The sequence below is a fragment of the Berghia stephanieae genome, chromosome 4 (genome assembly GCF_034508935.2).
Source record: "Berghia stephanieae isolate SIO BIC M18660-M18661 chromosome 4, UCSD_Bste_1.3, whole genome shotgun sequence".
NCBI lineage: Eukaryota > Metazoa > Mollusca > Gastropoda > Nudibranchia > Aeolidiidae > Berghia > Berghia stephanieae.
In genome coordinates, this window is record NC_088363.1 from 75,170,692 (window position 1) to 75,314,870 (window position 144,179).

The window sequence follows — 144,179 nt, forward strand, 5'->3', positions numbered from 1 at the left end:
AAGTTTCGTGCCATTCAACAACAACAACACACACACACACACACACACACACACACATATATATATATATATAAACAAGAAATAAACAAATTTAAAAAGAAGCATTATGAACAGCCTGGTTTCATTAACGTTTAAAAAACAAAAAGATTAATGATACTGAATGTGATAAACGTGACTTTTCATTACCGAATTCAAATTGTTATATTAAAGTTAAGTCGAGTCTGGTCTCTCTTTATTGAGATTGCAGTTTTAACCAAATAATTATTGAGAACCTTGCAACTCAATTACTCCTTTAAAAAAAATCCAATAAAACTATCTGACAATGCAGATGTCGGAAACAAAACTTTCTCCTCGATTTCATATCAAGAAATGACTTCAATTTCATTTTCTTCACAGATGGAGAAGGCTCGTGTCCACAAGGAGATTGAAGAACGCCGTGAGTCAATGATGGCTCAATGGAAGATGTGGCAAATGAGATTGTCCCAGCAACACGAGTTCGACAACCTCATGGACAAATTCGCCGAGATGAAGCACCATTACATGTTTGCCGTTACAATGGAATTCCTCAAATTCTGCAAATGCTCTGATTTCACTGAGGAGCTCCACAGATATTTCATGCACGGAGTGAGTCTCTCTCTCTCTCTCTCTCTCTCTCTCTCTCTCTCTCTCTCTCTCTCTCTCTTTCTCTCTCTCTTCTCTCTCTCTCTCTATATATATATATATATATATATATATATATATGTATATATATATATTCCGCGTGCGGTAGTATGTATTTATAATCATACCCAATCTCTTCACCTTCTTAAAATTTCTCATTCTTCTTCCTCCTCCTCCTCCTCCTCCTTCTCCTTCTCCTCCTCCTCCTCCTCCTCATCATCATCATCATCATCATCGTCGTCATCCGCACCATCATAATCATCATTATCATTCTCATTTTATCATCATCTTCCCCTCTCATCTTTCTCCTCCTTTTCTCCATCTTCCTCCTCCTCTCTATCTTCGTCCCCCTCCTTTCCAATCTCTTTATACCCTACTATTCTTTTCCTTCTGTGAACAATACAATTTTACAATCATTCCCTCCTTGAACATCCAGGATATGAAATACGAAGGTGGTGACGACTGGGATCTTGATGACCTCGATGGTATTGATACCAACAACGCTGTTGCCGTCGCCCAGGCCCTGGCTAACCGTCCACAGGCCGAACAGGTCAAGGCTTTCTTCGGCGGTCTCGCCAACTCCATGTGCCTCGCTGGACGTGCCTACGTCGAGCAGGTCAAAGTCTGGGAACAGGACTACAAATTCTTGGACCGTCTCATGTAAACATCAAAGTAAGAAATGGGTTAATATCCTAGCTGGTATACACTGACACAACAAATTTCATTAATTAAGAAGTTGAGCGAGTCATAATTTTTTTTTTTTAATATCGATAAATTAAAAAGTAAGGCTTCAACTGGAGACCTTGGTGAAATTGTCGTTCTTACTTCATCTTAATTGAAACAACTTTTAGCCAAAGTGAAAAAGATGTTTCGTTGTGAAAGGCAGTGATTTATCTTTTACACATTGTAGATAAGTAGGAATATTTGTTAATATTTTGCTAATGTAATGCTTAAGGAGAAAAGAATGCATTGGCGTAATAATCAAATTTTTAAAAATGAAATTACCAAAATTCCCATTTGAGATAACCTATGGTTTAAATAACATAGCCACATGTTTGAAGCGTAAGATTCAAATACAACCACTAAAACAGCATATGTTGCGCTGATATCTTGATCAGATGAAGAAGTAATTTGCTTTTAAAATGGTTCAAAAAAACTTTTAGAATTGAACCCCCCCCCACCCACACACCCTACAAAACAAACAAACAAAACATAATAAAAAAAACAACCCAAACTCAGTCTAAAATAGTTTTTACAAATATGTGAATAACTAAGAAGAAAGGAAAAAGACAAGAAAAAAAATCCTCCCCCACCCCACCCTACACCCACCCTCAAATGTATTTCTTGACTGGGGATCAAACGTAAGCTGACTTCTTGATTATTTCGAATTATAAATGACTATTTTCTCCATTTCCAATATACCATCAGAAAATTAATGGGCTAATTACGTCTCAGATTCATACATATGCCCAAAAATGGAAATGCCACTGCCTAGAGTTTGTAAAGTGCAGTGATGAAATTCAACTTAGGCTCCAATAAATCCTTACATGAGGATATGGTTCCAGTGGCCCAATGGCACGACGCCTCCACAAAGTCAAGCGATGTTGATCATGATCAGGAACCAGATGGATGGCAAGGGTTGCAAAACTCCAGCCACTGTTCGCTCAACTCAGGTGTGAATGATTACCTGACTTTAGGCAGTGACGGGTTCTGTAAGATTCCTGCACAGGAATGAAGCATAAGAGGGTACATATACTGCATAAAACGGAAATTTGATTACGTTGAGAAACAACGTGAACGTGGCGAAGCCATGGTGATTATTTAAACGTTTATATTCATTCATCTGTTCATTTTCGAAGTTTTCCTCCAGCAGCAATGTGGACTATAAATCATATAATAAATGTTGATAAATTATATTACTTATAATTAATTGTCAATAAATTATTCTCTATTTTTTCCAGTTAGGAAAATAGCCGCCTAATACCAAGGTGTGCTGTCTCTAAAACGCAACTTATCCAAGCAACGTACCACCATCAACGTTTTCAAGAACTACAGACCGAAGAACTTCTAGTGTCAGCAAGAACCATCTAGCAGCTGATGCGTCTATGGCTGAACGGCTGTCGTCACGTCCGGTAAAAACAAAACATCAATGCTTGGACGATGGAACATCTGTGGCGTCAGTTGAGGGTCAAGGTTCATTGTTTTTCCATTCCTGTGACTTCCGGCTAGAGGGCGGCTAGTTGTCACCGATGCCTTGACCCACCTTTACCTATGTATATTTATTTTTGTTTATTGAGAGATTTATGATTAAATGTGGCTTCATGTTCAAATATAGTGTCAGTGTTCCTCATTAGACAAATCACTTCCTCTGATAAGCGCCAAAACGGAAAGACTTCAGCTTGAGCTTTTATATAGTACACTACACGTGCTCAAAGCGCTTTACAGGGGGTCCCCAAACAACAGCAACACTTATAATATAGAACGAGAAATGACGCCTGTTTGGCGAAATTACAATTTTTCGGACCGGACAGAGAAGAAGCTGTCGACGGCAAGGTATTTATTTTACATCTCAGTACGGTGAGAGAATATGAGTAAAGTGTCTTTTCCAATGACTCAACTATGCGCTGCCCAGAGCGGGACTCGAACCCTGTACCTTCCGATCCGAAGACGAGTGTCATACCACAACACCACATAGCGGCACAGTTACAAATTCCCCACAAACACTGTAAATAAACGAATACAAAATTACAGAATGTTTAGAATACACAAGATTTATGATTAAAAAGAAGAAAATCTTATCTCATATTAAATGAAACACGTACATTGACCTTTCCCCTTTCGACAAAATACCTCATTGCTTCCTGGGTACATAATAACAGATATGAGGACACAGCGGGAGTTGATCTTTAATTGGCTATTCGAGTGATTTCTGGAATCTCTCCGGCTCACCCGTGGTAGCTCAATAAGGTGCCCGCAAACCCATCATATCATACACATAATTGTATTGAGTACGTTTCCTCATAGAATGGGAGCTTGCTGGTCGTCTGAGCCGATGCGTTATATTTCCTTGCTATCTCCTTTTTTCACACTTCTGAATCACTTGTCCTTTTCATATACATCTTCGTGTCTATCCTCATTAATTTAGTCTCGCTTGGGAAATCCTGGTCCAGACCTGCCTACTTGAAATTTTGAAAAATTAATCGTAGTATACAGGGGTAATGACATAGTAGACATTGTAACTAACCTTTAAAATCATGAACATGTCCTTAACACGTGAAATGATTTAAACTTTATATATAAACTGGCTGTGATACCAGAACTTTCGTTTTCAATTAGTTTTATTGAATTAAAAAGCTTTATATAGTTCTCAGGTTGGAGCCAAAAATTCGTAGTTCTACGAAATTTTCGTAGTTGTGGCGAGGTCTGCTGGTCTTTTACTGAGAGGGGAAACAATCAAATGGTTTATATTCTGCTGAGAGATAATATTAGCTATTTTGTGTATACATTATATATATATCCTCGCGCTGGGACTATTTGGCGCGTCCCCTGGGTCGGTGGATGGGGGAGCCCTTGTTGATAGGGGTTGCATCGGTCGGATAATATGGAAGAAGATGCTGTGAGTCAACAAAGTCTAGAAGAAGAAAACTGATTTAAAACCGGGGCAGATGGGAGTAGCTTCGCCATGGCAGGCAGCTCACCTGGAAAAAAGGAAAACTCTGATTTCAAACCCGGGTAGAGGACTGTTATCCTTGGCTGGCAACACTCTAGGAGATTGATGACTCCAAAATTAAAATACCACCTTCCCCCAAGGCTTAGGGATTTGCGAAAGGTTAACAGCCCTATCTGTAAAAATGATACCGTTACAAAACCATCAATGACACCAAAGCAAAACATTCGCCTGAGGGAGGAAGGGTCTCTATCTAAGAAATATATTATGCCATGTAGTGAAAGCCAAATGGAAGCTGCAGGACCCCCTTTTGACACCCAGGAAATCCACTAGAGTAGTCACGTGGAACAGAACAGTGTATGAAACGGGGAGAAATATCCAGATAGCAAGAGAGATGAAGAATTACAAGATAAAAGTGCTGGGATTGTGTGAGACTAGGTAGCTACAGACAGGGCAGGTGAAACTGTCATCGGGAGAACAGTTGCTGTACTCAGGACATTGGTTGGCTGGGGCCTGTTAACTCCCAAGTTATCACAGCCAAGTTCACCACCAAGGAAATAGACACGTTAAATGTTATTCAGTGCTACGCCTTCACAAACAACGGGGATGAGGAAATGAAAAACAATTTCTATCAGCAACTCCAGGTTGTGATAGATAAGAGAGGACATGACCATATTGACGGATGACCTCAACGCCAAGATAGGAGCAGACAACACAAGATACGATGACATCATGGGTACTCACGGACTTGGCAATATGAATGAGAACGGAGACCTGTGTGTCCTGAACTGATTTGAACAGGGGGTAGCATCTTCCCATACAAACACATCCCCAAAGCTACCCGGAGATCACCAGATATGTTATGAGGACCAAATAGATCACATTTGCATCAACCAAAAGTTCAGGAGATCATGGCAAGACGTGCGAGTGGTGGGGGCGGGTGTCTCATCAGACCACCACTTTGGCAAGATCTGGGAGAAGGAAGAGGTACCAGCCCAGTGGAAGGGGAGACTAGTCATCAAGTTGCCAAAGAGAGGGGACCTCAGAGATTGCAGCAATTACAGAAGAATCATGCTGCCGTCAGTACCAGGCAATGTGCTCATCAGAATCCGGCTCGAGAGGACGAAAGGAAGCAGTTGAACCCAAACTCCGAGACCAGCAGGCGGGCTTTCTCAGAATTAGATCATGTGCTGACCAGATTGCGAGTCTGCACATCATAGTAGCAGTCAATATATAATGGAACTTCCCTCTATATAAATTTCTTTGACTATGAAAAAGCATTAGACAGTGTTGATAGAGAGACACTTTGGAAACTGCTGAGACACAATGGACTTCCCCAGAAGGTTTCTCTCTTATTCGCTGCAGGTACCAATACATGAGCTGCAGGATTATGCATGCCAACCAGACATCAGACAGTTTTGAGGTTGAGACAAGAGTCGGCGAAGGATGCCTATTGTCACCATTCCTTTTCCTCCTGGTCATTGACTGGATCATGATGACCACTACAGCAGGCAGACATAATGTGATACAATGGACCCTCTGGAAGCAGCTTGACGATCTTGACTCTGCAAATGACTTAGCACTCGTATCCCATAGCCACACATGCAAGACAAAATTGCTCACCTTGAAACAATATCAGTCGCAAAAGGGTTAAAAATAAACAAAAACAAGACAGAGCTGATGAAAATTAACACAACCAACAGGGAGTTGGCGGAGAGCCCATCAAGGAGGTGGATACCTTTATCTACCTAGGACGTGTGGTGGACAAGCTTGGTGGTACAGAGACGTTATAGCAATGATAGGAAAAGCAAGAACTGTCTTTGTTATGCTGAGAAATATCTGGGCATCCAAGATAAGCACGAAGACCAAAAAAATCTCGACTGTACCCGGGATCGATCTTGGCCCCATTGCGTGTGAAGAAAGTACTCTATCAACTGAGCTATCGGGATTCCCAACTTCAAGACAAAGACAGAAGGCAATGTTTTATGTTTTTACAGATTTTACGGCGCTTGCAACACATTTAAGTAATTTCAGCGCCAGTAAAAAGGAAGATAGTGTGACAGTAAAAATGTTATAGAAAAGCACACAAGAAAAGTAAGACAAAGGAAAATGGCACAAATACGGAACAGATATAGATTCCAAGAGAATACTATCATGCATTGTGCATAGTTTGAGATCACCAAAAAGTCTTACCCTGACACAAACGCAGGTCCCCACTAAGAGGAGTAACTAAACCCACACGTTTACAGATCATATGTTCAAAAAAATGTTTTTTAAATATTACAGTACATAACAAAGAGATGATTTACAAGGGGGAAAAAATACCATCTCCCAAAACTATACTATACATTCGACTGTTTCTCTCTAAGCCAAGGTCAGAACAAATCTAAGTAGTCTCATTCCAAGACAAAGATAGAAACCAATTGGAAAACATGTAGGGGGATAGAAGACACAGTAAGTACCTCCCTATCCACTATGCGAGGTCAAAAACACCACCTAGATAAAGGGCAATCTGGAAAAGGGAATATAGAGGGATAGAAGGCACACCAAGAGTTTGTTTTGTTGGTTTTTAAGGGTTTTACGGCGCTTGCAATACATTAAGGTCATATCAGCGCCAGCAAAAAGGAAGAAAATTGGTTAGTAAAACAGTTCTGGAATTACAATTAAAGGACACAAGAAAAGGTAGGACAAAGGGGAATTTGTTCAAATAGGAAACATGTAGATTCCAAGAGCGCACTATCGCACTTTCAAAGTGCTTAGTTTGAGATCGCCTAAAAGTCTCATCCCGACACCACCACAGGATCACACTAAGAGGAACACATTCAAATGTTTACATAATAAAATACTAACAATACATAACAGAAAAGGAAAAAAATATATCCCAAAACTATAACTATACATTTGATTGTTTCCCTCCCATCAAGGACTTCAGCCAGGGCTGGGACAAAACTAAGTAATCCTATTCCAAGACAAAGATAGAAAGCAACTCGAAAGACATATAAGGGAATAGAAGACACAGCGTGACCTGCCCACCATCTTGATCTCCCCGCCTATTTTGAGACGTCAAAGGATCCCACCCGAAGTAAGACAGAGAACAAGGAAGCAGATTGTTTTTGTTTTTAAGGGTTGTACGGCGCTTGCAACACATTGAGGTCATATCAGTGCCAGTAAAAAGGAAGAAAATGGAATAGTTAAAAGTTCTAGAATTACAATTAAAGCACCCAAGAAAAGGTAAGACAAAGGGGAATTGGTTCAAATAAGAAACATATGTAGATTCCAAGAGCACACTATCAAAGTACTTAGTTTGAGATCACCTAAAACTCTCATCCAGACATAAGCACAGGTCCCTCCTAAGAGGAATACACTCAAATGTTTACAAATCATATATAGAGTCGACTCCGGATAATCGCAACACCTTGGGAGCAGCGAAAATGTTGAGATTAAACGAAGTTGAGTTTCCTGTCCACTATTGCAACATGTTACACGTCAATTGTAAACATTGTTCTTAGTTCACCACAGAATGAGCAATATGATTGAAATAAAAACCTTATGGCAGCCCTGTATAAATTTTGGCAAGCAAAAGCAACTTTGATGTCGACATCTTATTCAGATTGGATTAACTTTCATTCTTTTGTTCTCAACATTTGTAAGAGTCGAAGAGATTAGCCGTGATGAGAGATAGTAAGCTTTCACCAAACTCGAATCTGTTATTAAAAATTCCAATGTCGTTCGAAATCTTGGTTTCTTTTTAGATATGCGCGCACACAAAGTGCTGAGATTTTGTTGCGATTAACCGAAGTTTGTTGCAATTAACCAGTGACTTTTATATAGAATTAATTCCGTTTCTTGAGAAATGTTGCCATTAACCGATTTGCGATTATCCGGAGTGGACTGTAATACAGTGCATAACAGAGAGATGATTTACAAGGAAAAAAAATATCATCTCCCAAAACTATCTGCGCATTGACTATTTCCTTTTCACCAAGGGCATTTGGCCAAGGCCTTGACAAAACCAAGTAATCTCATTCCAAGACAAAGACAGAAAGCAAGTTGGAAAACAGATATAGGGGGATAGAAGACACAGCAAGTACCTCCCTTCCCACTATGGGAGAACAAGGAAGCAGAGTTCAAAACCAATCTATTCATACGAGGGCTCTTTCAGAAATAACCGAAAAATGCCCATTGCTCAGCAACCAGTGGAGATTTTTTAATTCTGTAAACGACATGATATTCCTTATTCCCTTACGGATATTCCCAGAAATTATGAAGTGCATCATTTTGCACAATGAATTTCTAGACGATTTTAAAGATGGCGGCCCACCTTGAAACTTGGTCAAAGAGGAAATCAGAGCTGTCATACGTTTTTTGAACGCCAAAAGTCTGAATCCTACCGAAATTCATAAAGAACTTCAGAGTGTATATGGTGAGCATGTTATAAGCCGTACACAAGTCTATCACTGGTGTAATTTGTTTGAAGCCGGCCAATCCGACTTGACAGACAGGGAAGGGAGAGGGCGTTCGATAACTGCGACGTCAGAAGACAATGTGAAGTGAGTTGATGAGCGTATTCGTCAAGACAGGAGGTTGAAACTTCATGAAATCGCAAGCAGTCTTGAAATTTCGGAAACTTCTGCCCATAGAATTGTATTTGATGAACTTGGCTACAGAAAAGTCAGCGCAAGATGGGTTCCTAAGCAATTGACAGACAATCATAAAGAACAAAGATTGGACATCTGCAGGGAACTTTTGAGAAGAAGCAAGAGCTCACGCAGGGTTCACGGGCATACTGCCAACGCCGGCGGAGACTTTCTAGGGTACGATGTGACTTTTCTTGACAGCATAGTCACCGGTGATGAGACTTGGTTGCACCATTGCACCCCAGAAACAAAGCAAGATTCGATGACATGGAAACATCCATCCTCACCTGTCGCGAAGAAATTCAAAGTCATACGGTCAGCAAAGAAAATAATGGGAACTGTTTTCTGGGACAGTCGTGGTGTTATTCTGTTCGAAACCTTACAACCTGGAGAAACAATCAATGCTGCAAGGTACTGCCAAACTCTTGACAAGCTTAGGGAGGCCATTCGCAGAAAGCGCCCAGGGCAGTTGACCAACGGGGTCATTTTGCAACACGACAACGCTACACCCCACACAGCACGAGTGACGCAAGGTTGGCTAGAGAAATATGGATGGGAGATTTTGCCACACCCACCACACAGTCCAGACCTCGCACCATCTGATTATCACCTCTTTGGGCCACTGAAACGTGAGCTAGCAGGAAAGCGCTTTGATGTCAATGAAGAGCTTGTTGACCATGTGCGGAAATGGCTACAAAACCTTGACGGAAATTTCTTCAGAGAGGGTATCTATTCCATGGTGCGCGTTGGCAGAAGTGTGTCGACAGACTTTGCTGTTACGTAGAGAAATGAAGGACGAGTCAAGGTATGAACACGTGCAAGAATTTTGTTGATAGCATAAAAAACGCGGATTTTACAGGCATTTTTTGGTTAATTATGAAAGAGCCCTCGTATGTAAAGCTTGAGACCAACCAAAAAATGTATTTCTAATTTGATCAAAACAAAAACATAAAACGAAAAGAATTCAACCCATTCAATTTGGGGAAGTCTAAATGTTTATTGGCTACACAATTGGGCAGGATAAACGTAGATTCATTATACAAGATACATGATAAGTGGCATACATAGAGGTCTCCCTTACACTAGTAGTACAAAAAATATTTTTAAAAAAACCAAAAAAAAAAAAACCTTCCATATACAGGCATCCTTCCATTCATGCTTACGTATATTCAGTACATTTTTATAACAGTATTATCAGGTGATAATGAAAATACAGAATAAGTGGGTTTTTTTTTTTGTTTTTTAAAATATTGATGAATAGTAAAAAAAAAAAAAAAAAGCAAACAAAACAACATACAAATACAAAATAAATAAAACAAGACTACCATAAAAATTAAAACGCAACTGTTCCAGCTGGTTGAATCAGCTTTAAATCACTTAAAGCAGACGATCTACTACACTGGTCCTACACAGCATAATAATACATCATAATAAACAACGACCAGTATGTTATCTCATCTCAATTTCTTTTATTATCACAAATTCACATGTATGCTATTCCATATACAAAATACCAGAAGTATTTGCCAACACACTTAGTTACTGTGTGAATGAATATATCACATAAAACAAGCTGGAAATGTAGAATGCTATCATTTTTGCATTTTGAATGCATTAAAACAAGAACACAATGTAAGGGTTCTTTTATTATAACCCTCAAACATTTTATCGTTAATTTTTCTGAACATATGTTCCTGTTTTTAAGGCTTTTACTGCACTTGCAACACTTTTAGGTCATTTCAGCACCAGTAAAAAGAAGGGAAATGGGATGTAGAAAAAAAAAAAGATTTACAATTAAAACACTCCGAGAAAAAATAAAACAAAGGAGACTGGTTCAAATAGGGAATAGAAGTAGATTCCAAAAGCAAATTACAATCTATTTGGTTTAAGAACACTTAAACGGCCCATTTAGATTTAAGCACAGGGCCAATCTAAAAGGAACACATTCAATCTGTTTTTTTAAATACCAAACTATCGGAAACCAATAATATACAATCGACAGTTAATCAAGGACTCTGGCCAAAACCAGGACAAAAAATAATTTCATTCCAGGACAAAGACAGAAAGGAACCCGGAGAAGGAAGTAGATATAAGGGGATAGAAGACATAGCAATGGTGACACCCCCCCCCCCCTCCCCTTTGCCTCCAATGAGATATCAAAAGACCATACGCAGGAGTAATTTTTCTTGTTCTTTCATAAGACCTTAAGAATTGTTGTTTTAATATTATTAATATAATTTTTATCTTAGCTGACCGGATGCATGCCGATATGCAATTATTGCACATATCTTTTTAACTATGAAATAAGGGGTTTAATAAAATAGGATGATTTGATTTCCCTATAAACAGGGGGAACAATAATAAAATTTTGCTTGTTTTAATGGTTAAAACAAAGGGAGAAAGGTTTATAAGAGAAGACGAAAGCAGACCCTAGTGGCAGTGTATTTTTGCACAACACAAGACATTGGCAAAAATTTACATTGATAAAAATGGAATTGCAGTCCTACAGATGCATCAAAATGGGTGATGTTTGAAAATGGAGAACTAATAATAGGAATAATTTGGATCAAAAAACACTTATAAAACAACTGCTATCACATTATCATTAGCATCCAAATGCAGTAGCGTTAATTAACTTTAAAGAGTTAAAACTTTGCTACAACAGCGCCAAAGGACATGAAGATACTACTCAGCCAATCGGATACCAGTTTTTTTATTTTTATGTTTTTATGAGTTAAACAGCGCTTGTGACACAAGAAGCCATTTCAGCATATAAACATGTTGTGATTGGTTACAATTGACAGGATACACTGTCAGGGGCCGAAAGAGACATTAATAAATATATCTACACAATACATTAAAGCAGCACTTGCAATCATAGTAGAAATAATTTGTTCCAAAACAAAGATAAAATAAAAAAAAAAAAATAAAATGATAAGAAAAATTTAAATACAACATCCAAGCAAACACACAATCAGTTGATGCTTGAGAAATCACAATAATTGGAATTTGTCCATTTATACACAAATGCTTTGCGATAACTTTAAACAAACGAAAAAACAGTACAAGAAAAAAAGAAAAAGAAAAAGAAATCATAGATGATGTAATTCTACTACTAGTGCATCATTGATCAATAAAAACAAAACAATTCAACGATAACCGATCATTGATCATATATTAAACTTGACATAACACAACCCTTGTTATTTGACAGCCACAAAAACAAATCATACATGAACATTAACTAAATGACTACATTTCATGAATATTGCAACAACAATTTTTCTGGGTTTTTTAAAATTATCATTTTGCTCCATAAAAGAATAATTACGGTGGAATGATAAACTTGAACACCAATAAGCTATCACTACCAATGTAATCTAGACTACACGTTTCTCAAAACAATCATCATTTTCATGTTCATCCCTATTTCAAGTTGTTTCTATTAAATATCTTAAGCATTGAGGGGCAGTTCAACAAATCAATATTAAGAAACCAACCTCAACTTTTATACCAGACAGATTACACTTGATCAGTGACACATAATTTTCTGTCAAATCATAATCTTCCATCATTTTCCTAACTACAATACAGACTTATTTTAATAAAAATAACAGTAACACAATGTCTCTGATTTGCAATCTGAGGGTCAAAAATAAAATAAAATGACGGGGAGTGCATATATAATTTTTGAAAGAGTAATACAATAGACATCATTTTGTAAAGTCATAAAACTAGATGGCAAGCTGAAAGATAAAAAGGAAGAAAACTACAGTAATGTCACACTATTTCTTTCCAAATCCTCCTACATAATCACCGAAAAACATAGAACATCTAATCTTCTATAAAAGACAGTAAAGGGGAAAATAATTTTGTATCCATCAAGAACTCTGCATTCCGACATCAATTGACTCTATGATGCATATATTGTACTGTACATATTGAATCATTGATATATTCTACAGAAAGTATAATTTAGAAACAGATCTACAGTAATTTTTTCTTTGACAGGCAGAAAAGAAAAGAGATTAAACTTAAAGTGCAAAATTCACATAAAACTTTCTCTTCAATTCTTTTTGTATCTTATTCCTTCTTCTACAGAAGAACATAATTGCTTTGATAGCGAGTCAACCATAGGAGCATGTTATGGCTAAAATACAACCTCCTTTCATAGCACTCATTAATGTCACTGCCTTTCAATATAATAAATGTATTTTAAAATGCAATCTATTGTTTAAATATACACTTGGGTTTAAATTATGATTATTTCCCCATTTCATATTAATGACTTTCCTTTCTTTGCGCATTCTAAAACAACATGTATGGTTTATGTAACTTTGTAACCTTGTGTCAATATTATGTGCTTAGCTTTCAAAACTGTTGGTCTTATCTTTAGTGTAACTATTACAGCTTTCATTTCCTCTTCAATATCATAAAGTTCTAGGAGATATTACAATAAAAAATAACAAGTCATTACATCCAAGTACTGTTGAAACAGGATTTAACTGATATTCTAGACTTAATATTACTAATAGTATTTCTGGTAATTTCTCTAGACAATTTAAATGGTATAACATCATGGGCCCTGGAAATCAAAAAAATATCTGGTCCTCTAGCATCGTGTCTCATACAATCCACTACGTCCAATGTATCTCACCCACTTGATGACATCATGGTCATTGTAGTTCATTTTAGCCTCAAAAACTTTCAAGAATCGCACTTTGAAGCCAGATGGAGCAAAGGGAACCTGGAAGAAGATTGTAATGTTATATTATATACTATTATACCACTCCAGTTACATAAACGAAGGGAAATGAGAACATTGTATAAAAACTTTTACGTATACATGTGTTAATAGCTAAAATAAGTAGTCCTTCAAAGTCATTAGGCCCATGTAGCCAGAGTTTACCCCGGTTTCTATAGTATGAAACAGAAAATAGCAATTGCTTGCTATCCTTAAGATAGGACACTAGTCTATCGCTACTTTCTGCCTAATCTAATAGATCCAGCTACCCCAATCACTGCTGGATGGGCAGGAGGTCTGAAATAATTCTTGATTTCAACCAGGATCGATCTTGGTCCCTTTGCGTGTGAAGTGATCTACCAACTGAGCTATAATTTGACCCATTGATAATGCAATGCCAACTATTCTGTCCAAATTAAAGGGGAAGAAGTGAATAGACAATTCAGCTGACTGAAAGTTGACACAATGACAAATAGCAGTAATTTTGGCTTTTGAAATTAAAACACTAAGTGTCAAAAACAGATGCATCACTTGTATATTTTTTCATATCACATTTGTCCTACGTCTTCAAACAGTGGCATGGATCCATGCACAATGCACTGATCCATAAACTTTTGATTAACTCACTGGATATATATATGAAATAAAAATCCACTCATGATATATCCATTCATAATCTGTTCCTAAGGGTGGCTGCAACACTTCAAGGTGGTTTTCAAAACATTCACACATAATTCACATTGATAATCTAAGTAGCTACACCAAACTGGTGATCATTAGCCATCTGCGTGCTTATTTTCATAAATATAACACTTCTGTCTTTAATTGCAAGGTGTTTTACGAGACTTATCAAATTAAAAAAAATATCATTTAAAAGCAAAATTACTGCCATTTCCATTGGTCTGACATTTGTTTTACAAAAACCATACACCTGCAGATTTGCCCAACTTTCACTTTTGTCAAGTCCCTCACTGCACGGCTATGGTGCAGGGTTGCCAAATTCAAAAAATGGCATTTTTAAAGTCTTTTTTGGCATGAAAAAATCAGGTTTGACATTTTGGCATTATATTTTTCAAAACACTTAATTTTGCCAATTTAAAGACAAATTAACACCAATTTTATAGCGCAAATTTTGCCATAAAAATGAGAGATGAGATGAAATACCCTCAGGCTGTGACAAATAAACCTGAAATTTCTTTCTCTTTAGTGCATCAACATAATCATAATAATACTTTAATCCTGTCAAACTGATTGGAATAAAAACGTCAAAACACACAAAGATACTTTGATGTAAATTTAACTTGGAAACATTCCAAAACATCTGATGGATTTTGACGTGGACAAATCCCAAAATTAGAAGGATTATAGACTGCCACTTATTTATTTTAATGGTTTACTACCGTGGAAATTAAATTAGACCGAGACATATCTTTTGAGACATCAAAGGCCAAAATCGGTCCAGGGTTAACAAACATATCCTTCCAATTTGACAGATGAAATAAAATGAATTCAACCATGACTTAAAAGCATTTCTTCTGATTGGACAGATAAAATAAAATGAGTTCACTCAGATTTATTCCATAAACTTTTAAACCCGTGAGAATATTTTACAAACCTAAAATTATGCCACTTAGCTAAACAAATACATTATACATGCTACAGTCCAGTAATAAAGCTTGTTGACAAATTAATTCTTCCAATTGGACAGATAAAATAAAATGAGTTCAACCATGACTGAAATCATAAGATATTTTGTTGACAAACGTATTTGACAGATAAAGTACTATCAATAAGTTCAGAAAAGTGAGTGGAGCAGGCACTTATGTTGGTAACAACAAGATATGAAGTGAATAGAAAAGTGCCAGAAGACAATAGAGAATAAAAATTTTTTCGCGGCGGTGGTGGGGTTTGAACCTGCGACCTTATTGGTACGACAACTCCGCCTGGCAGGTGAGAGCGTGGCTCTACCGTGTGAGCTATCCACGAACACAAAAATATTCGTTTCAAACTCAAAGTCATTACTAGATCCCTCTCTCACCCACTTCTTGAGACCGCCGATTCGTTCGTGCACCACCATCGCGAATAATTTTGACCAGCAGTTAAGCTTAATAGCCAATATTCTCAACACAAACATATAACATAGAAACGATTGAGACATTGAGTATGCTCCGGTGTATGGGGTGAATTTTTAATTCAGAAAAGTGAGTGGAGCAGGCACTTATGTTGGTAACAACAAGATATGAAGTGAATAGAAAAGTGCCAGAAGACAATAGAGAATAAAAATTTTTTTTCGCGGCGGTGGTGGGGTTTGAACCTGCGACCTTATTGGTACGACAACTCCGCCTGGCAGGTGAGAGCGTGGCTCTACCGTGTGAGCTATCCACGAACACAAAAATATTCGTTTCAAACTCAAAGTCATTACTAGATCCCTCTCTCACCCACTTCTTGAGACCGCCGATTCGTTCGTGCACCACCATCGCGAATAATTTTGACCAGCAGTTAAGCTTAATAGCCAATATTCTCAACACAAACATATAACATAGAAACGATTGAGACATTGAGTATGCTCCGGTGTATGGGGTGAATTTTTAATTCAGAAAAGTGAGTGGAGCAGGCACTTATGTTGGTAACAACAAGATATGAAGTGAATAGAAAAGTGCCAGAAGACAATAGAGAATAAAAGAATAATTCACCCCATACACCGGAGCATACTCAATGTCTCAATCGTTTCTATGTTATATGTTTGTGTTGAGAATATTGGCTATTAAGCTTAACTGCTGGTCAAAATTATTCGCGATGGTGGTGCACGAACGAATCGGCAGTCTCAAGAAGTGGGTGAGAGAGGGATCTAGTAATGACTTTGAGTTTGAAACGAATATTTTTGTGTTCGTGGATAGCTCACACGGTAGAGCCACGCTCTCACCTGCCAGGCGGAGTTGTCGTACCAATAAGGTCGCAGGTTCAAACCCCACCACCGCCGCGAAAAATTTTTATTCTCTATTGTCTTCTGGCACTTTTCTATTCACTTCATATCTTGTTGTTACCAACATAAGTGCCTGCTCCACTCACTTTTCTGAATTAAAAATTCACCCCATACACCGGAGCATACTCAATGTCTCAATCGTTTCTATGTTATATGTTTGTGTTGAGAATATTGGCTATTAAGCTTAACTGCTGGTCAAAATTATTCGCGATGGTGGTGCACGAACGAATCGGCGGTCTCAAGAAGTGGGTGAGAGAGGGATCTAGTAATGACTTTGAGTTTGAAACGAATATTTTTGTGTTCGTGGATAGCTCACACGGTAGAGCCACGCTCTCACCTGCCATGCGGAGTTGTCGTACCAATAAGGTCGCAGGTTCAAACCCCACCACCGCCGCGAAAAAAAATTTTTATTCTCTATTGTCTTCTGGCACTTTTCTATTCACTTCATATCTTGTTGTTACCAACATAAGTGCCTGCTCCACTCACTTTTCTGAATTAAAAATTCACCCCATACACCGGAGCATACTCAATGTCTCAATCGTTTCTATGTTATATGTTTGTGTTGAGAATATTGGCTATTAAGCTTAACTGCTGGTCAAAATTATTCGCGATGGTGGTGCACGAACGAATCGGCGGTCTCAAGAAGTGGGTGAGAGAGGGATCTAGTAATGACTTTGAGTTTGAAACGAATATTTTTGTGTTCGTGGATAGCTCACACGGTAGAGCCACGCTCTCACCTGCCAGGCGGAGTTGTCGTACCAATAAGGTCGCAGGTTCAAACCCCACCACCGCCGCGAAAAAATTTTTATTCTCTATTGTCTTCTGGCACTTTTCTATTCACTTCATATCTTGTTGTTACCAACATAAGTGCCTGCTCCACTCACTTTTCTGAATTAAAAATTCACCCCATACACCGGAGCATACTCAATGTCTCAATCGTTTCTATGTTATATGTTTGTGTTGAGAATATTGGCTATTAAGCTTAACTGCTGGTCAAAATTATTCGCGATGGTGGTGCACGAACGAATCGGCGGTCTCAAGAAGTGGGTGAGAGAGGGATCTAGTAATGACTTTGATTTGAAACGAATATTTTTGTGTTCGTGGATAGCTCACACGGTAGAGCCACGCTCTCACCTGCCAGGCGGAGTTGTCGTACCAATAAGGTCGCAGGTTCAAACCCCACCACCGCCGCGAAAAAATTTTTATTCTCTATTGTCTTCTGGCACTTTTCTATTCACTTCATATCTTGTTGTTACCAACATAAGTGCCTGCTCCACTCACTTTTCTGAATTAAAAATTCACCCCATACACCGGAGCATACTCAATGTCTCAATCGTTTCTATGTTATATGTTTGTGTTGAGAATATTGGCTATTAAGCTTAACTGCTGGTCAAAATTATTCGCGATGGTGGTGCACGAACGAATCGGCGGTCTCAAGAAGTGGGTGAGAGAGGGATCTAGTAATGACTTTGAGTTTGAAACGAATATTTTTGTGTTCGTGGATAGCTCACACGGTAGAGCCACGCTCTCACCTGCCAGGCGGAGTTGTCGTACCAATAAGGTCGCAGGTTCAAACCCCACCACCGCCGCGAAAAAATTTTTATTCTCTATTGTCTTCTGGCACTTTTCTATTCACTTCATATCTTGTTGTTACCAACATAAGTGCCTGCTCCACTCACTTTTCTGAATTAAAAATTCACCCCATACACCGGAGCATACTCAATGTCTCAATCGTTTCTATGTTATATGTTTGTGTTGAGAATATTGGCTATTAAGCTTAACTGCTGGTCAAAATTATTCGCGATGGTGGTGCACGAACGAATCGGCGGTCTCAAGAAGTGGGTGAGAGAGGGATCTAGTAATGACTTTGAGTTTGAAACGAATATTTTTGTGTTCGTGGATAGCTCACACGGTAGAGCCACGCTCTCACCTGCCAGGCGGAGTTGTCGTACCAATAAGGTCGCAGGTTCAAACCCCACCACCGCCGCGAAAAAATTTTTATTCTCTATTGTCTTCTGGCACTTTTCTATTCACTTCATATCTTGTTGTTACCAACATAAGTGCCTGCTCCACTCACTTTTCTGAATTAAAAATTCACCCCATACACCGGAGCATACTCAATGTCTCAATCGTTTCTATGTTATATGTTTGTGTTGAGAATATTGGCTATTAAGCTTAACTGCTGGTCAAAATTATTCGCGATGGTGGTGCACGAACGAATCGGCGGTCTCAAGAAGTGGGTGAGAGAGGGATCTAGTAATGACTTTGAGTTTGAAACGAATATTTTTGTGTTCGTGGATAGCTCACACGGTAGAGCCACGCTCTCACCTGCCAGGCGGAGTTGTCGTACCAATAAGGTCGCAGGTTCAAACCCCACCACCGCCGCGAAAAAATTTTTATTCTCTATTGTCTTCTGGCACTTTTCTATTCACTTCATATCTTGTTGTTACCAACATAAGTGCCTGCTCCACTCACTTTTCTGAATTAAAAATTCACCCCATACACCGGGAGCATACTCAATGTCTCAATCGTTTCTATGTTATATGTTTGTGTTGAGAATATTGGCTATTAAGCTTAACTGCTGGTCAAAATTATTCGCGATGGTGGTGCACGAACGAATCGGCGGTCTCAAGAAGTGGGTGAGAGAGGGATCTAGTAATGACTTTGAGTTTGAAACGAATATTTTTGTGTTCGTGGATAGCTCACACGGTAGAGCCACGCTCTCACCTGCCAGGCGGAGTTGTCGTACCAATAAGGTCGCAGGTTCAAACCCCACCACCGCCGCGAAAAAATTTTTATTCTCTATTGTCTTCTGGCACTTTTCTATTCACTTCATATCTTGTTGTTACCAACATAAGTGCCTGCTCCACTCACTTTTCTGAATTAAAAATTCACCCCATACACCGGAGCATACTCAATGTCTCAATCGTTTCTATGTTATATGTTTGTGTTGAGAATATTGGCTATTAAGCTTAACTGCTGGTCAAAATTATTCGCGATGGTGGTGCACGAACGAATCGGCGGTCTCAAGAAGTGGGTGAGAGAGGGATCTAGTAATGACTTTGAGTTTGAAACGAATATTTTTGTGTTCGTGGATAGCTCACACGGTAGAGCCACGCTCTCACCTGCCAGGCGGAGTTGTCGTACCAATAAGGTCGCAGGTTCAAACCCCACCACCGCCGCGAAAAAATTTTTATTCTCTATTGTCTTCTGGCACTTTTCTATTCACTTCATATCTTGTTGTTATCAATAAGTTCACACATATTGATTTATTCCATAAACTATTACAATCCGTGAGGAAATGTTTTACAAACCTGATTGGACAGAATGACTGATCATTATCCTTAGCAAATTTTACAAATAATCATTTGAGTCAATGGTTGATAAAATTACCCTTAAAATAGAAAAAGTTCGCAGGTTACTTGTATATCATTCTGTAAATTAAAAAAATAGTTTTATAATTTTTAGATTTGCCAGTAATTCTGTGTTCATTGACAAAAATTTAACATGAGCTTTTTGGAACAATTATGACCTCCAACCCTATATTTTTTTTTTGAAACAGTAGATCTATAACTATAATGACAAACTTGCCAGGATCCCGTCTAATTGACATACATCATTAACTTTGCTCGTTACTTTAAATAATTTTTTTACAAAATTCCCATCAATTAAAATATAAACAACAAAACAATTGAAGTTAAATGGCATAATGTTATAAATAAAAATGGTATATCAAATAATGAGGAGTCAAGCTTTTAAAGAGTTCAGTCACATTTAATAGAGTACAAGAGTCCCAATGCACATTAGCAAAGGCACACAATAGGGATAAAAAAAAAAAAATCATAACAGCTCTTGTTTGGGATATAAGTGAGTGACTTGTATCTGCACATGCTTTTCTTGAAAGGAATTAATTTAAATACCTAATCACAAATCATGTTTTATCATTAAAGACTGGCTGAGACACTCACCTCAAAGTTCATAGAGATAGGTGGACGAGTCCATTTTTTGCCTTTATCACTGGTATTAAGTAGCTCAATCTCTGCACTCAGTTGGCATTCTTTCATACCTCCCATACGCTTGATTCTATGAAATGGAATGTTATCAGAGGATCAAATAGAAAATGAATAATATAAGTTGATTTGTAGTAAAATAACAGTATACAGAAGACCTTTTTCTAACAGTCGTGATAAAGCCTATGGAGCTCACGTTTATTCCAATTGTGTAGCATGCATTTGAAACGATGCACATCTATTTTAAAGCACTTCCAACAAGATGTAACAGACCTAGCTATCCGGTAACTGTTGAGTGGATAATGAAGACTGTGCACAATATGTCCTACCAATCTAAGGATATACCGTCAAAGGTGCCTAATCACCTGGCTCTAGCCCTCAGGACAAAATTAGGTTGAGTTGTAAGTCTAAGACAATACCACGACGACACAAAATAGCAGTATTATCAATACAAAATAATTGTTTGTTTTGTTTTGTTTTTGAGGGTTTTGCTTGCAATACATTAAGGTCATATCAGCGCCAGTAAAAAGGGAAAAAATGGGATAGAAAAAAGTTCTAGAATTACAATTAAAGCATCCAAGAATAAGGCAGACAAAGGGGAATTGGTTCAAAAGGGAACAGATGTAGATTTTCCAAGAGCACACTATCAGTGTACTTAAATTGAGATCACCTAAAAGTCTCATCTAGACACAAGCACAGGTCAGCACTAAGAGGAATACACTCAAATGTTTACAAATCATATATAATACATAAATAAAACATAATAGAGTACATAACAGAGAGATGATTAACAAGGAAAAAAAATATCATCTCCCAAAGCTAACTATACATTTGACTGTTTCCCTACCAGCCAAGGTATCCGCCAGGGCCAGGACAAAACCAAGTAAACTATTTCCAAGACAAAGACAGAAAGCATGTTGGAAAACAGACATAGGGGGATAGAAGACATAGTATGTACCTCCCTGCCCGCTATGGGAGGTCAGGATCCCCACCCAGTACAAAATAATTCTCTAAGAAGAAAAAAAAATGATTTCGTTAATCAGAGTATTTTTAAAAAATATGTATATAAAATTTTGAACAGAATAAAATAACAATCCAAGAGAAAACACATATGTTCATTAGTACAAAGGTGAACAGGTTGAAATAAAATAAATAAAAACAATAAGCATGTGAATAAAAATATAAATTTATGGGTTAAAATTCTTGGATCAATCAAATACTCACTTCCAGACTATTGCATTTTCACTGGCTTTGTATTTGGCCTTTCCTTTCATACAAATAACTTGCACACCACTTGTATTTAATGGGGTTGGAATGCGAACCTGAAAATAGTAAAATAATTAATTAATTCATCTTGTAAAATTTCTTTCTTTTACAAATACATCTTAGAAGAGCAAATGACTTACAGGACTAATGCATTACACTTGCAAAGGTCATAAGAAATTGTGGCCTCAACTGTTTTTATCCTTATGATGAAAGCTCTCCATCTATCTCACAATGGTGGAATTGGTTTCATACGCCTTCATTCTATTATCAATACCATAGGGAGACAGATGTGGTGATATTTCCATAAATTCTTGTGTAGCTTTAGATATCTTATCATGCCTATATTTGTATCAAGTTGAGTGTTACGATGAAGAAAATTCGAGTAGAAGCAAGCTCTGTTCCATTACCGTTATAGCTACCACAATAGAAATGGGTGTTGTCAAGTAAGGTTGCTCCATTTATGAATGCCATCTACAACATCCTTAATTGGGATACCACTTAATTGGAAATATTTATAAGAGACATTGTTGTTCCACTAATGTGGTGTCAACTTAATACGTTGCAATTTGTATCTGACTATGAAGACCATCTAGTATTAATATTCTGATATAATTTTACAATATAACATACAAAATTTAACAAATCTACAACTCACAATGAACTGTCGTCAGCTTAAATAATATCACACTAAATGAATTGCTGAAAGCCATTTGAAATCAATTTAAAAAAAACTGATATGACAGAAACAAAGAATGGAAACTAATTTTTTTTAATAAACTCGATCCATATATGATCTATTAGTGATTTTAGCACAGCTAAGATTCATAAAATTATTTAATTGATACCTTTATGTATTCTGTTGCATATACTGTTCCATGGTGTCTGATGATGTTTATGTAAGAATGGAAATTCATGCGTGATGATATCATGATAATCTATCCTGTCCTTGTTGCTTTACAAGCCATTGTTGATTATCTTTTAAAAGTATCGTTTTGTAGTTTTAGTGGCTAAAAATCAACCATAAAATCAGATGTATCAAGCAAGACTTTTTAATTCCCTTCTGGTGTATCTCATACTCATAATTTAAATTATAGTAATGATGACAATTACAATCTTAAACACTGTAAAACGGCTATCAACCTTTTCTTTCAACATCAAATATATGAATTATTGTCTGTATGTCCACTCCTTGAAAAGTTGTATATGGCACATTTTAATATAATCCAAAATACCATTCGAATCAGAAAAATAAATTTCAATATTCAATATCAATGATATCATTTATTTTGCAAGTAAGGAGTTTTTACCTCCACTTTTTGAGCCAGGAGAGAAGGTTTGAAATTTGACTTGACAACTATTTTAACTTCCATCTTTTGTCGGCCAACCTCACGGACAAGGGGAATAACCCTAAAAGGCAGACTTATATCTTTGGTAGTACGGTACCTGAAAAAAAAAAGTAAAATGCTAAATTTAAATCCTGTATCATAACCAAAAAAAAAAAAAAAAAAATTAATTACCACAGTTTATTTCATTCTGCACTGTGCCACTTCTCACACTTTATCCTTTAGTTCATTACTTGAAAACAACGGTAATTACTCAATTTGAAAAAAACAATGCAAGATTTATTAGTCCAATGAGAAATGGCGGAACAAACAAAGAAACAAAGGATGCCCTCAAGCTTCATTGTTTATGCAACAGAGAAAAGGGTGGATAGGAAATAGATCATATAGTGTACTTCACACTTTCCCTCGCTTACACCTCATTTTTGAGACTTACATAACTTTTGGGACTAAGCTGCAATTTGCGGTTTGTGAAATAATCTTTAAAATGGGTAAGTAGAAGAGATATTGATTCAAAATAATATTATGTGTAAAATTTCACCGAAACATGCATATATTCTAATCTAATTTGAATCATTATTTAGCAAAGAAAAAAAAGAAAAGTTAGGCATGTTTGGTATCATTATCTTTGGCGTTATCTTCCCTACACTGTTAACTGTTGTGAACATTAATTATTTTAAAATGATTTCATGTTGACGATTCTGTTATTTTTATGTCATCAAATTATGTAGTTTTAACATTAAAGCTGATTTTCTCAAAATAACAGACCCCAGCTACCTTTAACTAACCATATCTCAAAAACTAGTGAAGATATTGGCAAAATTTAAAGACCGTTATGACCAGGGACGATTGCAGATTGAAAAAAAAAAACAAACAAACCAAAAAACAACAACATAAACTCAACTTCCACAGAGGGCGACATTTGGTATGCTTTCCTATGCCAACACACAAATCATTTTATAGTTTTGTTTGATTTTCAAATCTATCTCTCCACATTCAGGAATGGATGAAGTTGTATATTATTTGCCAACTAAGTAAATTACATTTCATGTCATACCAAACAATGCTTACACAGCAATAGCTGCCAAGCTATAAATATAACTAGACAACAAAACTGAGGAAGAGATGATTTTTCATTGGGTTCCATTCTGGGATGAAGTTAACAATTTTCGATATCCTAAATAGAAAAATTAGATCTGTTTTGTTTTTGAAATGTAAAGAAAAATATATTTGAAATTACATACCTCATTAATTCAAATTCTCCATCAGGCGGTATGAAGCTGATGCTGTGCTCTGTTTCAAATTTACTAAGTTTGACACACTGATGAAACTGACAGTCATCAATGGCAATTGATGTTTTACTTGCTGTACTGCAAGCAGAAGTAAACAAGAAAGACAATAAATTACGAAAGGGGATGGTTTCTAATTCTAAGAGATTTAAAGATGAACATTCCAATGAGTCTTGGTTAAAAGTTGATCACATGAGTTAGTCTTATAATTTCAGAGATTGTGACGTCAAACAATATTTTGTAAGGAGTCATATTTGATATTAGGTGACATTGCCAAGATTACACTTATTTTTCTTTTAAAAAAATAAAACATAAAATTTGAAAAAATGAAAAAAAAATCTGAATTTGGCCAATTACGGCTCCAAAAACTGTACTTGTGATTATGTACAAAATGATGGCAGTATAATTTAGATCTAATTATTAAAAGACTTTGGCTATGATATCTATTTCTTATTATCTCAAAGCTCTGGAAAATAACTTAGGCCAAAAAAGTACCTCATTGACAATATGTTGAACCATCCCAATCATAGTCTAAAATACCCAACTTACCCTCCTCTTGAGCTATCATCTAGACTGCTTTTTCCTTTACTCTCCATCAATACTTTGTCATTGATACCGAACTTGCACTCTGGCATACCACTCAAGTAACTCTTCATCACAATGCGACCGGCCACATGGGCACTCAATACTTGACCTGAAATATTTGTGATAATCATTGGTTGGGAACCATTAAATGGAATTTGCTAATCTATTGTTCCATCAAACATTAAGTATCATTTACATAAAACAAAGCTTATGGCAAGAAATATCTATTAATGAATCATTGCTTTGATCACAAAATGTAAATCCCTCAAAAACATGTGCTATGTAACCTAAGATGTATGATGTAAATTCAAAGATCCTGCCTTTTAACAAGATCACACACAAGCATGGTGTTGATGACACTTTGCTTTTGATTACACCATGCCACCTCAACCACCCGACCTGAATCCATGGATTTCACAATTTGGATTTCTTTGACTGAGAAGTATTATAGTGGACAAGTTTAGGTCATATCAGCGCCAGTAAAAAGGAAGAAAATGGGATGGAAGATTAGATTTTAGATTTACAATTAAAAGCATACAAGAAAAGTAAGACGAAGGGGAATTGGTTCAAATAGGGAACAGATGTAGATTCCAAGAGCATCTACCACCTAAAAGTCTCATTCAGACACAAGCACAAGATCCTACTAAGAGGAATACACTCAAATGCTTACATTCAAATCAAATATAAAAATACATAACAGAGAGATGATTTACAATGAAAAAAATATCATATCCCAAAACTTAAACAATACATCCGTCATTCGACTCTTTCCATCCCAGCCTTGACTGCAACAAGGGAAAGGACAAAACCAAGTAATCACATTCCAAGACAGACAGAAAGCAACTTGGAAAACAGATAAAAGGGTATAAAAAAACACTGTGAGTTCCTCCCTGAAAGGTCAAGAACCCCATGTGAGTGGGCTATATTATAGAGACGATTTCTTACATGATGAAATGCTGAAAATAATGTTTATGGCGACATAATTAATGTTTGCTAAAAATGGCAACAAATGTTAAGATCATCACCATTTTACTCTCCGCAGTGTTGTATCATGTTTCTCTGATATTGTATTTCTGAACAGGTTTTGAAAAAATCACTATCTTTATTGTTTCTCAATTCATATTCATAAAATTTTGATAATCTACGTATACATATTTGCTTTATTTGCATTTTGAATATGAAAGAAATCTAATGAAGAGTCTCAGAGATACAAGCCGACAAAAAGCGGCACATTTTTTTCTGACCACCTGATATATATAATATAATATACTTTTTTTTTTAATGGATAGATTATATATTCCATTCATCTCATGTAAATAATAAAGAATTACCTTGTGGTGACATGAGCAGATTGACAGACTCTAGCACATCAAGGAACAGTTCATTTCTCCTGTACTTGATGCCTTCCCTTCTCCAGCCAATCTGTCCTGTTACTTGAGATGTAATTTGGGCTGTCTCCTCTTTGCTCTACAATAGTAAAATTCAAAGCAAATGACAAATGTTGACTCAAAAAGACCTCCTTGTATCAGGTATATTTAATTAAATGGAAATAAAATAGCTGCAAATCTTAATTATGGTATTTTAAGCATACGTTCAGTCGTGAAAGGCCTTGTGACTCAAGATAAAGTGAATCATCGGGATTTGATAATGATGATGATGATGATGAGAAGCAATAAACTTCTTCAAATCTTAAAAATCAAATGATGTCCTGATCACTCACCTGGGATTTAACACCTTGCTGAGTAATAAATGTTTTCAAAATTCCTGTGTCAGTATTTTGAGGGTAACCAAAATCGAGAATTTCTGAAAAAAAAAAATGCAAATGGACAAGGATCCAATAAAAATAATACTAGTCTCCAATCACAACTAAATCTTTTAACTTCAAAAAAAAAATAGTGGAGATTGTGAAATCAAGAAAACAATAAGTTTCCCACCATCTGTTCTAAGAAAACAATCGATTATTATTTGGACACATAAATTGATCCTTCGTTGGGACAGAAGGTCCTGATTCATATTTTTAACAATATCCCCTTTTAAGAAAGATTTTGGATAAAGAATTGATCCTCAGCTCATTCCACCTTTTGGTATTCCAGGTCCATTGTAACTCTAAATATGGAGACTCAGAAAAAAAATAATTTATATTTTAAAAATCGTTATGGCAAGTGGTAAAATCTGTATATCGGTAGATCAAAATTTTTGCCTATAAAAATTCGGATGATACAGATTAACTGCTATGAACAGCAGATCTGAATCAAACATTTATCAATGGTAAATCAAGAAATATGTTAAAGATACATGATTTAAGGTACAGCTTGGTCACTATAAATGAAACCTATGAAAATGTTTCACATACCATCCAAAATCTCATAGATTAAAACAAAGTTGTTCTTGATGTTCTCTTCTGAAATCTTCCCAAAATATGCAGCCATGACTTCACACATTTTGTGCAGGAATTCAAAAACCATGGCAGCATTGACATTCTGTTTCGTGACAGCAGCCACCCATATATTGGAACGCTTGATGTGGAAAAAACTTGTGCGAGCAATGTTGGTGACTGGAGACCTTACTTGCTGTCTGGCATGGATTACATTGACTCTGAAGGCATCTACTGCATTTCGTCTGAGAAAAAGTAAGAAAACATTGCATAATGTAAAGTCCAACCGGAAAATAAGTTTCAGTTTAAACTAAATAGATTATAAGGAGCTTTAATTTAGAATGAATAGTAAATAGCTGGATGAATTTCTTCCAAACCTCAACTTCCAATACTGTGGTATTTATCTGATTATAAGTACAGACCAAATCATTTCCATCAAGAAAGCAGTATAAGTAAAAGTTATCCGAGTTTATTCCCCCCCCCCCCCCCTCCCCCTCCAAATCACTGCCCTTCCATTGAGAATGGTTAAGGGCATTTTGATACCGGTTTGTAGTGAAAGAACCTTATAATGACTGGACGCTACTCTCTCAAACGTATTTGAGCATTACATTTCAGGACAAATATAACATTAGACTCTACTGCATTGTCTTTCCAAAATTAGTACCACATGATTTTGTACTGTAAAACAACATTCTCTTAATAGAGATGTGGGTTATCATTCCACCTACCCTATATCATCTCTAAAGACTCTAGAGATGAGAACTTCCCCTTTGTGGTTGTAAATGAAAAGTCCACCAATCATTTTGATGCTTGTTGTGCCTTTACCAGGTTAACTTGAGTTCTTTAACTTCCTGTAAGAAAAGAGCATTTGACAGATAAAAAGGATAATAAAATATTCCAAATTGTATTAGTCACTGCAGTTCTCTCGTTAAATTGGCGAGGCACCATCCTTATACAGTGGTTTACATGAATGTGTGCTAGCTGAATACTCCCCATTCCACCCCTATGACTGTTTTGCCTAGGTATTATCATCATAATACTTTCCTTAAAGTGTGCCAGCCTATTAGCTATATTGACGATGACAACAATAATAGAGTTCTATAAGTATAAGTATCTTTATCAATTAATATATATATATATATATATAATATATATATATATATATATATATATATATATATGTGTGTGTGTGTGTTTGTGTATATACATACACACACGCATACATATGCATACACCCCACAAATCTGTATAAACCCCTTAAAGAAACAGACATGTAAATAAATATATAAATATTCCAAAGAAATCAATAAGCCATGGAACAACAAATGAATAGAAACACCTGTGCTGGTAAAAAATTAAAAACTAAAAAAGAAACAAATTCAGGAATCTACAGAGCTTCTTTGTTAGGTTTGTCCTTTCACTTAACAAGTTCTATATATAACAAGTAGAAAAAGCTTAAATGAGATACGAGACCATTTGAAGTATAAAATAAGCTTATATATATGCATAATTCAATGCAAATCTTCAAAAATGGTGTGAAAGGTTTTTAGTGAAAACAAGCGTCTCATAACCAACTGACAAGATAAATATAGTACATAATAATGAAAAAAAATCTTTTTTTTTAATGCGACGCATCAGTGTGTGGCGATGTTGTATGTGTATCATACTGTCATAAAACTTCATTGTAGACAGATACACACGATATACACATACATAACTGTCAATGTCACACTAAATCAACAGTGGTCGAAATCACCCGGCGCATTTAAAAACATTTTAACTAAGTTGTTTTATGTTGGCTGGGTGAAATTAGTTTGAGGAAACTGTGTTCAAGGTAAAAATTAGTTCAATGAAGGAATGGTAAGATAACAAAGAATAATACATAAAAATGTTGGGATATTCGAATGAGTTCGAGGAAACCGTGCTCAAGGAAATCATAATCAAGTTAGTTGTATCAAAGAGATTTGGGAGTTTATCACATGTCCAGTCTAATATTATCAAGATTTGTTTCCCCTTTTTTTGTTTCAGTTTAAGTGGTCAGTTTTAACTTGGATATTAGGTAATAATGATAATGATATTATTATCAACCAAGCAGTTTGACTAGAGTCTGTAGAAAATAAGTACAGCTCACTCCGCTTTATCGCACACTCCCCTTATATGCTACACATTCCTGAAAAATGTAATTTTTTCTATATAATTTCTTCGCTTAATGGCACACCATCTCCGCTTCACCGCTATACCTTGATTGCAGTGACAATCAGCTACATGAAATCAACGATGATATTCCCGTTCCATACAACTATTCGATCAATTCTTTACAATGGACAACAATATACCCATCAGCAGTGAACTGACATCACAGGAGCTACTGAGATCCGTTCACCGCACAAAAGACAACGCCTGGATAATGAAGATGATGATGTATCATCAGAATGTGACAAACCACCCCTGACAAACACTAAAAAACTTGACATGATGGACAAACAACGCCGCTAAATCCAAGAAGAACGCTTGACAGATGATCTACATTGGCGGGATTGGAGACAAGCGTTTATAAACAGTTTGCACAGAATAGAAAACAATCAACGCTTCCTGATTATTGTCCTTACAAACAATATCACATTTTGTTGTCCGTAAAACATGAAAAAGCAAAGAACAAAACAAAGAAAACAAAAGGCAAAGAAAAAAACAAACAAAACAAAAAAGCAAACAAAGAACCAAAAAACAAAAGAAAAAAAAACAACAAAAACAAAAAAAAAACCCCAAAAAAGTTAGAAAACAAACTTTCTAATGAGGCTATGACTTGAATATGACGGTCCTAAGCCCATAGATAACCCAGAGGGGAAGGTCCTACATGAATTGAACATGAAAGCTGGGGCTTAAATGCTATTACTATTATTAGCTTCTCCGCTTGATTGCACACTCTGCTTAATCGACAGACTAAGCCGAATTCACGAGGGTGTGCTATTAATTAAGCAGAGCCGACTGTACTTAGTCTTGCAATAATAACAATCAAATTAAGTAAGCATATCTGCTTTCTCAAATGTGGAAATGAGAGAATAGCAAAGATTGTAAAAAGTGACAAAATAACTTTTTATAATAATCTATGTGATTAAATTACATAGAATTTTTTTGGAAAAAGGAATGAATCTTCAAATTTAAACTTTTTACATTGTTTTTGAGGTAGGAACAGAAAAGTTTTAAATTTGTATGGTACGCTTGTTTTAAGACGGAAATAAAGTTGCTAGGACTAGGAGAGGTGGCCCCCAAGTGATGATCCTTTTCAATTTTTGATCAAAATATGTCTGGTCTCTTCTTAAAGCAGACACTTTTTCCATCTCATCAAAATGGACAATTTTACTTGATTTGTGTAAAATGGTATACATGATGGTGTACTTGTCTGAGGCAGAAATAAAAATAGGGAAGGTGTCTGTTACTGTTACTGTTACGCCCATCTCTTTCAACTTTCACTTGTTTGGGCGTTGGGGGGGGGGGGGGAGTGATGATTAATAATGTGGTCATACTAGAGAGCTGAGCCGGTGTTACCAATACTTAGCTTCTATAACCAGGACAAATCATTCGTTTGGACAGAAAAATAAATAAAAACTTACCGCTTACCGTCAAAAGCAGTTTAGATTTGAAGATGCACTTGTTTTCTATCAAAAAACATTCGGTAATGGACAATCCTTGATGAATTTCAAAAGTTGTGTTGAAATTATATCCTAATTGTTTTCATTTTTAATTCCTCGCGAAATCGTTTTGGCCCCGTTTCTGTTATCAAGGTTCCGCCTAGCCAGGCAGGGTTGCCAGATAATTTTTGAGTAAGAGACCAAACTAGCTATAGCAAGAAGCCAGATTCCTCAGCAGGAGCCCAAATACCACCAAACCCACCTTAGCCTCGCGAAAACTCTTTAGATTTGTTAAACAATTTAGATAGGATAAGAAAAATTCGTATATATAGAAGCATTAGCAAATGCAATCTGTGGCGTTAGCACGTGTTGCATTTAGATATTTAGATTGCCAAATAAAATAAGTTTTACCGGTACCAGAGTAAAACGATATAACGGGGAAAGTCAGAGGAAGCCAAAAAGTTGGTTACAGGAGGCCAAATTTTGGGAGGCCAAATGGCTTGGGAAAAGGCCAAATTTCTCAAATTTGGCCACCAGGAGGCCAAACTAGCAACCCTGGCCCCAGGTTTTTAAAAAAGTTTATTGGGGAAAAGATACGGAACAAAGTGTCCATAGATAGGTATGCAATTTGGTGCATTAGTGCAGTAAAAAGGCCTTTTTTTCTTTTATTCAATAAACTTGACTGCTGGTGGACCCTAGGCCTCTCTACAAGTCCAAGAAATAATACTCACTTTTTCTCTGCTCCAACGAAAATATCTACCCCCTACCGGTCTAATTATTTGTAGCAGACGACAAATTTCTCAAAACGGTCACGTGACACTGTAAAAACAACACAGGAAGTCCATGAAAGCTTATTTACGGCATTTCCTTTGAACCGTGTAAACAACAAAATTTCGTTTTCATTCGACTCAACGGGTCAGATTGGCCGGTATTTTTTAACGAACTAAAGTTCTGAAAAATCAAAATGTTTCTTAGAAAGGTGAAAGATGCTAGTTTTTGAAACAGAGGTAGGTTTTTTAAAAAAATCTTTATATTTTACGTGAATGCATGCTCAAGGCGAGTTGGACGTGCAGCGGAGGTTGGTCGGCCAAAGGCGAGGCTCTCTAGTTCTATACGTTATACATGCTTGTCCGCCGTTCAAACACATTAATCAATACTCGAAATGTTGGTAAACCTAATCTTCGAGGCCGAATATTGGAGGAAGCCTATCATTAGTCAGTAACCGAACCCCAGCCTCGGCAACGGAGTATGAGTATGAGTAAAGTCAAAGATTGAAGTAAGTTGGATGGAACTGAAGAAATATCATATAATATGGCTGGGTTTTCAGTCTTTATCGATTATCTATCCTTCCGTAGGTTAAAGTTTTCTCTTGTGGATATTATTTATGAACCATAAATGAGAAGTATATACTCACACAACTAATTTCTTGACCTCTTGTGACTCGTAAAACATATCAAACATAACCGGTGAAAGTGGGTGTCTCCTCCGCCATCTTACTTCTCACGATTCGATATGCAGGGAACAGGAATGAGCACTAGTTGATATCGGTACTCAGTACTGACTAAGACGCCAGTCTTAGTAAGTACTTGATGAACTTGCTTCTTAATCGATAATTGTTGATACTAGGAAAACTGATTTGTTTAAAATTCAAATTAGTATAAAGCAGGACAGGTGGTATTTGATAACTTGCAATGACTTTTGCAAAAGACTTTTTAAAAGGAGGTCAAATTATCTCTTATCAACGAAAGCTGATTCTTACAAGTTATTTGTCATAATCGAGACACAGAATAAGACTGAAGTGGTGGCTGCTCAGAACACTATATGTATTCATTCGATGTATTATTCTTGTTCTTTTTAAAGGGACCCTAATATTAAATGTTTTAATAATACTCCCCAAAAAAGCATCTTTAATTAATGATAACTCCAAACCAATCAAAACACAGATTTTGGAAGGTCGGGTAAGTTTTCTTTGATGGATTTTATGCTTGGGTGAGTTTCCTGATCAAAAACAACGTCTTTACCAATGTCATTTGCAACATTTACAAAGAAAGAGTTAATATTTTTACAGATATCACCAACACTATTCAATATCTTATCACCATCTTGAAGTACAATCTTTTGTTGATCTTTGTTGTGCTTCTTCGATAAGAATGGTTTGACCGTTGGCTAGAAATCTTTTGACTTCTGTCCTCCGGTGCACCTTTCTAAGAAGTAACGTTTAATTGAACTTCTCTTTAATTTTAATCTTAACACATAATTTCGTTGTTCTTTATTACTTATCCGTGATATTTTTGTTTTTCTTTCAAGTATTTGTTATGAAGCATTTTTTTTTCTATATATAGCTTTTCTTAATTCACAGTTCATGTATTGTACTGGCTTCCTTAATGGGTATCTAGTTTTGAAAGGGGCATGTTTATTTAAGATTAAAATTACTTTATCGATAAATTCTCTATAACAGTATTTACGTCGTTTTCTGAAGTACTGGTTTTGGTTAAAACAGAATGCAAATCTTCCTGATAACTTTTCTCGCAAAAGGTCCTAAAGCTTCTATAACATATTGTGTTTTTCTTAATTTGTGGAACATTATGTTTAATATAAGCTGAAATCACCACTGTGACGGACTCCAGTGTCTCGTTGCTTCTCCGTTCGTGAGCAGATATCTAGAGACCTAAAGTTTGTTTCGAACTCGGACATACTTTTATCAGGAAAGGACAAGAATCAATAATTTCATGAATAGGCTAGACTTTTTCCGGTAGAAAGATGAAGATTTAAAAAACAACTTTTTAAAAATTATGTAAAGCGCCGCAGAGCACGATTAACGTGGATGTTTAGGCTCTATATAAATTCATTATAATTTACGAGTTGACATTTTCACCCACGGGGGTGGGGGGAGGGGGGGTGGGGGTGTCTGTGTTTTGTTTACTTTGTTTTTTTTTTTTAATATATTAATCGACACACGTTCTAGAATGTAACTGTTACCAATTTAAAAACAAAACAAATATAATCCATCTATTATTATGAAACATGCCTTCTCTCAAAAAGTACCAACCACTGCATGAAGCAGACTTGAGTGAAGGAAACGTTCAATCGTTGATTGAAGCTAGTGACTGTTAGTCAAATTACGTAGTGAATGGTAAAGTTGAAAACCAATCAACAAAGCATTCTAAAATTATGCGAGTTAGACATCCAAAGTTAAAGAGCGGAAAGTTATTTCGGGTTAACATTGAACTAAAGCTTTACAATCGATGCAAATTGGATTCCATAGTCTGATATCATATCAGCCCAGCAACGAGCAGCTTGGTTCTAAACAAATAAAATCGATACTTTTTATTCTCCATGCTGGCTAGAACTTTTTCACGTGTCATGTGATCAGAATGTATAAAAGTTTTTAAAAAATGATCAGATTTATAATTTTTTCTCTCCTCTGGATACACTTTTTGCTCGTCGGAGAAGTATTTCATGCGTGCGTCTGCCATTGTTTAGAACCAGTTACAAAGTTACTATGTATCATAACGAGGGAAGTGACATCACGACTGTTGAAGCCTATTACAAACTCAAACACTGAAATTGAAACCGTTTGTATCGTTTAGTTTCGCGTTTGATGCTGGTGATTACGGAACTTTAGAAGCCGGAGAATGTTGCGCACAAAATAGTTCTCCCGTTTATTGTTGATGTTAGATGTTATTTTACATGTCATTACACTTTCAGTGAAAACAAACATACACAAACAAAATGTTTTATTAGTTAAATTAATCAGGTATGGCTAAATTATTCTGAAAATCTGGGTCCTTGTATTATTCACACAAGAGCTTTAATTTTGAACAATTAACTTTACCGTGGTCTAAAAATACATCGACGGTAATTTTGATAAATGTTACCATTTGGTTCATAATAATATATGGAAATCTTGATAGTATTTGATGTGTGATCGAATAATTATGAGTATGTGCTTTTCCTACCAACCGTGTATTTAGTGTATTTATGGTTATTTCCCCCCCCCCCCCACCATTATTTGCTATGGAAAGTGGGCGCCTGGGATAGGAGCATGTGTTTTACCACGAAATGAAGTGAGTAGGAAAATGCCAGAAGACAATAAAGAATAAAAATTTCGCGGCAACGATGGGGGGTCAAACTCGCGACCTTACTGCTACGACAACTCCGCCTGGCCGGAAAGAGCTTGACTCTACCTTATGAGCTATCCACCACTCCAAAAAAAAGTGGTTTCAAAATCTATGTCTATCTTGAGCCGCTCTCCCCACAGTTGTGTTTTCCCACGTGCTGCCAGATAGGATTCAATAGTCGTAGCGTCACTTCCTTCCTAATGACGCATGGTAACTTAGTAACACTGGCTCTAAACTATAGAGCAGTAAAGTTAGGTGCCCCAAACGTAAACAATAACAAGTTGCTAGTGATTTCCGTTAGGGACCGGAATAATTTACGCACAATATAGGTCTCCCAATTTTGTAGTTTGAGTTGTAGGCAATACACTTTCAGTATTGAAAATATGTTTACATAAAATCTAACAGTTGCAGAAATAATAATATTAAGGCTAAATTATTATGAAAATCAGGCTCCGAATAATTCTCGTTTTGTTCACACCAGCGCAATAATTTGCTCTGGTCTAAAAATAGATAGACTGTAACTTTTGATAAATTTTAGAAAATTTTACCTTTTGTTCCATAAAATATCCATATCTAGACATTATTTGATGCACGATCGAGTATTTATGAATATGTGTTTCTTTTGCCACCTAACAGCCAAATTTTAAAGGTTATTTTTTTGTATTATTTACATTGGAACATGAGCTGTCAAGACAGGAACATGTGGTTTGCCACGTGCTTCTCGACCTTTGTTTACGTTTGGGGCACCTAACTTTACTGCTCTATCGGAACAATGGCGGACGCCCTTATGAAATATTCTCTGACGAGCATAAAAGTGTATCCAGAGGAGAAAAACATTATAAATATGATCTTGTTTTGACTTTTATACATTCTGATCATAAGACATGATTTTCTTTGTTTAGAACCAAGATGGCCGCCGTTGCCGGGCGGCGTGACATCAGACTACTGAATCCAATTATGGTTAACTCAAACGATCGGTAGTAATTTTGCTCAGTCGATAGTATCAATACTGCTCAGTATCAATTAGTGCCCATCGCTAGACATTGTACTCGTTGATTCATCTCAATTAGTATCGATATCATCATTTAGATAATTTTAAAAAAAATGTGTTTAGCCCATGAGAAAATGGAGTACATCACTGATTCACTTATCAGTGAATCATGATCTAGCCTAGATAGAAAATTGATTAGGAACAAAATAACCTATTATTTCTAAGAGGATAAAGAAAACAAAAGATTATGTATAATCGTAGATCTAAATACTACTGTACTTGTACTCAAATGCAAAGGGGTTAATAGAGCAGTAAAGTTAGGTGCCCCAAACGTAAACAATAACAAGTTGCTAGTGATTTCCGTTAGGGACCGGAATAATTTACGCACAATATAGGTCTCCCAATTTTGTAGTTTGAGTTGTAGGCAATACACTTTCAGTATTGAAAATATGTTTACATAAAATCTAACAGTTGCAGAAATAATAATATAAGGCTAAATTATTATGAAAATCAGGGTCCGAATAATTCTCGTTTTGTTCACACCAGCGCAATAATTTGCTCTGGTCTAAAAATAGATAGACTGTAACTTTTGATAAATTTTAGAAAATTTTACCTTGTGTTCCATAAAATATCCATATCTAGACATTATTTGATGCATGATCGAGTATTTATGAATATGTGTTTCTTTTGCCACCTAACAGCCAAATTTTAAAGGTTATTTTTTTCTATAATTTACATTGGAACGTGAGCTGTCAAGACAGGAACACGTGGTTTGCCACGTGCTTCTCGACCTTTGTTTACGTTTGGGGCACCTAACTTTACTGCTCTATTACTGGAAAATGCCAGTTTGGCTCATTTCCGTGTTGATTGGAATTAAACTTTAGTGGATGAGAACATAACCACGCCCCTTGACCTGATTCGGACTGTCTAATGGATATGTATAATCAGCGTTTAAGTCAAAATACTCACCTGTTCGTCTGGCCTAACCAATCGTACCACCACACAAAACTATGTATAATATTGTATAACATAAAACGTTAAAGTCAGATTGAGAGAATCAAATGATAAGGAATCCTCCAATTGGCGGTCTATAACAATAAACAATAACAAAAATCAGAGTTACTTCAACTTAATTCATTCCGTTGTTTTTAAACAACCATTTTATTATATTATTTTTGTCCGAGCGGTTTTAGTAAGGTATGTAAAAAACCTCATGTTTTGATCGGACAAAAATATACTGGTAACTCTCTCTCTCTCTCTCTCTCTCTCTCTCTCTCTCTCTCTCTCTCTCTCTCTCTCTCTCCCTCTCTCTCTCTCTCTCTCTCTCTCTCTCTGCGCGTGGTTGTTTGTGTATTATTTGTTTCCAATTTTGCTGCTGTGTTATATCTCAAAATGTTGCAAAAGTTCGGGGCATAGGGGGTGGGGGAGGAAGGGGAGGTATTGAGTTTGTATAAACAGCAACCCAGCATTGCTCAAAGTGTTGATGTCATTCTTATACTCTTTGGTATTGAAACATAGAAGACAATTTATTCTCCCGTTATTTTCAATTTCATTGAATGGTTAAAAAGCGATCGTGTCCATTATTGCCAAATACACGGTATATTTTGTTTTCTGGCCTTTTAAGAGTAAATAAATAATCCATAGGTTTCCGAAAACCATATTTCAATAGTATAAGTTGTGTCTCTACAAAGAGAACTTACATTTATCTCGTCTAATTTAGGCAGCGTTGTTCATGGCCGACCAAAATTTTAAGCAAACTCGGTTCATGCTAAACTTACTCAAGGTATAAACAAATGATTTGTCATTGGACTTTTAAAATAGTAGGTAATATTTAAGCAAGCATAGTATAAATAACACATCAGTCACATATAATAATAAAACGCCAAGGTTCATACAAATATATATCAAGGTAAGAAAATTAAATTTAAAAAAAAAATAGAGATATAGGGGATGCATAATACAGGGTTGCCAACAAACAAATCGACCGACCCCTGTCTGAGTGCTGAAGTCCAGTAAAAAGACATTATGTCCTTACTTTTTCTGTTTAGCAGGTGAATGGACAATATAATGAGAGTTTATAACATACCGAATTCCCTAAGTATAAGAAAAAATTGCAACCTTGATAATAAATTATACTATTGATTATCTGAACAAAAAGAGACGGACCGAAATTGAAACAACTTGATAACACTTCTCCATACCCCCCCCCCCTCCCCCTCCTCTATCTAATCAAAATTATGTCCCCGTTATTCAAATTAAGTAGTTGATAAACTAAGAGAACCACACATAAAATTCACATTGGCTTGCGGTTAAGTCATCAATTCTACCCGTCAGAAATTCATTCGATCTAATGCTAATCTAATATAAATTACCCCCAAAATGGACAGAAAATAAAGTGAGTAAATGTCACTCATATAAAAGGGGACAACACAAAACAAACGTTTCGGCCCCAGGCCTTCGTCAGAAGACACACATCAATACACAAAAATATAAAGTTGTTTGTGTCCTGGCGAAGACCAAGGGCCAGAACGTTGTTTGTTTTGTGTTAGTCCTTTTATTTTAAACACTATTTTCCCTTGCACTTTTCAGTTTAACTTTTCAGAAAAGTGAGTGGAGCAGGCACATGTTGATAACAACTAGAAATGAATGGGCATTGTCTTCTGGCACTTTCCTACTCACTTAATTTCTTGTTGTTATCAACATAAGTGCCTGCTCCACTCACTTTTCTGAATTAAAAAGTCACCCCAAATACCGGAGCATACTCAATGTCTCAATCATATCTATGTTACACGTTTGTGTTGAGAATATTGGCTATTAAGCTTAAATAAATGCTAGCCAACTAACTTCGCGGTGTTTGTGTATGTGTTGTACCCGTGACCTCAAGAAGTCAGGGAGAGAAGGCTTTAATAAAAGACTAAGATTAAACGCGATCTTTTTTGGGATCGTGGATAGCTCATAGGTAAAGTTACGCTCTTCCCGGCCAGGCGGAATTGTCGTACCAGTAAGGTCGCGGGTTCGAGCCCCCATCGCCGCCGCGAAATTTTTATTCTCCATTGTCTCTGCTCACTTCATTTTTAGTTTTCTTTGGTAGTGTTAGTCTCCAGAGTAAATGTTTTGAATCAATTCGAGAAAACTGTTTCCGCTTCAAGAAAAACAAGGAAGTCGGCCACAAAAACATTGAACTCTCGAACTCAACACTGAACACAACGAAGCCATCCACTTTCTAGTATTGGAGAAGAGATGGCATTTTCGGTAAAAAATATATAGAAAAAAAAATCAGTCTAATTTGAGGACCATTATTGTCGGGTCATTAAGTACTTACGTGACATTAGGTTTTCTCATGCTATGGGAATAGTTAGAGAGCGGTAGGGGCTATCACTATCAGGCTATCTCAGGTTCTTCTGGCTTTTGGGACTGGGACTGTGATCCTTACTACGGGTCTTTAACTTTAAAACAAACAAAAAAAATTAATGTAACTCACACACTTGAAACTAATGTCATATGAAAGAGCTAGCAACACTTATTACAAAACAGTTTGAATTTTGTTTCTATCTTGATTACCTAGATATCTATAAATTCTAATTACGGCTACGGCAGTTTCAAGTTCAAAGTCAAAGTCAGAAATTTCAGACTGATTTTTACCCCAAAATTACCACTGGAAAGATGTGACCAAAATCGTATGCCGTTAATGAAAATTGGTTAAAACAGTCAATATGGAGTTCTTATTAGCAGATTGTATACCAAAATGTTAGTCTTATCGAGGACAATTCATTTAAAATTTAAATTAATTTATTAATTAATAAAGAGCAAGACACACATTTCAAAATAACACATCATTAATTATTACATAATATGACGCAAATGATGCATAATTTAAAAATCGGCTAAACATAAGAAACATAATTTGCTATATCACTTTGGATTTATCCACACTATCTCACTGAAACTGACGGGGCATTGAGCTTGGTGCCCAATAACTTTTATGACCTTGACCTCTTTCATTTATCTATGGTTATATAGGCATAAAGTAAGCAGTAGCTGGGCTGCCAGAAGGCAACATGTATGTATAAATTGTTCAAACAGAGAATCTATAGCTTGGCATTAGACACCCATTACCCGATGTCTTGATTTTTAACCCATTAGCCTAGTGAGAGACAAATCCTGTCCCTTTAACTTTAAGACTCAAAGGTGACCACTGCATCTCAAGATCTGGATAGGGTATTCTCTGTTTTGTCATTATAAAGATTAAAAAAAAATGACTTTTAACTTTCTATTTACAGCCCTTGAAATTTCGACTCTTCCTTGGGATTGCTTTGGGCTTTATCTATCTTGCCATAATATTTGTCATTGTTGGTCTGACAACTAATTACTGGCTAGAGATTCGTGATAGCAACATTTATAAGGATGATGTTGAAATGCATTTTGGTCTTCACCGTGTTTGCTGGAGTAGAAGTGACAGATGTAATAATCCAATGGACAATTATGACAAATCAAGTAAGTGTTGTAAAGTAATGTGACAATGGAATATTATAAATTAATCATTTACAATCAAGAGACAGGAAAAATATATTCTATTTTAATTAAAGAGAGATGATCGGGTGAGATTAGGCATTAAGATTTAAGTTCTAATTCCCTTACCCTTTTATACCTACTTTCCTCCATTTTGATTTTGTTTCAGAGAGATAGTTTGATGACTGAAATAAATCTAATTGACAAGCAGTTTTCCATGAGTTAGCCTTCTTTTTATGATTTTTCAAATATTAATTTCAGTGATAAAAATATTGGATTCATTTTATAATGCATTAACAAAGAGCTCAGGTTTTCCTGAAAATAGGCATGTTATTTCAAAAAAAATTTCTTTGTACATTTCTACATTGTTTTTCTTTACTGGTACACACACTTTTTTCCTACTAAAAGTCTCATTAAAAAAAAAGTGAAGATGTTAAAACAGGATATCAGGTCGCATAAATATTTGATGTTAAGACCTTGGTAGACCTGTAAATTCTCAGTCAATTAACTGAACTCATTCAATTTGTCAAATTCAAATATTTAAAAAAAGGAAAGAAAGAAATGAAGAAAGAAAGAATTCACAAATCGTAGTCGAATGACCGTAAAGTAATTAGGAGTGTTCCACAGCGCTCCGCATAGCTCATGGGGGCCGTTTATATTAACGACGGATATATTGCCAAGGCTAAGCGACGCTTTTTATAATTGGCGTGTCTGAACACATCCCAGTTTATTTTCACACAGCCTTCATTAAATTATTGTTTCATTTTCCAAACCTGTCGTGATCCCAACGGTAGCCAATTTTAACTGAGCCGCCGAGTGATAAATTTCACTGTTTCATCTAAGCCAGAATTGACCACATTTACATGGGTTTTTTTTAAAAGAATGAAAAAGTAAAATGAGAAAGCTGGAAGTGCGTTATGTAGACACCTTCAAATCGAAAGTTAGGATAGATTGCTACAAGCACATCTCAATTGCCTCGCGTTGTAAACAAACTGGTTGACCGTTTCTTCACTGATTGGGTACCTAATTGTAAGGAACAATGGTAAGTAGCCTAATTGATTCCCGCGCAAATTAGGACATTTTCTGCCTTTGTTTTGCTCAAGTGAGCTTGCTGTTTACTGTGGCGATTTACCATTCATTTCGACTCTTTGGATTTTTCTGCTACGGCTACGCCTGCCGAAGTTTCTTCATTATGATGATAATTCACCTCTCCTACTTAATGATTCAGTGTATTGGCCAGGAGTCATATTTATTTCATTTTTTTCCCCCTGTCATTAACTGATTGAAAATCAAGTTTGCTCATTGATGCATTATTTTAATTAATGTTCTCCCATTGCCTGAGCTGTTCGTGGATCGCAATTCAGACTTGTCGAGCATCGATAAAGATGTGAGGAATAAATTCAATTGGTCTTGGCACTAGAAGTTAAAGATGATAATGGTGATTATTTTTCTGACTATGTCAGAAAAATTCCAAAGTTTGTGAATTCTTTCTTTGATGAAGTCATCTTTACTTATATGAATGACATGCTTATTTAGCATTCCTTCTACATCAAATCAATGGCAGTCATACTTCCAGTAAGTAATAACACCCACTATTTTAATGTATTGTATTTATCACTCTCCTCACCAATGATGCCCTTATTTTAAAAAAAAAACAAACTTGACTCTTCAGTTTGTCGAAAAGTTTCAGTCAATTTCTATAGAGCTCATTTACAGGTCTGGTCTACCTTTGACACAGAGGTGACCCATTATTATCCAACCCACAGTGTCTTTCTAATCAAATTTGTTTGTCCAAGTGCCTTGTCATTTTTATTTTGCCTACATGCCTTGTACATAAGGAGAAAGGAAATGAACTTGACTATAGTTTATAGTCTGAACAGTGTATAATTATTATCGTTTTTCTTTATCATCATCATTATTATTATTATTATTATTATTATTATTATTATTATTATTATTATTATTATTATTATTATTATTATTATCATCATCATCATCATCATCATAATCATCATTATTATTATTATTATTATCATCATCATCATAACCACCACTAGCAAATGGAATCTGTATAACCCTTTGAAGTAACATATTTTCATACATCTTATTGAGATTAAAACTCAATAATCCTGCATCTCTTTGCCTCGTTTTTTTTCTCAAAGACTGACATTTGGATTAAAGAAACGAAACATTGTCGGAAATATAAATTGTAACTGTGTCATCGTAGTACAAACGTGTAACTTGCCTGAATTATGAATGTTACTTCCTTCACCCCTTTGAAAGAAATGTCAAAACAGCGACTACAATATTACCTGGCATGTTTCACTGACAATACCTCTGTAACCAGTTTTGTCTTAGACATGTGGCTTCAATCTGTTGGAGCCAAGATTGTTGTTGGTCAACATTTACTTTTTGAACATTAGCTTTTGGTCTTTATATATTTACCAATATATATTCATTATATAAATTTCTCAGACTATTTGCCAAAAGTACGAGGGCTAGTGATAACAGGTGCAGTCTTTGGATTGTTTGCAAGTATTGTGGCTCTTGTACATTTCTTCCGTGAAATGCTTGAATGCAGACTCAGAATCACAACTCTAGCTACTATTGCCTTAGCCATTTTGTCTGGTAAGTTTGTGTTTGATTCTTTATTCAATTCCTTAGGCAAATTTAGACAGAAAATGAGTGCACTATTAAAAAGCAAAGCATTGAAACTTTCTTTTCTTTTTGGATCATTGTGATCTCTCCTTTCAGACAGAAAATGAAGGCACTATTAAGCAGAACATTCTAAAATTGTATTGTCTTTCTTTTCATTTTGGGCCATTGTGACTTCTTCTCCTTCTTCCCCCCCCCCCCCCCCCCCCCCCCACACACACACACACACACATACAAACAACACTAATGCTACCCTCATCTCGCATCTGGACATGAAAATTCAGAGCAGATAAAACAGAAAAGAGGAGTTTGAACAATAGTTGTTTTCAATCTTATGTTACAAAAGTTTATCGCATTTATTACCTTCTTTTAAGAAATTACAGTCTTGCATGCAGAATTTGACAACAAAATGAATGAATTCCTGTTATTGCTTAAAGACAGGAATGAGTTAATTATACTTTGATTATTTCAAAGACTTTTCATTAGAAGTTTGGCACATTTTTGTAGATTTGGATGGAAGTGATATTTAACATTCACAGTTTCCTTTTTTATTCTACTATTTATTTATTTCATAAGATCAGTGTGTTTTTTTGGGTTTTTATTTTTTTAAGTTTTTTTCCCCTGAGCACTTAAACAATGCAACACTTTTAAGAGCTACCCTGAATTATCCCCCCAAACACATTTTGCAATTAAAATTAGTGATAGTGGTGAGTATTGAAAAGAAATTTTGCAAATTTGAGTAGATTTTTTTTTTCCTTTCCATTTACAGGTCTTTTCCTCATGATTGGATGTGCTTTGTTTGGTGAGAAAGTGGAGATCAGCCAAGGTTACTCTATTTATGATCGCAACATTTATTTGAGTCACTCATTTGGTTTGACGACTTGTGCTGGTGGTATGATGTGGATTGGGGCTATGTTGGTAGGTTTAGCAGGTTTTTGTGGAAAGGCTGATGATGACGGGAGTCCAGCCCCTCCTCCTTACACCGTTGCGACTCCTGCACCATCTGTTTATGGGCAGTCTTATGCACCATCTTACATATCATAAATGGTTGTAACTAAATTGTGAGTTTGGAAAACTTCGTATGGTTTAATGAAATTTTAATTTCAGGATATAAAAGATACAATGAGTATGCACTATTAACAGGAAATTAAGATTGGCCATACACGTTGCACAAACTGTTCAGGCATTTGGTAATACAATTTTATTACTAGAAGCAACTTATCCTTATACATTCAGTACGAAGAAACAAAATTCATTCACAATATTCACATCTAAATGAACTGGTCGTTCTTTTCTGTTGTGATATTGAATTGTTTATAAACAGTTTGAGAGAGAATAATTATTACTGCCACTGCTCTATCATACACTATCTTGAATTCAACAAATACTTTCTGATCTTTTTATCAATCTAGTGTTTTCAGTTAATTAAAAATCATACTTTTACTTAAAATATGTGAAGAGTGGGATTGGTGTCAATAAAAAGAATAATAATACAAACATTGAAAGACTTAAATGACACCCTGCTTTTCCATTACCATTTTCACTTGACCATATTATTGCCTATAGAGCCTTTGCAATATTTTGATTGCTTTATTAAACCTCATTAGGTTTATAAAGTAATGGGTGAGTTGCGGCTGAAAATGAAATGTTTTTTATTTTTTATATTTTTTAAAAAACTTTGAATTTTTTTATTAGGTGGGGTTGATCATCGTCAATTGTATGTTATCGATTTACCATTGAATAAAATTTCAACCATTTTTATATTCAAGATGTCATTTAACTTAATTTGTGTTGGTTATTTTGATATCTACATTTTTTTCGATTTGTTCAACATTAAAAAAGAAATCTGAAGAGGTTTTTATTCAATTCATTTACTATGAATAAACTCATTTGTTTGAGATATTCAGGATTAGTGTTAGCAACATAATAATCTTGAAAAATCCTTGGCTGGTCGGTCAAAAATGCTGATGATGATTTTTTTATAAAAGCCTGTTATGAATGCCTTTTTAAAGATGCACTGTTTACAAAAAGCACACTTTTAAAATGTGGATAAAACTTAATATTTTCAATCCAACGAATAACAAAAGAAAATTCATGTCATCGGTTGTAAATTCTATAGAATTAGACTTCAAGGCTACATTTTATTAGTAAAGAAATGTGGCACAATTTTTATTTTATCAGGTAGGAATATTGCTTAAAAATTATTTAGTATGGATAACATGCGTTTATTAGTTATCCTGTCATTCTTGTGGCTGATTTTATTTCAAAAAGCCTTAACCATTGAAACATTTCAAATTTGTCTTTATATTTTATGTGATCTAGACATAGGATACAAAGTTTTATGACACTTTATTAAACTTTTATTTGCAACATTTTAAACTCTTATCATGGATTATTGAATATGTGATGCTCTGTAACATTCCATTCATTTTTTTCTTTTTTAATTTTAAGTGCCTATATTTTGAAGCCCATTTTTCTCTCTGGGATAATTTATTCTTTTCCCTCCTTTTTTCATTTATTTATTTATTTTTAAAGATATTTTTTTATTCCCTAATTTGGCAAAGTAGGAATAAGTGCCACATTGAAAACAGGTTCAATTGCTATTTTAAAAATTATCATCATTTCTTTTTAAAATCACTCGAAGATTTTCAGTAGAAGACTAAGAAGTGCTATGAGAACTTTTTAAAGTGTGTGCCAAAATTTTGTCATCTGCAAATTTATGAGGCGGATGAATAATTCGTCTTTGCAGACATAATCCAATTGTGCTAAAGTTTGATTTGTCCTTTAACAAGTAAGTTTTGTTTCATCAGTGGCCAATATTCACTTTTAAAACTTATTCTTAACATCAATCATAATTCCGTTTCCATACAACAATTTGAATGGAGCCGTCCCTGATCAGTGATAACAAAGATAAGTTCGCTCAAGGTATATCTTTTCTCTGTTAACCCCCCCTCCCCCATCTCTCCCTCTCTGTCTGTCTGTCTCTCTCTCTCTCTCTCTCTCTCTCTCTCTCTCTCTCTCTCTCTCTCTCTCTCTCTCTCTCTCTCTCTCTCTCTCTCTCTCTCAGCATTTCATCATCCATTATCATTTGTTTCACTCTATCGATAGTATGCGCTTGGTTAAGAAGCTCACAACATTGCCATCCGGGAATATAACACACCATCACACAAATCTCTGTGTAACCATGAACGTTTATAGTCTGGTTAGTGTAGTTTACTGAGAATTACTCACAAACGCGGATGGCAAAAAACACTTAACAAAGACCTGAGTGACATCAACTTCATTCTATCTATAGATGTATCCATATTTGTATGATGATTTGAAGATTGTTTTAGTTTTTTTTCAATTTGAAATATTAATATTATCTCCTTTTATATATCAGTATGATTACACAAGATCTACATTCCCTATATGTATTCCATATATTTATAAAATAATTGAATTTTACCAGTTATATTACTTATCATACCATTCTTTCATTATTTTAATCTCTATTGTGGGTAGTTTCTCGAGTTTGTCATACAAGGTCAATGAGACAATGTTAACTGCTAACCATGTTGATAACTAGTTTTTTGTTCCATATTAGATGTCTTAGCATCACTTCCCTAAACAATGAAGCTTAATCAGTTTGAAAATTAGATTCTATTTATCAAATTATCAAGAAAAATCTGATGTCAATAATTATTGTGCAGGGCATATTTTGCCGATTAAATCCTTGTTTTGGTTTTTGTCAGTTGATATGAGTTTGTGTATATGGGTCTGTGTGTGCGTGTGTTTGTGATTTGTTACCAAACGGTTTAGAAATATCATTTATTTTATGCCACAAAGGCAAAGATGTGTTAACAATTTTGACCACTCACTAGGGTGATACTGTTCCATTGGGTACAATTTAAGTATATAATATTGGAGAAAAGGTGTTCAAAGTGGAAAATGATATTGTTTCACCTTTTGTTCTGTGTTATTGAGACCGCTATTATAATTCAACCCATGTGTTAAGTATTGTGAGTATTGGTTTATATTTGAAATATGTGTGTCGATTTTGGAGAAAATATATCAGTTAACTAATATTGAGTCTTACGGTACTTTTATTCTACAATCAATTCTTTATGCAAATTTTACTTTTCCATCTTGATTTGATTTTGAGAAATCACATATTTTGTCAGGGAAAGTAGAAAAGTTATTCACGAAAAAAAATAAATAAGAAAATAAAAGAAAGAAACTGATTTACAACAAATTTATTTTATCATATGGCATAAGTTAAGCTTAGCATTTTGTTGAAATGATTAAAATAAACTTAATAGTTGTTGACAGTTTATTTTCAAGTCTAAAACATCGTCAAATCTAAAAGATAAAATAATGTATTCATTGGAAAATCTCAATTTTCATGAAATTGACAATTGATGCGACCTAGCTCAAAAGTTGATACAATGAGCTGTATTCTCACATTTTCACCCATATATTTTTACATTTTGTTCTTATGTATGTATGGATTAAAGATGGTAACGCTTGTAATGACCTTGACTTTTACTCGACCACAATATTTTAGTAAGATGTATTCTGCCACCATGGTTGTTTTTGTTTTTGGTTTGATTTTATTTACATCTTTATTACCATATTGTCATGACTGTTATGTATACATCATATGCGGCATAATTTCATCGTCATAATCATAATTTTTATCAATGTTATTATTGATTTCTTTTAGCTTTTTTTTAAAAATGGTTTTACTATCATGGTCATTTTTCTTTATATCATGATATTATTTATGACATTTTTACAGTCCTTTTGTATATATTTTACTGGTCAAATGAAATGAATAAATTATACGAATATAATCTTTAATTGTTTCAATCTTTATTTTATATGTAAGCATTTGCTTTAATTTGTATTGGCTTGGGGTTCAGCTATACATATCTTATCAAAGCGCTGGCTTCATATAATTCATTTTAAGCGGAGCTGACACATTAAAAATGATCTACAGTGTATTTGTATTTCTTCATAATAATTTTATGAATTTTGTATTAGTGACCTATATTGCCTCAACAATTGATTATGTCGGGGTAAATCGATCTCAATAAGAGATTTTAAAGTTTAAATGTCCTTAACTGTGAAATTGCAATTTTGTCACTCGAGGATAATATATTAATTCTCTTCAATCAAACATAATAGCTTAAAGCAAGTCTCATATCTGTGACTGTAATTTCAATTTTTATCATCTGAACCATCCTCACATAATACCATTTTGAGGTAATGGGTCACATCACAAATAAGTTTATCAGAGTCTAAGGACTGATCTTCGATTTCTTCCTCATTGATTAATGTAGGTTGGAAATGTAATCGTGAACGCTAATATCGGGGGGGGGGGGGGGGGGGGGGGGATTACTTTTTGACCTTATTTTTTCCTCTTGAATATTATTGATGTGTGTGTGTGTGTGGGGGGGGGGGGGGGGGGGGGGGTCTGATATTCAATTGTTTTAGAATATGGTATAGTCGTTTTGTTTCCTCTGACCCCTCTGTCATCCAAGCATCGGTGGGCTAGCTTGGCCTAATATATCTGGCAGAAATTACTGTGTTGTATACTATCTTATCCGATAGGTGTAAGCCACTGCTACTGCTACTGACAGTGGGATAAAATGTAGCTCTATGGACTTAATATTTTCTAAATCTCTAATGGCTTTGAAGGCCTGTGTGCTAAAATTGTTTTAAATGTGCTCCTCTTGGTGGCACTGGCTGGTACTTGGGCCAAGCAACACCACTTCTGTGGATATACTAGAACTCTCTTGAATCTAAATCTGATAATGTTCTTTTAAGTATCCCATCATCTTGCTTTTTACTGATTTTGATTTTACCTAAGAAGTGTCGCAGGTGCTGTTTAGTTCTAATTACAAAGTAACATCAGCCTCGATGATCTTGATTAGTGTTGTGTAACACTTTTATAATTAATTTGAAACAAAGTATTCTTGTTGAAATTGACCATTTTCCCATCTTTCTCAATCAAACAATCATCTCCTTAGATAAAGGCATGCAACCTTGACTCTCAACAAAATATAAATTAGGTCCGAAGTTTCGAGCCATCGATCAGATGACTGGACATTATGCATAAGAAAGTCATTTTGCACACATTTTCCTCTTCCTCTTGGTGGTGGACATTAAATTCAGATGTGTCCGTGGTGTAAAGCTGGGTCGTCTTTGTCCAATCATTGTATTAGTATTATTAGCACCTAACAGACTGCATGTCTTGTATTATGTCTTTAATTAGCCCAGTTCCATGTTACTGATAGCTACGAGAGCTGTCTTATGGAAAAACGGTGTATCTTGAAAACTAGTCTAAATTTATCAATTCTGTTAACGCACACTTGTAGAGCAATCATTTTGGGAATTTTCAATAGAGGACCATGAGCATCGCGCATTACAAACAAACACAGCAGCTCAACAATAATGGCTACCCCTTTGAAAAAGTGGTCAAAGTTAGAGGTAAGATCTGTAACTTGGTCTCTGGCCGCAAAATGTCTGAAACCCTGTGAAATTCACACTGAAATAGTCAGTTTACGTCGAGAAAGCACTGGCGACGTCACAGGTATATGGATGGTGCAGTAAGTTTAATAATAATAAATAATAATACTTTATTGCATCCCAAAAAGGAATTTTTTTGTACAGACGAGTTATAATTTACACAATAAGATAAAAATACAATGGAAATAGGATGTATATATGAAAAAGGAGTAGCTCCATAACCAGAGCTGCGCTTTATAATATGAATAATTTCAACACTGTAAAATAGTCAAAACTGTCACTATAAATTAAAAATTGAAAAGATTGCAAAACAAATAAATTAATAAATTAATATTTACATTTTTTGAAAGTAAAAATGCGAAATAATTATATAAAATGATTATTGCTTGTTGTTATAAAGCCTAATACTGGACGGCAGAAAAGATTTTCGGTGTCTCTCTGTTTTCGTTGAAATAGAGAAAGGGCGACCACTTCTTTCTGACATAATAACTGATGGTCTTAGTGGATAATACTGGTCATTTAATATTTTAGTTATTTTATTTATACAAAATTTCTCGTATAAAAGATCTACATCGTCAACATCATTTATATAGCGTTTAATAGATTTTTTAATATTTGCATTTATTTTGTTCCTTTCCACTGTTAAGCAATTGCCTCCCCAAGCTGTTATACAAAATGACAAAACACTTTCGATTACTGCTCTATAAAATAATGTGCAGAGGGTTTTATCTATTCTAAACTGAGAGAGTTTTGATAAAAAATATGTACGTCTGCACATCTTATGCCTAATTATTTTCAAGTGTTCATCCCACTTGAGCCTGTCATCAATTGTTACACCAAGGTATTTGTAGTGAGGAACTCGCTGGACGAATTGGTCCTTTAATTTTAACGGTTCTATCGGTTCCTTCGGTTTAAAGCCATATCATACAGATGTCCAAGGAAGTTCTGGAGGCCTTCCGAAAGCTCCTTGTACTAAGGGAAACAATCCAAATATTCCCTCAACTAACCCTAAGAAAAAATAAAACCTAGTACCTTAAACTAACCCTAATGGGAAAAACAATCACACTAGTACCTTTACTAAGACATATAACTAACCCTAATAGAAAAAAAAAACAACCAAAAAACTAGGTCTGCTTTGCACTACCTTTCAATCCTTCAAAAATCAAAATGACGGTGGATAACAAAAACAATGGTCATATTATTAGGACATTTTAAACTTTCACAAATCTATCTAGGTTTGTTCTAGAGTTTTTAAAATGCTCCTGTATATTGACAAATTGAATAAATAAATGCCTGACAAAAGATCCACACTGACAATACTAATTGAAAGAGATGCTAGACCGAGGAGCTTTCTGAAGGCCTCCAGCCTCCCCAAAGCGGCTTAAAATCCATGAAATATCAGAATCATTGGATATTTCAAAGTCTACTGACCAAAGAATAATCTTTGATAAATTTGACTATCGATGGGTCCAGAAAGAGCTGTCTGCTGACCACAAGACCGGAAACTTCCAGCAGTATGATGAAGCATTCTTGAGTAGTATTTTTTACAGGTGACGGGACATGGAACATCGCACGACTCCTGAGACAAAGAGGGATTCAATGGCCTGGATGCACACATCTTCACTGCCTCTGAAAAAGTTAAAGGTTTAGTCGTCGGTGAAGATGCCTACAGTTTTCTGGGATGCAAAGGATGTTCTGCTTTTGGGCATTTTAGAACCAGGACGAACTGTCAATTGTCAATGCTACCAGGTACTGCAGGGAGGTTCTACTCCATCCCCCTCACAGTCCTGACTTGGTCCCGTCAGATTACCACCTGTTTGGACCCATGAAACGCCATCTTTCTGGAAAGCAGTTCACTAGCGATGATGACCTTGGGGAAGCTGTGAAAAAGACTGGTTGAAGTCTCTTGTTGAAAATTTCTTAAGGGAGGGTATTTTCTCCCTGGTCAAGCAACTTCTTTTTCTTCTTCTTCTTCTTCTTTTTCTTCTTCTTCTTCTTCTTCTTCTTCTTCTTCTTCTTCTTCTTCTTCTTCTTCTTCTTCTTCTTCTTCTTCTTCTTCTTCTTCTTCTTCTTCTTCTTCTTCTTCTTCTTCTTCTTCTTCTTCTTCTTCTTCTTCTTCTTCTTCTTATCATTATCACTATTATTATTATTATTATTATTATTATTATTATTATTATTATTATTATTATTATTATTATTAGAGAGAGAGAGAGAGAGAGAGAGAGAAGAGGAGAGAGAGAGAGAGAGAGAGAGAGAGAGAGAGAGAGAGAGAGAGAGAGAGAGAGAGAGAGAGAGATCACATTTGTGTGTATCAGAAAGCATCAAAACGCCATAATTTTAGTGATGTTTTTATTTTGTTTTAAATTTGTTTACGATCCTAGGCTTCAGAACTTCATGTGGCTTCTCTTAGAATCGCCCGTGCGTATGCCCTGCCCGCAACACATCCCTCTGCTTGAGAATATTTGACACTGAATAAGTGACACGAAACACTTCTCAATTTAGTCTGTCGCAAGTCAAAACTTGTCTTACTGTAGGAATTTTCAAGAGAACAATTATATTAATTTACACTTTAACGTTTAATTATAAATGTCTTGCATGTACTTTAAAATTGAATTAATGTTAAAATGATAATTAGAAGGATATAGTTTTGAATTGAAAGGAATGTTCGTATCACTTAGTGATTTCTGCTCGGACTGTCCACATAAGATTTACGCGTCCCTGGTTGACAAGCAAGTTACATTTGTTTGAAAATGGCTGCCAGTTTTCTTTCTTGAAACCCAGTGCCACTATGGATGCTTTACGGATATAATATAAGTACACGATCTCCGTTGCTGAAGCAAATATTGCATCACTCAATATTTTGAATGGATGTTACATGAAGTGCTAGTCAGAATTTTCGAGTATGACTTCTAATACACAGGGCCGTCTTTTGGTAAGTTAAACTAATTACAGTTCCAAGTTACAGAGTAACAGTGCAGTCTTGTTTCCTCGGTCCGCAACCAGACACAAATATTGATATTAACCAGGGATCATTTCTCTATAGAATTTCAATTCACGACGACTTTTCACCGATATTATGTTGTTTTGATGTGATGTCAAAATAGCAGTTAACGTTAAAAAATAGACCTCAGCCGAGAATGAGTATTTAGTATTAGTAAATAAGGTGGCACAAGGGTTCTTTTGCCTTTTATAGTTCAAAATTTAACAAAAAATGTGACCTAAATATTTTTCACCAACTGTTTTGTTTGCAAATCTGCTCCTGGAAGCGTTTATACTTTTGATTTTATTGATAATTTATCTTTTGTCCTCTTATCTATCTGGCCTGGGACAGGGAATAATCCATCTGATTCTGATTTTTAATTAAAAGTAAAAATGTCTCCAACACTAATGAATGCTATTTTGACCCTTATTAGCTGCCTGACCGGACGATCCGTCTTAAAAACTCCGTGTCCGGAGTTTTATCTCCAGATTTCCAGAATGCGTTGGAGGAGAGTTTAACAAAAATTTCTTCTTAATTTTTTTTTACATCTGCATTCATAGATTTCAACAGTAGCAATGTTATTTATGGTAGTAATATTGGGACCCGGTTTTTTACGTGTACTATTCTGCGTTGTAGAATCAAAAAATTATATTTGACAAATGATATTGTTTTTAAAAATAATTTTCCACACATGCGGTCACGCTAAACTGATTTTCTTTGGGACCAAGATACAAAAGAAAGAAATGAATGAATAAATAATCATTTTACTTTCATTCTTTTTTTTATGTTGCTGTTGAATGCTGGTAAAGTTTTGAACTCATAACATAACCTAGATTTATTCTTAGAGCTTTAACCGACATTAAGACACCTTGAAGGTGTGTAAAGGAATTTTGCACTTATTTCCTCCCTATTTGGGACATGAACATTGAATGCCAGTAATCCTTCACGTTAAAGTTACAGCAACATAAAAGTGTCTATGACCCAAATTTTTACTCACTCCTAACAGCTGCACATGTAGCGATTTTGTTCTATCAAAGGTTTTAAGGGAGGGGGGGGGGGGGGGGGGAGAAGTGGACATCCTCTAATATAACTTTGAAGCTGTTGGGTGAAATCTATTTTGCTAAGAATACTAAGAATATAAACACTCGTGTGTTTAGTTTTTGTTTCACATATGTTATTATTTTGGTTCTTCAACAAGATTAAGCAAAAGTTGAATAGCGACCTTCATTTTTATCACAAAAGAAATATTAAAAATTTCCACTTAATCAAATCACTTCCAAAGTTATTTAGACTTGGACAAGAATAAAAGGGTTACATGTAAATGACAAATAAGAAGGATGAATGTTGAAATGCATATTTTTACATTCTTCATGAATCTCATAACATTATCTTGTGATGATGGGGAGAAGTGGACCAAGCCAGCCCAGTTCTGAAGCATGGAATGCCTCGTACAACGTTGGCTAGAAACATAGAGAAAGGCAAAAAATATCGGCTCAAACTATAGGCACAATCATATTTCACAGTATTTGGCAACATGCACTCCTTAAGTTCATTCTCATTCTGTAGCCAGAAGTTCCATTAGCCACTCCTGTCAGCTGGGGGGGGGGGGGGGGGGGGGGGGAATCTGGTGACAATGTGTCTCGACATCTCTGAGGCAGGACAGAGCTTGCATTGGGTTTTGTTTTTTTCTCTAAAAAAAAATGAAAGAACCATATTGTGTGCTCAATGGGGCTCCAGAGGAATCACTGGGCCTTGTTAATTAGCCAGGGCGGATGAAGCACAAAATTTGTATTAAAGACATTCAACACTTAACCAAACTCATATCCTAACAATAGCACCTGATTGCTGTCATAATGAATAGCAATGAAAGTTATCTTGGTGCTTGCCAAGAAAAATCATTTTCAAAGAAAGGTATTGTTAAATTTTTATTTGCAAAGGTAACGAAAACCCACAATTTGCATAGGCTGCGGTTGAGGATATAGTATAACAAATATTCGTAAACAATATAAAAACAATATGACACATTCCCCTATTTTAAAGAGAGCAGCTGCTAGGACAAAAAAATTATCAATCTTAGATGTTAATTTTGTTGATATTGATCTGAATAAGCAAAATTGCTCCTCTGTTGATGAGGTATTGTTTCTTTTATATATTTTCAAAACCCTTTTTATGTCTCTATTTTGTTTCAAGTTTTGCTCCATTTTTGCGGGTTTATCATCAATGTTGACATAGTAGATCATTTTAGGGAAAAGTTATCAACGGAAATGTATTCTGACCTAGCTGGCTTCTCCCCATTGTGATGACCCACTTCTGCCCATCGCATGCCCACTTTTCCCCAATTTGAATGCATTGCAAAAGACACATATATAATCGCTTCATTTTTAAATTATGTTTTTGTTTCTAGACTGGTTTTTCTCATTAATAAAAGCTGTATTGACCGGGTAAATAGATGTTATTTATCCCTTTTCTTGGCAGAGAATTTTTTAAATTTTGGCTGGGTGGGGGTTCCTGACCTCCCATAGTGGGCAGGAAGGCACTTACTGTGTCTTCTATCCCCCTTTATCTTCTTTCCAACATGCTTTCTGTCTTTGTCTTGGGATGAGATTACTTGGTTTTGTCCTGGCACTGGCCGGATACCCTAGCTGGGAGGGAAACGGTCAAATGTATCATTAGTTTTGGGAAATTATATTTTTTCAACTTGTAAATCATCTCTCTGTTATGTATTGTATTATGTTTTATTTACATATTATATATTGAGTGTATTCCTCTTCGTGAGGACCTGTGCTTATGTTTGAAAGAGATTTTTGGGTGATCTCAAACTAAGTACTTGAATAGTGTGCTCTTGGAATCTACATCTGTTTCCTATTTGAACCAATTCCTCTTTGTCTTACCTTTTCTTGGGTGCTTTAAGTAATTCTAGAACTTTTAACAAACCCATTTTCTTCCTTTTTACTGGCGCTGATATGACCTTAATGCGTTGCAAGTGCCGTAAAACCCTTAAAAACAAAACATTAAATTTTGGGAAAAAGATTTTGGTTGCCTACTTCTCTTCACTCTCCCAATGTATTATACATGATATTTCAATTCATTTACTTAATTTTCAAAAGAAGCTGTTTAAAAAAATGAAAATCTTAGTATATAAAATTGAACATCATGGAATCTTAAACCACTTTTGGAAAATTTGCTCTGGCTTCCATTCCGCTTTTGAATAGACTACAAATTTCTTTATTTGTTTTCAAATGCCTCAACAATTTAGCCCCTCTTTATCTTTCTGAACATATAAACCTTAAGCCTCGAATCAGAAGCCTTCGATCACCACGAAACACGACTGTATTATCTGTATCAAAAAGTAAGTTAAAATCTTTTAGTGATCGCTCTTTTCAATTGTTATGGCCCCAAACTCTGGAATACCAACCCCAACCCATTAGACAAATCGAGAATATCTCAAACTTCAAATCTGCTTTAAAAGCCCATTTTTTTCAAAATTTATTTTACACCATGCCGATTGTAATGTTTTGTATACTATTATTTAAGCCATTTGTGTTTTGTTTCAATATTTCATTTTGACGATACATATGTTCGTAACATAATTCATTATCTGTAAAGCGCTTTGAGATGTTTGGTTTCATTGAAATCGCTCAACAAGTGGCTTTTTAGAATATTATTATTATTATTATTACTATTATTATTATTATTATTATTATTTATTATTATTATTATTATTATTATTATTATTATTTATTATTATTATTATTATTATTATTATTATTATTATTATTATTATTATTATTTATTATTATTATTATTATTAATTATTATTATTTAATATTATTATTATATTATTATTATTATTATTATTATTATTATTATTTATTATGATTATTATTATTACTATTATTATTATTTTATATTATGATAATAAAAAAAACCTTATCCTTGATGGCAATTTATCTATTTCATTCATGGATGATTGGTGTTTGTGCCTTTTTTGTAATTTTTTGCCTCGGACCAATTTTTTAAAGAATTTTTTGTGCTCTGTATGATTATGAGTAATTGTGTACATGTTTTATAGCATATTTCAATTAATTCACTTTGCTCAATACGCCTCACATTGCTTTATTTATTCCCCTCACTGTATGCCACATGTAACTAAATTTCCATTTCAAATGATTAACCAGTCTCATGTCGTGCGTCCTTATTGTTCTAGTACTCTTTCAAAACTTGACAATGTGATCAACCAGGTACTCATTTGCACCTGAGGGGTGGAGAGAGAGAAAGAGAGAGAGAGAGAGAGAGAGAGAGAGAGAGAGAGAGAGAGAGAGAGAGAGAGAGAGAGAGAGAGAGGAGTGCGGGCGGGCTCATTCCGCTTTTAATAGTTATTCTGATTGCAAAGTACGTTTTGCAACTCCAACAGCTACTCAATCATTGGTGGGTGGAGATAGGTCATGAGAAAAAAACAAACAAAACAAAGCAAAAAATATTGAGCTTTCATATAGCGCAATGTCCATTAAACGTGTTCAAAGGAATCCCTAGCCATCAGCAACAATTAACATGCAGGACGGGACATGACGTCTTTTAGGCGATATTACATTTTTTCGGACAGAGGCAGTGCTGTTATCGGCTAGGTACTCATTTTACACCTGAGTACGGTGTGAGTAAAGAGAAACTCTAATCTTGACTACAGCCAGTGTAATATTGGTCTCATTGCTTGTGAGGCAATTGTTCTAGTGTGTGTATATCAGGATCCCACTACTGTAATTAGAAATAATGAAAATTGATATCTTCATTTCGTTTGACATAAGGCACTGTTGAAAGAAATTTTACGAACCTCTAGTACATTAATTTAGTGATTTTTATTTTACCTTCATACTAGGGTATGTTTTATACTGCAACAAGCGCCCATTCATGTTGATTTTTACTACGGTTTGTAATAGCACTACAATATGGGAATGAAATCTCATACAAACTCTGTATTCGACAGAAATAGGTAGGCTATTCATTAGGTGATTAAATCAGATTATGGGATTAAATATGCCGGAAGCGCTCCCTCCTCCCCCCCCCCCCCCCCCCCCCCCCCCCCCCCCCCCCCCCCCCCCCCCCCCCCCCCCCCCCCCCCCCCCCTCTTCTCACAACATACACGATCATAATCCTTTCTGGAATTAGTTCACAAGGAATTTTTAGTCCGGTCATTGTTTCTTTTGTTTTGTATTGCATACTGATTTACATTGTGAGAACGCGTCTCTTTTCTCTCTCCTTGTAACTATTATGAGGATAGATCCTGGTAGCTCTGTCGGGAGAGCACTCGCTTCACATACGAAGGAACCGGGCTCTATCCCGTTTGAAGTCGCTGAGCAGTGATTGTGTGGCGGGATCTACTGAACTAGTGGAAAATACTTTGCGATAGACTAGCGTCCTATCAAACGGGTAACGATCGATTGCTATTGCTTGTTTAACGCTATATAAAATTGGGATAAACTCAGTCTCCATGGGCCTTATGGCTCTGACAGACTTTTTAAAATTATCTCCATGGGCCTTATGGCTCTGACGGACTTTTTAAAATTATAATTATATAGGCACACTTAAGTATGCATTATGATCAAAGCTGCGCCTGTCTAACACACTAGGTAAGCTCCACTTTTGATTCAGGTGTGAATGAGTACCGGGCTAGACACATCAACCAATGTTAAAAATGACGCATAAGAAGCTACCTCTTGCCTTTTGAAATAAAAATATTGTTTCCCTGTTGCCTACCGGGAAATAAATAAAGCAGAGGCGCTCTAAACATGCTGAATCCTTTGAAATGCACTCTATAACTTCCATTATTTTAAGGGTCACAAGGCCCTTAGCGTATGCGTTTAATGGCAGCAGATGAAACGTAATTTTGCTATATTTTAAGAAGAGGCTAATACCTAAAATATCGTATTCGCGGCCAAACATAATAATTAAAAAAAACAAAAAAAAAAACAAACAAAAAAAAATAAATAAATAAAAAACCCCCCCAAAAAAAACAAACAAAACAAACAAACAAAAAAAAAAAAAAAAAAAAAAAAAAAACAAAAAAAAAAAAAAAACAAAACAAACCAACCCCCCCCCCCCCCAAAAAAAAAAAGAGCAAAAACAAAAAAACAAAACAAAAACAAAACAAACAAACAAAAAAAACCCCAAACAAACAAAGAACAAAACAAAACAAAAACAAACAAACAAGCCTCAAAAAACGAAAACAAAACAAACACACACGCACTCACACAACACACACAACACACACTTAAAACAAAAACAACAACGGTATGCTATATCGTTGAAATGGCGGCTTTATATATTGCTGGGTGAATTGTTTATCTGAGGATAAAAAAAAAAAAAGAAAAAAAAGATATCTAGAATATCTATCAGTATACTGATGTATTTCAGAGCGCAAATTCAATCATTTCTCAAATTTCATATGTGACCTACAGTCTCACACCGGTAATATATCACGATAAACTAAATGCCGAAAAGTGATTTTGAAAGTTGAGAAATATCAGTATATATATTTTGCCACTTTAATTAAGCGTTCATCCAACATTTAAACGTAACCCAAGTGTCCTTCCTTATGTTTACATATCAAAGTGACAAAATAGGCATCTAGCACTGGTATAAGATAAAGATCTGAAAAGGTGTGCACAAACCAGTGCCAGACAAAGAAGAAACAAAAAAAATACAAGAAAAAATGAGCCTGTTTCGGCTGTCTCCCCAGTTCCAGCAGGCTGATTTTTTGGGATGTTTTATTTATTTTTCTTGGATTTTTCTTTCTGCTTTGTGTGGTAGTTTTTTATACACGCCTTTTCAGATTTTATACTTATGTTTATAAAATCACTTTTTAGCATCTAAATCTTTCTGGTGCGGATATGTGGTCTTGTGGTATGACACTCGCCTTGGGATAGGAAGGCCCAGGGTTCGAGTCGCGTTCTGAGCATAATTGAGTCCTTGAAATTTGCTCTTTACTCACATTCTCTCACCGCACTCATGTGTAAACTGCGTATCTTGCCGTCAACATCGTTGTCTCTGTCGGAAAAAAAAGTAATATCGCCTAACAAGCGTCACGTCTCGTTCTACATGTTGAATGTTGCTGTTGGCTGCGGACCTTTTGTAAAGCGCATTGAGCACGTTTTGTGGATATTGCACTTTTAAAATGCTCAACTATTAAAAAAAAACAAAAAAAACAAAACCCCAAAACAACAAAAACAAAAAACAAAACAAAACAAAAACCCACCCTGATATAATGCCGTTATAAAGTGGTAGGACAATAAATATCTCTACTCTAGGCCTACTGTTGTATGAACCCACCGAGACTGACAGCTTGCTCATTTGGTCGATCTGTCAAATTATGTTTGGACCCGTAATCCGAAAGGCAAACGACAGGACTCATAAACTTCGAAACTAGTGATAACGTTTCACCGATAAACCGAATCTCATTGATTTATGTCTATGTGTCTATTGGTTAGAATTATATTATATACTATATTCTATTGTATACTACATTTTATTGTAAATGATCTAGAAATTATTCAATCCTTGTGTTCTAAATCTAGATACTCTTTGAACGGCACTTTACAGATGTCGACCTCTTAAAATATAATCTTGAAATGCGCGCGCGCGTGTAGATACGAGTATATGTATGTTTGTGCGAGTTCATTTTTTGTGATAAAATAATCGGTGTCTTGACAAATCCAATTTGATTCCTCTCACCAGAAGAGTCTATAGGTAATGGCATAATGATTGTCAATGCCATTGCGATCATTTATTAGTAATCTTATACAGACCGCCGAGTGTGTGGTGTATGGTGGCAGATAATGCATTGGACTATGAGGATTGTTTGTCTATATTATATAATGACTTCTTCTTCTTCTTCTTCTTCTTCTTCTTCTTCTTCTTCTTCTTCTTCTTCTTCTTCTTCTTCTTCTTCTTCTTCTTCTTCTTCTCTTCCTCCCCCTCCTCTCCCTACTCCTCCTCCCTCCTCCTATTTTGCACAAGTATCATTTATTTAATATAACTTGCGGTAAAAGGGAACTGGTGCCAGCACACGTGCCAAGCATTGTTATGTGAGACAAATCAGCAACCTATTAAAATAACATAGTGATTGAGACCAATATTCCATTCAGCCCTCCCAGAAAGCCACGAGTTTCTAAAATTATATGAATGTTATTTGGCAGATATTTATTATGAGCATTCGAACATAGGGGGCGACTTACAGTTGGCCCAGCTGTATGAAATGTAAGTTTGATCTCATAATGCATTCCCCGAGATTGGGTAAATAATCGTGAAGTACATTGATGATAGGTCTAAATGCGTGTACATGCTATTTCAAATGTACTCGCGCGCGCACACACACACACACACACACACACACACACACACACTCTCTCTCTCTCTCACACACACACACACACACACACACACTCTCTCTCTCTCAATATAAACAAATGTCAACAATGACAAAAACAATAATGAAAAAGTATAATCAATTCTACATACAACAATGATTTGCTACGACTAAATGTTATATTGCAATTTCGGGAAATAGTAATCATGTTACAGCGTCAATATGAGCATTTTATTTACTTTATTTTTCACTTTTTTTTATATCACAAACAGGAAAGTCCAACTGACGTGTATTCACACATCTCTCATAAGTTATCGGAAGATGGCCTCAATCCAGAATGCACAGATCAGGAAAAGCTCCTGTTTCTTTGGAAATTACATCAACATTTGGAGGTAAGAATATCACGATTAAAGTTTGTCTAGAAACTGATTTATAACATGTTTATTACTCAACTACAGCGGGTACTCTCTCTCTCTCTCTCTCTCTCTCTATCTCTCTCTCTCTCTCTCTCTCTCTCTCTCATGTCAACGGTATTTTATATCCCCAACTATAAAAGCATATCTCAAAGATGAATTGAAGAATTACTTAAGTCACAGTTTTCTTATTTTCAGCTAAACATTATAGTACACTCACCAACTATTTTCATGATAAACATAACCTAAAGTCCTCTATCACAATTCTATAATTTTATAAGTTTTCTTTTTATATACTCTCTGGATATCCAAACTTTAAACTCAATTTCCTCATATCTAAATTCCTGAGTCTTAAATACTTTTATCACTAGACTCTTCAGTTGGAATAGTTTTTATGTATCTCATTTCCAAACGGATGGATGAGGAAGTTGTATCAATGTTTTTATATGGAATATTATATGAAAATGAAAGAGGTTCAGGATCTACTTCAAGTAAACTTTATTTTGCTGGTCTTGTCGACATCATACCTCATTGAGGAGATGATTCACAACTCACTGTCCAACATGGTCTGACCATCATATGTGTTTTTCTCTCTCTTTTTTTTCATTAGGATGACTTACAAAAAGCACGGGAGACAGAAAACAAACTCAAAGAGGCACAGGCTGAGGAGATGAAGGAAGTCGAAAGTTATGTGGAACACATCCGCCATTTGTCTGATGAAAGGGAGGCGTTGATTCAAGACTTGGAGTCGGAGAATGAATCACTCAAGGCACAGGTTGTGGCATTGGAGAAAGGGGATAATGGTGAGATATGAGTGAAATATTTTGCATTAAAAAAAAAAAATTCATAATATGATAGTTGGTAGTTAGGGTTTTAGAAATTAAGCGTCTCATGTGGCAATCATTGTCCTGTTAAAGCAGAGAGATGGGTCGGATGAAATGAATTTAAAGTCAATTTTGAGGAATTACATATTTTATGTTGACTTATTGAAATATTAGGTTGTAAATTGGCTTAGTGGAAAAGTCTAAATATCAATATGCACATCAGAACAGCATTTTGCATTCACTACATTTTATGTACTGGTTAAGGTTTAAAGGATCATGTATCCACTCAATAATAGTCTTGTTTTAAAATGAATTTTATTTCCTGTCTGAATTGAATTGCATATTTTATTGTCGAAAGTATTTGTTTTCTCATGCAAATAAGTTGACATTGAAGAGTTAAAACCCACGATTGAATTGAGTTTATGTCTGAGATATCTGTTTCAAGATCAAGAATGATATATTTGTTTTGATTAGTGGTTTGGTTGCAAGATCTAAATATATCTTATATTCACATCTACAAATTTTATATTCAGTGAATGGTCATTTTTAAAGTAAACCCTTTGTATTATCATGACAGAGGCCGCTCAAGCAGAGATAACAGAAATGCTGACTCAGCAAGGATTAGCCGAGATCTCAGATGCCACCCAGAGTGAACAGATTGCGTTCTTGCTGGTGGAAAGGGCCAGACTGTTGGACGAATTGGAGGAGCAACATAATAACAGCAATAACCAGAGTAGCAGCAACAATAACACGCCAAGTATCGATGGAAGGTCTTCAGAGATGGAACTCAAACAGATTTTGGAACAGGTTAAAAAGGAAAAAAAGAGAAAGAAAAGGAGACAAAGAAAAACAATTTATTACCTTCTATTATATTCAATGTATTTTTTAATAAAACATTTTGTCAATTCGTTACAGAAAACAAAGGAAACAATAAATCTGCTAATAAGATAATAATCTAAAACAACGTGAAAAAAATTGAAGCAGGTAGTGATGTTGTTAATAAGGATGCTGTTGACCATTATTAGGATGATGATGATGATGATGATGATGATGATGATGATGATGATGATGATGATGATGATGATGATGATGATGATGATGATGATAAATATGATAGTTGGTAGTTTGAGTTTTAGAAATTAATCGTCTTATGTGGCAATCATTGTCCTGTTAAAGCAGAGAGATGGGTCGGATGATGATGATGATGATGATGATGATGATGATGATGATGTTATAGTCATATGCTTATATTATCCTATTCCAATATGCATGCGAGTAGGTATACTTTAAGTTTTTGGTTCATTGAAAATAATTTTCACTTTTATTCCTCCCTCTAACTTTTGTCAGGAACGTGGGGATTTTGAAGAAGCTTTGAGTCAGCAAAGGGAAAGTGCCAAAATGATGGGAGATCAGTTGAAACAGGAACACGAAGAAGAGATAAATGCCTTAATGGAAGAAAACAGTAAACTTGAAGAGGACCTTCAACGTGCTGAGATGCAGGTTAGCATCTTGAATTATCTTGTTTTGGGCATGACATTTTCTTTGATGTGATATTTTTTTTTTTAGTTCAATAAACCAGTGTAATTATTTTCTTTTTCCTTTTTATTGTTTGTATAGGTATAGAGTGCAGGGTGCATATATCGACATTTCTGGGATATTGATATGAGCGTTATGTTGATATAATATGGGAACAATAAAAATGTAGGGTAACCAATGATAAATACAAAGATTCATATCAATGTTAAGCAATATTACATGGGAGCTCTATCAGGAGGTCTCCAGTAGAGGCAAGCTGATTTTTTTTTCTTGTATTTTCCTTTTTGCTTTGTCTGGTGTTGCTTTATACACACCTTTTCAGACTTAAATGACATCCATTGGGAATAAGTATTTACAGCTACGATTTACTAGCAACTCTTTAACTCCTTTACTATGCTGATTCTCGACTGACGAACACTGTGCCTTTTCATTCATCAGCCAGTGTCATGAAATGATTAAAACGGATTGTTTTTTACAAGTTGTACTTTGCATTGGGTTGAAGAAATTATATATAGTTAGTAAGGATAAAAGGCTTTGGTCATAGTGTTAAGAGATGCCTGCATTCCAGTAGGTGGTAATGGACTATCTCGGATGCTATTTGATAGTGTCTGCAGAAGTGAGAGTGGTCTTTCGAATTATGTTCTGATATTGGTTTAGTAAGTAATGACCAGTTCTCAGATGAAATTTGCAGCTCTACTGCTCTCAGCTTAATGATTTTTTTCTCTCCCAGTGTTGAATCTGATAGGGCCCAATAGTTGTACATATCCTTTAAGTTTTAAATCATTTCTTTGGCAAGTTTTGGAACTTACAAGTTTTGTTTGACTAATTGGTTAGCTAGTTTGTCTGGTTATATTTACCAGGTTAATGTTTAATCATAGGGGCACTAAATACACACTAAGTTCTAAATTCCAAGGTATGTTATTGTCAAATTTGTAAGTGAATCGAAGCCAGATTAAGATTTTCTAAAGAACAAATATATTTATTTATTCACAGGTCTCTCAGCTGAAGGCAGAACTCAGCAGATATGAAGGGGATGATCAGAATGAACTCAATTCTTCTCTGAACAAGTCATCTTCATTTTCCAACGAAGCAGATAAGAAAAAATTAAAAGAGGAACGAAATCAATTGAATGAGGAAAAAGAAGAATTCGAAAAAGAAATCAATTCATTTGACACCGAGAAACAGCAGTTTCATAGTGAAAAACAGGAGTTTGCAAAACAAAAATCAGAGTTTGAGACAGTGAAGTAAGTTATGATGAAGTATAATGATCTAAATAAATTATAAATTTAAAAAGAAAACAAGAAAACAAATCTTACATCATCATTTACGATCACAAAAACAGCAACAGCAACAATAACAACAACCACAACAACAACAACATCAATAACAATAATAATAATAACAACAACAACAACAACAACAACAACAACAACAACAACAACAACAACAACAACAGCACAAACAACAAAACTGCAACAACAAAATAAATGCAGACATATTCTTACAGTAACTTCTCAAAAATTGATGTTTAATACCAGATAGGTTGAGAAAGGTTATTTAATACAACTTAGATGCTCCTATATAATGACTTATTAATTTGTTATTGAAAAGAAATCATAAGACTAATTTGGTCTTTAATTGATTATACCAACAGAAAAGTAATCAAATTGTTATCAAAACTTTCAGATCGAATTTGAAAAAAGATCAAGCAAAGGTCAATCAAATGAAGTCAGAAATGGAGGTTGAAAGGCAAGAAATAAAACTTACAAAAGAGCGATTGGAGCAGGATAGGAAAAATTTCGAAAAGAAACAGCTAGATCTACAAAACAGAAAAGACGACCTGGAGAATGAAAGAGAGGAGTTCAGTAAAGAGAAAGATGAATGGATGAAAGAGAACAAAGAGAGTAAGTTTTTCCCCAGTTTTTTTGAACAGGAGAAAAAGCTTGAAGCTCAAAGAAGTAAAAAAAAAAAAAAAAAAAAAAAATTAAAAAAAAACAACAAAAAAAAAAAAAAACACTGAAAAAGTAGAAGAGTAGCTTCAATTCAGTTCATTAATTATTATTATTATTATTATTATTATTATTATTATTATTATATTATTATTATTATTATTATTATTATTATTATTATATTATTATTATTATTATTATTATTATTATTTATTATTATTATTATTATTGGAATATTTATTGCTATCATCTTTACTGTTCATTCTTTTGTTTGTTCATTTACATAATCCTACTGCAAGGTCCACAAGCTATGGCTCTCCGAAATCAAAGTCCCTCCAGGTCCTCTAATGATATGGCTTTGCGGAAGATAATTGAGGAAAAGACCAAGATTGAAGGGGAGTTAATGACTATCAAGACCACAATGAGGTCTTTACAGAAGGAGAAGGACACACATGATGATGTGGTATGGTATTTTCAGCTCATTATACCATTTAAATTAAACCCTAAAAAATGACAGAGCAGCCATTTGTGATAAAGGATAGATTTTAAAAAAGTATTTAAATTCTCCAAATACAACATGATTTTTTTGTGTTAATGTTCTTATTGTTTTTATTTTAGAAATTTTATTTGTTTTAGAGAATAAAGAAACAGCTATTCAGTCATTCGAATGAAATAAAAAGAAAAATAATGATACGAATACCCTTTTCAAACAGGTGAACAGATAACGAAATATAATGATAACATAAATGTCATTATCATATAGGTGAGCAAGTTAAAGGGGGATTTGGAGAAGTGCCATGTACAGCAACAGCAATTACAAGTCAAGAACCGCTCCTTAACCCATGAGTTACAAGAACTGGAGATGCAATTGGACGATGCAGAGGTAGGGGTTAATTTTATAAGCAATAGAATTCATGATCCTATCTCTATTTCATGCTGTCAAAAAAGGGTTGAATTCCAGCTAGAAGGACTCTATGGCTTTTGTAAATTTTTTTTTTCCGGAAGCAAAACCGTCATTGGTCCTGAGTGAAATTTCAGATATTTTACCCCTCTGTCCACCCAGCAGTTGAATTTTCTCGATATAGTCAGAAGTACCTTACAAGAAACTAGCATCCTATCCATAGAGCATCAAGCAATTCCCATTGTCTGTTTAATGCTACAAAAAACCGGGATAAACAGCTCCATGGGCCTTTGATGGTTTTCTCATCTTAGTATCATTGTGATAGTGATATATTTATGTTTCAATGTATTAAAACTATCATCACATTGTTGGCCATTTCCTTCCATTATTATTATTATTATTATTATTATTATTATTATTATTATTATTATTATTATTATTATTATTATTATTATTATTATTATTATTATTATTATTATTATATTATTATTATTATTATTATCATTATTATTATTATTATTATTATTATTATTATTATTATTATTATTATTATTATTATTATTATTTATTATTATTATTATTATTATTATTATTATTATTATTATTATTATTATTATTATTATTATTATTATTATTATTATATATTATATATATATATATTTTTTTTTTTTTGGATAGACAAGCATGGATTCAATCACAAAAGAAAAACAAGATCTTTCAGAAAAATTTGATTCATTGAACTCAGAAGTTAAAACTCTACGAGCTGATGCAAAGAAATCATCTACGCTTCAAGACATTGTAGACATCTTGAACATGGACAAGAAACAGTTGTCTGAATCATTGGAATCGCTAAAAAAAGTTTATGAGCAAACAAATTCAGAGAAAGATGAACTAACCAATCAAAACAACCGACTTTCCAAAGAGGAACAGGAAATAGCCAATCAGTTGCAAGCTTGTAAAGAGGAATTACAAAAAACTCAGAAGGAAAGAGACAATTTGGCAAGTGAAAAGAGTGAACTGTTGGCCTTGAAAAAGAAGCAGGAAGAAGTTGAAGCTTTGTTACGTGCTGACCTTGATGAAATGGTTAAGGTAAGATTATTTGTATTTTTATATTTATAAATACAAATTAAACTGTCACTCAAGATCAAAGAGAACTATAAGTAGTTGAATGTCATTATGAAGACCTGCATTAAGCAAAAATTAACTGTAGAACTATCGGTTTTTGGCTCTAACTACAAAAGTACATAAGCATCATGCAATAATATTTGTTGAAAAAAAAAAAAAAGTTCATTTCTTGCTTTGGCAAAACATAAAATGCCATATGTGATTATTGAACCGTGCCCTTCATTTAAGAGTCACAAATGCTTCTAGTACTTCTAGTCATTGATATTTTGTCTTATTGATCGTCTTATTTTCACTTTTAGGTTCAACTCAAAACCTAACGACAGTGATAATTAGTTTAATCCTCTCGTGTTCAGATTATTTTTGGGGGAGTAGATAATGAGTTCCCTATATGGCCATGTCAATCATGTAGACATCCTTTGATGATATAAGCCTACCCTTTGATGTCTGCAGTCGCCTTTTCGTTTTCTACGGTCACTCATGGCCAAACTCCACCCAGAAATGATTTCATAGGTCCGTCCATCACCACATTTCAAACTTTTGTTCTCGTGAGTTCTTAAGTTTTTTGACCGAAGAACGATTGGCTACTGAGCATCTTGACCCTTCAACGATTGGTCGTTCTGACAGCTCACGTGTCAACAGCCGTCAACAATGAATTGAATCATCGTTGAGGCAGTGGAAGACGGCCATGGAATAGTTGCGTCACAATCGCCATGTTGATGAATAAATTACCTAGGCATGGTTGATAGGTAAAAAAGCCAAACTATGTTCTAGTTACATTTGAAAGAAACAAAGTATATCACTGATCTCGTCTCTTTGAGATATAAAGAATGATATAAAAATCAAGAAAATCGGCCGATAAATAAAAAAGTTGCTAAAATAAGCTAAAATAAACAAAAGCAATTTTTAAAATCAAATTTATTTGTAAAACAGTTGGTTTTCAATCGATTTTTCTGAAACAAAGACCAATGTACTTCTTTTTTCAAGCTGATTTCAGCAATGTGACTTTCAAATTCCTCAGAATTATAATTTTTACTTTTAGATTTTAGCTTTTAGGCCTACTCAAAAAGGTGTTATATTCCTTGCATAACAATAGTGTAATACATTGATGGGGAGAAGCGTCTTTGTTTCGGCCAGCTGGATAGATAGCCTGTGATTGGTCGAAGACTTTGAAACGCTTGATTCACAATTCTACACGAATGGACGGTGGCAGTAAATCAAAGAGGTGTAACAAATTTATTTACCGACTATTTTTCTTGGTGCTAAAATTACAAAGTAATAATTTTGCATCAGAAAAAATAACTCTGAAGTTCCTATCTCTTTATTACAATAAAATTGATACCTCGAATGACAAAATCGACACACAAATGAGGGAGTTATAAATTATTCATAATACTTTTTAAAGTTTACAATAATTGTCTTCAAAGTCATTTTTCATCACCAAAGTCGTAATTTTTTACCGATTTTTGCCAAACAAAGTGCAATGTCAATGATTTTCACCCGCAAATAAAATAGGAATTTCTGAAACATATTTTCTTTTCTGTCGGCAAATTTATAAAAATCAAAGCTGAAAACATCCTGTGACAGTGACAGGGCCTGTCATTTCCTTCACAACGATTGGATTTTACTTACTGAGGCCAGTCTTGACTACCCCGCCCATGAATATTATGCCGTTGTCGGATTTTGTCAGGTTGAATCTTAAAGAGTTAATCAAGATCAACTCTAGATTGGTTTAATTTATAATTCTACAATTATATTTTTAAAAAAAGATTAGTTGCATTTATAAAATAAAAATGTGGAAGTTAGGTTGCGAAGAGGGTCTCGGGTTTGGGTCTGCTTCAGTCGCTTTCAGTATTTTCCCCCAATTTGCTTACTTGGACAACATGATTTGTCATGATTTGACATGAACGTTTTTTGATGTTCCTTTATGGATATCAAAGGTGATATCATAAAATCCTGTGCAAATGGACATCATATATAGATACAAATTACTTGATTTATTAATATCATGTAGCCAATAGAATATTTTCTTTTAAAATTTCAGATGAAAGAAAAGTTTGCCAATCAAACAGAAATTCTCAGCAAAGAAAATAAAGAATTGCTGAACAAGCTAGAGAAGACACGAGAGGACTTAGAAGGAGCAAGAATTTCGTTACAAGAACTTGCCAGACAACAGGTAATTTTTCTTGTCTCTACTTTTCTTTATTGGTTTATTAATCAAGTTTAATCCATGTGAACGAGGATAACCATTCTGTTAGAGGCTGCTAATGATAATGGCATACTGTAAGAAATTTAAATATTTTGAAATTACAGTTGATATTCTTTAAAGTTGTTGTAAGTTATTTCTTAGGATCATTTTTATAATGATGTTGAAGTAGTAGGACTAGCATAGACATATCTAAATATTGATTCTTTAAAATCTGGTACCATGACTATTTTCCCGTTGTATTGTATTGAATGTCATGAATATCACACTGCTTCTAGCATTGTCACTTCGTATTGGAGTGACAATTTGAGGAGCAGAAATTGGTGTTAGATAAAGATCAACCTTTCATACGCACTTATTCAGATTGTCACTTCATATTGGTCAAATCATTATTAATCCTCATGTTATATAGTTTCGTATAAATATTAATTTTGTAACCCATCTGAGTATATCCCTTGATGGGATAAATACGCTAGCGAACTGAACTTTTAAGCAACTTCAGACACGAAAAGGGATAGATTGCTCTTGGAATCTACTCAATTCTTTATTTAAACTCATCCTCTTATCATACTTTTTTTTTGCTTGCTTGTGAATGCAGACCAATGGTGTATCGTTTCCCATAAAGCATTATTTTTAAAAACTGACGCTTAAATGACCTTCAAGTTTTACAAGCATCGCTAAAGACAAACCCTTTATTTCATCTCCAACCAGCTTGTGATCGACCACCTAAAAGATCAAAATCAGCAACTTCAAGATCAGATTAGTTCTAGTCATGATGAGCTTGGAAGCTCTAAAAACAGGGAGACGATGCTTATTACTGCACAGGTACTGTAATACATGTTAACAGAATACCAGCTTTAGCAATCCCAGAATAAGAACAGATGCCAGGTGTTTGTCTCTATTGGCATATAAAAAAAGAAAGATTTGTGGGGTTTTTTCGTATACTTAAAACAATGAAATAATTTAACCAGGCATTTTTTGTCCAATGGGAATTCAAAGCGCCTTATGTTTGTAAATCATTTCAAAAGAAATATGCTGTCAGGGTAGTTGTTAGAATCTTTTCCCCTTTTTAAACTAAAGTCAATCAACACGATCTTATCATGGCTTAAAATTGCAGGTTTAAGTGATAGTAGTTCTAGAAATTATCTTAATGTTTGATTCTATTTCTTTACAGCAATCACTCCAAAAGAATTATGAGGATTCTGAAAAAAGGTGAGCGCAATTTGCAGATTTCTCTCTGGCCATCCTGACCTTTTGTTTCTAAGTTGATAAGATGTTATCTGTGAGGGTGCAGTTTAGTAAAATGCTTAACAGCTCTGCCCAGCAAAACATCTATAAATGAATATAAAAAACAAAGAGTTGAGTGATTTCAACTGTATACAATATCTATTGTTAACTTAAGAATATAACTGTTTATTTCTTGAAACGATTAGAATTTTTAAATCCTGCATTTAATCGTACATAATTGCTATATGCTCCACGCAATCCAAGGGTGTTTTTTTTCATTGCTATTTACTGATATTTTCATACATAACATATAATAGACCATGAATGATTATAACATTAATTTTAAGTGATAATTGATTACTGAAGATGTATTTTTTCATTTTTGGTTTCTGATTTAAAAGAAAAGAAAAAAAAACACCATAGGGCTTAAGCACACCAGAATTTAATGACGGAATAGCATACATTTAACACATAGAAAAGGACATGCAGCTTACTTGGCACATGTTCACTTTTTAGACAAAGACAACGATGCATTATCTATGGGGTGCCTCTGAATTTAATCCAATCGGACAAGGAAATGAGGCACCTGCTCACTAGCATGGGCCCTCTGGATTAGATTTTTGTGATTTTGCTGAGTCCAAGATCGTATTGCTACAAATCAGTGGATAAATGAGATGTGATCTTTGTAGTAAAAATTGATGAACTGTTATAACTGTTATTTTGGGTCCCACACTGTTCACATTATAATATTTCGTTTACTGACTTTTTATTAATGCTTACTTTAAAAGTGAGGAACTTGAATTGTAAGTTGACAATTTTTATTTTTAGATTCAAACCTTAGCATGATTTGTGCGATATTGTGTTATTGTTGTTAGAAATGGTTTTCATAAAAACTTTTGAAGATTTTAGAACCATTATGTTTTTCTTTGGGTGATATTATCAAACCCCACAATTCTACAACATAGGTGAGTCTTGCTTTCATTGTACGTTTTTTTTCCCGTGGTGTATCTGTAATATTTCCACAAGGAATGTCTAAGCATTACAGTGCTAATCGACATGGCTAGATTCTCTTTTTAAAATAAATAGTGCATTTTCATGGATTCAGTATGCTCAAATAACTTCACAAAGCTCCATTTCATCTTCAGGTAGGCTATTTTGAACAAAAAATTTATGCCGTCCATTGAACATTATTGTTTCTATTCTAACAATTTTTCAATATCCGTCACTGCCTACAACTAGGTATGCATTCACGCCCAAGATAAGAGAGATAATCTATGGAAAGTGCCCTACCCAAGGACACAGCTCTAGGGCAGAGTTCTGCAATCATTACCATTTTTTCACTAGCATGCTTAACATTACTTGACTTTATTTCAAGACGATGCTGTAGTAACTAGCCTAGTAGTTAGTGCCACTTTTTAATGATGTTTATGTGAAATATTATACATTAAAAAGCAATAACAATATAAGCATTAACCACAGTTCCAGAAAAAAATTACTTTGTTAATGTACCGATAAGTTTACTCCATTAGAATAAAAAATAAATGTCTTATTTCACAATTCATGGATCATATGATTGCCTATGCTAATGTGGATGTTTATTTGGCTTTAAAATATATAATCAGGTTTAGTCAAGACATTGACGACTTGAAGATGAAGTTGGAGCTGTCATTGCAGGAACTAGCTAAAACCAAGAAAGAAGTGGAGGTTCTTAGAAAAGAAAAATCACATCTCATAGACACGCTGTCTAGTAAAGACAATATTCTACAAGACTTTGCTAAAGTCAGGGTATGTATATGATAATAAAAATAATTGCCATAAATGATAATAATAATGATGATAATAATGATGATAATAATGATGATGATGATGATGATGATGATGATGATGATGATGATGATGATGATGATGATGATGATAACGATGATGATGATGATCAGTTACAATTACTTAAAAAGATTTGAAAATTTAGTTGCTTTATAAAAATGTATATACTCTCAAATACAAATAATTTATTGGACAGTAGGTAATGGTGCGTGCTACTTAGAGAATGGACTTTCTATATTACAATATTATTTGTGCTTAAAATATACACTTTTTGGTGTCACTGTTTTTAATTAGCTAATGACCAGCATCCCAACCGGAATGTAGTAAGCAACTATTGTCATAGAACATTTTGTTTCATTAGGAAATTGTAATCGGACGTTTTCAGTGATAGCCAAATTCTTATTGTTCTTTGCTCTCTCATGATTCTATTTCACAGCAAAATCTAGAAGAAGAACAAAAACAGAAAAACAACCTGCAGCTTGATATCAACAAACTTCAGAACCAACTGGCAGAGAAGTCCATCTTAGCGGATAAGTTTGATCTGGAGAGAAAACAAAGGCTGAACTTGGAGTCTCAGATATCCACACTCAGGGATGTTGAAGATAGTCTGAAAGTAAGATATAAAATTGTGGTATATAACTGTATCGGAGTCGGTCTGTTTGTGAATTATTGTTCAGCATAGATTTTACAATTCCTCATGCAGATTTTACATGGACAGACCACTGTATTTCCATCACATATACAACAAAACTCATGTTCTTTAAAGGAGATAGAATGAACCTAAATAATTAATTAACACACGATAGAGGAAAATGAAGGAGGGGGGGGGGGGTGAGTCAAAGAGTAGCTGAAGCATACCTCTTAAATGATTGGAGTGCAGGAAGTTAATTTATTCGAAATTCATATATTTTATTTTTAAAATTTTCATTTCTTATTTCTAGAACAATTTTTTTCATGAGTTAGAACTTTCAAAATGCTTTCCCAGAGTCACATTTTGAGTTTTGAAAAAATGGGATGGGGTTGAATGGGGATGGGTTTTAAGGAGGGGACATGTGTTTAGTCTTAATACCAAAAGAAGACATTCTTAGGATACATCTATATTTGTGCGGCTATGTGGTCTTGTGGTATGAATTCGACTTAGGATGGGATGGTCCAGGGTTTGAGTCTCGCTCTGAGCAGCACATATTTGAGTCTTTGGAAAAGGCTCTTTCTCTCACTGTACTCAGATGTAAAATGAGAACGCTGTTAACAGTGTTGTCTCTGTCGGAAAAATATTGTAATATTGCCTAACAAGCATCATGCCTCGTCCTACATGTGTGTAAATTGTTGCTGTTGGCAAGGGACCCCTTGTAAAGCGATTTGAGCACGTTTAGTGGATTTGTGCTATTTAAATGCTTAAATTAAAAAAAAAAAACACCATAAATAATACTGGCTTGATCAATATATTTAATTTCTAGTGTGATAATCTTATTGGCTTGACCTCGTCTTTTTGAGATAGATTAGTATTACAGAATTAATTTTAGTTGTCTGCTTTGTTCCAGATCTGTAACATAATGACTTAAGATTGAAAGGAATATAAAGTATACAAAATACTGATAGTTTGATATTAAATTTCTTCCATGATGAAAATTGATATTTCAGGTTATGAGTAGAGAATTAGAAAAAGAGAAGAAAATGAGAGAAAGTCTAGAAGATCATACAGAAAGCCTAGAGAAGACATTGACAACTAGAGTCAGCAAAGAAGAATTTACATCTGCCCAAGATACAGCAGACAAGGAGCGGCAAATACGAAATGAACTAGAAGTGCGGGTTAGGGATCTTGAGCATAAACTGAAAGAGACAGAAATTTGTAGTCTCTCTGCAATTGAAAGACTGGAAAACGAGCAAGGGTTGAGGCAAAGCTTGGAAAGCAATGTCAAGGATTTACAAGTAAGTTTCATCGATAGCCCATCAAGTGCTTGGTTTAAAGCTTCATAATATATTGTGTCTGATGGTTTTTAAGATTTTGCAATATATATTTCGTATGAGACAACTTTAATTTTTTGTATTATTTTAAAATAAAGAAATACAAAGGAATTAAAAATAAATAAAAACCTAGCACATTCGGGTATACCATGCTCACTACACTTCACTATGCTTCATTCATTCAGCCATTAGGCCATATGAAACCATATTTTCATTTCATACAGTACAAGTCACTTATTAGTATCATTTTTTGTTCAAACACTCTCACATTATCTGTTACTGCCCATAGGCAGGAACTCATTCATTCTTCAGTTGAGCGATGTAATGCATGTTAGTGCCTTACTCAATGACATAATGTGGGGACCAGAATTTCTAACAATCACTGTTACTTATCCCTGTCATCTTAAGGAAAGAAAAAAAAAAGTTCTTGTACTCATATTATGAAGGAACGTATAGTCTTTTCCCTGAATGCAGCAGGTTTGTTGACTACTATGGTCAACTTTGATTGACTTTTGTGATATTATGAGACACCATATTACTTAGCCACCACAAAATGAAAAACTCCACCAATCTTGCTCTGAAACAAATTCTTCTTTATCATAAGTATATATTTGATTTATTTTTGTAATTCAGGCTGCTTTGAATGATCAAGGCACAGCTGAAGAGTTAATGAGGCTGAGGGAAGAACTCAACAAAGAGAGAGCGGCCTTGAGAGAATTAAGTGACTCTAAGGACGACGTAGAATTGTTGTGTGAAGAATTGGAAAAAGAGAGATCATTGAGGGCTGAACTCACAAGAAAGGTGAGTCTAGTTCTCATTAAATATAATTCGGTGCCTAGATCTGTTTATATATGGAATAGGCGCGGTATAAATGGTTTGCACTATTATTGTTCTTCTTCTTCTTCTTCTTCTTCTTCTTCTTCTTCTTCTTCTTCTTCTTCTTCTTCTTCTTCTTCTTCTTCTTCTTCTTCTTCTTCTTCTTCTTCTTCTCTTCTTCTTCTTCTTCTTCTTCTTCTTCTTCTTCTTCTTCTTCTTCTTCTTCTTCTTCTTCTTCTTCTTCTTCTTATTCTTCTTCTTCTTCTTATTATTATTATTATTATGTAATCTTTGGATCCAAGGTCATATAAAGCATTCTTGGAAATACTTAGGACATTTTGTGACTTTGTTCTAGATCTGTGAATATAATAATAATGTATTTGTTTTTGTTGTTGTTTTTTTTTTTTTTAACTGCAAGTAACTCATATTTCTTGGATTTATCACTTTGACTTCTAATTACAATGTTATAATACCTGAAGAAGGCGAGATGTTGCATATTATTGCAAATGTTCTGTCTGTCGGGAAAAAAATGGTAATATCGCTACATGTTAAGTGTTGCTCTTGGCTAGGGACCCCTTGTTTTGCGCTTTGAGCATGTTTAGTGAATATTGCTCTATATAAATGCTGTGGCAACATGGGATTGGTGCTATATAAATGAATATATTATCAAATGTCATGCACAGATTGCAGAGTTAGAGACTGCAAATGGTGAGTCAGCAACCTCCACATTGAAAGCTACACTCGACGAGTTGGACAGAGAGAGGAGGGCTCGCATGGAATGTGACATGAGACTCCAAGAGGCAGACCAGCTTTTAGAGGAACAAAGAATGGACAGTGACACACTGCATCACAGTATGAGTTCAAAGGTTTGTGGACACCAATTTTAAAGCTTTCAGTGATAAGAAGATGGGAATTGGCCCATTTAGCTAGGTTTTAATCTGTTTTTCTTTAGCATCAATTAGACTGTAACAATTTCTTGCCATCCTTTGGGAAGTTAATTCGTCTATTGCAAAGTTTTTTTTCTTCTGGCAGATTTGAAATTCTACTACTCAATCAATGTTGTATTTAAATAGGGGGTTATTCCTCTCATCCCATCCCCATTGGCTCTATGTGGGGTTGAAATTGGTCAAAAATCTGACGAAACCTTCCAGATGGTAAAATACTGATTTCATGGTATAAAATATTGGTTTGCCAGATGTGGATTTCAAAATCTATCAAAGCGGCAAAAATAATAAATCATCATCTTGATGGCGTAGAAAGAATTCATGAAAAAGCAAGGGGAAATAATTACAAATCATTTGCAATTATCAATAATAAAAAGCATATCTTATCCCATGAATTCAGTCTTTTACCATCTGGAAGAAGCTTCTGTCAGATTAAATGTAGGACTATTTAGTACAAATCAAATTTCGTTCAATCACTAATAAAACTGTTGACTATTTCATATAGTACAACTAAACCACGGAATTACTGGTGCATTAATTAATTAATTAATTAATTAATTAATTAATATATTTATATATTTATTTATGACTTATTGATTATGAAGATAATATTTAATATCAGATACCACAAATATAACAAATTGAAAAGGATTTGAATCTGTCTATGTTGTGTGTGTAAATATGTCCGCACGCATTAGAGAAATAGAGGAAGAGAAATAGAGAGGGTAGGAAGAAGAGACATGTCTTTTGAATATCATAGTTATCATATAACGTTATGCAAGTGTAACTAAATGACAAACTACCATATATATATGAACAGTAAAGATCTATTATTATTATTATTATTATTATTATTATTATTATTATTATTATTATTATTATTATATTATTATTATTATTATTATTATTATTATTATTATTATTATTATTATTATTATTATTATTATTATTTCTTATTTTTTTCTTTTCTTTTCTTCTCTTCTTCTTCTTCTTCTTCTTCTTCTTCTTCTTCTTCTTCTTATTATTATTATTATGATGATGATGATGATGATGATGATGATGATGATGATGATGATGATGATGATGATGATGATGATGATGATGATGATGATGAATATTATTGTTACTATTATTATTTTTATTAAAATTGTATGTGTGTTTTTATGTGTTTGTGCATGTCTGTATCTTTGATGTAAGTGCTTGTTGTGCTTATTTTGATTTTAAAATCTTCCAATTTTACTATGCTTAGATGATGTCCCTGGAAAAGCGTATACAGTCCTTACAAGACGATTTATTTTCAGCCCAAGATGAACTCCAGGCTTTCCAAGAACGCTATGAGGAAGTGAGTGTTGAAAGAATATACAATGACGTTTCAAAGTATAAATTAAAAAATATTAATAGGTTCAATATATGATTTTAAAATTGTTATACCCATGACCATTGCAAAAATTGCTTGCCATCCTGAGATTTAGGCACTTGTCAATCACAAAGTATTCTCTGCCAAATCTACCATACCCAGCTACCCAATTACTACTGGGTGAACAATAAGTCAGACAGAATAAAACATCTCCATTACACCAGAGATTAATACTTTTTCATTTACTTGTGATGCAGTGTTCTACCATGCGATTTGGACCCACATGGTGATGCTTCAATTGTTTCAAAGGCATACAGTTTATAACTGATGGACCACTGTCCAATATGTCACAATAAAAAAAAAACAAACAAACAAAAAAAAAAAACAAGAAATAAACAAAGGAGTCACAAAGTACCTATTCAAAAGTAGATATTATCTATACAAATAATCTTTTAAGAATAAATTTTAAAACAATAGCCAGATCATAATCAAAATGGAAATAAAACTCTCGAAAAAGAAATGCGCTCCTACATTAAACATACCTAATAAGAGCTAGATTAGGGCAATAGGATGCCTTTGGTGCCCTATCACAGTGATAAAAACTGATATATGCATTAGTAAGACATAAAGTACAGGATATCAATTATAAAACAAACATCGAATTCAAACTTAAGATGATCTTATTCCTTATCAACACAGTTCTTAAGTACATTGAGATTTCTCGCAGTTCTAGAAGAGGCATGGAGAGAGTCCAAATATCTACGTTCTGAAAACTAAAGACTGGGCACGTATTGAGGTCAACACCAGTCTCTGAAGATTTTGAAGACACCAGCTCTGTTGACATCAAAACTGCATATTTGAAGAACTCCCTGGAATCCAAGTTGTCAACCTTATGTACAATCTTGTAAATTTGAATTAGATCACCTCTAAGTCTTCTGTACTTTATAGAAGGAAGTGAAAGGCGTTCCAATATTTCCTAATAAGACAGATAATACAATTCAGCGACAGACTTAGTGGCCCTTCGTTGGACATTCTCCACGGCCATGGACTGTGTTTTATACATCGGGCTCCATATGCAATTGGCATACTCCAAAGTGGGTCTCACTAAAGTCTTTAATAATGTTAAAAACATAGTACAATCGAAATGAGAGAAACTTCGTTTTATAATTCCAACCAACTTATTTGCTTTTTTTTATTATGACATTAACACATAGATCAAATTTGAGAGTGGGATCAAATGTAACGCCAACATCCTTCTCTGAAAGCACTTCAAAAAACACTTTAATCAAAGAATTATTATGTTCTTCATCAGTGAAATAGATATTTTTAGGATTATATTCACCATTATGTAAAACGTGACATTTAGATATATCAAAATTCAAATCCCAATCCTTTGACCAAGCAAATAAAGACAGAAGATTGTCTTGTAATGTATAACTGCTATTCGCAGTGTTGTAAATCTTTGTATTGCCTGCAAATAATTTACACGTAGATAATAAGACATCAGGGAGGTCATTGATAAAGATTATAAACCTCAACCTCTAAAAGTATTTATAAAATAGAAGTATATACATAATAAATAAATGCCTCAATTGAGAAATTATCAATATAACATAATGATCAATCTTTCTGGTAAATTGGTATCTCTACAACAACTTTATCCCTTATTTTGATCATGTAATTATATATAAACCAGCCTGTATGAGAAACAATCGATTTATAATTTTCTATCGACAATAAATAGATAAATAAACAAATGAAAGAATAAAAGAATAATGATGGAATGAAATAAGTGAGTAAAATTATTCATTTTATCATGTTTAATGATTAATTATGAAACTTTTAATGAGAGAAAAATGCCTGCTTTGGTAAAACCGTTTTTAATATATTAATTTATGTTGATTTCCAAAGGAGTCTTTAAAATTTGATTTTGAATTTTTCTTATAACTATTGCATGCAAGCTCTGATTTTTTTCTTTTTTTTTCTTGTCTTTTAATTTTTTTTTTACATTGAAATAAATTTCAATACTGTTGGATAAAAACATTATGTGTTTATTCAGTGTTCATCTATGTTTCACTTCTTTTAAAAAAAAATTTAGGCTGTTGCTGAAACTGAAAGCTTGAAGATGGAGAATAAACGTCTAGAGATTCAAAACAGCAACATTCAGCAAAGTCAGACAGCTACCCATCAGTCATTGATGACATCAGCCTCCATAACATCCGTTCATTCAAAACCACCATGGAGAGATGAAGAGGTAAATGCACTATTTTCAACACATGAGAAACGACTAGTTGTGATTTATAAATGGCTCAAGGGGACTGATATTTCCGACATAATAAATCCATTATATTTCAGTTAGATAATATTATAACGAGCAATGGTCATCATTAAAAAAAAAGTTTACCAATATTACTGTGGTCTTGTATCTAATTTATGATATAAAAATAATTTTTTGTTGGTCTGTGCTGATTTTACAAGTTTATCTTCCAAATCTACCTCATAGCACATACAGTTGTGTAACCACATCACTTATATCTTTGGGCTGTACTGTTACGAATAAGATAATATGATAATATAAATTAATATGTTTATTTCAAATCTTTATAGATGACTCAAGACTCTGGCATTAGTTCACAACAATTGCAAGACACTCTAAATGAGCTTAACAATGTAAAGTCACAACTTTGTCGCACGGAGGAGGAATTAAGAGAGAAAGGATCAGATGTCGACAGCTCAAGGTCAGTGATATTTATCTCTTTGTCTGGTTCATTTTTTCTTCTCATTGCTGTGACAGGGGATGACTTACATAATTGTAGTGACACAATGAAATAATATAATATGCGTTAACTAATCAGCCTTTTATCTCAGACATGCATTAAATGAAAATGGAAACTTTTCTTTTGGTCAATTAGTTCCTCACAATTTCACAACAATTTTCTTTTCTTTTTCGATTATACAGACAAGAAGTCAGCTTATTGAAGAGATCTCTAGAGCAAACGACGGCCCAATTGGAAGAAAGCGAAAACGATTTGAGAGGAATTAGGCAGCAACTGATCAACACTCAGGGTCAGTATAGATTAAACCTAGCAGAAAGGGAGAATTAGTTGGGTATTTTTTCAAAGTGAAACTGTCAAAAAGTCATATTTTTTTTCAAATTATTATTTTTGAAATAAACCTTTTCTACCTCTTCCCCTTTTGCTTTTCATAAAATACTTTGTTGTGCCTTTGTGAAATACTTCATTGTGATGGCATATTTTTATTGCTTATTTTTATTTATTATCCCATTAGTCAAGCAAATAATAAGATAATTTTTGTTTTCATTATCTTTGTTCACCAGTTAAGATGTCATTTTGTTCTTTTCATTTTATATAAATCCCTAACCTTGGCAACAACATTTATATCTTGTTCTCGCATATGTCATTTCATGTCATTATATCATGGTTTCATCAAACAGACTTTTGTGAAAATAATTTGTTCAATATTTCTTTTCTGCAGAGTCCCTCTCCCAGACGAAATTCAAATTAGAAGAAAAACAGGCCAGGTTGGAGTCTGTAGTCCAGGAGAGAGACGAGGTCCAGCGAGAATTGGACAATTTGAATGACGAATACCAGCAGAGGGTGACGCCCAGACCACCTGACCCATCCTTCTATGGGGAAGAAGAACGCCAGGAACATGTGGACAGGATTAAAACCATGGAGAAATTGTCTCGTCAGCTTGAGTTGGACAACAGAGAGATGGCAATGAAAGTAGGGCCTGGTGCTTTTCCGTACAAAGACATGTTTAAAAAAAAATATTTAAGTTTAAATTCCTGATTTAATGTTTGTACATTAAAATTACGTATTCAGAAAATAGTTTTATTCTCATATTAAAAGCCATATATGCCTTTTAACTGAGGTACACATTACTTTTAACTATGAAGTACTTTGACTCCATATTTGTGTAATTCTGAAATGAGGACATATTTAATGTTAAACTAAAAGATCATGTCTTGGGTGGCCATGACATCCCTTTCCGCTAGAACTATTAATTTCAATTCACACTAATGTAACATTTTTTTTTATAAAGGAAAAACCTTGATATGTCAATTTTATCCATGTTTTGTCTTGGTAAAGAATAATTATATTATTTGAAGTCATTTCTTCTTTTAATCACAGTAATTTTGAGTAACTTTATAATTTTCGAGCTTTGTGCTTGGCTTTTAATTTTATTTTTATATATTTTTAGCTCTCTGACAGTATTAGCAAGAGAGAAGGAGTAGAAGAACAACTGCAGAGGGAAAAACTAAAGAATACAGGTGAGACTAAAAGATTTGGCCAAATTCCTCCTAATGAGATAAATTCATACTAAGCTGCTCGAAGCTGAGGACTTTAAAATGAACAATGAACAAAAATTAATTATAACAGCTTTGAAATAGAACAAAATACCAGGCACTTAACATTCTGCCCATAACATCAATTTTAACCCATTTGGCGTTTAGTATGCCGGTTGTAATAAAATTGAATTCATGATAAATTTGAGAAGAATTTGAAATGGGACAAGCGGTACATCAAATCTGTAACTCAATAGCTAAATTATTTTTTATTCACAAAACAATTTATTTATTGTATTCTCTATGAACTTGGAGAGGTTTGGTATTTATTGGGACACGAGAGGGGTGAAGGAGAGAGGAAGAAGAGTGGGATGGTGGGGCGGGGGGGGGGGGGGGGGGTTCTTACCCAGGGGTAAGTATTTCTCTATTGATCATGACACTTGAGTTACTTCCCAGCAAATATACTTTGGAGAATACAGTTATCTCATCTGAAGTATTTTAGTGCAGGTGTAGACTCCCGAATATCTCCAATAACTCTAGGGATTTGAACAAAAAGATTTGTGCGGGAATCCGTATTAATCTTGATGTTTCACTATAATTTCATGAAAAGAGCTATGTCTGGTTTTTGATATTGTATAAATGCATAACAAATGCCCGAGATATTTTCCTGTTCACCACCTATTGAGTTTTTTCTTTTTAACTTTAAAATATTACTTTTCAGAGATTCCCACTTTTGCAAGGACATTTGTTTTTACAATTTTCTGTAAAATATTTTTTATTTCTTATCTTAGATCGGTACCAGCAAAGCAGTCGATATACAGATCAGCTGGAGCATGACCTTGACACTGCTAACCAACACATTCGGCAGCTGAGGGAGGAGATGCAGCAACATCAGACAAAGTCTTTTAAGATTGAAGCTGATAATTTAGGACTGGCGGTAAGAATCTGTTTGGTCAAACATAATTTATGGTGTCATGTTAAACCACCTGTTGATATGCATGGAGGGCAACGAATAAAATCCTTTTTAAAGTGTCTGTTTGATATCATTTTACTTCACAAATTTAACATAACACTTTTTGAAATAATCTGAAGTTATTGATGGTTGTATATAAAAGTAATGTCTGTATATCTTTAGAGGGTTAATGTATGTATACAATATTGATACATAAATCAGAGACATTTTTATTGGGTAGATTTAAAAACTATTGTAGATGGAGGAAAAGAAATAGATACACGAATTCTATCTAAAGTACATATTTTTATTTTATTCCTGTTTGTTATCCTATGGGAGAAGATTTATCACAAATGATATACCCATATGTAATGTTACCCTTTACACTGATGTTGAAATAAAATCCTTTTTGCAAATCTATTTCCCGAAGAATAATTATTATATTTCGCTGTATAGATTTCATCTAGGGATATCCATGATAGTGGCCAAGATGGTTGTCCAATCACCTAAATTCTGTCAGCAATTCTTACTAAATCTCAAATTGAAAAGCAAATTTCCTTCCTTCAGAACTAACCACTTAGTCTTGATAGTGATCAATGCATGATATTTTCTCTTCATTTGAACTTGGCCATTACACCTTACTTACTTACTTACCCTCTTGGTCCCTTGGTGGATCATAAGGCGCCATTACACCTACAGTTAGGCAATGAAAGAGTTTCAAATTTATATTTTAATGTGAACATTTGCATAATGACATGATTATGTCATCTTTAAAAAAATTGACGTTAAATTTGTTTGCTCATTAAAATCTACTCTAGTATATTTATTTTTTTCCAAAGTAACAACGTGTGAAGATTTTTATTTATGGAATATCTATCTCTAACCGGTATGCCTTTCTTGGTTTTTAGATTATAAGACGAATATAATACTATCAGTTTATTTATTACAGAAATGCTAACTTCTAAGATGGAGAGAAAAATATAATGTGGATTTCACAAAATTTGATTATTTTTGTCATCATATTCTTTGTCTCTTGATTGTTTCTCACCTTGGACCTAAACGTTGTTTGTATTGTGTTGTCCCCATTCACATGAGTCACATTTACCGACTTTAATTTTCTCTTCATTTTGATTGGCTCATTTTAGACACCTGTAGCCTTTTACCAACTTCTAGCTGTCTATTATTTACTGCAAAACAATCTGTTTTAAAGGCCAAGTATGAATCAACAATATCCAGACTGGAGCAAGAGATCAAGGATATGAAACAGAAACATCGACAAGAACTGGACACGCTGAGCCAGAGAATGGAGATGTCTGGCACTGAGGCCAGGGATCTAAGGGCCAATAAGCGGGAGCTTGATCAAGTAAAAACATAATTTGTTTCGTCATTGGTTTCATAAATATCTTTGATTTGCGTAGCCAACAAAGTTATTGGGATGCCAGGTTTTTAACCAGATTCAGATAAGTTTTAATCAAAAGAGCTAATAGATTAAGTTTTTTGGTTTCAAAAAGTAATCCCTTTGAGTCTTTTGTTCTTGGAGTCGGAGCTTATCCCTGTTTCTGTAGTATTATTTGGACTTTTTGCATAGGGCACCAGTCTATCACAAAGTGCTTTCCACCAGATCTCAAGGAACCAACTACTCAGTTACTGCTCGATGGGCAGGATAATCAGACAAAACTTTGACGCAACTGGGAAACCATTTTCCTTGTCTGTGAATCGAGTGCTCTGGCATTCATGTTACTGGAACCCCCTTTTAATGACAAAATAATCCAAAATTATACAGAGCATGCTTATGATTCAGTATTCAGTTCAGTCATTCATTTTTCTTCTTTTGGACATCAGGAGTGGTTGGATCTGAAATAAGCTAAAGACGCAGCATGGCTCCACCAATTTCTCACTGTCACCTCTTCATGTCCTTATTTTTTTGTTTGTTTTCTTTTAGTTTGTTTAAAAAAAAAAAAAAAATTATTTGATTTCATATGGGGGATTTACATATTGTTTTTGTTTTATATTTTTTCTTTGACTCTACTACATAATATATACCAGCAACACAGAGAGCTTTAGTCAAATTTATAAGAGTTGTTCAACAGTAAAATCTCTTCTAAAATATAGGAATAACTTGAACTTTGATTTCATATTAGTGCATTGTGACCCCTTGCCCCTGTTTTGAATTAGGGTGGAATGAGTCACCAATATTATTGTGTTATAATGAAATTTCGGTCATTGTTCTAACTTGCATGTAACCCTGTATTGAGCAATCAAGACAATGTGTGTGTCTGTTTTATTGTTAGATAATGTCACAACACTTTCACATAATGTACAGGAGAGCCAAAACAACAACTAAAAAAGCCTTTTTAGACTTGTTCCAGTTGAAAAAAAAAACTCTAGCAACGTTGTTTACCACGATTTAGACTCTGGATTTACTTAGATTGCGAGATGTCTTTTGTTTGAATCAACGTGACGATGGCAATAAATCATTTTTGAGAAAATGTGTGGTAACGGTTGAAAATAAAAATCAAATCCAGATAGATGTTTACCAGGTTTATATATTTCTGCAAACATGTTTTCGATGATTTTGTTTTTTTTCTTTCTTTTTCCAGTTCCCTCATCTTTTTTTTTTCAATCTGTTTTTAGGAAGTTTCTCAATTGCGTCTTGAAGTTTCACGTTTGAAAGGCAACAAAGAGCGTTTGGAGCTACTTCTACAAACAGAAACAAAACAAAGACAAGACCTTGAGAACAGGAATTCTGTTATTGATAGCGAAATGACAAAGGTAAATTAAGATGTATAGTTTCAGGAAAAATTAGTTATGCAAATTGTGTAGTCATTGCATCCCCTTCACAGAAGATCTAAAATTGCTCGACGTTTTACTGGTCTATTGTCAAAAGGTTTCCATATTTGAAATATTGTGAAAGTGAAGCAACAAAAATTACAAATTCTTTTATCTTATTGTAGATAACAATAGGAAATGAAAAAGGAAGCTGCAATATCAATGAAGTCAAGATTAATAAATTGAAGCTTCCATGTCATTTCCTATTGTAATCTATTTCTTCGAGCTTCAATAGGAACATTAAAAAAATCTTTTGGGAAATCACCTTAAATATATTCCTAATTTGACTAAGGGATGATTCATTATCTGACCATGCTGAAGTGTAGGCAGAATTCTTCTTCAGGAAGTTTTACGGCAAATATACTCTACATAGAATATGACATGCTGGGGTTGTGATTGTAACACAATGAATTATATTGAGTGAGATGAGGACTATGACATAGCTATTTAAATTTTAATTTTTACATTTTCACCTAATTTCTGTCTAATAATCTGTGATGTTTACAACCTGTCTTTTGAACTCGTTATTATGTAGGTATGGGGTCAAGTTCGAAATCTAATGGAAAAGAATGCAGAGTTAGAGGCTTCCAATAGAAACCAGGACCAGGAACTCTCAATGGTAAGTTTGACTTTCTTACTGAACTTTAGCCCATAAACCTAGTCAGAGCATAGGTCATCAATAATGATTCGCCACGCAAGTCTTTTCTGGGCCTTTGCTTCTAGTTGCCTCCGTATGTATCCAGCCCTCTTAGTTTCCTCAAATGTTATTCCATGCCAATTATTTCTTAGTCTCCCTGGTCTTCTTCTTCCTTGGGGATTCCACAAGAGAGCCTGTTTTGTGATGCTGGAGGCAAGCTTTCTAAGTGTATCGCCTATCCATCGGCACTTCCTCCTTTTGATTTATATGCTTATACGTTGCTGACTGGTAGCTTTCCACAGATCTTTATTCCTGATTTTATCTGTCTACTTGATGCCCAAAATTATCGGTAGTCTAACTTTGTGGGGAAGCTTTTATTCTGCTCCAAGTTTCCGATCAAAAAATGATTATCTTCGTCTATATAATCGGTCAGTTGGTCTTTCAATTGTAAGATGATGTCACTCAAGTAAATATTAATACCTATGGAAAAGAAAGAAAACGTTTTCTTATCCACATATTTCTGAGTCATCACCTTCAAGGCAACTTATGTATCATAAACAAATAATGCCGTTCAGTGATTTCCTATCAGAGCAAGGTTATGCTTTATATAAATGCTATGTATTCTTTTACTTCTTCTTCTTCTTCTTCTTCTTCTTCTTCTTCTTCTTCTTCTTCTTCTTCTTCTTCTTCTTCTTCCTCTTCCTTCTTCTTCTTCTTCTTCTTCTTCTTCTTCTTCTTCTTCTTCTTCTTCTTCTTCTTCTTCTTCTTCTTCTTCTTCTTCTTCTTCTTCTTCTTCTTCTTCTTCTTCTTCTTCTTCTTCTATTGTTATTATTATTATTATTATTATTATTATTATTATTATTATTATTATTATTATTATTATTATTATTAATTATCATTATCATCATCATCATCATCATCATCATCATCATCATCATCATCATCATCATCATCATCATGATCATCATCATCATCATTAGTGATCATTAAAATAAAATGTTATTCATTGTGACGATCAATGACCCTTATTTGATTTCTGCAAATTTGTATATTTTGCAATTTTAATTGTTTTTGTTTTTTTTTAGTTTTGTTCTAAATATTTAGTGCACATGTTGCTTTCTATCCTATTTCTTAATAGAAAATGAGTGCCATGCGACAAATTGAAGCAACATTATCTCAAAAGGAATCAAGTTTTGAAACCACAAACAAAGCACTAACAGCTAGAGCAGAGTTAGCAGAGAAAAAGGTGAGAAGTTCTGGTTATTTTTCAAAATAAAATTAAACAAAAAAGTTCCGTTGTTGGTTACCATAACTAATATAAAACTGAGTGTTAAAATTTTCCTTTAGGTGCATTCCCAGTGATTAGAGAATATTAGCATTTTATTGCTTGTTGTATAATTCTATATTCAGGTAATAAATGATGATTCTTAAAATCAGTATTCTCAAAATGTTGTATCGTTCTCATAGAAAAATTGATTTCTATTGAATTATTTTAAAACTGTTTATGCACACCAAGCCAGGCATAACCACCACGACTAAGCTTATAACTATACCAGTCGATTTTTCTAAGAAATTGAGAATATTGAATTTATACTAGTCACATCTGTTATGTTTCTCTTATTAGCTTTTTTGTTAAAGTCAATAACTTAAGCTTTCTAGGCATGGCATTTAAGCTTCGTAAAAACTAATTTTGTTCCTTCTCTCCATTTTAAAATTTTCTTTTAATAATTTTAAAATTTACAAATTGTCTATGTAGATTTAAAGGACACAAACAGTCGATTATAATGTAACTTTAAATTCTGTCGTGTTCATATAGAGCCAGAGAATGATTTGATCAAATTTTAGGGATATAAAATCATATATGTCGTTACCACAAATAGTTATTAGTTTTTAACTGATGGAGAAATTTTGTAGTGATGATGAGGAGGAGGAGGAAGAGGAGGAGGAGAAAAGGAAGAGGATGAGAATAAGTTTGTCGACTTGGCATGTAAGCTGACAAGTTTTGTACTGGTCAATTTATTACCACTGAAAGTAGAACTAACATTCAAGATTATCTTAGTTCTCTCACATAACAATATGGTCGTCTCCCATGGTCGTGCTTTTTATAACAGAGGGCAAAAATCTTAAATATGTATAGAGCAGCAACTACAAAAAAGGGAGAGAGAGAGAGAGAGAGAGAGAGAGAGAGAGAGAGAGAGAGAGAGAGAGAGAGAGAGAGAGAGAGAGAGAGAGAGAGAGAGAGAGGAGAGGGAGGAGGGAGGAGGGAGAGGAGAGAGAGAGAGAGAGAGAGAGAGAGAGAGAGAGAGAGAGAGAGAGAGAGAGAGAGAGAGAGAGAGGAGTTAAATTCATCAAAATAATGAGTATAATTTTCGTAGATACTTATACAGCGAATAAAATTTGAACGAATTTATTACACCATTAAAGTCATCCAAAGGTTAGGCTTAGTAAGTTTGATATAGAATGAAATATGAAATTCCACTGGTTTTGATGGACCAATGAGCAGTTTGCCCGTATATTAATGAATAAACATTTTTCTAGGTACCTGAAGATCTGACATTATACCTGAACTTGTTGAATAAGAATATTTTGAGAGGACACAAATAAAAGCTATGAACAAATGATGAATGTTTTGGGGACAACGCCTTCCTTAATAAAACGTTATAACCGTCTTCAGTAACAAAACCTTTAAAGGATATGTTTTTAGATTAAGAAGTAGAATTGATGTGATATTATAGCTAAAGGCCTGATACGAAAATTCAATCATATCCTTTATATTTGTAGAATTCTATCCTGGCATGCCTAAGACTGCCCCTCTTTTGCTGTACATATTTATAAATTATTGTAAATTTTGTCATCTGGCTGTTGCCAAAATCTGTATTGGAGATAGATTGAAACAAATTACAGCAATATATTATGTATCTATTATTTCATTGCTTGAACCTCCCAATGTTTAATGAGTAATGTCCCTTTGTTATTTCTCTTCTCATGCAATGAATTTTCTTTTATGACATTAATATGCTTACCATATGCTTAGTATAACACAATCCTCGATTAATAATATTTATGAATGATCTTTACGTCATAATTAGCTCAATAAGTTTGTCTCCTTTCTATTTATTATTATCTCCTATCTAAACGTAGCCTAAATCAATTTTATTTGTGATGATTACATATTTTCGTTTCGTTTTCTCCTTTTATTTTTATAACAGTCCACTCTGGATAATTGCAATTCGGTTAATCACAACTTTTGGTTAATCACAACATTTCCCAAGTAACGAAATTAATCCTATATAAAAGTCACTGGTTAATTTCAACAAACTTCGGTTAATCGCAACAAATTTTCGCCCTAAAAAAGTGGTAAATTCAAGAAATTAATCAAACAAAATATCATGATTAAATTTCATCATAGAAGAAAGCGTGACAGTTTGAAAAATCGAGAGTGAGCGGGATTTATTGCTTCCATAGTGTGTCATCATTTTATTAGAGATAAAAGAGGGCGGGGCTTTGCAGTATGGGTTTGAGATGTCATCTGCGACTATTAAATAGGAGGTGAAGGGGCTGGGCATAGTTTTTACAAAAGGTAGACAATGACAGTTGTAAAGAGAGACTGTGCGATATCCTTTGTTTTGGGATTGACAACTGTGCATTGTGACAAACGAGTTTGGCAAGAGCTTATTATCTCTCATCACGGCTAATCTCTTTGACTCTTACAAATGTTAAGAACAAAAGTGTGAAAGTTAAACTAATTAGAATAAGATGTGGACTTGCACCAAAGCCTCTTTTGCTTGTCAAAATCTACACAGGGATGCCATATGGTTTTTGTTTCAATAAAATTGCTATGTCTGTGGTGGACTAAGAACAATGTTTACAACAACTTGTTTGAGTTTAGCATATATATGTGTGTAAAATGTTGCAATCACGTCAGGAAACTCAACTTCGATTAATTGCAACTTCGATTAATCGCAACACCTTGGGATCAGCAAAAATCCGGAGTGGACTGTATTTTATTTCAGTTCTGATTATATCAAGCTTTTTTTTTATATTTGGGATTGCTCTTTGTTATTGTCTTTTGCACTATACACTCTATAATCTTACATTTTTATTTCACTTTATTTATTTATTTATTTGATATTTTTTTATGATATGTAAGACAACAATATCCCCCCAAAATGATTTTACTCCTTTGTGTTTGCATCAAGGATTGGAGAGTGTTCTGTGTAAGTCTTTAATTTTTCCCCCCGAAATTTTGATGTTCTGTCATTCTCAACGTGTATTGTGTATTTCTACTGTCTAAGAGACACAGTACAATTGGTATGAGAATGGTAGACTATACTTCTGAAATATTTCAAACACATATCATGTATGTTACAATCATAAACCACGCTTTCTTAAACCGACTAATGATTTGGATATGGTTAATATATCATAATCATAATTGTCATCATCAATTTTATAAACTTAATATATACTTTCTGACTGCACATTGTAGTTGAATATAAAAAGATTTCATTTTGTTTTACTTCGCTATTCATAAACACGAAATATTTTTATATAGGTATTTTTCATATTAATCTTTCTAGAACTTATAAGATATTTGACATTTTACCCATTGTTGCACTTTTTTAAAATAACTTTTTTTTTTACTCTTAATCTGTAAAGCTAAAACTGCCTTGATATTTCCTTTGCTTCCAATGAAATCATACAGTGTAATACAGGGTCTCCATTTATAAGCACTCCAGCTACAAGCAAGATGCGGCTATAGGCACGCTCTAGGTGTGAGACATAATTTTTAGTATATAAATTTAGCCCTTTATAAAAGCACACTCACTAAAAAGGTCTCCGCTTATAAACGCACTCAGTTTATTGACCATTACTTAAAAATTACAAAAACAGAAGACTATAAATAAATCACTAAAGATTGACAAAATGGGGTAATACGAACCACCAATTTGCTCTGTGAGTAATGTATGATTCATACCTCACTATTCTATCATTACTTCCCTTGCACAAAACAATTGACACCTCAGTAATGAAACGGACATTGCATGTTCGCCATACAATCTTAAGTGATAACATTAGGCAGGTTTGGTAGCTCATTGAGATGGTATGGGAGAGGGCGGAATTCGGGATGGGCACATATTCCACTTTTGGTGTCGTTGACATGGTGCTGGAAGTGGGGTAAGAGTTCAGACTGTCACCGGACTGTCACCATAATCAATCTATCAAGACACTCATTTTGATGACCACAGTTTGTTTACAGAGGTGCTTAGTGTGCTTACAGTGCGGGGTATGTAGACAAAGATCACACTTGTACTCTTTGTCTGTGACTTTCTTGATTTCACTCACACGTCTGTTGACAAGTCTAAATACCTGCACTCTGCACCAACGATTTCTGCAGCAACAACCTCAAGCGATTAAAACCATCAGACTTTATCTTCAACCAAATGGTCAGAACAGAGTCTGAACCAGTTCACAGAAAAAGAAGATGACATAAGCAGGTGAATTTGACAAATGTCAACAAGCAACAATCACATGCTTATTTACCTCTCGTCCCACAATTATGGAGTAATATTGTGGCAAGAAAAGAGACAGTTTATTTATCCTTTAAAAAAATTAGCTTTAAAAGGAATAAAGAAATAAAACATGACTTTTAAATAGGCAATTCCAAACCTGAATCTTGGTGCATACCATTATGTATAAATTTGGAAACCAAAATGAAAAACATTATAGCTAAGTAATATATCTGAATTGGCTTAGATCGAAGCATGATCCGGCTATAAGCATGCTCTGTTGGATTCCCGAGGAATGTGCTTATAAACTGGGACCACTGTAAAAACAAATCCAATTTTAGTACTTCTCAGGTCACTGACAGAATTTTTGACAAACAAAATGTTTTATTTTTTCAGAAATGAATTTGTCTTCTAAAGTTAAATTTTTATGTCGTAATGTTTTTCTTTTTCTTTTTTTTTTTTCAAATGGTGGTTTGGTTTACTGTATGAAGATTTTGCATGATTGTTTAATGATTCCCTAGTTGTAGCCTCGTGGCAATATATTGCTTTATGTCGATTTATCGGTTTTGGGTCGTAACAATGCATGTTGTCTTATTCCTAATTTTTCCTTGGAAACAAAAAACAAAACAAAACAAAAACAAAAACAAAACAAATAAAATACAACAACACCCCAAACAAATAAAGAAAAAATACCAAAACCAAAATAAACAAATAAACACATTAAAAAAAAACAAAACAACAAAAAAAACCCAACAAAAACAAACAAACAAACAACAACACAATGTTACGTTCTAAAACTCTTTTGCATGAAAGTAACTATCATAAGGAAACCATTCTTTAACCCTTAACAGCAAGACTGAGTTTCTGTCGAATCTTATTTCTCTCGCTATTTACATGATTACAACTGCAGACCTAACTGTTTTCTCCAAGAAAGCAATAGCATTGATTCGACTATAGCTTTTCATTGCTCTCTTGCTGAAAATGGTCATATTTGATGTAAAAAATATAATTGAACTCTGCAATCAAAAATTATCAACTGACCCGATGTTCCTTATATTCTTCGTTTTCTTTGCATGGACGGTACTGCCAAAAAGAAATTATTACTTAATGTACTCTCTATGGTTTTAAGGGTGGTTAGTTTAGATCAAGACACTTATAATAATGACCTCTGTTTTTATCTCCTTTAGAATTTCCTCAAAAATGGCCAGGGTAATGTTTATTTGTTTCTTTTTAAAAATCTTATCAACTCATTACAAACACACCAGAAAGGCATGTTTACCTACATATTGACTGCTGTTTCACAAAAAAAAATCACGGGAAATTGCTTCTGAGCTTTAGATTATTATTTCGTTATCAGAGAATAATATTGCATCTTATTAGATGTCCCAATTTATTTGTTGTGTTTATCATTTTGTTTCAATTGAAGACATAAGTTTTGACAATTTTCTTTTAATTTTTCAAGTCAATGAGGTTTATCTACACTTCCTTTCATGAATGAGATTCTTCATTTTGGAATGGTTTGTCGTGGATAATCTTGGTGAAAAATGCCAAGGAGAATTAGAATTAGAATAACGGCATAATTTCAAATTATGGTAAAGAAAAAATAATCATCCCTAATTTCCAAAGCTGAGACATGGGCATCGTAAACTATTTCATTTATTCCGAAACGTGGCATAGTGATAACTCCATACTTTGATTAAAACTCCGGATGACGGAGGCGAAGTGAGAGAGGCTTATTGACTTGATATTGTGTTTTGCTCATATTTATTTACACTATTATGATATTTCAATTGGATATTTAGTTTTATTATTTAAGTCTGAATGCAATCATTGATGTATTTTAACATTGGGGTTTAACATTTTATAGAATTGAAAAAAGGAATGTCACAATAATGTTAAGCATGCAGTTACATATATCTTTGTATTTATAACATTTTGTATTACAGAAGATTAATTTTGAAGGTTATGGTTTGGTTATTGTGCTATGAAACATAATCCTGTTTTGACCAGGCCAAGTCTAAAAGAATCTTTAAAGGATTAAATTTTTAAAAATAAACATTTATAATATAGCTCATTTCCCGAGTTTATTATGCTCAACAAGCTTCACACTGTTTCATTTATTTCCCCAGAAGGCCATATGGAACCATAATATTTCCATTTCACACTGTACCAGTCACCTGTGATGCATGCTTTTTCACCAACACTCTTACAATGTCCGTCACTGCCTACTTCCAAGTACTCACTCGCACTTGATTCGAGTGGGGTAATGGTGTAAAGTGCCTTACGCATGTCTGGAAAAAATATTTTGATGATCATTGTCACCTGTTTGACCATTGGCCTTGCTTATTAAGCTTGACTTTTGTGAAACGATGAGATGCTGTAATTTTGAGCTACAAACGCCACCATAGTTAAGGTTTCACTACAAAAGGAAGAAACACCAGAATTTCGAGTGCAATATTTTCTAAGTTTGTTAAAAAAAATAAATGGGGTAAATATGAAAACCATGAGTAGATAATGATGTGAGAGGGTAGAAACACCCACACTCATTCGCATACCCCCCCCCCCCCAACACACGCACACACACACACACACACGCACACACACACACACACACACACACACAATATCTGAAAGCCTTTTGGCCCAAGGTTCATATATGAAGCTCTTACATCCGAACACACTTATGGGCCTAGTTTAACATTATTGTAATGGACAATATTTTGCATAATCTTTTTGAGATTTCCATTACAACAATTAGAATAAGGATTTGGGATATCAGACGTGCGATGTCAGTTAAAGATAAATGGGCCACAAGTCTAGTTTATGTATCTTAATTGGGTCGCGATATAAAAAAATTGGAGCACAGTGTCCGATTGGATTTGCGTCAGGGCTTTTATCTCCAACTCCTCTGGAATCCTGATATAGCCAACACCACCGGACCAAAAGATTGGTTTTAAAGCAAGGCTGACTTTATCCATCATCAATGGAACACACTAAGATGAAGGACAGAAAATTTGGGACCAACAAGAGATGTTGACTTTAAGCAGACGTCGACTTTGAGAGTGATGACTTTATGCGGATTCCTTTATGTGTCTGTTGTAATTGTAAATTGCAATAGACTAGCATCATGTAAAAAAAAAATATTAGCGTAATATTCACTAAATGTGCTCAAAGTGCTTTCCAAAGAATCCCTGACCAACAGCAACATGTAAGTTATAGAACGAAAGATGACGCCTGTTAGGCGATATTACAATTTTTCTGACAGAGACAACGTTGTTGATTGCCAAGTACTCATTTTACACCTGAATACGGTGAGAGAATGTGAGTAAAGAGTTTTTTCCAAGGACTCATCTATGCGCTGAGCGAAGCTCGAACCCAGGACCTTCCGATCTGAAAGCAAGTGTCATACCACAAGACCACATAGCCACACACGTAAAGGATAACAAGCAGTTGTAACTGTCCATTAATAGGTATAAATCTAGGAATTCCAAGGCTCAATAGGCCTTATGAAATTTAAGGACTATAATTGTATATCCACACAACACAGATCAATGCATTTCCTCAGGGGTTAGAATAGAGGTCCACTTAGGACTTAATTTTACAGTGATCTTTGTAAATATTGTTTTCTTAAAATTAGGGTGATATGTATTGAACCCTGAAAAAATATTTTAAATACTCTAGAGAAAGAGTCACTTATCTTCAGCTTTACTAATATAAATTTGTTAAAGATGCGTGAAAATAGTATTCATGTCTTCGCTACGCCTCTCATTTAATTCACTAATAATATGAATATTTGCAATAGTGTACTCGTGATCCCTCATGTCAATCTGATCTGGTACCTGTCGGAATGTTCTGGATGATGGAAAACGAGTTTAAAGTCAAAATGGTCAGAATGAGGAAGTTTGAGTGTGTAGAGGAATAAGAAATTAACCTCATTCTCCTCAATGAAAGCATTTATTTCAACTCAAATTTTATAATTTATAAGTTAAATCTTACCAGCCATTTACAGAATTTCTTCCCAAAACTTCACATACAACCAACACAAAAATATATTTTTTTTCACCCAAAACAAAATACAGTAAGTTTTTGCTATACGTAATTTTTTTTAGTAAAACAAATACGACAACAAAGTGTAACATTTTTATAATTGTATTTTAAAAACCCCCCAAACCTTTTGAGTATAGTTGTGACATTGCTTGATGCAGTCATTATATGGAATAATTCAATATGCATGAAATGTTTCTATTTTTCCCGAGTTGTGAAGTCTTGTTCACCCTGGAAATCCTCATGAAATAGTTTCACTGCCTCATTATCTTCCAGTAGCAATTGTTTGTTTTATGAATGCTATCCTAGCCTTCACACATTGTAGAATTTCGATTTCTTGTACGCTGCAAAATAAGGCTGCGCAAATAGGTATGCTTGTGACTTCACAAGCTTTCATACTTCAAATATAATATACTTAAAGTTTGAAGGTAGAGCCATATTTATTTTTCATGATTGTTAAGTGAAACCATGTTAATGTTTATTTTAACATTACATCAAAGTAGATAGCACTAATATTATCATTTACTTTTTAAAAATATGTTTTTTCTTCATTTGAAAATTTTGACCATTGTAAATATAATACAGGAATGTTTGCGTGCTTTAAAATGTATATTTGTTAAAGATTAGCACTTACTTTAGGCATTGAATTTGCTATTCATAAATTTATTTCTCATAACTTAGTTTTTTATTTGTTGTGTTTTGTAAGTTGTACCCATATTTTGTGCAAACCCATTAACATAAAAAAAAAGAAAGAAAAAAAAAAAAGATATAAGACATTAATAAGTGTATTGTATTCGTTCATTTGAAGCTCTGTTTAAAACTACGCCCTTTTGGGACAATGTTTAATTTTGTACATATATATATATATATATATATATATATATATATATATATATATATATATATATATATATATATATATATAATATATATATATATATATATATATATAATATATATATATATATATATATATATATATATATATATATATATCTCACAATTATTTTATTATATCTCCCATTTTTTATGAATAAAGGCAAAGGATTTACAAAGAGACGTGGATGAAATAACACAGAAGTTGTTAAATGTGGAGAAGCAACTGGTGGCTTCAGATACAGGCAAAATCCAGCTGGAGGATACAAAAGACAGACTGGCTACTCTTAGGAACCAAATGGAAGGAGAGAAACTGCAAAGGTTTGCCTGAATCAATGTTAGAGTTGACGATAGATTTACTTTTGAAAAAGAGAGAAAAACAAACAAACCTCAGACTTGTTAAAATGTGTATCTGTTACCCGCTGCATCAATTTGGTATCATTTCAGGATGAACCAGTTGGAGGGAAATGGATTTCAAATCAAAACACAGTTTACTCTCTTTTCCGACGGTATTAAATGCAACTCTAATCTTAATTTTATCATTAAAACTTTGAATTCAACTTTCAACACAAGACACGCCTTGACTATACGGGATTTAGAAACATGTTACACTGTTTCATGCACACACATTTCAGATTTCATCTTTCAACAGTGCCTGATCCTTATTTTAGAATGAAAAAGTAGAATATTCTCTCATGTCTTCCATCCTCATCCATTCATTGTTTATTTGTTGTGATTCAGGAAAAAGTAGAATATTCTCTCATGTCTTCATCCTCATCCATTCATTGTTTATTTGTTGTGATTCAGGAAAAAGTAGAATATTCTCTCATGTCTTCATCCTCATCCATTCATTGTTTATTTGTTGTGATTCAGGAAAAAGTAGAATATTCTCTCATGTCTTCATCCTCATCCATTCATTGTTTATTTGTTGTGATTCAGGAAAAAGTAGAATATTCTCTCATGTCTTCCATCCTCATCCATTCATTGTTTATTTGTTGTGATTCAGGAAAAAGTTCATAGTGGAAAATAGTACTCTCGTAAATAATATAGACATTAAATTATCCCAACTATCGGGTACTTCGGTGGTATAATGATTGCATGTTTGACTCATAATCAGGAGGCCTATGGTTCGATCCCCAATCAAGGCAAGCTGATTTCTTGAGATGAGAGATTTTCTTGTAATTCTTCTTTCTGCTTTCTCTGTCATTGTTTCATACACGCCATTTTAGTTTTCATTTCACACCAGTTCCTGCTGTCACACTTTGTCTAATATTGGCGACATATTGACCCTGCTGAAACCAATGCAAAGAGTTGCTGCGCTCATTTTGAAGGCAAATCAACATTCTATCAACAAAAGTTGATTTCCTTCAAATTATAAATTCCTCCATTGTTATTTCAAGTTGTATCCATAACTTAGTAGTCTTTACCAATATCACAATTGCAATGGCAAAAGGTGTGTATAAAACGGTGCCAACTATAGCAGACAGAAAATGAAAATAACAAACCACCTAGGGATCTAACCTCCGGTCAAAGATCAACCTGCAGCCTGTACTTCTGGGTCTTCTAACCTTCTACATCTGTTTTTCAATTTCTTTCTGTCTTTGTCTTGGAATGGGATTACTTGTTTTTGTCCTGACCCTGACCGGAGTCTTTGGCTGGGAGGGAAACAGTCAAATGTACAGTTAAACGTTTCGGAAGATGATATTTTTTCCCTTGTAAATCATCTGTTATGTATTGTTATATATGTGTTGTTTTGAATGTATAATGTAAGCATTTGAGTGTATTCCTCTTAGTGGGATTCTGTGCTGGTGTCTGGATGAGACTTAGGTAATCTCAAATAAGTACATTGATGGTATGCTCTTGGAATCTATATCTGTTCCCTATTTGAACCATTCTCCTTTATCTTGTGTGCTATTAAATTTTAATCTAGAATTTTTTTTCGACTATCCCATTTCCTCCTTTTTTACTGGCACTGAAATGGTCTAAATGTGTTGCAAGCACCGTAAAACCCTTAAATAAGACATAATAATATAAGATCCGCCTGCCTCGACTGGAGAATGAATATGATTTATGGGATGGTTTTTTTTTCTTGTATTTTTCTTTATGTCTTGCCTGGCACTGTTTTATACGTACCTTTTCAGATTTTTATTTAACACCAATGCCTGCTTCCTAATTTGTCACTTTGGTTCTTGCAATGGGGCAACTCTGATTTCAATTGCCCGATTGACATTGTTGTTAACCCTCTTTTGGAGAAAATGGTCATATATGATTATGGCTATTAGAAAAAATTAGTTCATCAGAGCCATAAGGTACATGGAGCTGGAGATTATTCTGGCTTCTATTCTGTTAAATGGACATGAATGTGATTTTTAAGGGGAAAAAAATAGAAGTTCAATAAACGGCTTGAGTGAAATTTCAAAAATTCTTTTGATTTGATTTTGTCTTATTCTATATTATTGGTCAATAGTAAATTCATAAACAAGCATGTTTAATAATATACTAGTAGTTAGTGTCAAACTCTAAGAATCATATTAGTATTAGATTTTTTAAAATTGTTCTTGAGCGTTTTATCCATGTGACGTCATCATAATATCAGAAGTGATTGCATGTAAAAAAAAAAAAAGATAAAAAAGAAATTCATCTTTCCATAAAAAAGAAATTATCTCTCTTTCCTTTAGAACACTTCTTGATCAGACAGTTGCAGAATTGAAGCACCAGGTGGCGCTGTTAAAGCAAAGGGAATCCAAACTGTCGATAGAGAACAAGGATTTCCAGCACACCATTCTTGATCTGGAATCCAAACTGGAGCAATTCCAGGATAATATCACGCTTGGTTATGACAAGGTAAGGGACATGCAGAGGATTTCGTCATGTTACAACGATTTAATGGCTGATATAAGATATTTTAATTATCAAACTTTTCAATTATTCTCTATTTCTTTAAATCTGTCCGTTTATTGTCCTCCTTTTCTCTTTCCAATTACTCTTACTCCTCCTCCTGCCATCCTCTCGTATAATATGAATTGCTGTCATGATGATAATGATGATGGTGGTGATGATGATGATGATGATGATGATGATGATGATGATGATGATGGCTCTGATGATGATGATGCTGATGATGATGATGATGCTGATGATGATGATGATGATGCTGATGATTACGATGATGATGATGATGATGATTATGATGATGACGAAGGTGTCATTACAATTAATGATAACACAGAAGAAAAGGAATAAGCTCTGTTCCTCACTGTTAACTACGGAAACATCAAAATCTTATTCTGTTTTTCAGCATTCTACCCATCAACAAAATATGTCTGAGGTAGGCAAACGGTCTCTCATGGACCAGATAACACGCCTTCAGCACGAGGTCAAAGAGTTACAATATGAATTGTTCACTGTTAGTGAGAGACGTGATGTAGACGTGAAGAGATACGAGGAGAGAAAGTTGAGGACAAAAGCTAAGCTTATGAAAGCCAGGTAGACACATTTTTTTCACAGTTCAGATGTCTTTGATGAGGTCTTGTGTTTGTCGGTTTATTTTTCATAAATTGAAAAGATGGTGAAAATTGAAATTATTTCTTTTCTTTGATCTAAGAATGAGTACTAAGACAACTTAGTCTGAGCTACGTGTAGATTGTGGCGTTTTAAATCTAGGGCATATGTACTAATAATGTTAATGTAAAGTAGTTCCTTAGAATGTTGGAGAAGTAATGATAATGATGTTGATAATGATGATGACGATGATGATGGTGATGATGATGATGATGATGATGATGATGATGATGATGATGATGATGATGATGATGATGATGATGATGATGATGATGATGATGATGATAATGATGATTTATTGTTTTGCAGTCAGTGTTACCCATTTGTTCACTGACAAGAAAACAACATGACTCTTTATAACTAGACTCTTGGCAACTGCTGACAAACACACATTGTTAACTTCTCTAAAACATTTTCTTTTCAACTTTTTTTTTCACGAAAAGAGGTGATTGATATGAGCATTATAAACGGCCATTTTAATTTCCAAACCATTTTAGGGATTTCTACACAACCGAGCGTACCAAGTACTCAGAACATATGAAGCATCTAGAGGACGACTTGAGACTTACTAGGGCAACATTGTCCAAAGAAGTTGAATGGCGGGATAAAATGGATGACAGTTACAAGCAGTTGTTGAGAGAAAAAAGAGATCTCATCACTCAGTAAGGTTCATTTTTAAGTTTGCATTTTGCGAATGAGAAAAAGATGCCCTTTAATCTTAGGCTATGATTTTCTGCAATATTCTGATATCTTTGTTTTTCACTTGTTGTATTCTTGCATTGTATGTGGCATATCATGATGGTTTGTCAGGGAAGGCATTAAAAGACCAGGCCCAAATGTTAAAAGTGTATTTGCTTATTAAGCACACAATACTATTCTTATATGCGTAGTAACCGCTGATCAGGAAACTGTTATTAAGGAACAAACACAGTAGTTGACAAGAGGAATAGCTCTTAAAACACTTATTATCTGTAGAGAAGATTAACGTATTGCGTGAAACCAAACAGACATATTTACTTTAATCAATCAGCATCAGCAGAGGCATAAAAGAATCTAGGCAATGGGACACTTTAAACGTCATTTATTTTATGTTAATTTTTTATCATGTCATGACACCATTACCCACTGATGAAGGTCTTGTAAAAAAGATAATGTGAAATCAGTAATGTATACAGCCCTTGTGAATGCAAATTTGTTGTGATTTGGAGCACTTTGCATTTAACTAGATATTTGATTAGGAACTATTTTATTTTGATTATAGAGATTAGAAGATGTATTTGATTTCTTAACTATCTCATATATTGTAAGGGCTCTGAGCACTTCACCTTGATTAATGAAGTGCTCAATTAAGATAATTTATGATACATTCTGTAACGGGCTTTCTCTTGAATTAACCCAATTAGTTTCCGGTTTAGCTGGTCAGTAGATTGATTTATGGTTCCGCCCTTCAAACAAATCCATTTTGCTCTTCAAAAGTGACAGCCACAGAAGTTGCTTATAAAACTATCAGAATGTGTCACATTGCAATATTATCCTCTACACACATGACATTCCTGTTTTCATTTGTCACACATATTCTTTTAACTAATGGAAATTATTTAGAAAAATATTTTTATTGACTATTTAGAAAAAAAAATAATTTTATTGTTGCAGTATGCAATTATGCACCTTGCGTTCTTCTGCCAGTGTAATATTTATTTATTTAAAGATATATATATATATATATATATATATATATATATATATATATATATATATATATATATATATATATATATATATATAACATTTCAAGTATAATTATGATCTTCTACAATGTTGTATATATATTATTTCATTACGTGACAAGGACTTAGAAAGGTTGATGAGAACAAATATAATATTTTATGTACAACCGATTTGATTTCCATCTGTCTTGTTTTCATTTTTTATTTGTTTCAATGATTTTATTTTTCATTTTGAAATTGGAAGTCTGTTATTGTCGAACATTTAAAGGTTGAAATCTCTGTTATAAAATCACTTTTGTTTTGTTCTAACATTTCATTTTAAAAATCGCATTGTGTCTACTTTCTGTCATCTTGATTTTTTTTTTTCATAAAAACTTTTCCTCTTTAATATTATTTTCAAGCTGTTCAAATGAAATGTAATCATCCAATTCAAAGTCCAATGCGATAAAGCTTTTTTTTAAAATGAGACTTTAAAGAGTTGTTGTTTTCTGTAATATATAAAATAAACAATCCTGCATTGACAAGTCAATGTGCAGTATATAGCAAGGCCTCGCGTACAATGAGAAAAAAAAATGATTGTAATTCAAATAGCATTGATTTTAAAATCTCTATCTCTTTAATCAATGGGAAGGGGTTTTTGTGTTTTACTTCTGGTTGCTTTTCTCCCAGTTGAGTACCATCATTCTTGTTCAACTCTAATTTGAGAATGAGTTTTCGTCTCCATTCTTTTTAGGTGATTCAACTATCCTCCTTTTATTCTTCTACCTTCACTCTTGACACTTTTTTTTTCTCAAATTCCCTTTTACCTGTTTCACAGACTTTTGATGGAAAAAAAGAATCTCTTGACCATTTCTCAGAGTCCATATTTATATTATCATTAGTTATAATTTTTTATTGAGTTATATAACATTTCATAACAAAAGATTAAGCGATAAACAACTCTACTTTTGTTGTAGTATTAGTCTTGCATGCAGAGTGTTTTAGAATAGAAACGTATAACAAAGTGTATATTATGTATTATTAACTCGTATATGCTGAAATTTAAGACACGTGATTTCTTAACTCATCTCCTGTTTTCAGAAAAACTACTTTTTTTTTTTGCAATTACTATTACATTCACTTTTTTTAATATGGTCATTTTTTAAGTCATAAAAAAAAAAAATTATGATAGAGCATTGCTGTGGTATTATTGTTGTTATTATTATTATTATTATTATTATTATTATTATTATTATTATTATTATTATTATATTATTATTATTATTATTATTATTATTATTATTATTATTATTATTATATTATTATTATTATTATTATTATTATTATTATTATTATTATTATTATTATTATTATTATTATTATTATTATTATTATTTATTATTATTATTATTATTATTATTATTATTATTATTATTATTTATTATTATATTATTATTATTATTATTATTATTTATTATTATTATTATTATTATTATTATTATTATTATTATTATTATTATTATTATTATTATTATTATTATTATTATTATTATTATTAAGTACTGGTTAAAAAAAATATTTTTGAGAAATAGTCTATTGCTTTTTCAATTTAACCCTCCTTATTTTATCTCCTTTTTCCCCCATTCATTTTGTCAAATCTGTATGTATCCAATCCATGTGATCTCTGCTTCCAACTCATGGCTATAATTATTCAAGGTAAGATTTCACTAACAATACACAACTAACACTAATTCACTTTCTGTAGAATGTGTCAATTTAGATGAACGGTAAAGGTCTTAATATGTTATGTCTTTATGATTATCGTCCACTGTCACACACTTTGGTTCTAGAATGAAATCGTGTTGAGGAGCACATATTTGCAGGTCTGATAATCGAAAACAATTTAACATTGTTGCAATGGGCCATGTTTTGCGTTGGTTTGAGAGTATTTCCAGTACAACAATGAGCCCATAACAATTTGGATTATCAGACCTGAAAATAAATACCCATCGCATCGTATATTGTATTTCCCATTTGTAATTAGAGAATAGGTCATCATTAAAAAAAAGTGACCCTAGTAGTGAAAATTAGACGTTAAAATGCGAGAGGGGGGGGGGGGGGGGGGAGAGGGAGGGGAGGAAATTCTTTCTATTGAAAACTTTTAAAGTAAATAAGGATAAACACGTGACTCACCCCTTCAAAGCTGAATTATTTCAGGGTGACAGGATGGCAAAAAATTTTTTTGAATCTGAAATGACCGAAAGTAACGGCGTTCATTGCCCTCAATCAATAATACAAACTTAAATCAAGTTTCTCATACTTTGTTAATGAAATTGTTATTGCTTGAAGCTTGGAGAAATAATTAAAAATAGGAAATGAAATGGAAGCTCACTTTATTAAACGAAGACAGATAATGTGGACATTTCGGATTTCCTCTTTATCAACAAAACACAATGAATGAAACACTAAGGACAAATGAGAGATGTGAGAATGGTGTAGATAAGGGAATATCCACATTAACTACGCCATTCTCACATCTCTTATTCATCTTTAATGTTTTATTCATATAAATTGAAAAGCTGAAACGTCCACTTATTTGTTTTTGTTTGATAAATTGTAGCTTCCTGTTGATATTTATTTCATACTTTGCTATAAATTCAATTTCGAGCATCCCAGTCATCCTGACATAATTTCGTTAGGAGAGAAATCACCAATATTAACTAAGATTTCTCTAAATGAAATTCACCATTCATTTTAATTGATTTTCGGGTTTGGAAAAAAATATTTGTGGTCTTATATTTCTCTAACCCAAACTTTTAGCCAGTTTACACAGATATGGATTTGTACTTAAATTATATTGTAGAATAGGCAAATGTGATTACAAATTTGCCTGATTGGGTCTGTCATTATTTGGTTCTGTTGTTTTAAAGAAAAACAAAATTAAAACGGTCGACAAAATTATAAATAAATCAAATAGGATTGTATAGGGGTATGATTTAAAAATGATAAAATAATTATGTTGATGTCACGTTTGACAGCTTTAATTTTTAGATTTTACATTTTATGGATTATGAAGTGTATCTAATGATCTTTCCTTTTTTTGCAAACCGTGTCCTTAATTTTTTAACATTTTTTATTTGGCATACGTCTCAATTGTTTTAGATCTAAAATATGTATTGGGTTCTTGTGGTCTCACAACATAGTCAGGAACAATTATCTTTCTTAGTCATGCTTACAAAAAAAAAACAAAAAAAAAAAAAAACAAACTAAGGAGATATATCGCTTTCCAAACCTTTATATTATGACTCATTGAAGGTGCATTTATGTGATTATGCGTTATTAATGATTCATAATTTTCTATTAGTATACATTTTCCCATGCAATGTTCAGTAAAGGAATAGAGTTCCATTTGTCATGATTTTATACAATTCTTTTTGTCCTTATTTATATCAACAATTCATTCATTTCTAGATTTTGTTCTGATTGTATCCTAGTATTCTCTTTTTCTGCTTGAATTCTTCGACATTTACCTCTCATCTTTGTCAATATGGTTTCTATTAACCTGGAGTAGGCATTGTCACTGATGGAAGATAACCATTATTTAAATTATCATACACAACTTTTCTTATTTTGTTATAGATGAGGATGATCAAATAATAAATCTCTCTCAGTGCAAAGGAATAAAGCTATAAGCTTTTATTTACAACCTTTTTTATTTCTATATATAATCCCCATTAAAAAAAAGCCCCTTCTATTGTCCCGGACCTAGAGAAGTCTAAAAAAAAAGTAGAAATCTTTGGGTTTTGCTTTATGCAAGACTTTTGCTTTATTAGAGAAGTCTGCTTCATCTCAAGAAGTCTTGTTTCATTACTCTCTTAATCTCATGAACAATTGTAAACCACCTGACGGGGTTAGGTCAGGAAAGCGAATGGGGTGAAGTAGAATTTGATACCAGCTGCCTGATTAGAAAACGTCTTCGCCAAACTTTCCATATGACTCTGATAAACCAAAACAATTTCTCTGGTCAAAAATAATAATTCAATCAACGATCATACATTGTTGATCTTTTAATCGGTGATAAGGTTTTAAAAGTGACATGTATGAAACTGATGTGTCATATTGATATGATTACTTTATTTAACTTTCTAACCAAAACTATATTACCACAATGTATGATGGACACCGGTATATATTTTAAAAGTCTCTTAATAGATTTCAGTTCAACGCTTCCCTTGACTGGTATTTAATTAAGAAACTAGGGAGAAGGCACCGGGGAATAAGATAAAGATCTGAAAAAGTGTGTATGAAAGTTTCCAGACATAGCAAGAAAGAAAAATACAAGAAAAAAGAAAAAAAACCCATCCCAAAAAATCAGTCTACCTCGACTGGGGATCGAACCTCAGACCTTCTGATTACCGGTCAGACGTCCTGCCATTACACCACAGAGGTTCCCGATAGATAGTTGGGACGATTTTAATACACACCTATACTCTTCACATTTTTCTTGTATTTTTCTTTCTTGCTTTGTTTGGCACCTGTCATACACACTTGTTCAGATATTTATCTTACTGGCAGTTAAGCACTGTGTTAATCTCAATGTTCTCTTGGTTCAAACTTTTCATTGAACTCAATTTGTTAATTGGTTTCTATGTTTGGTGAAAGATGGTGCACGGAATAATTTTTTCAATTTTTCTTTGCCCACCTTGAAATGAATTCATTGTTCCCAAAAGTTGGTTTTTCTTTCTTTTTTTTTATTCCCTGTATATAGGGATATTTATAGTTGATAACCCAGCGTCCCGATCATGTTCAATAATAACGAACTATTGGAGATGGCAAATCAAAACCAATATCCATTTCTCTCTTTATGCTTATCAATCCTCGTCCGATTGGCATAGATAACCATGAGCTCTCGACCTAAAATAATTAAATAATTGGGGTTTATATAGTGCAATATCCACTAAACGTACTCAAAGTCCTTTTCAAGGGGTCGCTGGCCAACAGCAACACTTAACATATGGGACGTGACATGACGCCTGTTAGGCAATATTACAATTTTGTTTTTGGACAGAGACAACGCTGTTAATGGCCAGGTACTCATTTTGAACTTGAGTAAGGTGAGAGAATATGAGTAAAGAGCCTTTTCCAAGGACTCAGCTATGCGCTGAGCGAGGCTCGAACCAACGACCTTTCGATCGGAAAGTGAGTGTTATACCACAAGATCACATAGCCGCACTTAGAGCTTGCAAAAATATTCATGCAATGATTACTGATGACAATGTAGTTCCTCAAGATTTTTTGCGCCGTCCTTTGCTCTTTTCTAGTACTCGTGTAATGTGTAACAATGTAATGTTTGGATTTATCTGTAAGCGTTTGTGATAGAGTTGCTTAAATTCAGAAATAGACAAGGACCTTGGTGTCTAGATTTCCTGAAGTCTTAGACCCTTACAACATTCAGCAAAAGTGCATATAGTAAATTTATTCAGAAAATGTATCAAAATATGTAATAAGCAATGATTTGAGTACAAATGTTTCTCCAGCCAACAAAAAAGCATTATCAAATGGTGATAAAAAATCAAACCAAAAAAAAAAAAAAAAAAAAAAATACCAACAAACAAACAAACAAAAAAATCCAAACCAAAACAAAGAAATATAACAAAACAAAAACACCCCCCCCCCTGAACTATTATATTGCGCAATATCCACTAAACATGCTCAAAGTGCTCTACAAAGGGGTCCCTAGTCAACAAAAGCACTAAACATGTAGGATGAGACATGACGCTTGTTAGGTGATAACCATTTATTTTCCAACAGAGACATTACTGTTAATGGCCAGTCTTCAGAAGACTTGTTCCGGAAGGCTTATTTTTTATGAAATAGATATTGCTTAGATTTTGTTTCTGTACATGCTTATTATGTAGTGTCATGATTTTTATTTTTGTTTTGTTTTTGTTTTTTAAACATTTTTATTATGTAAAGTGCCGCAGAGCACGATTAACATGGATGTTTAGGCGCTATATAAGTTCATTATTTATTATTATTTATTACTCGTATTACACCTGAGTATGGTGACAAAATGTGAGTAAAGAGCCTTTTCTAAGGACTCAACCGTGTACCGCTCAGAGTGGGACTCGAACCCAGGACCTTCCGGTCTGAAGGCGAGTGTCATAACACAAGACCACATAGGGATACGATATGTAAAATCATCAACCATAGAAGATAAATTCATGTGAGCACGTCTATGATTATGAACACCTTTCTGTTTTTCATATACTTCATTGGAATGAGTTTATATTATCAATATTCTATGAGTTTTCGACTTAATTTTGGCAATTATTTCTTTCCCTGCTTTCAAAATGATTGGTGTGTCATCTCATGTGTGTTTATCTTAGTTAATCTTACATTTCCTTTCCTTCCACTTTTTGTGTTAAAAAATAGCCAAAGCTTTGAGACGATATTACTTTCATTTGGCTTTCTTTACACCCTATTTTATTATCCATATTATGATTGATTAAATGAGGGCACATTGTATTGGATCTGTCATCATTAATTGTCACTTCTTAGTTGGGGTTCCTGACCTACCATAGTGGGAAGGAAGGCACTTACTGTGTCTTCTGTCCCCGTATATCTGTTTTCCAACATACTTTCTGTCTTTGTTTTGGAATGAGATTACTTGGTTTTTGTCCTGGCCCTGGCCGGATACCCTAGTTGGGAGGGAAATATTATATATAATTAGTAAACATTTGAGTGAATTCCCCTTAGTGGGGACCTGTGCTTGTGTCAGGATGAGACATTTAGGTGACCTCACACTAAGTACACTGACAGTGCTCTTAAAATGTACATCTGTTCCCTATTTGAAGCAATTCCCCGTTGTCTTACATTTTCTTGGGTGCCTTATTTCTAATTTTCTTCCTTTTTACTGGCGCTGATATGACCCTAAGTGTTACAGGCGCGTAAAACCCTTAAAAAAACAAAAACAAACAAAAATAAAAACAAAAAACCCCCAAAAAACACACCAACAAAAAACAATTGTCACTTCCTGCCAACACTTAAAGAATTGTTTTATATGAGTATTTTCTTATTATTTAATTTTCTCTCTCTGTTTTTTAATTTGTTGCTGCACACATTAAACACTGTCTATCCTATTCATACGTTGCACCTTTTTATTCTGTGATCGATAAAAGATATAAGAATAAACATATATATATATATATATATATATATATATATATATATATATATATATATATATATATATAGAGTCAAAATGAACAGATTTGCGAAATTTAAGTGTTTTCTTCCTTTTTGGGAAACTGCATTTTACTATAGAATCAAGTTCACACCGACATTTAACTGGATTGAGATAATTGGTCACTTATAAACTCTGATAGATGTTTTTTTAAAGTTTAGATTCTTCCTCACAACCACAAAACTAGTGACAAAGACTGAGAGACCTAGAATGATGTCTTATTGTTTTGTTTTGTTTTTAAAACTGTGCTATTACTTCTATTATTACTAGTACTACTACTACTACTAGTACTACTACTACTACTACTACTACTACTACTACTACTACTACTACTACTACTACTACTACTACTACTACTACTACTATTACTACTACTATTACTACTACTACTACTACTACTACTACTACTACTACTACTACTACTACTACTACTACTACTACTACTACTACTACTACTACTACTACTACTACTACTACTACTACTACTACTACTACTACTACTACTACTACTACTACTACTACTACTACTACTACTACTACTACTGCCACTGCTACTACTACTACAATTACTATTACTATCATCATGATACATATTAATTTGTGTTGTTTTGGATGGTCAAAAGAACATATATTTCTTATCATAATATAGAATGAGATTTTATATTATGTACATGTCAATAACTATGTAGTTTGTTACTGTTTTGCGTAGACCCCCCCCCCAAAAAAAAAACAAATAAAAAAAAACAAAGAAAAGAAAAAGCTCTCCACCTGCAATTGTAACATTTATTCTCTGACAATAGGCTGTGACGCATGTTGCTAGCTTGTTTACACTAAAGGATGCTAACATACGACTTATACTATATTCAGTATAAATTTGTGTTGCATATTTTCTCAACCTAGATTTTAAATGCACCATTGTGAACCACATTCAGAAATGATTTAAGTCAATTGCACGATAAGTAACAATCTATATATATATATAATATTTGGCTAAATGCATCTTACATAATTTGCCTATTGTGGTATCTTATTGGTAGTAAATGAATGCTCATATAGGCACATATTTTTAAAAGAACAAACCAACAGAAGATTGTACATATTTTAAAGCGGTTTACTTCAAACAATTGTCACATATCGTACAATCGTTAATTCTATTGTTGTAAAAATACCTTATGGTCCACTTTACTTTTTTACCTTCATTTTACATAGCCAAATCTGTACCTACACTGCCATACTCTGGAAAAACACATAAAAAATTTTTTTTGCCAGAAAACTCGTCCTTCAAATATCGATTGATTATAAAAACGACTCTCATTTTGTAAAAAAAAACTGTCAAACCTGAAATTTCAAAGATTCTTCAAGGAAGTCCCAGGTTTGAGAGTTTTGACAAGCTGATAGCCATATCAATCGATCGATATTTGAAGGATATGAGATTTTTGGTCAGAATTTTTAAAATGTTTTTTTTTTCCATAGCCCGGCAATACAGTAATCTCTCGTGGAAGTAAAAATTAAGGGTAATGTGTCTCACATAAAGAAATTCGCTAACTGTAAGGCATTTCTTCATCTCCCTGAACTAGTGAGGAAGTCTTCCAATAACTATTGAAAGATTTTAAGACTTCTCCCGACCACCTTCCATCTTATCTCTTCCATTTCAGCCACCAACCTTGGAATTACTTTCAGGTTGTCGGAGGTGGAGGAGAATATGAGGGACAAGGCACGTCTGCTTTCAATGGCTCAAGTGAAGACCAAGTACTTAGAGGAAGAGAATGGTCGTCTTCAAGAGCGGGTGCAGAATTTGACACAACAGAAACAACATTTGGATAAGCTTTTGAGAGATTTTGGAAAGAGAGAGGTGAGTGAGGTTTTTAATCGTTATCACAAACCACAGGACAGTTTCTAATTTAGCTGGAAAACAAAATATACCTTTATTAAAGCTGGATAGGACTTGGTATAAAATAGAAACTTTACTGCAGCTCTTTTAAATGTCAAAGCGAGAGAAATTTGATGAAGACCAAGCCCCAAAATAATGCTGTGAGTTGCCATAAAAAACCCAACACAATATATATAATTATCCAAATTTATTGAGTTAATTCTTCTTGAAAGGTAATGAAGGTCTTATGATATTTTATCTCCATTTTCTCTCATGTGAGTGGCAGAACTGCGGAGTGAAATAATTGAAAGTAAAATCCACTTGCATTGCAATAAATCATAACACTGTATTTCCATCGTATCCTCTTCATTTCTCTTTCCATTTCAATTGGTCAGGAACAGGCGGCTTTAGTACCAGTGTTATTGCGCATTCCGCAAACCCAACAACAACCTTATTTTCCTCATCATCCTTACTCGTACAAACAACAACCTCAGCATCCTCTACACTCATAACCCGCCGATGTTTTGATGGTATAATTGTAGAACTTATCCCTGTCTAACAATTCACTGACATGTTTTAAAGAAGGAAGAAATATTTGTTCTCTTTCTGAACTTCCCCATTCCCAAAGGTGCCATCAATAAAAACCTTATCTCATTTCATATTGTTTTTCATATAACAAGTGTAGGATGGACCTCAGCAGAAGATATCACCTTTTTGTTTCAGTTGATGTAATTGAAATTGATTGAATTCATATTTTGATCTTCAATTAATCGAAGATAATATATAATGACAAACTTTTTACGTCAATCAAAAACAAACACCACAAGTTACAAAACAAGTTATTTTATAATAAAACACTATAACCCATAATGTTTTATTGCTAGCATTGTATTAAAATAAATACGCAAACCCTTTTTAGGCATAAGTGTTGAACTTAGTTCTTGTTATATTGTATCAGAAACACTCGAGATTTTTTTGTGAATCTTTGAAGTCATTCAAAATCATTCGTCTGCAAAGCCTGATCATATAAAATTTGATTTTAGAATAAAACTTGGATTGTTAATGATTCACTATCATATCATATTGTTTAAGAGCTAATAGGTTAAAAACCTTTAAATACTCTCTGTAACTTTTATACATAGGTACAATTTGTCATAAATAGTATTCAATATCAATTAAGTGATAATATGGAGAATTAAATATCTAATAGATAAATAAGTGTCATATTCAATATTCGTAGTATAATTAACTCTATTTACATTCATTTGGCATGTACATTCGAAAGTTTTAAATAATTAATATACAAAATACAATAATATCCCATTTCATGTTATATTATTATATTAGAATGTTTTGTCTAAAACTTAAGATTATTCCAAATTGTCACAGTTCTTTGAATCAGGTTATTTTTCCTTATAGACGAATTTACATTTTTCAACAAATATCTTAAATTTATCTCCTCTAGTGTTTATAACATGCGAATAATTTTTAAAATCATTATAATCTATATTGTAAGAACCATGTACGAGTCTATACATATAAATCTGACCAACTTTTATTCTACGATATTTTAGTGAAGGCAAATTTAGACACTTTAGTCTTTCTAAATAGGATAGATGTCGAATGTCAAGAAAAAGTCTTGTTGCGCGTCTTTGTAAGTTCTCAATTACTCCGTTAGGTTATGTCCTTCTGACATAAAACAATATATGAAAATTTAAGAGTCTTGTTTATGAAAAGACATACATCGCACACAATTTAACGTTGTCATTTAACAGTTTGTAATATTTCGTCTCTTCCTTCTTTAAGATGTGTTATTTTTGATGTATGGCATATTTGAAATTTACATGATCAATTACTGATTCACCTCTCAAACATTTAATGGTTGGATTAATTTTACTGTTTGTATTTTATCATTTAAGAGCTGATAGGTTCTTAAAAACCTTTTAATGATCTGTGTTCCTTTCATGCACAAATATTTGCAACGTTATTGAAGAGATACCGGTCTGCCTAAATATGTGGAAGTACATAATAATGATAATGAAATAACTTAAAAGAAGATCACATTACGTAAATATGATTTTTTTTCTCACTCCTTAAACATTCTTCAGCTAACAACAAAAATAATATCAATGGAAATAAGATTTAAATATCTTGAGTGATGAGATCATATCATTTTCTCTATGACAATAAATACGATTCCTATTGTTCTCTATGTGGCTATTCTATGGATGAAGTCCGGGCTATTCGAGTAATTTTTTAAAGAATGGTATTTTAAACTCAGATTTTCTCAGGGGTTGAAAGGAGACAGTTATGTTTTCTGTTGAATTTTGTGAACAGCATACCCTACTAAAGAAACTACTTTGTATCCGTCATTTGTAATCATTATCATCATCATCATCATCATCATCATCATCATCATCATCATCATCATCATCATCATCATCATCATCATCATCATCATCATATCACGTCATCGGTCCCTCTTATTGTCTCGTCTGTCGTCTTCTTCTTCTTCTTCTTCTTCTTCTTCTTCTTTCTTCTTCTTCTTCTTCTTCTTCTTCTTCTTCTTCTTCTTCTCTTCTTCTTCTTCTTCTTCTTCTTCTTCTTCTTCTTCTTCTTCTTCTTCTTCTTCTTCTTCTTCTTCTTCTTCTTCTTCTTCTTCTTCTCTTCTTTCTTCTTCTTTCTTCTTCTTCTTCTTCTTCTTCTTCTTCCTTCTTCTTCTTCTTCTTCTTCTTTTCTTCTTCTTCTTCTTCTTCTTCTTCTTCTTCTTCTTCTTCTTCTTCTTCTTCATCTTCCTCTTCTTTGTCTTATTCTTTACTTATTGTTTTACCCGTAGAACTCAAGACGATTGCGGTCGAAACAGATATAAAATGAAAAATGAAAACAGCAACAGAAAAAAAGAACATAATTAATCACCCCCGCTCCCAGAAAACAAACAAAGCAAACACCATCCCCCTTCCCCGAATAAATCTTAATCCTTCTCTCTTGATAATGAAAGTCTGTTTTGCTTATTTTAAAATTAAAGGCCTCAAAATTGCTTAGAAACTTCATATCAGTGGGTATGGCTCTTACGTGAACGGAATGTATGTAGTGAAATAATGTGGAGAAAGAGATTAACTTTGGATTTTAAAAAATGTTATCCTACTGCTTATTTTATAATTTTGTTTGAACAGATTTCGTATTGATCTATTTATATCACTTCGAGACCTTTTAATCCTTCAGATACGTTGCTGTTTAAGCCCTAGATCGTGTTTAATGATGTTGTAACTATCCTAGCTTTTTTGTATGGACATCTACCCTAAATAATAAGTTGTCATTTTAAACCGAATTACTCGATTTAATGAAAAAATAATAAAGTTTTCTGTTTGTCATGTTATATGCAGGATGAACCTGATTAAGGACAACTGTCCTCGAATCACCATAGCCCTAAAACACAAGAGACATGTCTTCTCACTGGATACGTGATAAAATTGTATTTTTATTTTCGTTGCCTTATTGTTTATTATTGGCTCCTTTTTTGTTCATACATTAAGGAATCGAATTTAAATAATAGAATCAACATTTTACTTCAACGTATTATCTGAATCAGAAAATGCTACATAGTTAATACTAACAGTCAATCGATAATAATTATTTTATTTTTCATTTATTCCTAGGAATTCTCAATTTTATAGAGAAAACTATCTTACCTCTCGTAAAGACTACCCCCTCCCCCTCCCCGTTTCTTTAGTGTTTTACATATGTTTTTGCGGTAGATACTGCATTTGACAGGGCATCATTGTGAAAAAGAATCACAAGTACAGTTTGGATGATAAATTGAAAAAAACCCACACCCTATAATTGTTTTCAGTTAAATTTCAGTTCTTAAAATAGCACATTTCCTTACATAAAGGTATTAGCTTGTGACGTTAACTTTATGAGTAACATCTCCCTCCCCTCATCACGCATAATTGTTACAAGTTAGATTTTAGTGCCAGTGATACATCAATGCTTAGGGATTTTATATCAAACGTATGTCCCTATTATTAGCATGGGACATTCTGATAGTTAATATTAGCTTTAGCCATACAATGCATAAGAGAAATGCAGATTTGAATTCGCATTTTTTTTTAACCCAATGTGTGAAAAAATAGAAATTGATTTCTGCTTATTACCTAGAACTAACAGGTTGTCATGTGCAAGTATTTTCTCATAGTTTGGCTTTTTTGTTTGTTTAACACTAAGAGTATTCTATTATGTTAGCTGAAATATTGTACTTGTAAAGGTTGATGATAGATAACGCATCATGTCTTGAATTAAACTCGTTATTATTATTATCGATACAATGAATCTATAATGTATTTTTCGGATTTCTTGTAGTCAATGTTAATACTATTATTATCATTGTCATAAGGCCTTTTTGAACTCTTTTTCATAAAAACTTGTGCAAATATAATTTCAAAATATTGACTACAAATACTACTAGGTAATAACAGGACTTGTAACACTTTGTCTCACTCAAAACGAAAATTAAGACAAAAAATTGTAACCACACGTCCTTTCCCTTCCTCCCATCCATTTTCTTTTTCTTTAGAAAACTCGGCCAATGTCCCCAGCAGACCATACCGTTGGAACTAGTGGCCTTGGCAACAGCTTAGACTCCGCCTGGGACCCCAACGACATGGGGGTGTCTTGGTCGTCTCATATGGAGCCAGGAATAAAGAACAGAAACAACAATGCGAACAATAATATGATGAGTTCTTACAGCGGTATTGACAGTGCAGAGGAAGACGACATGCCCCCACCACTGCCTCCGCATGCAAAGAAGTTCCATCATTTGAGTAACAACAATAACAATAGCAATAACGCTGGTACACATAATGTAAATTTAAATGGTAGGGGTAGTTTGCCCAAAGCTACAGGAGCCTATACATTGTATAGAGATGATAATGACAACATTAATGATTATGATGTATAGCCAACCAAACTGTAGTTGAATTTATATTTTAAAAGTGTCCTTGTATTATAACATATGGCTTTATATATATATATATTTTTTTTTTTTTTTTTTTTTTTAATTTTTATATAGGTATTGAAAAGATCTGCATTGTTTTCTCAGGTGATTTCGTGGTGATGAGTCCAAACTACAATAACCTGACTGCTAGTTCATATTGCTGGTTTATAAACTTTGGTAGTAAGCCCTTTGAGAAGGCATTTTACATGGATTTTTACGTATACTTTTGGATATTGACGTAATGCTGGGATAACCTCCAACATCAAATTTCGTTGTCAAAGTCCAAACAATTTGTCTCAACCAATAATGTGCCAAAGGTCCATTTTCTATCAAGGGAAGTAAACATTGTAAAGAACTAAAATAGCGTGGTTGGTGAAATACTTAGATTAGGGGAATGCGTTTGTCACTGATAGTGCCCCTTTGTTGTGTCCAGCACAGGGAAGAACATGGTGAGGACACGTCTCATGTAAACAATATTTCAAAGGGCTCAACGATTGATTCATACGAGTAAATAAAACCCCCAAATCACACAAACACAAAGAGAACAATAAGCCTCAACACTGAGATCCCAGTCTCATATGGCGAACCCATATAATTATTACACAGTCACTAATCAGGGGATTGAAGCAGGTAGCAAACGCACGTATGTGCAGTATTTATTTGTTTTTACTGAATTTAGGTGTAAGTCTTAGTAAACTTAACAAAATTGAGTCAGTAAATGTAAATCAGTGAGTAGGTTTGCCTGCTCTTATGTATTGTTGTTATATAGATTTCTTTTCCATTACCTTGATGTGACTAATAAATACGATGAACTTCAAGTATCATTATGAGTTTCCTTTTCATATGATATGTTTTTTGAAACATTAGTACGCTTCTGTTTGGAAACCATAGCATTTTATGTTTATTTTTTTTGTCAAATTATAATAAGACAATCAAATAATTTTCTTGTAGTTATTAATGAAATACGAGGTAATAATAGCATTAAAATAGTCTACTGTGCTATTCCTATTAAGTGCACCATGCACTTAGAAAATTGAATCAAATGGGTATGTTTATTTGCTGAATACACATTGAATAAACATGAAAAATGAATTGAAACAAGCCTTTGGCCTTGATCCTGCCATCAACAATCATCATGAAGACAACAAAGTGCATAATTCAACATAAGAGTCAAAGTATAAAAAACGTTTTGACAGATAATACTAATTCTCTATGACCAAATGTATAGCGGTGTTTTAGTATTAGTAGTATCGCCAATAATATCTGCATGCAGTGCCTTGCCACGCACAATGGTTAAAATAGAGGAGTTCTCAACTTGGTCGAGGCAGTTAATTAAATGTATGTCTTATATTAATTTGCATAAAAAAAGACATTTTAATAGGGTTGGGGTCACGGGAAGGGGTGCGCTTAATTGGAGTAAAGCTGAACCGCTCAATTGAAAGGGCTCAAATGCATGGAAAAGTAATTCTCAGAGTTCTTATTCAATTATTATTAGTAATTCATCATCGTATGAAGTTTGTTTTTTATGTAATAACTAAATATTCTATGTTTTATTATTTCCAATAAGTACATATAGCCCATGTTGTAAATCCATTGTAACATTTCACGTAATCATTATGCCTCCACTGATTGCCAACAATCAACTCTTTGTGTCAGTCTGAAATTAATAGTTTTCCATATGATTATGTTGTTAAGTTTACATTTTTCAAATAAAAATAAAAGGAAACTAAAACAAATAAACAAACAAATGAACGAACAAAACCAAAACACTCTAAAAAACAGGAAACTTTCTTTTTTATAAACCTCTTACAGTTCCTTTTAATAAAGTATACGATGCAATTTTAGTATTACACAATTTAAGAATGATCAAATAAAAAACAAAGAAAAAGAAAAAACAAACATCCATCAATCACCCATGAAATAGTATATATATATATATATATATATATATATATATATATATATATATATATATATATATATATATATATATATATATATTCATCAGGGATTTAACAAACGGAATTATCAAAAATTAGAAATTATTAAAACTGTTCTCTGGTTAGCTCTCAGAACAGGTTTATTGTTGATTTCCAAATGTTTTATTTAGTTGGATAATTGCATTTTGTATAAGCCAATTTCGCATTTTCGAGCAGGTTATACAGAATGTGGCTATAATTACAATTTCAACCAACTGGTTTGTCTTGTGTTAACTCCACTACTTTTTTTTTTGTTTTCGAGATGAGATGAGTAGGGGAACTATGAATTAATTATGATATTTCTTGTCCAATAATTGATTGGAACTATGACTGTTGTGTTGCTTGTGTTTGAATTTCTCCAAGCCTGTCTTAGGTCTTGACCTAAAACTACTCAGATCAGCTCATGTTTGATACCATGTCCGCTTTGACTAAGTTTTCATGCTGAGTTAGAATCGACCCAATAAAGCACACTGTCAATGATTTACACAGCTACCATTAAGTCCTTTACAATGTCTTGTTTGTGGTGGGGAAATACTAGTCAAGACTAATATAGTGGACGGAAACTTCAAAACTCAACAGAGGATCAATTTTCAAATAGAATCCTATATATCGTTGAAGAAGAGGTGTGATTATTGTTGTTGAGAAAGAATATGTTTTAAAAAAAACGCAATAAAAGAAAGGCAACAACAAACAAATCAAGAAAGCTAAGTTTACTCACTAAATTGGAAATCTCGATGGATCTGAGCTTGTTGAATCTGGGTTACACTTTGACTTTGATTATTGCATTTCAAAAATGCAAACAGGGGTGCAATGTATGAATCTGATGCTCATTTTACTCATCATAAAAGAAGTATTCAGACATCCTAAACTGATCGTCTGCTTCTTTTTAAGAATAAATACCTGATGTTATATTATTATTACTTTAAATTAGATGAAACTTGGCCAAGATCATGACTAAAGCAATTTTACTGTATTTTGTCAATAAATGTCATTTGAATAGGTGACTCACTGCCTCCATTTTGTATCGTTTTGTGGTGAAAAAGTAAAAGCCATAGATAATATAACATTAAAATAATCTAAGTTCTGAAATTTACTTATATTTTTATTGACCAAAACAAATAAATGTTTTTAAAAAAATATAATTTTAGCCATAGTCATTTAGTCATCAAAAGTTTTATCAGTTTGATGTGGCATGCGGCAAAAGATTTTTACATAAAATGGAGTGCATAGCCATGATGTTAGATTTCATGGCATGGTAAACTGTCTCATAATATTGAATGATTTTATTTCTATTTCATAATGTCATTAACTGCTGGTGGTTATTTCTAAAATGTATTTTCTTTCTAAACTGGAATATTGAAAAAAAAATGTTGGCTTACGGGTAAGGCCAACATTTTTTCTATGTTACTGTTGTCATAATAATTTGACCATTATTTTGATACATTTAATAACTTAATATATTTTGTGTTTTTACACATGTATCCTAAGGGAGAATTTAAGTCTTCCAATGCAAATGAATCAATTAAAAACTGTGTTTATGGATCAACAAAATATTGTCATATTGTACCAGGAAAGAAGCAGAAGAAGAACAAGAAAAAGAACAAGAAGAGGAAGAAGGAGGAGAAGGAGGAGGAGGAGGCTAAGTGGGGAATATCTGTGATGGTTAATCGTAGTGATTTGTGTGATGACATAACTGAAAAAAGGATGAATTTAAAAGCTTTTAGTGAGATCAAAATGTTCTGAAGACATTTAACCCCCCCCCCCCCCGCCCCTTAAAAATATTTGTATTTTCATTTTATAATTTGTACATACAAAGCATATACAAAGAATTTCATAAAGTATACAATTTACACGACACAGTTTTATTTTCAGCAAATATTCCTTGTGAGTTTGTAATATTTTGTCGGTACAGAACTACATTGTTGATGTCATTTATTTTTTATTCGCTTTTTGATTCAATTCTGCCATCTTTTTAATTAATTTTTATGATAAACAAGATGATATTAAATTTGTATTGTTAATTTCCATGAGTCAAAGTGTTATGTTAATAGTTTAAACATATCTATCTCTGGGCAGTCTGGACTTTCACATCTAATTGTGGAATGTCTTGTTTGGCAAAGCATGGAGTGGAAGACAATAATTCAATATTTTTAGATTATGAAATCGACGTCATAACCAACTGGCATGTTTATATTTTGTCACAATAGCCTCTCTTTGCAAATAATTCCGTCCAAACATATCTTCAGTATTTTCTCGTGCATTATGTTTTTTAAATTAAAAAACAACTCTATTTCATAATATTTATCATGTTGAATTCACTTGTGATAACACAAATAATCCTTCCACCTTTTAAAAAGTTTGATTTGTTTTTACATTTTGTTGAAATAATCATCCATTGAATAATCATATTCAATTCACATAATTTAAACTAATATAATTTTTATAAATGTATACACATTTTGTGCTGTGATAAATAAACACTGTTTACATATTGTGTAGCACAAAGACACAAACGTTATGAAGATATTACAATCATCTGTGATTTTATCTCTGAAGAGTGTTTTATGTGACCTGATGCATTTTATATGTAAAGTATTTCATTATTTTATACATTTTACTGTGTTGGTGAGATAAAATCATCTATGCATACATACGAGTTTACTTATGAAGATCACCAATACAAAGAAACCAGTATAGATGTGGGCAAATAACATCACTGGGGACACAATACAGACCTGCCTACTTAAAAATGTAAAAACTCGTAATTTTTAGGAGATCAAAATTGTTGTCACTTTAGTTAACTTTAAGAATCAACAGCAACAATTTACCTTCACAAGGATCAGAAAACACTTCAAAATCCTTAAAGTCTGGCATAATTATTTTGTTTTAATAAGTTTGAAAGACTTGAAGGTGCTCGTGAACTTCTGAAATCGGAGCTAAATTCATAATTTTACAAAATGTTCGTAATTAGTAGGCAGATCTGACAATATATACTCATTTTAAGACTTCATTCATCCATACCGCAAACCAAGACTAGGTGACTCTTTAAAAGTAAACCGAAACTTTATATACACTATTTAATTGATACTGTATTTAATCATTACTACAGAAAAAATATGATATCTCATCATTTAAAAGATTCGTCTTGGATAAAACTAAAATATATTATCCGTTTTTGTTTTGTTTGTGTTTTTCAAATTTTGAGTTCGTAAATTAAATATGTTTTGAATTAGTTGTTGCTGTGGATAAAAATGTTCTTGAATTAAATTAAAAGTAAACTGTGAAGGTATCAAAACAAACTGTTTCATATCTAGTTATTTCACGTTCATATTATTGTACAGTACATTTAATTTTGTGGTATCTTGGATGGTCATACCATCTGTCAAAGTGATGACGACACGGCAATATAAGTGTTAAACAGTCTCTGACAGTGAAGGAATCATTATTTATATTTACTCCTCATATCGAATATTTGTCCACTGGAAGATATCGATTTAAGAACAATATATCAATGTTTCAAAATTAATATTTCATATGTATCTATATAAAACATGTGAGCATTGTGCATGAGATAAATGTTTTGTTTAAGTAGCAATGAATGCAAGTCAGATGTGTGTATTTGTTAAAAAAGTTAATAGAAATAAAAAAATATACAGATATTATTTTCTGTTTTCGAGTTGTATTTACATTATATACTAGCTGTTTCAAAATGGTATCAAAGCGGAGTGAACTACAGTGCTGTTCGCATTCCTCATCCTCTCATTCCTCGTTTTCACAGATTCAATCTATTAATTTTAATATCTGAAATTTTTTAATTTCCTTATTTTCTTTGTACAATTTTCACTTATTTCTCGACTTAAATATTTTGTCAGAGCAAGGACGAAGAATACGTGTTGCACTGTATATGCTAAAAATGGGTTTGAATAAAACATTACCAAAATTCACAAATTTACTTTATGTAAATCACAAAATAGCAACATTAATTTTTTTTAAATTAAGCATTTTAATCTGGATAAAGACTCATAATTTAGATTTAAAATCTACTTTTTTCCTTCTTGTTTATGCCAACGTCATACCCTTGTTTTATACTTCATCTCGACTTCATCGTTAATACAGTATGTTATGTTATCAATTGTTCACTGGGCCACTGGAGCTGTTCTAAGCATCAAAATAAGGCAGCCCATACCTCGGAAACTCTAGCTTTTGTATCTATCCAGTCACAACAAAGCTGAAACTGTGTGGGGTTCCTGACATCCTATAGTGGGCAGGGAGACACTTACTGTGTCTTCTGTCCCCCTCTATCTGTTTTCCAACATGCTTTCTAAATTTGTCTTGGAATGAGATTACTTGGTTTTGTCCTGGCCCTGGCCAGATACCCTGCCTGCAAGGAAAACAGTCAAATGTATAGTTAGTTTTGGGAGATTATACTTTTCGTCTTGTAAATCATCTCTCTGTTATGCACTGCATTATTTTTGTTTAACATATGTAATGATTTGTAAACATTTGAGTGTCTTCCTCTTAGTGGGGACATGTGCTTGTGTCAGGATAAGACATTTTGATGATCTCAAACTAGGTACACAGATAGTGTGCTCTTGGAATCAACATCTGTTCCCTATTTGAACCAATTCCCCTTTGTCTCACTTTTCTTGGGTGCTTTAATTGTAATTCTCGAACTTTATACTATCCAATTTTCTTCTTTTTTACTGGCGCTGATATAACCCATTCAAGCGTCGTAAAACACTTTAATAAAAAAAACAAACAAACAAAGCTGAAAGACAGCCCACATATGTTTACCTAAGTTGCTTTCTTGATACAAGAAAGACAAATAAAGTTTGGAGTGTTGGATTGTTCATATATAACAACGAGCTTTTTATAGCTTAATATACACTTAGTGCGCTCAAATTGATTTACCCCCCAAAAATAATTAAAAAAAATAAACTAATAGAAAATAACCTAACAAAGAAGAACAACAAATATAATAAAAGCCTCATCAAAATAAACAAAGCAAAGATATATAATAACAAGGAAGAAAAAAAATCAACATAACGCAATGATGATACTAGGTAATAATATACGAACATCCGAATAGCATTAGTTTATTACATAATGTAAAACTAATAAATAGAGGTGTAATATGACTAAAGGCTAAAATTAGTAAGCGTCTCTAAATGCCGAAAACAAATTAAGTCTGGAATAATAATAATAATAATAATAATAATAATAATAATAATAATAATAATAATAATGATGATGATGATGATGATGATGATGATGATGATGATGATGATGATGATGATGATGATGATGATGATGATGATGATGATGATAATAATAATAATGACAATAATAACAATAATAATAATGACAATAATAACAATAATAATAATAATAATAATAATAATAATAATAATAATAACAAATTTAATAATGAGATAGATACAAACGCGAGTAATGCTTTGGGTACACACCTTGTCAGCAGAACGGAGATGATTCAACTTTAATAAAGGGACGATGGAACAATGAACAAAATTACATTACAGACTAGAATTGATGTCTTACAGTGTAGCATTTAAAGATCGGAGTTTCTAGTCGTACTTAGAGTACTAGTTACTTAACCGCAACCATCAATATCTCCAACCTCTTCCTGAGGTAAACTGGAAGAAAAGGAGGCCCATGGTTAAATCTACATGTGTAGTGTGCATTGTGCATAGGTGGTATTCATTCATCACTCTCTCACTATGCTGTTGAATGGGTAGCATCCAGGGCACTCACACCCTGTGTGTTAGTAACAACAAGATATGAAGTGAGTAGAAAAGTGCCAGAAGACAATAGAGAATAAAAATTTTTCGCGGCGGTGGTGGGGTTTGAACCTGCGACCTTATTGGTACGACAACTCCGCCTGGCAGGTGAGAGCGTGGCTCTACCGTGTGAGCTATCCACGAACACAAAATATTCGTTTCAAACCCAAGTCATTTCTAGATCCCTCTCTCACCCACTTCTTGAGACCGCCGATTCGTTCGCACACCACCATCGCGAAGTAATTTTGACCAGCAGTTAAGCTTAATAGCCAATATTCTCAACACAAACATATAACATAGAAACGATTGAGACATTGAGTATGCTCCGGTGTATGGGGTGAATTTTTAATGTTGTTACCAACATAAGTGCCTGCTCCACTCACTTTCCTGTGTGTTAGCCTTGGTAGCATCGTAAGAGGAAAATTCCCTCTCAAGGGACACTCAGACACTCTCTCTTACTTTTTTCTCTCTTTCTTTCTTCTCCCTCTTCTTCGTCTTCGTACTGGTGCTGCAGTTTCTTCCCCTCCCCCTCTTCCTCCTAATCCTTCTCGATCACCACCAGCACTAGATTCTTCTTCAACTTCTTCCCCCTGCTGCTCCCTCTCCTCCCCTTTCACCACATCCACCACAACCACCACCACAACCTCCTCCTCCTTCTTCCTCTTTTCTTGTTGTCGTTGTTATTGTTGTGATTCTTCTTCTTCTTCTTCTTCTTCTTCTTCTTCTTCTTCTTCTTCTTCTTCTTCTTCTTCTTCTTCTTCTTCTTCTTCTTCTTCTTCTTCTTCTTCTTCTTCTTCTTCTTCTTCTTCTTCTTCTTCTTCTTCTTCTTCTTCTTCTTCTTCTTCTTCTTCTTTTTCTTCTTCTTCTTCTACTACTACTACTACTACTACTACTACTACTACTACTACTACTACTACTACTACTACTACTACTACTACTACGATTACTACTACTATTACTACTACTACTACTACTCTTACTACTACTACTACTACTACTACTACTACTACTACTACTACTACTACTACTACTACTTCTTCTTTTTCTTTTTCTTCTCGTCCTTCTCTTTCTCATCGTCCTACTGCTGCTGCTTTTCTTCATCCTCATCGTCATCCTCCTCATCTTCCTCCTTCTACTCCGCTTTCTTTTGTTTTTGAGGTTAATCAGGTAAATAAACATTGTAATAGCAGACAGACAAACATGCATATATGCAATTTGATTTCTTCTTCATTCTCCTCCTCCTCCTCCTCCTCCTCCGCCTCCTCCTCCTCCTCCTCCTCCTTCTTCTTCTTCTTCTTCTTCTTCTTCTTCTTCTTCTTCTTCTTCTTTTTCTTCAATACCCTCAATTTTATTTCTTTATCCCCCCCCCTCATCCCCCGTCCATTTTCAAAATCACCTAAATTGTTTAGTGGAATTGGCAAATTGAATTAAAACACTTAAACAAGGCCAATCTTCTTCTTCTTCAATTAAGCCCAATGTCAATATAAAAATGTTCCCTAGTCCGCTTAAGGGTGTAAAAGCATGAAATGGTCAAGATATCGCAGATTTACCCATTGTTAACTGAACGTTAATTCTTACCCCTCGCTATTCGCTTAGGGCATTATCCACCTATTCAGTTATCTGCATATCTCCTGTTAATTTTATTCTTTCTCTCATCTTAACAAAACAAGACAAGCCAATTGCAATTAGTAATCCGATAATTTTGAGCCCTACCCATTGGCTATTCAGAAATGTCCATTCTTTCTTATTGACTATTCCAATAATTGTTTCGCAAGCAAACGTTAACAAAACTGATATCCCTCAGAATAAACAGGTACACACGCTAAATCACCCAGAGTAGTACCAGCTCTCAAATTTCAAACTTGTAATAATTTTTAGCTACATCTCGGCAGAACAGCCTTTGCCACCCCAGAAAAAGTAATTGCTTTTAAAGAAGGTGAGACAGAGCCAGAGCCAACCCTTGACCGTACACAAGACGCAAGTCCGGTCTCAATCACGGAACCAAACATAATCAAGCAAGCTCTGACTTGAAAGACCCCGGCAAGAACAGTTGAACGAAAGATAAGCCAATCAGGCTAGTACCATTTTCAAATTTTCAAGCTAGTGACACATAATATGATCCCAATTAAATAAAATAAATAAATAAATAAATAAAATAAATAATACATAAATAAATCATGACTTAGATCCACTCGATTAGGGCCATTCGTCGATTGAGCTTTTATATAGCGCAATATCCACTAAACGTGCCCAAAGCGCTTTACAAAGGGTCCCTGGCCAACAGCAACATTTAACATGTAGGACGGGACATGACGTCTGTTATGCGATATTACAATTTTTTTCGGACAGGGACAACGCTGTTAACGGCCAGGTACTCATTTTGCACCTGCTTACAGTGAGATAATGTGAGTAAAGAGCCTTCTCCAAGGACTCAACTATGCGCTGAGCGGGGTTCGAACCCAGGACCTTCCGATCCGAAAGCGAGTGTTATACCACTAGACCACATGGCCGCATTCTTCCTGTGATCATATAACTACAGGATTAATAGTTAAAAGTGTTAAAATATACATCATCCATAATCTTCATTCTACCTTCAACTTACTCTCTCTATCTTCTCCTGTAACAGCATAATTAAAATTTTGTATAGAATTTTTATTATTGTATTTGATTTTACTTTTGTCTTGACTCACTTGCTATTATTACAATTAGTCTTAAGGGACCGTGAGGTTATTCTTAATCACCCCTACATTAAACCTGAGCCGTTTGTGGTGTAGGTTGAGTGGGGCAGCTGGTAACGAGAGCCATAGCGCGCGTACTTACTAGATTCGGACCAAGACCATTGAGTTTATCATTTGGATACGAGCACACAGCAATCCCAAAACCCAGCACAGGACAAGTGTCCAAAACAGTCGTTATCTTGCCTCAATTGGATTCAATAGTCTGATGTCACGTCGTCCAGCAACGGCGGCCATCGTGGTTCTAAACAAAGATAATCGGTACTTTTTATTCTTCATGCTGGCTAGAACTTTTCATATGTCTTGTGATCAGAATGTGTAAAAGTCAAATCATGATCAGAGTTATTTTGTTGTTTTTTTTTCGCCTCTTGATACACTTTTATGCTCGTCGGAGAAATATTTCATAAGGGTGTCCGCCATTGTTCCGATAGTTTAGAGCCATTTACTAAGTTACCATGCGTCATTACGAGGGAAGTGACGTTACGACTGTTGAAGCGTATTTCTGTGGCACATCGAATACTTAAGATTTGTTAAAGCCGTTTTCTTTGACCATAGCAGAGAAAATTATCTTCAAGGTGTTGAGTGGTAATAGTGACCTCATCTGCAATATTCTATGAAAGTCATAAAACAAGAATTTAACATTAATGTTTATAAGCTGATCCATGGACAAAGAGCTGTCTAGAATGACACTCACATTTTAGCCTTTTCAGAAACAGAAATATTACAATCAGGTATGATAAGTGTCAGAGTTGAGAAGTGGATATAATTTAGTCTTTGTTGAATTCCAATCAAAACAACTTCAATTTTATCTTATTTAAGAATAGCTTATTTTTCTAGCATCATACCTTTGATGGATTTACAATAAATTTCTAAGAGAGGGGACAGATCATGAAGATATGCAGCTTTTTTAGCTGCTCGTCGTCAGCATAAATGTTGTAGCTAAACGATTGCGATTTTATTACATTTTATTGCCTAATGATAAAGTATATTGAGTATAAAGGGTAGAACCCAAAACCAATCCTTGTGATATTGTATAATCTTTAAAAATTACCCTTCCGGCATGGCATCAATAAAACAGGTCACCTAGGCATTCCATGAAGGAATATAGATAATCCATCAAACAAGACGTCTGATGTCAACATACATCACCCATGTTTTCCAAAGTAAACAAATTGGGGGTTAAATAATCTTGCCCAAGGAAAAAAAATTAAAGCGCATGAAACGGGGCTCGAAACCGGGACCTTCCAAGTCAAAGTACAATGCCTTAACCAGTCGGCTACTTCACCTATTATTATATAATTACATCGTCAGAAATTTTCCCATTTTCACTCACTGTCTGAGACCTATTGGTGAGGTGTGATTTAAAACCACGATAGAGCAGTGCTAGAAATGCTAACATCAGAACAAAGTCTGCCACATAGGATTCCGTGAACTATTATTATGTCGAATGCCGCTGATAGATCTAATAACAAAAGGATGGATAACTCTTCATCATCACTTGCTATCAGCAGATCATTCACGGTATTTGTTTTGTTGTTTTAATTTGTTTGTAAGGGTTTTAAGGCGCTTGCAACACATTTTGGTCATATCAGCGCCAGTAAAAAGGAAACAATAGGATAGTAAAAAAAATATTACAGAATTACAATTGAAAGAACACGAGACAAAATAAAACACAAGGCGAAAGGTTCAAATAGGGAAATTGTGTAGACTCCAAGCGTATACTATCAGTGTTCTTAATTTGAGATCACCTAACAGTCTCATCCAGACACAAGCACAGGTCCCCACTAAGAGGAACACGCTCAATTGTTTGCAAATCATTATATATCTAAAAGAAAAAAATAATGCAGTACAGAACAGAGATATGATTTACAAGGGAAAAAATATCATCTCCCAAAACTAACTATACATTTGACTGTTTCCCTCCCAGTCACGGTCAGGACAAAACCAAGACAAAGACAAAAAACAAGTTGGAAAACAGATTTAGGGGACAGAAGACACAGTAAGTACCTCCCTGCCACGATGGGAGAGATATGTTTTGTTTGTTTGTTTTTAAGGGTTTTACGGCGCTTGCAACACATTTAGGTCATATCGGCCCCCCAAAAAGGGAAGAAAATGGGATAGTAAAAAGTTATAGAATTACGATTTAAGTGTCCAAGAAAAAGGAAGAGAAAAGGAAATTAGTTCAAACAGGGAAAAGATGTAGATTCCAAGAGCACATTATCTGTGTACTTAGTTTGAGATCACTTTAATATCTCATCCTGGCATAGGCACAGGTCCCTACTAAGAGGAACACACTCAAATGTTTACAAATCACATATAATATGTAAAACAATAATAATACAATGCATAACAGAGATGATTTACAAGAAAAAAAATATCATCTCCCAAAACTCTATACATTTGACTGTTTCCCTCCCACCCAGGGTATCCGGCTAGGGTCAGGACAAAACCAAGTAATCTCATCCCAAGAAAATAACAGAAGACATGTTGAAAAACAGATATAGGGGGATAGAAGACACAGTAAGTGCCTCCTTGCCTATAATGGGAGGTCAAGAACCCCACCCATGTTAACGATGCTTAAAAGAGCGGTTTCAATGCTATAATTCTTAAGTTATTTGTATTAAGGTGATTCGTTGGCTGCCTTAACATAAAAAATAATATTGTATATGATGGGTCCACACACTCCTTAAACAATCGATTTTATCAAAGTTTCTGTCTACAATATCCTGCAAATTGGACCCGCCTCTCTTTATATCAATATGATGTGTCCAAAGTATCTAGACCATGCCTAAATTCGGAACCATATTAACTTACTATATTACTTGTATCTTGCCATATTACGAGTTATATTGGCAATTGCCTAAAATAAACCTTTGAATTGAATTGAATTGAATTGTATCTTGCCATATTACACTGTTTATTCCAAAAGTGATTAAAATGAAATATTTGAATCAGAAAAAAATATACACATATGATGATAATATATAATTTATTCATGATAAAGCAACATTGTATTTTATGAGTTGTGCACATTATACAAGCAGCAAAGTAAAACCCTTTGCTTATTCATTAAACAATGGTCAGGTTTTATATTTTCCAATTAATTCATACAAATACAATATATAAATCAATATAAATCTAAACCAATTATGATACATAATGCAATCAGCTTACATCGACATAGCTTGGACCGCATAATTATTTCAATGTCATTCAAAATTTAGAGCAGCCATAAAAGGGGGCGGGGTGGATAGAATATGGAACAATAATAAATAGTAATAAAAAGAAACATCTCATTATCAATTGACAATTCAATCTAGATTTTAAAAGCAAAAGGTCAATATGTATCAAATATTTATTATAATCAATTCATGAGAACAAACTGAGACTTTGATGTGCATGTTTTCAAGCTGGATGTCGATATATGCGAGCTGCACTGTGCATAATTCAGTTCCATTTATTTACAACGCATTTCACGCCATTCAGATGGTGGCCCTTCCGTATTCAGGTCTGTCTTTGCACGACAGATTTCCAAACGCTCGAGGATCTGAGAAATATACAATCGTGTCTCTCTTGTCAGTATTGAAATATTCCACTCCGCCAATAGTTTCAAACCTATGTACATTTCTGCCGTAATCTGGAAAAAACCAATATTTTAAAATTTGGCCAGAAAACTCGCCCTTCAAATATCGATCGATTTAAATGACCCTCGTCGTGGCAAAAAACTCTCAAACCCGGGACTTCGCTTTAAAATATGGGTTTTTCCAGAGTAGGGCAGATTTGTTATGACCATTTGAAGAAAAAAAAAGATTGCCAAACTCGCACTGGTTTTATTTAGTTTTCTATTCCATGTTTGTTTTTGTTCTTTCATACATATTATTATTTAGCGATTAGTATCCTCTCATTCCCCGTCTGTCCCACTCTCCAAAGGAATAATTTAAACCACCTTTCTATGCTTAGACTTGCTTGCAACTGTGATATTTATTTTGTTATATTGTAAAAAATACACACTGAATATAATAATTGCCATTTACATAAACCAACAAATGTTGTACACGCAACACATATTCTCAATGAGGTCAGAGACAAAAGCCGGTAAATAGTATCACTCAAGGTAATGCCCTGTACAGATATTAATGATAGGCCTTAAAGCCTGTAGATTAGAATCAAATTAATATCAGTGCTTCCAGGTTCCTTTAAAAACGCGTTTTGCAAACACAACATTATATTTATCTAAGATATCTATGTCAACATATGACAGACGACAGACTCGCGTCTAATTTGCGCAGGCGGATCTTGATGTCCAGAATTATTATATTATGCCTAGAAATAGAGCGCAAATAAAAAATGTTGCGACAATAATAATTTAAGTGACAATATGGAGCAATAGTTAAATATTTGAGGGGTTCATTTCCAAAACCAGCTACTTCACACTCACATAACAGTAAATGAATCAACACTCCAAGGTAATCTATTGGACGCCATAGAACCCCAAGAGAAAAACTGAATCCCGTTTAAAACACTCAGGTTATTGCTCTCTGAGGAAACAAGACAAGTATTCCCCCGCCCACCTAAAAAACCATTAAATATATGAGCATTTATATAGCGTATTATCCACTAAACCTGCTCAAATCGCTTTACAAAGGGTCCTTGGCCAACAGCAACACGTAACATGTAGAACGAGACATGATCCCTGTTACTCGATATTACCATTTTTTCCCCGACAGAGACAACACTGTTAACGATCAGGTACTCATTTTACGCCTTAGTAAGATGAGAAACTTGTGATTAAAGAGCCTTTTTACAAGGACTGAACTATGCCCTGAACGAGGCTAGAACCTAGGACCTTCCGATCCGAAAGCGAGTGTCATACCATTAGGCCACATAGCCGCACCTTGCGATGCGTTCGATGACTAAATAATGGACAAAACAGCAGTTTTCTCTGAATGGTGACAATGCAACTTAACAGGTCTTGAAAGGCGTATCCTAATTTGGAACGCCAGTATAGTTGGAAGAAATGTGAATTGTCGTCTCAAAACGGTATTATATCCACATAAATCTGATTTTTAAAATTGAATTTTAAGCTAAACTGATAAACTTTGAAATAAGATAAATGCTTTTATTGAACGGAGTGAATTTTCTTTCTTAATTTCAAAATATTTAATTTCAGGACATTGATAATTTTAACACTAAACTACATATTTTATTTCATCCGAATCATTTGATATAGTACCGGATTATTGTGTTGGGTTGCAAATTTAAAATTTACAAGTTACCTAACCTGAACCAGAATACAGAAAATTGTATATTTAGCTGGTAGAAACTGTGGACCGTAAAAAGAAATGTAGAAAAATGAAATTATTAGCTTCAAAAAAGGAACAAAATATCAAACACGGAAGGTTTCTGCCCGAAATCATTCATCAACCAAAATACTAATGATGATGATGATAATAATAATAATAATAATAATAATAATAATAATAATAATAATAATAATAATAATAATGATAATAACAACAACAATAATAATAATAATAATAATAATAATAATAATAATAATAATAATAATAATAATAATAATGATGATGATAATAATAATAATAATATAACATTTCTACAGTGCATTGCCAGAACGATGTCGTGCTCTATGCGCTTGACATTGGCAATGATTTTATGACACTAAATCAAACATTTGTAACAATAATCTATTAACACACTTACTGTTATTTGTGACATACAAATAAAACATATGATACATTACAACAAAAGGTTCTATGCAATATATTTCTCATGAAATATATGATGTTTCAATCTATATTTAAAAATGCATAATACACCACTTTAAATCCAGACGCACATTTGAAAATTCTTCAGCACGCCAGGTTGACAAATACGATGTCGAAATGTAAACAAGTCCTTGGGACCGAAACGTTCTGTATTTGTTAACTTGTTCTTTTTTTATTTAAAGATGTGATATTCTTTTTTTACACCATCCAATACAGAAAACAATACATAACATAATAGGAAATTAATGATATATATATAATATATATATATATATATATATATATATATATATATATATATATATATATATATATATATATATATATATATATAGGCAATCGTAAAAGATATATGTGTGTAGTTGCCTAACAGGCAAGACGTGTTTTTGTTGTTGTGACATTTCTCTTCAATTTTTACCGATTTCAAGGATTTACACGTCTTATTTCAATTCAATTTTTATTCAAGGATTTTTGTACAACACGTAAGATACCATTGTGATATTGCTTTAATTATATTTTATACGGTTTTGACATCATTTTTATCGAAATTGTTTCGGACTATTTTACAATGTTTCACCAAGACCCCGCCATTTTTACTCGTTCTCACAACCAATTTTTACTGTCGGCTGTCGTTGGACTTTTATTCACCCTGCGCTTTTATTGTTTACAAATTGAAAACACACATTCCGACCTCAAACGTGAACACCATTACAATCAACAAAAGATTGTCTGTAAACGTGGTGGTCGACGTAAACAACATGTAATTGAAACAACAGTCCCGCGACGTCCAGTGAACTGTCATCGTTCAACTCGACCACCACAGACGTTAACAAAAATATTGACAAATGACACAAGACCAAGTCATGGAAATCATAACATTTGTATTGGCCATATTAACGCACAGTCATCGAGAAACAAGACATTCGATATAATCGATGTCATAGATCAACACGATATCGATATTCTATATATAACTGAATCATGGTTGCGTCAGTTCGGTGATGAACCTATAATGAAAGAAATGACACCTCCCGGCTACAAGATGGAATCGTTCCCAAGAAATGGACGATCAGGAGGGGGGATCGCCATCATATACAAACACGCTCTTTCGTCTAAAATACAAAACAGGCCAATTTCGTTCAAAAGTTTCGAGTGTGTCCAAACCACATTGACCTACGCTCAAATTTCATTTTTAATCACTTGTATCTACAGACCACCCCCAAGCAAAAAGAACAAACTGAGACAGAATGATTTTGCTGACGAATTTTCAGATTTTGTATCAAAAGACACATCAAATAAGCGAAAAATTTATATCGGCGATTTTAATATTCAGTTTGATGTTGATCAGAATAGTCTCGTTAAAATTATAAAAAATATGCTGAATGAACATGGCCTCACTCAGTTAGTGACCTCTCCAACTCAAAGATTGGGGCACATCTTGGACTGGTACATCATTGACACACCCTCGCTTGTTGAATCAATTAAAAATATCAAAAAAGAAATTTCAGACCACAATCTGATTCTGGCAACTCTCAAATGCATCAAAGAGAAAGCAAAGAAAGTCAAGATAGTGTCTAGGGATACCAAAAAAATAGACATTAGTTCCTTCAAAAACAATCTGTCAGAGGAACTAGGAAGAATGGATATACCATCAGCACAGAAAACAGACGAGGTACTGCGCAACGTCATTGACAGGCATGCGCCAAAGACAACTAGAATAATAAATTCCAGGAAACCGTCTCCGTGGTTTAACCAGAGTGAAAAAACTGCCAAAAGGGAAAAAAGGAATGCAGAGGCATCGTGGAGAAAATCGGGCCTTGAGATTGACCGGCTGATATATATAGCAAAAAAGCATAAGTATAAAACCACCTGCAAAAGAGCAAAAAGAAACTATTATAACACAAAACTGTCATCAGTGAGGGACACTAAGGAATTTTTCTCTGTTTCAAAGGAACTTTTAGGGGAAGAAAAGGGCATGTGTCTACCCACTAATATCCCGGTAGAAAAGCAGCCGGATGCATTTTCAGATTTCTTTTCGGGAAAAATATCGAAAATTCGGAACAATTTGGACCTCGTGCAAAATGAAGATATAAATTTCCACCCTTTTTCGGGTTCACAGGGATTCTCTTGTTTTAAAGAAACAACTGAAGAAGAAATTTCTAAAATAATTTTTTCATCTTCCTCGAAGTCATGTGATTTAGATCCTTTACCAACTAATATTTTGAAATTATGTCTTCCTGAATTGTTACCTTGCATAACTTATATTATAAATCAGTCACTTATCTCAGGACAAGTCCCAGATATCTATAAACATGCAATTGTAAAGCCTCTCATAAAAAAGCAAAATCTCAATGTAAATGACCTTAGTAACTACCGTCCCGTCTCAAATCTGCCATTTCTTTCTAAAATCCTTGAAAAAGTTGTACTCAGACGTCTTTCACAACATCTCCATGAAAACAATCTATGGGAAAAATTTCAGTCAGCTTATCGTTCTTACCACAGCACAGAAACTGCTCTGTGCTGTGTTGCGAGTGATTTGCTTGATGTTTTAGATAAAGGTTCTGTTTCTCTTCTGACATTGTTAGACCTTTCGGCGGCGTTTGATACTATTGATCACGGTATTCTCATTAAACGACTTAATATAACCTTTGGCTTGTCTGGGACTGTCTTGCAGTGGTTTGAATCTTATTTAGATGGCAGAAAGCAACAGGTTATGATTTTAGATAAACTTTCTCGTCAACATACATTGTCTTTTGGTGTTCCTCAAGGCTCTGTTTTGGGTCCAATTCTTTTTGTTTTGTATACTTCTCCATTATCTAATGTCATCACTGGTCATGGGCTGCGCTATCATCTCTATGCAGATGATACGCAACTTTATGCTACTGATAAAACTAAAAATCTCGAAAATATTGTGAAACGTGTGGAAGAATGTGTGACGGATGTGAAAGAGTGGATGGATGCAAACAAGTTGAAAATGAATGAGTCAAAAACAGAAGTGATGATTGTGGGAAATAGAGGGCAGTTGAAGGTGAATGATGGTCTTGAGGTGTTGATTGGGGGTGAAAAGATCAAAGTTTCAAAGACTGTGAAAAATTTGGGTGTCTATTTTGATTCAGAAATGAAAATGTCAGCTCACATTTCTGCTCTCTGTAAATCTTTATACTTTCAATTGAAGAAAATCAGTTCGATCCGTCAGTATATTGCAATTGGAACATGTAAAACATTGGTTGTTTCCCTCATTTTTTCGAAACTAGACTATTGTAACTCGCTGCTTGTCAACTTGCCTCAGGCTTCTATTAAACAATTGCAACTACTGCAAAACAGTGCAGCAAGATTAGTTTTTGGCAAAAAAAAATTTGATCATGCAACCCCTTTGTTGGCCTCTCTCCACTGGTTGCCCATTGACAAGCGCACATATTACAAAGCAGCGTGTCTTGTTTATAAGTGTTTGGCTGGTATAGCACCGGCATATCTCACAGATCACGTGGTCATGTGTAAATTTGAAAATTACACTTTAAGATCATGTAATGACCAAACGAAAATTTCGGAAAAAAGATCAAGAACAAAATTTGGTGATAGATCGTTTGCTTGTTTCGGCCCCAAGATTTGGAATGAACTACCACGTGGTCTGAGGGAGTGCAAGTCTTTACCTACTTTTAAAAAGAATCTCAAGACACATTTTTACTGTATTTGTTTTTCTTGACTCTATATGAATCCTTGATTTGGCTATGAATTGTTATTGTTGTTATTGTTTTATTTTTTTATTTTTTCACTTAAAATTGATATTTATATTGTAAAGTGCCCAGAGCTTGTGTTTTACACGAGAATGAGCGCTATATAAATGTGTATTATTATTATTATTATTATTATTATAAAGGAATTATCGGAAAAAAAACCTTCTCTTTTTAAGGTATGACCTTGATGCAATTGATAAAAACATGATGATTTTGGATTTTGAAACTTATGGGGGGGGGGGGGGGGGGGGGATTATAATAATAAATCGTGTTGACTACCTCGTCGTTTATTGTAATTATTCCTTTGAAAACACTAGACGCCTACAAATATATAGATTAAAACAAACACATCTACACAAACACACACACACACACACACACACACACACACATACACACACATGAGTCATTCAAATGCGTATTGATTTTATAATAGTCGAAACGTTATACACATCTCACATTGTTAAATTGCGTGTTTCGTTTCTTCTCTGTCTGCTTTCAAGAATTAAATAGCGTGTTGACACAATCACGTCAATTTGTGCCTGAAAAAAGAAAAGTATCGCAAAAAAACAAAACAAAACAAACAAAAAACCCAGCAAAAAAAAAACCCAACACATATATAACGCATATCTGCGTTTAAATTCAGGAGACTAATTAAAAGAAATCAATCTAGGTGTAGATTAAGGTGCCTGGTCAGTTTTAAAGAGTTTTACTAAAATGTGGGAGATATAAGAATATCAATATTGCTCAAAAGCATAAGACGGAATACATGCATTGCATAACAGAGAGATGATTTACAAAATCTCATGTCTGTCATAAAGAAACATAGAATACAACAATGCCATAATAAGAAAAGCATAGGATTATTTTTTTAAATGCCAAATGAAAAGCAAACATAAAATTAATAAATTACGAGAGTGATATGAACGAATTTCAATCAATCACATAAATCGATTACAGTTGTGCTTAAGACAATCGACTTAGTATGAACATTATTATGATATATCGTTGTTAAAATAAGGATTGCAATTAAAATGTTTTTATAAAAATTGTTACACCATAAGAATTCAACCATGAGTCTAACCCAAATAGGCAAAATCATTGGTATATTTTGGGTACACAGTTTCAATTCGATTGTTTTTAGAGCAAATATGTGTAGGATTATAAGAACCAAAGGCAAAATGGGCCATAGTTCATCAAGGTATCTCTGGAGAGAAATAAGACAATTACTTGCTACCTTCTTGATAGAATGCTAATCTATCAATAAATTGTATCTGCGCAATCTGGATAATTAAATCATCAAAAACCTTGATTATTATGTGCGTCTCAGTAAATGCCTGGACTCTTAGTACTATAGTTGCTCTCAAAACCCTGTGTTTGCGTTTAAAGACTCCAAGGTCTTCATCTTTATTGGTCTGAGAAAAAAAAATCGAAAATAATATTCATTTTGATAAAATACCAGATTTTATCCAGTCCCACAAGTATCTTTACCTTAACTTATATGGATAACCTTGATTTCAGCTTTTTTTGTCTGCTTTAGGTTATTCAAGGGTCTTGATGGAAAAAAATAATAAAATGTGGGATGGGGGGGGGGGGGGGGGGGGGGGGGAAGGGGGGATTTTTTCATACATAATTTAGTGTTGAAGAAAATTAGATCATCTGTCTAAAATCAGAAGTTCAAACGAACGCTGACGAGAGTCTGGAACTCTATCAACTTAATAAATATTTCTGTTTACCGTGGCAAACAATATAAACAGCCATGAATAATGATACAAAAAAAACCCCCAAAAACCTCCAAAAAACAAAAGAAAACACGACAATATAGTAGATATTATTATGCAACTGTATGCAGATATAAATAATGATATATTCATTTACGGGACTTGCATGAAAGTTTAAAGGGAATGGGCTAAAGCTTGATTATGATGCACAAGTCATGACATTTTGGCCAAGGCTTGTCAGTTGTATGCTCTTTTAAAAAATATAAAAATAACCTTTTTATTTTCAGCAGAGAGTTTTCTCTACTTTAAATTCCCGCATCTAGTCTAAACCAATTGGCAATTAACTTATATTTACGGGTTATTTGAATGGGATATGAGATATGAACACTTTGTATTTCATTATCTGCTACTTTCAGGGGTTTGAATTGCGTCGAAATCGGGGGGTGTATACAAACATAATATGTACGCTTTCTGTCTTTCAAATAAATACACGTTTGAATTGAATTCCAGTCTAATAATAGAAAGCAATTGTTTTAACATTTTGTTATAGAGAATGTTTTGCTTTGGCTAGAAAGTATTTACATTACAATGAGACCATAACAATTTGTAAAACACTTAGGTTCCTCCCCCCAATATCCTCTGAACTGCAAAAAAAAAAAAAAAAAACCCAAAAAACAAAACATTCCGTTTCATACCATCCAAAAGAAACTTGTCTTTTTGTTTCTTATTATTAATGAAAAAAAAAACCAACACAAGCGTCTTTTACAGAGCGGTACCGCGATGTGTGTTACAAAGGTTTTGCTTTGATTTGCCCTTATAATTTGAAAAAAGAACATACAAAACACGTTGCCAAAAGCATGACTGGGAAACCCAACTCTCCGGGTGCTTGTGCAAAGCCCTATCTTGTTCGCCGACTCTCTCTCATTCTCTGTCGCTGTCAGTAATAAATACATAACATATGAAATGAAGCATTTGAGAGCAGACCACCGGTGTAAGATAAAAGTAGACAATGTTTGATACGATTATTACAACTTATATCTTCACTTCAAATGTTTTTCAAGAAACTCGTGTTTAATTTTAAAATCAATCCTGTTGGAATTACATTGACTTGATTTTCTTATCACTTTAAAAAATCGGACAGAAATATTTGTAAAAAATCCCTTAATTTTAGTAGAAAAAAACATTTCTTTATGACAATGTAAGAGTACACAAAGTTTCATTCAATAATACCACAATGGCGATACTTAATAAATCTTTAAAAATATATCATATCTCTCAATTGGTTGCTACATTTTCACTTAGAAGCGACAGGGATACAGCTTGAAACCCCTGACTCGTATCTTTGTAACTACTCTCTTAGTGGCAACAACAAGATATGCTTACAGGTTAGTTTAAAATCCAGCATCATTTAAAATCAACAAAAATAAATCAAAAACCTTGCAGTGCACCTACAATGATTAAGTCAGTAAATGATTAAAACTCCCAAGATGTTAAGAGGCGATAATATTATGTTTTAGCCACATATATAGAGCAAGTATCACTGCATGTCATTTCATGCATCAGTATCACACGACAAGCTACTTATGAAAGAGTAGTTTTTGGTGTGTATGTGTATGAGTGTATCTGTTTTTTAAAATGATTTGTTTTGGGTGTCGCGTTGTAAACAAAAAAAAAAATGTATGTGGTCAGTGTAAAAGAAATCTTTTCAGAAACTTAAATGACTTTCATAAGGGTGAATACTATCATAAGCCAGGTCATTGCATATCTAAGAAAAATCGAGACCACTGCCATATTCACATTCAATGAAAATACTGTTAATTTCTAATAAAAAGTTATAGTAAAGCTATAAACTGTGGAATGGGATGACTAAAGCTTGTTGGGGTGACTAAGACAAGACCATAAATCCCCCTCCTCCCATAGTAAACAAATAACAAATATGATGTTCATTTTACCATATTTGTTTATTAATTTTAAGTCCCGGGAGCACATTCGAGGGTTGATCTTAGTCGCCCCACTGGCCTTGGTCATCCAATCCCGTTATTTATCACTTATCTCATAGTATTACTCAAACAGCTAATCATAAAAGGAGTCTTTCTTGTGTAAACCAATCATAAGTCTTCTATAATTAGACATTCGTGTATAATAGATAGATGGTACGTGATAATTACAGTTTAAATATAACTTTCTTTCCAAACATTTAAAATGATCCACCAGTATCATTATAGCGTATCGTTGTGTTTGGCTAAATCTGCATTGGTAAGGCAATGTTTAAAGACGCCATGATTTATACTGTTGTCATAATAGTAAATGCAGTTGTAATTATAGAAATCAGGAATTGATGCTATATAAAATATTGAAAAGTGTGTTTAATGCAATGCCAGACACAGTGCAAAATACAGTCAAGAATGAATTATCCCAAATATCTTCACTGTATTGTAGAAAGACGAATACAATACCTTCCATTTGGTGGACTCATTCCAATGCTACGAACTAACATTATATCATAGACATCTTTTCAGTTGTTGATTTTCAAAGGTGGATTGGTTTTTAATTTCCTGCTCTGTGGTTATGGTGTCCGTAGATATTTTACCATACAGAGCATTTTTTCTTGGGGTTCATCATCGATGAGGAAGGACACTGGAACGCCCGGCTAAAGTCCTCGGAGTTTTGGGTTGAGCCGATCACTCTAAATAATATGAAAGAGAAAAGAAAACGAAATTTAGGCAGGGGTAATAAGCAAATTGAATTTTAGTTCTTTAGGTTGTTTTGGTTTAGCATAGCTTTTTAATGCAATGCAATAACTACTTTATGCAGGGGATCCCGTGCCAACGGTCTCTTATCATATAGACATGACGCCGGGAAGACGCTGCACTATGTTTAATTTTTCTCAACAGAGTTAACACTGTTATCTGCTAGGAAAAATAAATAAATAACAATATGAACTTGAATGCAAGCTTTAAGTTAATATACGAAAACAGATAAAATGGACGTTTCGGGTTTTCTGATTTTTGTTGATAAAGGGGAAACCCGAAACGTCCATTTTATCTGTTTCCGTATATTAACTTAAAGCTTGCATTCAAGTTCATATTGTTATTTATTTATTTTTCCAGCTTCGAGCAGCAACGTTTACATTACCCAGTATTCTTGAGTATGATGAAAATATGTGAGTCCGTTTTTCAAAGGACGCAATCTGAGCCACTCACATTAGGACTCGGACAATTACCTACATTTCTATTCATAATTTCTCTCATCATTGTCTTAAATACAAGGACAGAGAGTGCAATGGTAAAAATGAAATGACAACGAAGAACGGACCACATAAGATTTTGCTCACTACTCTGAAAAAAATAAAACAATTTTTAAATTTTGGTTATTTAACTCGCCCTTCAAATATCGATCGATTTAAATGACCCTCATCTTGGCAACAAATCTCAAACCTGGGACTTCAGATGTCTTAGGTTTGAGAATTGTTGGTAAAAAAGGGGTCATATTAATACGATCGACATTTGAAGGACGAGTTTCCTGGCCAAAATTTTTAATACGTGTCCTTCCAGAATACGACAGTTAACTGGTTAAAATAGTATTTTACATTAAAATGGTATTTGTATTTTCTCCCATGACTTTTAACAGGATATGCTGATATATCGAGGCAATGATTATGACCAGTTATCGACAATGTGGCAATTTAATTTTCACGACATGTACATATCTATTTACAAGACTGATAACCCAAATCGTTATGGTCTCATTGTTGCAATGGAAATACTCTCAAACCAACGCATACCAACTATATTTTCCATTACAACAATATTAAATCAACCCCATTATTGCATTCGGCTATCAGCTCTTCAAATAAATGCACGTCGGATTGTCACATTTGTCTGACCTTAGATTGTGTTGTTCTCCAAAGCCATTTTACATCCATTATAATATTTAATTAAGATGTAAAGATTTGACAGTAAGCCATCTACTAATGCTTTAATGATAGTAATAAAACGTCTTGAAGGAATTTTGTATTTCATGAATTGAAATAATGGCGCTATATAGGATAGCCATCTGATAAAATTAGTATAGCATCGTACAACAATGAGTGTTGTTCAAATGTGACCCATCGTTTCAAAACGGTATCATGTCGGGTTAAACCAGATGCCAAATAAGAGGTCTTAAAGATAAAATGGCAAAAGAAAACCCATTGAAATTTTTGTTTACGTCAACTTAAGATGAAAACGTTACCCTCATATTTTGACCCAAAAAAATTCAATTTTTAGCATCAAATTCATCCCGACATATTACCGTTTTGAGACGCGGGGGTCACAAATGCCTACTTGGTTGCTAATCAGAGTTGTAGGTAAATGCATGGAGATGATACTGACCTAAATTTTCCAGGGCTGTGGACACCGGTTCGAATTCGGCTGATAGCATCCCCGTCTCGCATTAAGGTACACCATAGCTAGAGATGAGAACGTTTTTAATGATGATTATACTCAAACACACACGTGCACACACACTCATACATATACACAAATACAGTTTGTTTGCGTGTATGTGTGTGTGCGTGTGTGTGTGTATGCATTTGTATGTTAATAAGTTGGTGCTGAAAGATACAAACACAACACAAGACTTAAGAATTTATGAGAATCACAAAGAAAACTTTAAAATGAAAAAAGAAAAATTATTGGATATCTTTTATACTAACAAACACAAAACAGTCTTCGTACCTTTTAGCTACTCTATAAATGTGTATGGGAAAGCCAAGAGAGGTTTCTCACCTGTGTACCATACCAGATTCTTGTCAATGAATTTGTGTCGCTTAAATTAAAGGTTATTTTTTACAGGGATCTTTTGAAGGAGGTCCTTTTTATTCACCATCATAACAATTGGTAATTAAAGCAAGGTCTTTTGCTTGTTTTAAACTTGTAATTCTAAAGGTACGCAAACATGAGCCTTTTTTTGGGACTAAAATGAATTAAAAAAAAAAAAAAAACAGTCAGAAGAAATAATTGCGAAGTCCTTTAGGTCTATGGAGTAGGAGTTTATCCTGGTTTCTATAACGTGAAACGGACAATAACAATTGCTTGCTACCCTTTGGATGGGGCACTAGTATATCGCAAAACATATCTCTGACATATCTAAGACACCCAGCTACACAATCACTTTTGGGTGGACAGGGTGGTCAGAAAAAAATATTGACTTCATCCGAAATCGATCTGCATCTCTTTGCGAATGTTCTACCAACTCAGATATCGGTGCCTCAGAGAAAAATGAGAGAGTTGGGGCCTATTTTCTTCCCCAAGTTCTGTTAACAAAAATCAGTCTTTATCATTTCCAAATATTCCTGTCTATCTAGGTATCGTGTTGCAGTGTCTATTCTATTACTTTTGTAATATTAGACACAATTGTCACACCAACTAAGCTATAATCTGACTTGACGAACAAGCGTCACCTTTGATGAAATGAATTAATCTTCCGATTTTTTCGGGTAGTTTTCCATCATGCT

The 144,179-nt window shown here is 33.9% G+C and overlaps 5 protein-coding genes across 16 annotated transcripts in view; 3 read left to right on the plus strand and 2 right to left on the minus strand.

Annotated features, from left to right (window-relative positions):
* LOC144971242 (uncharacterized) overlaps window positions 1-2,990 on the plus strand; it is a 6,017-nt gene extending 3,027 nt beyond the window's left edge. Inside the window, exons 4-6 of the mRNA XM_078911799.1 lie at window positions 397-624; window positions 1,097-1,332; window positions 2,622-2,990. Coding sequence (XP_078767925.1) covers window positions 397-624; window positions 1,097-1,324 — 456 coding nt within the window. The 3' untranslated portion in view covers window positions 1,325-1,332; window positions 2,622-2,990. The remainder of the gene's footprint in view (window positions 1-396; window positions 625-1,096; window positions 1,333-2,621) is intronic.
* A 6,951-nt stretch (window positions 2,991-9,941) lies between these two features.
* LOC144971243 (AP-2 complex subunit mu) lies at window positions 9,942-32,815 on the minus strand. Its single transcript, XM_078911800.1, has 11 exons — window positions 32,599-32,815; window positions 28,284-28,406; window positions 27,535-27,800; window positions 26,902-26,984; window positions 26,513-26,648; window positions 25,146-25,290; window positions 24,552-24,677; window positions 23,275-23,410; window positions 21,926-22,023; window positions 20,660-20,774; window positions 9,942-13,711 (listed from the first exon to the last, which is right to left on the minus strand). The coding sequence occupies exons 2-11, from the start codon at window positions 28,355-28,357 to the stop codon at window positions 13,577-13,579; spliced, it is 1,314 nt and encodes a 437-aa protein (XP_078767926.1). The 5' UTR covers window positions 28,358-28,406; window positions 32,599-32,815; the 3' UTR covers window positions 9,942-13,576.
* Window positions 32,816-39,429: 6,614 nt separating this feature from the next.
* LOC144971244 (uncharacterized) lies at window positions 39,430-48,295 on the plus strand. Its single transcript, XM_078911801.1, has 4 exons — window positions 39,430-39,548; window positions 40,577-40,790; window positions 43,281-43,433; window positions 44,230-48,295. Exons 1-4 carry the CDS (start codon window positions 39,537-39,539, stop codon window positions 44,502-44,504), a joined length of 654 nt encoding a protein of 217 aa, XP_078767927.1. The 5' UTR covers window positions 39,430-39,536; the 3' UTR covers window positions 44,505-48,295.
* Window positions 48,296-52,461: 4,166 nt separating this feature from the next.
* Window positions 52,462-118,828, plus strand: LOC144971245 (uncharacterized). Of its 7 annotated transcripts, XM_078911805.1 has the most exons (38): window positions 52,462-52,905; window positions 61,585-61,704; window positions 62,336-62,528; window positions 63,127-63,356; window positions 63,897-64,049; window positions 65,079-65,329; window positions 65,772-65,989; window positions 66,334-66,497; window positions 66,798-66,917; window positions 67,614-68,024; window positions 70,102-70,233; window positions 70,975-71,088; window positions 71,438-71,475; window positions 72,279-72,293; window positions 73,113-73,275; window positions 73,751-73,927; window positions 74,956-75,243; window positions 75,913-76,080; window positions 76,779-76,961; window positions 78,289-78,381; window positions 80,495-80,650; window positions 81,004-81,134; window positions 81,356-81,462; window positions 81,892-82,142; window positions 82,621-82,690; window positions 83,497-83,642; window positions 84,868-85,020; window positions 86,292-86,429; window positions 87,022-87,105; window positions 88,262-88,369; window positions 91,323-91,340; window positions 97,717-97,874; window positions 100,232-100,397; window positions 100,852-101,039; window positions 101,612-101,776; window positions 111,747-111,918; window positions 112,332-112,466; window positions 116,510-116,594. In XM_078911805.1, exons 1-37 carry the CDS (start codon window positions 52,876-52,878, stop codon window positions 112,446-112,448), a joined length of 5,589 nt encoding a protein of 1,862 aa, XP_078767931.1. In that variant the 5' UTR covers window positions 52,462-52,875; the 3' UTR covers window positions 112,449-112,466; window positions 116,510-116,594. The 7 variants fall into 7 exon arrangements, with proteins under 7 accessions (XP_078767931.1, XP_078767928.1, XP_078767932.1 ...); XM_078911802.1 differs by lacking the exon at window positions 112,332-112,466 and having other exon boundaries at window positions 116,510-118,828; XM_078911806.1 differs by lacking the exon at window positions 112,332-112,466 and having other exon boundaries at window positions 111,722-111,918; window positions 116,510-116,644.
* An 11,585-nt stretch (window positions 118,829-130,413) lies between these two features.
* LOC144971248 (neprilysin-1-like) overlaps window positions 130,414-144,179 on the minus strand; it is a 124,237-nt gene continuing 110,471 nt past the window's right edge. For 3 of the 6 annotated variants that reach the window (XM_078911811.1, XM_078911814.1, XM_078911815.1), the window contains 2 exons: window positions 143,056-143,132; window positions 141,029-141,368 (listed from right to left, as the gene is read on the minus strand). In XM_078911811.1, the coding sequence (XP_078767937.1) occupies window positions 141,269-141,368; window positions 143,056-143,132 (177 nt within the window). In that variant the 3' untranslated portion in view covers window positions 141,029-141,268. Of the gene's footprint in view, window positions 132,013-138,753; window positions 141,369-143,055; window positions 143,133-144,179 lie in introns of those variants that run through there. The other 3 variants (XM_078911812.1, XM_078911813.1, XR_013645099.1) reach the window with 2 other exon arrangements.

Coding starts and splice junctions, on each gene's coding strand:
- LOC144971244 (XM_078911801.1), top strand. Junction 40,791..43,280: donor GGACAATTATGACAAATCAA/GTAAGTGTTGTA, acceptor TAAATTTCTCAG/ACTATTTGCCAAAAGTACGA. Junction 43,434..44,229: donor TGCCTTAGCCATTTTGTCTG/GTAAGTTTGTGT, acceptor TTCCATTTACAG/GTCTTTTCCTCATGATTGGA.
- LOC144971243 (XM_078911800.1), bottom strand. CDS start 28,357: ATGATTGGTGGACTTTTCATTTACAACCACAAAGGGGAAGTTCTCATC. Junction 26,985..27,534: donor AATCTATGAGATTTTGGATG/GTATGTGAAACA, acceptor TTTTTTTTTCAG/AAATTCTCGATTTTGGTTAC. Junction 25,291..26,512: donor TCTGCTCATGTCACCACAAG/GTAATTCTTTAT, acceptor CAAATATTTCAG/GTCAAGTATTGAGTGCCCAT.
- LOC144971245 (XM_078911802.1), top strand. CDS start 52,876: ATGACTTCTAATACACAGGGCCGTCTTTTG. Junction 101,040..101,611: donor GCTAAGCTTATGAAAGCCAG/GTAGACACATTT, acceptor AAACCATTTTAG/GGATTTCTACACAACCGAGC. Junction 111,919..116,509: donor GAGATTTTGGAAAGAGAGAG/GTGAGTGAGGTT, acceptor CTTTTTCTTTAG/AAAACTCGGCCAATGTCCCC.